The 144,179-nt window shown below is 33.9% G+C and overlaps 2 protein-coding genes across 2 annotated transcripts; one reads left to right on the top strand and one right to left on the bottom strand.

Moving 5' to 3' along the window:
- Positions 1-61,260: 61,260 nt before the first annotated feature.
- Positions 61,261-86,034, bottom strand: LOC123536460 (uncharacterized). The gene is made up of 9 exons (XM_045319659.2): positions 85,392-86,034; positions 78,757-78,843; positions 71,434-71,531; positions 68,959-69,085; positions 68,295-68,471; positions 66,430-66,611; positions 63,779-65,955; positions 63,090-63,152; positions 61,261-62,497 (listed from the first exon to the last, which is right to left on the bottom strand). The coding sequence occupies exons 1-7, from the start codon at positions 85,480-85,482 to the stop codon at positions 65,608-65,610; spliced, it is 1,110 nt and encodes a 369-aa protein (XP_045175594.2). The 5' UTR covers positions 85,483-86,034; the 3' UTR covers positions 61,261-62,497; positions 63,090-63,152; positions 63,779-65,607.
- A 5,899-nt stretch (positions 86,035-91,933) lies between these two features.
- Positions 91,934-135,104, top strand: LOC128545984 (uncharacterized). The gene is made up of 4 exons (XM_053527710.1): positions 91,934-92,036; positions 92,202-93,223; positions 98,737-98,938; positions 126,386-135,104. The coding sequence occupies exons 1-4, from the start codon at positions 92,022-92,024 to the stop codon at positions 127,223-127,225; spliced, it is 2,079 nt and encodes a 692-aa protein (XP_053383685.1). The 5' UTR covers positions 91,934-92,021; the 3' UTR covers positions 127,226-135,104.
- Positions 135,105-144,179: the final 9,075 nt, after the last annotated feature.

The following is a 144,179-nucleotide window of genomic DNA, read 5'->3' as shown; positions in this document are numbered from 1 at the left end:
TATGTACATGCGATTGTTTTTTTTTTTTTAATTCAACAAAGAGCTTTAAAGAATTCTTTCCAGCCTATCAAAAGTGTTCTGCTGCCGAAGATATTTTTTCTCATGATGCCAAACGATATAATGATTGGCATGGAGTGAAAACAGTGTACACTCGACATTGTATACTTGTAAATCACTCTTGATACATTTTCAGGTTTTGTCACGATAATGCCCTAGGTGTTAAATTAATGTTATTAGATAGTTTATTGAATATTCATTCAAACTAAGAAATGAAATATTTTTTCGGTGTTAATGCGAAATGAACGACAGAATAGGATCGGCAAATCCATGAAATTCAATGTTGTTTATTTTGCATGAACACCGAAAAGGGGGTTTCATTTCCTATATTTACATTATATTTCCTTTCCATTGTAAACAAGATATTATTATGAAATTCAAACATTTTGTTGCATTTAACATTAAAATCAGCTTCCCGGCCATTCCGTTGACCAGACGGAACAGCTGCGACGTCATCTATGGAACGTTCTCCTTGACTATACGCGGACGTCGTCGAAAAACAGCGGACCGTTATCTCTTTGCAGCGTTGACGTAACTTTCACGCCTTTCCTTTTGCTGTTCATACGAAATGAACGTCGTAATATCAATGGAAAATAATAGGGCGAATGTAAATATAACATCTTAATTTTATATTTTTTACATAGATGATGAAAAAATTCGTTGAACTTAGAATTGTTTATGACGAAAAACATTTTCCTCCATGCGGACTTCAAAAATCTAATTTGTCACCTGTGTCATTTACAAACAGATGATATACTAAAGTGTATCAGGAGTACTGAAGTGTTGTGTATTATGACTGAATTTCTTGTTTTGTTCAATTTGTTTTAGAAACGTGTCTTAATAGAGTTTTCCTTTGTTATTTTACACACAAAAAATATAAATAACTACCAATTCAAGATGCAAAATAACTGCATTGACTTTAAAGTTGAAGGTTTCTGAATTTAAATTTAAACATGTTTTACCAATAGCAATTTTAGTTTTTAAATGTTCTGTATTAAATTCCCAAATAATCGCTGATATTTCCGGAACTGCAACATGCCAGTCACAATCAATAACACAACATAAGGTATTCCGTATTTGTCTCCTTGCATTGTTGTTTTTTCACTCTTAAAGAAACAAATATAACATCAATATTGCTGTTTTGTAGTAGAAAGATCTCGCATTGTCACAGCTGGGAATTGGACGCTGACGAGATTAAACCAGACAGCTGAATGATACTCAAGATGTGATACAGTCAGTATCACAATAAATCCGGCTTCCTTGTTAACAATCTGAGAAGTGAAGTGCTGATTAAGCATAATTTTTTTTTTTTTTTAAAAATGAGCCGTGCCATGAGAAAACCAACATAGTGGCTTTGCGACCAGCATGAATCCAGACCAGCCTGTGCATCCGCGCAGTCTGGTCAGGATCCATACTGTTCGTTAACGATTTCTCTAATTGCAATAGGCTTTGAAAGCGAACAGCATGGATCCTGAACAGACTGCGCGTATGCGCAGGCTGTCTGGACCAATGCTGGTCGCAAACGCACTATGTTGGTTTTCTCATGGCACGGCTCTTATGATAATTGCCTTCGTCCAGATCTCATGTATTATTCTGGCCTGTAGAGACTGGTCACTATTGTAAAGGATACATGATATAAAACTGACTGGGAGAAAGAGACTAATATTTCAAATGATTTAGAAGTATTTTTTTCTGAGCAGATTGTGTTGAGATTACTTGTTTAGATAACGTGTGGTGAATTTGTTCAGCTTTAAACTGAAAACAACTAGGGAAGGGAATCAGTGGCGCAGTGGTTAGCAGATCTTACTACAACGTCTGCAATCCGTGTTCGATTCAAAGAATGCTATGATTGCGCGATATAATTTACTCTTACTATAGATAAGCGAATAATATGATTGCACAATAGCACTGTTACTGAGTATTATGGAAGTCCAAATAATTATGGTGGACAAGAAATCTGAACACATATTTAATTACAAGTAAAAATTAGAAGATTTAGAGAGTTACAAAATGCCCCGAACGTAATTGTGTAATTTGATGCTATTTTTGACACATTATGGGTTCATAGAATTGACATAAACGAAATACAAGACAAGTGCTGAAGCTTTACTCGTTTCATATGATCTAACACTACTTTTAAACATTTGTCAATGCAAAATACATACTTTCGCCTATAAAGCTAAATAAGATCAAAGACAATTGTTTCTATTTACATTACACGAAAAAACGTCTTTTTATTTTAATTCTAACTGCGACAATGTTGCCATATGTTTAGCGTTTACTAACTTAAATTTATTTCACAAACAATCTACTTAACAAGCTCGTATCAGTAAGAAATTACAGAATCTGCTAAAATATGTTTATTTGTAAGATAAATTTCTGGGGTAGCTTGTTCTTCAGTTTCGCATTGTACTGTATTGTTGAGTTGACCGGTTTCGTTAATAGACGAAAACTAATATAGTATTTGCAGTTTCTAGACCCCAGGTGTACTAATGGGCATCATAGGCCTTGGCGGGCACCTGGGTAGAACCACCAAGCTTCCGTGCGTCAGCTGGATGACTTCCATACATGACCCATTCTACTACCAAAGCAAACTATCGGACACACATCGGTGAAAGGCAGTAATTTGGAACCAACGACCTTAACCACTTGGCCAAAGAGGCCCCTGATGTCCTAGAAAACAAAAGGAAACATACCCTGAAACCCAGTTACAGTTTAGTGAAGTAGACGCAACACGAAAAGTATAGAACATACAACATGGAATCAAACGCATATGATAAATTCAATTAATGCATTCATTGATATATACTAGCTTTTTTTAAGTACAATATAACTAGATCAGAAAAATGACACCTCTTGATTTACCAGAATGTCATTCAGTTTGTCACAACCTAAATGAAAGGAAATGATACACCGTATTGAAAGAGTTAAATGTAATCGTGGGTAGAAAATAATGTGTTTTGACGAGTTTGTGAATAACACAATCTCCTTAGCGCTTTCTAAATAAAGAATAAAATAAAATGTTTTCCTCAAATTTACAGTAGAACATATCATTTTATGTTTATCGGAAATAAATTCGTATTTGTTGTTCAAAGTAGGGAAGGCAAAAGTGGGGAAAAAGGAGAGATTAATAACAGTAGTAAAGTTTAAAAAAAATAACGGTACTTATTTAACAGTGATTTTGATTTGTTAGCTTATTTTTTTCTGGAAAAGATTTCCTTGAATATAAATCTTGTCATAAGAAATAATATTTTCAGACAGAAAACATATTGCACGGTAAATTTAAAAAAAAAAAGATGGTATACCACTATGAGACAGTGTAATTAATTTCTATCCGATATCAAAATGTCATAACCTTTATTATATTAATTCCAATAGTATTCCTTCTCCATAATTCTCTAATATGATCTTTGTTTTTGCTGTCAAAAATGGGTTTTATTTACAGTGTAATGGCAAACCTATCAATTTACCGGAATATTACGATCCTCTGGCAATACCAGAATACTCTTCATAACAACAACAGGAGAATCCAAAAATTCATATACGGGGAATACATAGTCGAATGGAATGACGATTTTAGTTACGGGTTCAATACGATTGATGTTTGTTAATATTCAAATATGGCATAATAATAATGATGATGATAATAATAATGATAACATTATTAATATTTTTATTATTATTATCATCATTATTATTATTATTCATGCTTATGGAAGGTTTAATGTCTTCTCTATTGTCCTTTAAGTAAGGGGTTGTGAGATCGCACCAATATGTCATGTATCAAAATTCTGGCATTCCCCTTGCTGTATCTTTATAAAAGAATACAGTGTTTTTACAAACTAAACTCAGTTATCTTCGTCTAACTAAAAGATAAACGTTAGGTTAATGCAGAATACCATTAATATATTAACAGAATGTTTTTATTAACTAACTTTTATTGATACAACTTTTGTTATGTACTTTTTATGTGAATGGAATTGAAAGAATTTTCTTTGAATCTATGTAAATAGAATTTAACTGTATGGATGTTTGTTATGCATTAAAAAGCTCGTTGAGATGCACACGTTTGCCCGGTAAATATTCCATGTTCAACAATGAGAGGTCATATGTGAATTAAATACCTAGTGGCGTTTGACCGTTCATAACAACTTTCAGTTAAAGGCCAACTTCTTTTAACAAAAAGATAATCACAACAGCGAAAACTATATCGGTCATAAAAAAATGATTATACAATGTATATATGATGTCAGCACTATACAAACCTCAATGATACAAATCAAATCGATGCATTAAGATATTTTTGTACGTCTCAACATTCACCATTTGACCTTACATGAATTAATGAGAAACCTGATTATCTTTCTTAGAAAAGATCTTTATACAGAAGCTCGTTATATTTACGATAGACAGACTTTAAGCTTGTATTATCACGTGATATCTTTTGTTATGTACAAACACATTGATAAATTAAAGTTATGAGTTTAATCATAACGTGTTAAATAATATATAGCAAAATCTAGACTTATCAAAACTACCACGGAAAATAAAATAAAATTTAAATTGTGTTCGAGTGGATGCGGATTCGAGCCCCACTCGGGACGTTGCATTCTTCATGTGAGGAACCATCCAGCTGGATTACGGAAGGTCAGTGGTTCCATCCAGGTGCCAACCCGTGCATGGAATGGCATCTGGGGTCTTCCTCGAACAAACCCCAGGAAAAACAGTAGAACAATGCAAAATGCTTGCAAATCCGAAATGACTCATTATAAAGTGACGTGCTTAAAAGGTTTGGCTTGCGTGTAAATAGTCAAAATTATTGGCCATATAAGAAAACCAGAGTTAATAATTCTGACTATTGACTGGCAAGTCATTTACAATAAGTATTTGATAACAAGACATCAGATATGATTTGTTTTTCATTATTTCTTTTCAAATTTTTAACTTATTTTAGCTTATTAGTATTGAATATATACTGTTCAAATGGTAAAAAGTATTGACTGCCGATTTATATTAGGAGCCATGTAATAATCTCAGATATTTTCCGCAAAGAAAACAATATGAGCCGCGCCATTAGAAAACCAACATACTGCATTTGCGACCAGCATGGATTCAGACCAGCCTGCGCATCAGCGCAGTCTGGTCAAGATCCATGCTGTTCGCTAACGGTTTCTCTAATTGCAATAGTCTTTGAAAGCGAACAGTGTGGATCCTGACCAGACTGCGCGGATGCGATATCAACATTGCTGTCTTGTGCCAGAAAGACACATTCAGTATCATAATAAATCCGGCTTTCATAGCGAGATGTCAAATAATTTTATTTGAAAACTCGCGAGGAGCAAATTTATTACATGAAAATTTGGGACCATTATTTTAATTATTGTAAATTATATTTGAATCTGCATATACCGATTTTGAGAATGAATTTATGATATTTCTAAGATAAATAAATAAATATATATGAATTATTATTAGTATTAGTTTATTGGTGAGATTTAAATGGTTATTCTCTCGAAACACTAAATACTTTTCAAATATAAAACATGACAGAAGCCTTTACATTTTCAATTCCAGCAAGATATTCCTTTCTTATGTTTATCACAAGCACACCAATAAACAACACTTAATCTCAGTTACGGTGCACATTATGATGAACATGCTATACAGGTTAATGAAAGATTTACACTAATTCTGATGCAGGTTAAATGATATTTTTTTCTGCCGTACATGCAAAAGTTGATTTCATACTAACATGTGCTTGTTATGCCTTTGATGTAATTTTCCAGCGTTGTCTCATCATTCTTGCAACAATTTATTATTCTAGCAAAAAACTAATGATCTTGTCACCTTTCTGCTTGTTTTAACAGGAGAGAAAACGTGTGTTAACAGAGAGATTCTCGAGTCCACGTGCTGTTAAAACACCTTTTTAAATATGCGCGTTCCGTGGTAAAGAGTAAACGTATTACGGCTCCAAAACGGATAATTCAAAAGGAAATGACGTCAACGTGAAAAAAACACACAGACATTCCCGCGCATATCATGGATATTTAATGACGTTGAGGGATAATGTATTCATTTGTTAGTTTTTTAGGGATAATGTATCCATTTTTCCGCGTTTTATGCTAGAATAGCGTTAGCGCATGTTCATTTCGTGTTATTACATCTTCAGAATCGCTCGGGCACCAACCAAATTCTCGGGATTCTGCAGATGTTATAACACAAAAAAAAGACAAAAAACTTGTGTTATCCCTACATTGATAAATTAAGTAAAACACTTTCTTTAATTACTAATAATTAAGAAATACATAAATAACACATGTTAGTATAAACACAAAACAGTTGAATATCATAGCAGCAAATCAATATATCAAGACGCTTTCACCGTAGTCTCCAGAATTTATCTGTTAATATTACATGACTTTCACATTCTTGTTTACGAAAATCTGGTGAGATTTCTCAGAACCGATCGTGTTACAGGTGATTAGACGATGTTTTATTTATGTAGGTGCATTTTCAGCATTTAACTCACGCCACCATCTTTATTACAGAGAAACATACTTATAAACTAAGTTTAATGACTTTAACCAACGACGTATATTATTACAATATATCAAATCAATGGGAATTTATTAAAACTGAACTCTAAACGCGTTCTTGATTATAAGTCATTTTTGTCTATGTGTAGTCATTAATAATATGATATCTCTTCCCTTTAAAGGCCAAAGTCTCAAGTAAGAGTTTAATCTGGTAAACTGATATTTGCTGTTTACAGACGATGCTTTTTATTTGTTGAGCATCATATTTCGGGTCTTCTCTGGTCTGATCTTATTAAAGAAACGGTTTTATTTAAGGTAGTGGATGCGCAACGACAATATTTAATTTCCGTTGGTTTCGGCATTTTCCGGTTGTCACCGAAATCACTTAGATGCCGAATGTCAAAATACCGAAATTGCACGGAAATTGCCGAACGCCATTACGGCTCTACTACCTTAAAACTGTATTCATACCTGACGCTCTAGTAATGAACATCTTTGGGACAAAGTAGATGTTAAATTTCACCAAAACATGTACCTTATGATTAAGAATTTGTTTTTGTGAAGGTTTCTAGAAACACATCCTGAAATCCAGCAACAAACAGATGCTACATAAAATCTAAAGCAGACAACATGGAATTAACTGCATGTGAGAAAATCAATAAACTTTGCCATCAGCCATATAATAATAGCCTTTGTAAGTAATTAGATCAGAAATAAAGTGACATTAAAACCAGAAAACCATCGGCATATACTCTCTTGTCATGCAAAATATAAATGATCGGAGCTGTCACACGGGTTTTTAAATACTGTGATAAATTGTATAGATTAACATTACCTAGAGGAAGAATAACAAACTAATGTATAAACTGTCTTTTTCTGATGAGCTTACAACAGTACAATCATTTATGACATCATCATAAAGGCATGTTTCACTTTCATTCATAACTTATATGCAAAGTCAGGTAAACTAATGGATTCAAGTAGGGCTTTTTAATTTGAATCACATAATTTTCATAACGCGTTCTAAATATAGAATAACTATGGTGTCGTGAAGAGTAAAAGTCGGTTGTAAAAGCTTGTAAGAGCTTATGTTTACTTGTTGTAGCATTGTCGACTCAAAATAAAGACCAAGATCGGCCTGCACCTACGCAAAGACAAAATCACTTGCCGCCAGCAAGGTTAACCTTCGTAGTATTTCTACTACTAAATCTTCTTCAGCAGTACTGTCGTTAGCAAACCGTATGTGTATTGGGGTCGGGGTCCGTGGCCGAGGAGTTATTGTCGCTGAGTTCAAATCTTCTGCCCTACACAGCTGTGGGTTCTAACCCTCTTTAGCGGTAGTGTTCAAGTTGCCCGTACATATCGGGAAAATGCCAATATTGTCACCCTGGATATTCCTTCAACATGAAAGGCGGCTATAAAATCGCCATATTATCTAAAATTAAGTGTGTAATTTTAAACTGAACAAAAACATCTGATTTGAGCACATATCTGATTATCGTCAAAGGTTGCCATGACTACTACATCTATTGTAAGAAATTATATTTTCAGACAGAATATAAATTTTATCATCTATAACATTATACCACTTAGACTTGTCAATTAACAAAGGATCTATTGTGATACCCTGAATTTATGTGTAGATATTTGTTTCTAATTACAGACGATTTCTCAATTGTTGCAGAATACCCGCTGTCTATGCACTTTTACTGAAAGGACGCTTACCAGCAATTCATTCGTTAAGGATGTACGGGCGAATTTTTTCTAACGTTAAGAATTTTTTCATACCCTGTGAGCTTTAAGAACATTAGTTTCTAAGACAAACAAGAGCAGAAAAAACATAGGTCACCGAACCCGTTTTAATTTTATAGGGTTTTTTTCTTCACCCACTGTTTACGCATTTCTGAAATGTTGTAAAATTGAAAAAATGTTGTTACTTTATAAAACATATAATATCCTACTTAATCTTATAGGGATCTCAGGTCTTGCAGGTTAATATGAATATATGGTGATGTCAGTATTATATAAGCATAAATGTCGCTAACAAATCTCTTTAATTTTCACATGTTGACATAACTACCCCACCCACTTTATTTGCAATGGAAAAAACGTATTAAGATCTTCAAAATATTTTGCAGCACTAATGACACACAAAAATGCTTCAAAATGGAAAGAAAAAAATTGGGGTCACCGTGCATCTAAGATATTTATTAAGAAAAAACTGTTAAAAAGTGGTAAATTTTGATATTTTTTGTTCTTTTTGTTTTAATTGATATTTTCTAGATAATATAAAGTGCTATCTTGAAAACTTTTATTTTATTTATAGCTTAACATTACATGAATCAGTCAGAAAGATATCAAAACCAAACCTTATCTACTTCAATAGATATTTGAAATTACCTACCCCTACCCCATTATAAATCTTACGTCAATTTTAGGCAAAAGCCAGCCAAAAATAAGGGTGAAAATAATGTTTTCGCAAAAAGCATAATTTATTTGGTTAAATGGTACATTATTAGCCATAGTTGAATTATTTAGCATTAATTTTTGACAAAACTTTTGTTACAAAGCAATATTCGAAGAAACATTTTTCAAAATGGCGGATATCCTGAAAAAAAAAACGCTCGTACATCCTTAAGCGATCTATCACATGACGTCCGTCAGAAATTGTGTCGTAATCTGTTCTTCAATATTTGACTTTTGTCCCACGGAAATTCATATAGAGCAAACTATGTACATGAGATTGTTCTTTTATTCAATAAAAAGCTTTAAAGACATCTTTCAAGCCTATCAAAAGTGTTCTGCTACCAATGATATTTTTCCCATGATGCCAAACGATATTATGGTTGGCATGGAGTGTAAACAGTGTACACTTTTGAGGGCTTAAACGACATTATATACTCGTAAATCACTTTTGATACATTTTCAGGTTTTGTCACGATAACGCCCAAGGTATTACATTAATGTTATTAGATAGTAAATTGAATATATGTAACAACTTGATTTATATTACATAGATGGTGAAAAAATCTTTGAACTTAGAATTGTTTATGACGAAATTCATTTGTCTCCATGCGGGCTTCAAAAATCTATATTGTCATCTGTGTCATTAGTTATAAACATTAAACTGCTTCTCAGTGATACGTTAGGATTACGGAAGTGTAATGTATTGATGTCTTTAAATATGACTGAATTTGCTGTTTTAGACACGTTTTAATAGAGCTTTTCCTTGTTATTTGACACAAAAATATAAATGATAACAAATTCAGGATTCCAAAAAAATCTGTCATTGACTTTTAAGTTAATGTTTGACCAATGGCAATTTTATTTTTTAAATGTTCCGTATTAAATTCCCAAACAATCTCAGATATTTCCGGAACTGCAACATGCCAGTCACAATCAATAACACAACAAAAGGTGATCCGTATCTGTCTTCTTGCATTGTTGTTTTTTCGCTCTTAAAGAAACAAATATAACATCAATATTGCTGTTTTGTAGTAGAAAGATCTCGCATTGTCACAGCTGGGAATCGGACGCTGACGAGATTAATCCAGACAGCTGAATGAATGTCAAGATGTGATACAGTCAGTATCACAATAAATCAGGACTCCTCCTTAACAATCTGAGAAGTGAAGTGCTGATTAAGCAAATAAAATGAAAAATTTATTGTAATTGCCTTCGTCCAGATCTTATGTATTATTCGGGCCTGTAGAAACTGGTCACTATTGTACAAGATACTTGATACAAAATTGACTGGGAGATGGAAACTAATATTTCTAATGATTTAGAAGTATTTTTTCTGAGCAGATTGGGTTAAGATTACGTATGGTGATTTTGTTCAGCAATAAACCGAAAACAACTACCTAAGTGAATCAGTGGCGCAGTGGATAGCAGGTCATACTTCACCGTCACCGATCCTGGTTCGATTCAAAGAATGCTATGATTGCGCGATACATTTAATTTACTCTTACTATAGATAAGCGAATAATATGATTGCACAATAGCACTTGTTACGGAGTATCATAGAAGTCCGAACAAAGATGACAGGAAATCAGAACACATATTTAATTACAAGTGATAATTTGAAGGGGCCTCCGTGGCTTATTGGTTAAGGTCGCTGACTTCAAATCACTTGCCCCTCGCCGATGAGGGTTCGAGCCTCACTTTGAAATCTTCATGTGAGGAAGCCTTCCAGCTGGATTATGGAAGGTCGGTGGTTCTACTCAGGTGCCCGCTCGTGATGAGATAATGCACGGAGGGGCCCCTGGGGTCTTCCTCCGCCATTAAAGCTGGAAAGTCGCCATATGACCTATAATTGTGTCGGTGCGACGTTAAACCCAGCAAAAATAATTTGAAGATTTAGAGAGTTAAAGATGCCCCGAACGTAATTGTGTTATTTGATGCCAGTTTTAACATATTATTTTGTATTGTAATATCCCTAAAAGGGTTCATAAAATTGACAGAAATGAAATACAAAACAACTGCTGAAGCTTTACTCGTTTCACATGATCTAACTGATCTAACACAACTTTTAAACATTTTGTCAATGCAAAATAGTATTGACATACTTTCTCCTATGAAGCTAAATAAGATCAAAAGACAATTGTTTCTATTTCCACTGCACGAGAAACGTCTTTTTATATTGATTTTAACTGTAACAATGTTGCAATATGTTTAGTGTTTACTAGCTTAAAGTTCATTTCACAATCTACTTAGCTCGTATAAGAAATTACAGATGTATTGTGTTTATTTGTAAGGTTTATTTCTGTGGTAGCTTGTTCTTCAGTTTCGCATTGTATTTGTTGAGTTGACCGGTTTCGTTAATAGACGAAGAATATTATTGTATTTGCAGTTTCTAATCCCAAGATGTCCTTATGGGCATCATAGTCCTTGGTAGGCACCTGGGTAAAATCACCACCTTTCCGTATGTCAGCTGAATACATGACCTTCTACTACCAAAGCAAAGTTTCGGACCCACACCTGACATCACACATCAGTGAAAGGTAGTAATTTGGAGCCAGCGACTGTAACCACTTGGCCAAAGAGGCCCCCTGATGTCTTAGAAAACAATAGGAAACACACCCTGAAACCCAGTTACAGTTTAGTGAAGTAGACGCAACACGAAAAGTATAGAACATACAACATGGAATCAAACGCATATGATAAATTCAATTAATTTATTTATACGATATATACTAGGTATTTTTTAAGTAACTAGATCAGAAAAAAATGACACCTATTGATATATACCAGAATGTCATGAAAGGAAATGATAAACTGTATTGAATGAGTTAAATGTAATCGTGGGTAGAAAATACTGTGTTTTGACGAGCTTATGGGAATAACAGAATCTTTTTAGCGTTTCCTAAATAAAGAATAAAATAAAATGTTTTCCTAAAATTTACAGAAGAACATATCATTTTATAATTATCGTAAATGAATTCTTTCTCTTTGTGTTCACAATGTAAACCATTGTTGATTGCCAGTGACACCACGGTATTCGTTGTTGTTACAAAATAAAGGTTGTCTAAAACAATATTGTCCATTCAGCAGGGAATGCAGAAGGCAAACTTGGCAAAAAAGAAGAGATTAATAACAGTAATAAAATTTAATAAAATAATGGTACTTATTTAACAGTGATTTTGATTTGTTAACTTAATTTCGTTTCCTTTAAAATAAAATTATACTTTCAGACAGAATATATATTGCAACATTAATTTGAAAAGATGGTATACCACTATCAGACAGTGTAATTAATGTAGGAGTGATTAATGGTGTATTGAATTTAGTTGTAGATATTTGTCGCAAATTGTTAACGATACCTTATTTGCGCGGCATACTTCTGGTCAAGACTCTTTTAATATGCACTTACGGAAATATTTTTATTAAGAATAAGTACAAATGTTAATCGGCATTTTCAACTGAACTTAGAATGACGACAAATATACGGAAAATTCTTCTTCGCAACAACAGGAGAATCCAAAATTCACAAACGAGGAATACATAGACGAACGGAATGCCGATTAACATTACGAGTCCCTTACCTTAATAACGATTGATGTTTGTTAAAAGGTAAGGGGTTGTGAGATCGCACCAATATGTCATGTGTCAAAATGCTGGCATTCCCCTTGCTGTATCTTTACAAACTAAACTCAATTATCGTTGTCTAATTAAAAAAAACACGTTAAGTTAATGCAGAATACCATTAATATATCAACAGAATGTTTTTATTAACTAACTTTTATTGATACAACTTTTGTTGTGTACTTTTTTATGTGAATGAAATTGAAAGCACAGAATTTAACTATATAGATGTTTGTTATGCATTAAAAAGCTCGTTCAGATGCATACATTTGCCAGGTAAATATTCCATGTTCAACCGTGGGAGGTCATATGTGAATTAAATACCTAGTGGCGTTTGTCCGTTCGTTACATGTGGTATTTGATAACAATTTTCAGTTAAAGGCAAATCTGTTTTAGCAAAAATATCATCACAACAGCGAAAACTGTATCGGTCATAATATAGTGATTATGAATACAATGTATATGATGTCAGCCCTAAACAAAGGTCAATATTGCAAATCAAATCGATGCATTAAGACGTTTTTGTACGTCTCAACATTCACCATTTGACCTTACATGAATTAATGAAAAACCTGATTATCTTTCTTAGAAAAGAACTTTATACAGAAGCTCGTTATATTCACAATAGGATGACTTTAAGCATGTATTATCACGCTATATCTTTTATTATGTATAAACACATTGATAAATTAAGGTTTATGAGTTTTATCAGAAACGTGTTTAATAATATATAGCAGAATCTAGACTGATCAAAACTGACATGAAAATGGAGAGTTTCTTGTTATAAAATTCAAATTGTGTACGAGTGGATGTGGATTCGAGCCCCACTCGGGACGTTGAATTCTTCATAAGAGGAACCATCAAGCTGGTTTACGGAAGATTAGTGGTTCCATCCAGGTGCCCACCTATGATGAAAAAATGCATGGAGGGGCACATGGGTCTTCCTCCGCCGTCAAAGATGGAAAGTCTCCATGTGACCTATATATAATTGTGTCGGTAAGACATTAAAGCGAACAAAAACAAACCTTGAATACCAAAGTTCGACATGAAAAGATTGTTTATGCCTCTTAACTCATTTACACTGAACGTAAAAGGTTTGAACGAATCTGTTATCTAGGCTTCTGATAAATGATACTGGTATGTACACTAAGATATTTTATGTGTTTCCTTCAACGGAGAGTTTTATACATACATTGTTCAGAACAAAAATCTATTGACCCCAAAGGTGGAACCCTTACGTGGTCGCAATATTCGATTAGCTATATTAAAAGTGTATTTTACCGGACTTTCGTTCTCTATGTACTTTAAATAACGCTCGTAGATTTATTTGGTGCCGGTTGATTCAAGGCTTTACTTAGAAAGATTATAATTATTCTTTTTGGTGCATTCCATAGGGAAATACAATTATATATTTACGTATAATTTTCGGCTTTTCTGATGTTCCATCTCTGGAGACATATAATTAACCAGGGGCTTAATTAACACTTAGTCTAAGGAATAGAACATATTCAGACTAGAATATTATCAAAATATTAAAGGCTTTTAGGAAACTGCCTTGAGTTATTTATTAACTTGCATTTGTACATAACTTTCTACTCCCAGTTTGGACAAAGATCAATTATCGTTTATTCAGACAATTAATCTTGATTTAGACATTGTTACCTTTTTTCTAATAGAATTATCTATACTGTAAAAGCTTTTTTTTAAAGTATCAAGGTGTCAATTCCTTTTCAAACAATTGATTTAGAATTAAATCTGGTATACACTTATAATTGCAGTTGGCAGACGATTCGTTTTTATCCATTTGTGAATTAAATACCTAGTGGCGTTTGTCCGTTCGTTACACGTGGTATTTGATAAAAAAATTTCAGTTAAAGACAAACTTCTTTTAACAAAAAGTAAAATTATATCGGTCATAATACAATGATTATGAATACAATATATATGATGTGAGCCCTATACAAAGGTCAATGTTGCAAATCAAATTGATGCATGAAGACGTTTTTTGTACGTCTCAACATTCACCATTTAACCTTGCATGAATTAATGAGAAACCTGATTATCTTTCTTAGAAAATATCTTTATACAGAAGCTCGTTATATTTACGATAGGCTGACTTTAAGCATGTATTATCACGCTATATGTTTTGTTATGTACAAACAGATTGATTAATTAAAGTTTATGAGTTTAATCAGAAACGTGTTTAATAATATATAGCAGAATCTAGACTGATCAAAACTGCCATGAAGATGGAGAGTTTCTTGTTATAAAATTCAAATTGGGTTCGAGTGGATGTGGATTCGAGCCCTACTCGGGACGTTGAATTCTTCATAAGAGGAACCATCCAGCTGGTTTACGGAAGGTCAGTGGTTCCACCAAGGTGCCCACCTGTGATGAAAAAATGCATGGAGAGGCACATTGGTCTTCCTCCGCCGTCAAAGCTGGAAAGTCTCCATGTGACCTATATATAGTTGTGTCGGTGAGACATTAAACCGAACAAAAACAAACCTTGAATACCCAAGTTCGACATGAAAAGATTTTTTATGCCTCTTAACTCATTTACACTGAACGTAAAAGGTTTGAATAAATCTGTTATCTAGGCTTCTGATAAATGGTATTGGTATGTACACTAAAATAGTTTATGTGTTTCCTTCCACGGAGAGTTTTATACATACATCAATATTGTTCAGAAAAAATCTATTGACCCCAAAGGTGGAACCCTTACGTGGTCGCAATATTCGACTTGCTATATTAAAAGTGTATATTACCGGACTTTCGTTCTCTATGTACTTTAAATAACGCTCGTAGATGTATTTATTTGATGCTGGTCGATTCAAGGCTTTACTTAGAACGATTATAATTATTCTTTTTGGTGCATTCCATAGGGAAATACAATCATATATTTACGTATAATTTTTGGCACTTCTGATGATCCATCTCTTGAGACATATAATTAACCAGGGACTTAATTAACACTTAGCCTAAGGAATAGAACATATTCAGACTAGAATATTATCAAAATATTAGACGCTTTTAGGAAACTGCCTTGAGTCATTTATTAACTTGCATTTGTACATAACTTTCTACTTCCAGTTTGGACAAAGATCAATTATCGTCTATTCAGACAATTAATCTTGATTTAGACATTGTTACCTTTTTTCTAATAGAATTATCTGTACATATTAAAGTATCAAGGTGTCAATTCCTTTTCAAACAATTGATTTAGAATTAAATCTGGTATACACTTATAATTGCAGTTGGCAGACGATTCGTTTTTATCCATTTGTGAAAAGTTTTTTATGTTAATTTGCTGTAATAGAGAATAGCCCTTAAGACGTATTAGAATAAATGCACCTGAAGTTTTATCCTGGTTTTATAACTACTATTTGGGGATACTGATTAATCACAGTACAGAAATGGCGAGTCATGACTAAATATACATGATCATCAGTGAAACTTTTCACTGTCAGCTAATTTTGGTGTCGTATCAATGCCTCTGAAATGAGCTAAATCAATCATTACATAACCATTCATTACATTTCATTAATAAAATCGTTTTAAGTTTTGTTGGGTTTAATATCACACCGACACAATTAATGGCATATGGCGACTTTCCAGCTGCGATGGTGGAGGCAGACCCCGGGTGCCCGTCCGTGCATTATTTCATCAAGGGCGGGTACCTGGGTAGAATCACCTACCTTTCGTGAGTCAGCTGGATGAGTTCCTCACATGAAGAATTTAAAGCACCGAATGAGGCTCAAGCCAACATCAATGAGGGAAAAGTGATTTGAAGTCAGCAACCTTAAACAATCGACCAAAAAGGCCCTAGAGTTTAACTCAACAATTAACGAATAACTTATAAAATCAAATAAAATTAGCAGTGTAGACCAGATTTGATGTCTGTTTTATCATGATTAATTAACGTTCAGGAAATTACTGTGCTATTTATTGATTTAGAAACGTTCACGGAATTTTAACACAACAAACAGTGCTAATCGCACTTTCTGTAATTAAGCATTTTGGTCATACAGGTGCTACAATCAGAAACAAATGAATTCGAGAGTAAAAGATCAATGAACATTGCCATCAGCTGCATATTTACCTTTTTAGGTAATAAGGTCAGAAATAGAATGATACAAAAATGAAAAATGTACAGAAAAGTCATAGATATATACGAGTTTGTCACATAAAATCTAAATGATTGAACAGTCTCTTATGATTGAAGTATGAAAATTCAATGTATGCATTCGTATTTTACTAGTAAAACAAAGAGTGAAACAAATAAAAATTTAAACATTTGACTATATATCTGTGTCCTTGGACTTTATCTCTTGTAACATGCAAGAATCGAAAGCACTTCCAAAATATAGATTTTTGTTCATCTTTTGTTTATTGTTTATAAAAATCCACGTACAATTCAGTTCTTTTCATAAACACTAGTTGTGGGTTTTCCCTTAATTAGCATAAGATATTATGTTCACAAAATATATAAGTATATAATCCGAAATATAGTGTGCGTTTAGTAAAAGAGAAAAAAATACATACATTGAAACAATGCAAAAATAAAAAAGATTCATTAACTTAAAATCATGGAATATGAGACAATGTCTTTTGGAAAATGTTTCCCTAGAGCAGCGATTCGGATATTTGATTTGCTACTGAACTTTATAATTTTCATTTGTCCTACAATTGTATGATAATCGACAGAGAGTATGATGTCCATCGCAGGACATTCATCTAGACAGCATGGTCATTTGTTTCACATTTGCCATCAACCAAGTCGGAAACGCCAACAAACAAAACAATATGAACGAAAAATTTCCTCTGTATGTGTATAAATAGTGTATTAATTCTGTTTCTTTTATTTCTTTTATCTAAATGTATGCTATAAACATTAAGTAAAATTATTGATAAGTTTTCTAAATAACATATCTGGACTGTAGTTTCCACAGTTGTAATTGTACTAAAACAAGTTTGTTTTAAAACACACAGTTATAAATGGATATCTGTCTAAAACCAAATCATATTCATCTCTTTGCATTGAATGCGACCTGGTATATACGTGCGTCTCGGGACAATTTAAAAAAAAATCCCAGATCGCTTACTTAACAAAATGATTGAAGTGTCCTTCCTAAGGTACTTGAGAATGCCATTGTTAGATTTACATTTTCAGTTATAACTTGTCAGTCAAATATGTTTAAGATTTTGATTGGTTAATTAAATCGTTTTCAATAGCAACCGTTTTCACTTATCTTGGAAAGCACCTTATATAATAATTGTCCCCCGCATTATTCGAAGAAAAAAGGGGATATAGAAATAGGCTGCGTCCTTCCGTCCGTCCGTCTTTCTGTTCTTTCTTCCGTCCGTCACACTTCGTGTCCGGTTCATAACTCTGCCATCCACAAAGGGATTTTGAAATAACTTGGCATATATGTTTCTCATAATAAGACGACATGTCATGCGCAAGACTTCGACCCTTACCTCCAAGGTCAAAGTCACACTTAGAGGTCTAATGTTAACAGGGTCTGTTTCGTGTCCGGCCCATAACTCTGTCATCCATGAAGGAATTTTGAAATAACTTGGCATAAATGTGTTCCATACACCATACAAAACCCAGGCCCCTAGCTCCAAGGTCAAGATCACACTTAGAGGTCAAAGGTTAACAGGGTTTGTTTCGTGTCCGGTCCATAACTTTCATGTCTTTCATGAAGGGATTTTGAAATAACTTGGCATAACTGTTTACCATAATGAGACAATGTGCCATGCACACGATCCAGACCCTTGGTTTCAAGGTCAAGGTCACACTTAGAGGCCAAAATCAGATACAAGAATGACTTTGTCTGGAGCATTTCTTCTTCATGCATGATGGTGGGATTTTGATGTAACTTGGCACAATTGTTCGCCACAATGAGACAGAGTGTCAGCGCAAGAACCAGGTCCCTAATTTAGAATTACTTCCCTTTGTTGTTGGTATAAATAGCTTTTCTTGTATTTTTTTTAATACTGGCCGTAGGGAAAATAAAGACCACTTTCTGCAGTACAACTGCACGTACATCTCATTTGTAGGTGCATTTAACCTATTTTGACCTATTAACCTATCGCTACCTGGTAAGGATTTTTGTGCGGACTTAGATTTTTTTTAAGATTAATTTCCCTTTGTTGTTACAGTTGTAAATAAGTTATAAATAACTTAAATTGTAACTTTTTTTTATAGCTGACCGTAGGACAATGTATGCAGTATGTTTTGTGAAAAAATGTCCTTAGGTGGTGGACGTTGGTTACTCTAAATTCTTGTAAAATGTATTGTTGATATATTCTGTATCATCAATTTACTTCGTACAAGTACCAAATAAATTCGCTTACTTCGAACCGCTTGGCCCTCACCACTGTGGGTTCGAAACCTCGTTTAGGGTGTAGAAGTATTTCATGCGTGGATGAGCTCAAACTGGCTTTCGGAAGTTTGGTGGTACCCAGATGTCTTTTCTTGACAGGAATGACGGGAACTGTCACTTTTTTTAGAAAAAAAAAACGTAAGGTGTGGGGCTTATTAGAAATGTTGTGTAAATGTACAACGTGCTGACTTGAAAATTCTTCTTTGTTATCCCCCGCCGAAGGCGGAGGGATATAGTTTTGGCAGTCCGTCTTTCCGTCCGTCCGTCCGTCCGGAGCCATATCTAGGAAGTGGTTTGGAATATTTTAATTAAAACTTTATATACATGTTTAACACAATTGGGTTATGCGGCCCGTCAGGTTTCAGTCAGATTGCCCAAGTAACACTAGAGTTATGGTCCTTAGAAGTTTCTAGTGTTAACAATATAGGGTACTATAAATATGGCAATTTTTGCTTCATAACTTGTGATATATTTGACCTAGAACTATGAAACTTAAACTAAATTTAGATCACCATGATATAGTAGTGCACACACAATTTCGTCAGGGTCTCTTGAGTAACTTCAGAGTTATTGCCCTTTAATTACTTAAAAGTCCACATATTTGTACATATTAACAAACTAACCAACTGGTAGAATTTCATTAAACTTCTTTCATTTTTTTCCATGAACATTTATTGTAAACATGTGAAGTTGTGTACCCACACCCGGTCACCGCCACCGCCACCGCCTTAGTCACACCCCTTCCCCCTCCCCCCCCCCCCCAAAAATTATGCCCCTTTTTTAAATTTTGTCTAACGTTCCATGAATATTTATCAACTTGCAAGGTTGTACCCTTCCCCCACCCGGCTCCTCCACCCAGTCACCACAACGCCCCGATCATGCAGCACACCCCCCCCCCCCCCCTCCCAACAATTTTTTTCTTCATTGTTTTATTTTCCATCAATATCTATTATCCACATGTGAAGTTTTGTACCCTCACCCGGTTACCCCCCACCCCCTCCCCCACAAAAAAAAATAAATAAAAAACGTTTTTTTTCTAATAACACCCAACCACCCCTCAGCCCCGCCAGCACCACGTTCCAGATTTCTTACTTGATTGTGCTCTCTTTAAAGGACATCTGTTTTTTAAGTTCGAAATTACATGTTAAACAGCAACGCTTGGTGCCAAACTACTCGAATACAATATTTCGTTCTAGTTACACTTCAAGCTCACATTTCAAATAATTCCATATAATTCTAAAAGCTAAGCTTATTACAGTAAACATATTCCATTCAAAATAATTTCATTAGTCAGGATCAAAACGTATCATACATTTATTATGTAAAATTAAAACATTTGTTTTCTGTTAAATTGATCCTGACTAAGGAAATTATTTGCTTCTTAGCAACATTCTTAACTTTTTGCCGGATATATTAATTTGCCATTTCTTACCACAAACCAAAAAACATTCGGCGGGGGATACCAATTCCTCGAATTTGCTTGTTTTGTTATGTATTTTCTACGATATTTGGTTTGTTACAAAACATTTTATAAATAGTATTAATTCGGTCTAAAACAATATGACTGACTCTAATATTTTGATGTAGTTGGAGGTACCATCCATGTTGTACCACAGAAAAATGGTCTCGATTTAGATGTAATTGGAGGTACCATCCATGTTGTACCACAGAAAAATGGTCTCGATTTTTCCCTACGGCCAATAATAAAAAAGTTTAAAAATAAGCTATTTGTACTAACATAAAAGGGAAGTAATTAAGAAATCATTGTAAGTAAAAAAGAAGGGATCAAATAAAAACAAGAGCACTGCAATGCAGAGAAATATACACAAAGCAAAGTCATACATGACCTTTGACCCCTAAGTGTGACCTTGACCTTGAAGCTAGTCATCCGAAACATGTGCTCTGCACGTCGTCTCCGTGTGGTGAACATTTGTGTCAAGTTTCTTTGAAATCCTTTAAGCAGTTCAAGAGAGAGAGACCGGACACGAAACAAACTGATATGACCTTTGACCCTGACCTTGAAGTGAGACATCCAAAACATGCACTCTGCACGTCGTCTTGGTAGGGTGAACATTTGTGTCAAGTTTCTTTGAAATTATTCAAGGGGTTCGAGAGTTACAGATCGGACACGAAATTGCTAACGGACGGACAGACGTACGGACGGACGGACACCGGGGCTATAACATAACACGTCCCGTCGGGCATATAAAAATGATATTGCAAAACAGTAACAATATCGAAGTCTTAAAACGCTTTTTTTTTTGTAAACTACTTGAAACCTTATTTTTATGATGGTTTTCGCACATGTATTTATATTTCTAATTTCATGTAATGTAATAACTGTTTACTGTAAAGAACAAAGACCAATGCACCTTATCAGACAGATAAATTCAATTAGAATTTATTCCGATAAAATATTTTTCCTTGTTTTCAGACGATTATTTTCTTCTTTTGTTTTCAGCATTATGTTTCCTGTCTGCTCTCGACAGATTGCTGTTTATAGAAAGGTTTTGGTTTAAAAGTGTTGATATACTGGACTGTTCAAGGAAATGAAAGTCTTCAAAAGGAACTATAATATTTGAAATGCATCTTAACATATATTCTGTCAATAAGACTAACAGTTGTTTGTCCCTTTGTAGGTACAGGAATCCGGCAACATATTTGTTAAAAATGCTACATAAAAATCCAGAATAGACGACCGACAACCTAACACACGTGCGAAAATAATGCACTTTGTCATTCGCAGTACATAACAACCATATTAAATTATATTACGACAGAAAAACCACCGATATAACCAGCTTGTCGTGCAAAATATAAAGGATGAGAACAGACACTCGGGTTTTAAGTATATAGTATATAGATTCACATAAACTTGAGAAAGAATGCAATAAACTTCCATATACTTTGTCTTTTCTTATGGGCTTAAACCTGTTCAGTGTACGTCTATATTTCCGAATAAACATACTAAAGCATTTGAGACAAGAGTAAAAGGAAAATATATTCTGTATTTTAATAAGTTACTTACATTCAAAAGGGAATCTTTTGTATGTGGTCGAATTTTATCTTTATTTAGTAAACGAAGGGGTTCGAGTAACACCAATCTTATTTGAAATACAGAATGCTCCATACCGTTCCCTTAATATCTTAAAGAAGAATAAAAGAACTTTTGTTCTGTCCCATTCATTTAATGACGTTTTCATTTGTAGCGATTTAGCTGTTAGCGAAAGCTTTACGTGCAATAATGACTTTGAGCTGCCTACCCAAACATTTTCAAAGACATTGGAGTTAAACACATACAAAAAAAATCATATATAATCCACTACACTGCTATGAATATTATTGTGCAGTCGACCTACTTTTCAAATATTTTATAGAAGTTCTATGATAAGAGATTGCACTAAATGAAATGATATGCCTGTGGTATGCTACCGTATTCATTTGTGACGGTATCAAACAATACAATCGTAATTTATCATTTGCGACGGTATTCAGCTGAATAAAATACAACCGTAATTATTCATTTGCGACCGTCACGGTATTCAGCTGAATAAAACACAACCGTTATTATTAATTTGCGACGGTATGCTTATGAAACCCGTAATTCTTTTGTGACATAGCTGACTGAAGTCACTTACGATAGTGACCGGCTCACTTATTTGTTTTTGTCTAAAATATGTGAAAAAGGTTGGTTTATTGCAAGCAGAACTGGCTTAAAATAGCCGCAAAATTTAATTTGCCATGAAAAACATTTTGCAAAAACACCTGGTACTTCTATAAGGAGTTCAAACTTAAATAAGGGCTCGAATAGACGATTGTTGCTACTGTATATCAACAAAGTATTTTCAGTGTCCTATCGCTATTATTTTTTGGAGATATTGTCTTTCAAACATGAGCTTTCCCATGGGTCTTTTTTTCTAAAATAAAGTTCAAAACAGCTTATTAAAACATAAATGCTTGCTCGCTTTCTTCAATAAACGAATTAGTTATGTATCATCCTTTTACAACGAAACTTAACTACTGATTCCTATAGGTAATCCAAGAGATTTTTCGCTACAAAAACATTTCATTCATAATCGATAACACAACGAAAGATGATCCGGATCTGATTTCTTGCATTGTAGTTTTTGATCTACAAGAAATAAATGTAACATCAATATTGTTGTCTTTATGTACAAGGATTCGTTCTGTCACATCTGGGAATGGAACGCTGGGGAGACTTAATTAGACAACCGAATGACGTAGTCAATATCATGAAATTCCGGCATTCGACCTGAAATGAAAAGGAACACATCTGTGATCTGAACTGCTGATTAGGCATGTAATGAAATATAACATTAAATTTTGCTATTCTATACTCGTGCTTTGTTTAGATTATATGTAATATTCAGAAATGAGGAACTAGTCACAATGAAACAGGGTTTTGCTACTGGGGTAGGAATTGTTAAACAGAAATTTTGTTTCAAAATGTAGCAGATTGCGATAGGATGACGCTGTGTGTATAACCTAAGCTAATAACTCACTTAAGTTAGAGAATTTCAGGTTTATGACCAAAGTTATGTATTTCATTATAAAAAAAAAGATCAGGGTTCATTAAAACTGAATTCAAACTCAAGAAGTATTTGTTTATATTTTATTTAAGTAATTATGATTCATTTCTACAAGAAACAAATATTAAATCAATATTGTTGTCTTGTAGGGGGAAGATCTCGTTTAGTCACAGCTGGGAATGAAACGCTAGCGAGACATAACGAGAAAACTGAATGATACTCCAGATGTGATAAGACAGTATCACAATAAATCCAGCTTTTATAATGAGTTATAAAAGGAATAAACATGAGTATGAAGTGCTGATTAAGCAAATATAATAAAATTAGACATTGTATTTGTTAAGGTCCAGATTATACATGTATGTACTCATCCACCGATATTATGGAACTTTGTTTTACAATAAGCCTGTTTCGGGGCGTTGAATTCTTCATGTGAGGAAGCCATCCTGCTGGCTAACGGAAGGTCGGTGGTTCTACCCAGGTGCCCTCATGATGAAATAATGCACGGAGGGGCACCTTCGGATCTTCCTCTACCATCAAAGCTGGAAAGTCGCCATATGACCTATGATTGTGTCGGCGCGACGTTAAACCTAACAAAATAAATAACTAAATTGTTTTACAACTAGCATTAAATCTGTACTACAGAAAAAGTGCGTGGCACTGGCTTTCAAAATATATTAGAAGTAAGCAGTTTCTACTGAGATCGTAGCTGTTCACATTTTAGTGAACTTAATATTTAAAGTGCTCTGAAAAATGAAAATACCGTATTCTTGATTATCCATGCAATCTGCTTTAGACTTGAGCATTCATCCTTTTCATTTTATCTATTTCTTCAGTGGCGTAGGCCGAGCACATTCAACTCATACTTATACTTTTTTCCAGTCAGCGATTGCGCGTTTCCACCGTACCGTTATATTCCCGTATTGTACAACTTGATTGGAATTCTAATTTTAGAAAGACGATTACTTAAACCATTCGTGGAAAAAGTACTAAATCTATCTTCAAGAAAATCATGAAATAAAACTTATGCTAAAAACGTCCCTTTAACGTCAAATCGTATCCTGAAAGATTAATAACAGTCCGTTAACAAATAAAGTAAAACGAAAACCTATTCGGAGTTCAAAATGGCTGATACCCTCACTCTTCTTTCGCTGGATATTATTTATGGAAAGTTCTTATTTAGAATTGTTTTCAGTCTAGACTGTCCAAGCCAATAACAGTCGTTCAGACAAGAAAAAACGGAAATACATATAAGCATGCATTGTGACAACGCACTAAGCCATATGCGGTAGATGCATCCTTAATTAAGCACACTAATATTTTTGAGAAAACAATGTTTCCTCTCTGGAATATCACGCCGTAGACACGTTACATAACACCTCGTCGAATCACATTTTACAGACACCGGTTTTACCAATCCTAGAACTATCCACTTAATGCTGAGCACCGAGCAAGGAAGCAACCATTACCATTTTAACGTCTTTTGGCGCGGCCAATGAGCAAACCCATGACCTCCCGCACTCAAAGCGGTCGCGCTACCACTAGGCTACCGAGACTGTGTCATTTATAAATTTCGGATGTTCCTTGTTTGCTTACTAAGTTTGTTGATGTTGATTGCAAGTGAAACGAAAGTTGAAAGAATTGTTTTGGAAAGTACATTTTATTAGTAATTTTGATGTTTTGTTGGCTCAGATTTGTCTGTTCCTCGTCAAAGGTTTCCTTGACTACTATGATTGTTGTAAGAAGTATTTTCCAGACAGAAAATAAATTGTGCCATAAACAACATAATAACTCTTTTAGTTTTTTATCATAGAACTCAATTAGGCAAAGCAATTAATGTAGAACCGATTACGGAATATTGAATACATTTGTAGATATTTTGTTGCACATTGCATACGAGTATTTGACGTTGCGACGCGGCAACATACTAAGGGTCTTAACACGTCAGATGTACATTAATGGACATATTCTGATTTAAGGTACTAGACGGTTGTAATTTCCTATATTATAATGTATTTTCTGTGTCAAATTTCGGAACTTACCGGCTGGCTTGTTTGAGCTACATATAACGAACGAAGAAGACCGAAGTTGGATACGGTGGGTATGTGATGTATTTTGCAAGAAGAACTATCATAATGTTCCGTGTACAATTACCTTCGGCAGATTCATATTAAACCTTATTATTACCGTAGACAAAGTGTACAAATGTATGTTGATCTCCTTAGATGTGATAATAATAGAATAATACTCAACTTAGTAAAGTTTATTTATGCATCATCCTTAAAATTAAGTTTATTGTAATACTTTGATATTATACATTACCCATGTATTAATGAACACTCAGAAACATTTTGAAGAACATATGTCACATAAACATTATATCATTTGTTCACTCTCTATCTATTTATTTATTGTTAAAACTGTCCACATTATATGACTTTTTGTTGACAAATATTTATATGTATATATGTATGACGTTTACGTGAATAAAATTATCAATCTGTCTATCTGTAAATATATTTTTGGAATTAAGGATTTAGACAAAAGTGTTGTTAATAACATAATAAAATTTCTAAAATATTAAATGACGCAAACATATAATTTCATTCAATTTACTACCTCACCCCATTTGTAAAATGTCACAAAAATACACATAAAAGCTGTGCTTTTAGAAAACGAGTGAATACGGAGTGTACGAATACGCAGAGTCCATACTATTTTTTTTCTAGAGAATGGTTAAATGTCACACGAACAACGAAATGCTGATATTAGAAAAGACACGACCAGGAAATTGATTCAAGAAGAGATTAATAACAGTAATAAAGTAAACAAAAAGTGCTTATTTAACAGTGATTTTGATTTGTTGACTATATTTTTGTTTCTTCGGATAAGGTTTCCTTGAAAATAAACCTTATCATAAGAAATTATGTTTTCAGATAGAATCCATATTGCACCGTTAATTTGAAAATGTGGTGTACCACTATCAGACAGTGTGTAAATTAATGTAGAAGTGATTTGTCGCAAATTGTAAACGATACTTAATTTTCGCGGCATACTTCTGGTCTAGACTTTTTTGAGAGGCACTTACGGAAATATTTTGAATTTGAATTAGTACAATTTGAATCGGCATTTTCAATTCAACTTAGAATGACGACAAATATTCCGATAATTGTGTCGTTACGTGATCACACGGAAATTGTCGAACGCCATTACTAATCCAATACCTTAGATAAAACATTGTGAATATGGATTGTTCAAGAGAATAGACATTCAAAGTGAAATGACGACATAGCAAGTATTCTGACATTTTTATAGTTATATCGTTACGTAACTGAACGAAAATTGCCGAACGCTATTACGTGTCTAAAACCTGAAATAAAACACTGTGAATATTATTTTTAATGCAAATTGGTGTACTCCATTCAAAATGAATTGATAGTTATTCGAATCTTGTGCCATCATCTGTTCGTAAATTAGTGTCATAGTCCTGAAACCGAACAAAAGACGTTTAAAACAGAAATACTGTATTGTCGTTCAAATAATCTGAGATTTTGTCCGCAATACAAATTTGTTTTATTCACAATCAATAACTTTACAAAATCTGATCCGTATCTGTTTCTTCCATTCTTGTTTTTGTTTTGTTAGAAACAAATATTACATCGATATTGTTGTCTTGAAGTAGAAAAATCCTCGCATTGTCGCATCTGGGATGGGACGCTTGGGAAACTAATGAGATAACTGAATTATGTTCAAGATGCGATACAGTCAATATTGTAATGAATCCGGCATTCAGATTGAGATATAAAAGGAATAAATCCGAGGTCTGAAGAGCTGATTAAGCAAATATAATAATACTAGATATTTCTAACATATATTAGTGTTGGCCTTAACTAGGTTATATATTTTATTACGAACTTGAGGGAATAACCACTTTAGAAGTTGTAATAATGTACAAAATTGTAGTGCAAAAATTCTCATCGTTTTTGACTTTCAATCTGGATTACTTTTTAGCCATTTCTGCTCAGATTTCTAGTTATAACATGACATAGGGTATTTTATATAAATTAAACAAAATCCACATGATTCTAAAAACTTGCATTATTAAGCAACGTCCAAGTCCATAACTTTCAATCCTTTGAAAAAGTTTTCTTTATCAGTTTTTGCTGTAAAGTTTCATTCAATTCAATTCATAATCTCGTCCTTTCTGTCCGATACAAAAATGGCATAACCTTTCTAATGTTAATTCCAATAAGTTATTCCATCTCCTGCTCTAATATGGGCAATTCTTGCAGTCACAACTGGTCTTTATTTACAATGTAATGGCATACACTATATCGTTTACTTTGTAAATATTACGAATTTTGGCCAATTTCCGAATGTTTCAGAATTGAATTTAGAGGTTTCTAACCTGGTATATTTTTATATGTTGATTAAGCCAATCTTTGAAAATCCCATATTTACTGATCATGCTCTAGTCATGCTATTCATTTTGTTTAGTAAGCGATCTGGGATTTTTGAAATTGACCCGAGACGCACGTCTAATATAGCTAATCGAACATTTCGACCACGTAATTGTTCAACCTTTAGAGTCTGAACAACCTATGTATAAAACTCTCCGTTCATTTATCAGAAGTCAAGATAACAGATTTACTCAAACCCTTTACGTTCAGTGTAAATGAGATCAGATTCATAAAAAAATCTTTTCATGTCAAACTTGGTATTCAAGGGTTGTTTTTTTTGCGGTTTAATGTCTCACCGACACAATCATATACACAGCTTTGACAGCGGAGGAAGACCCAGGTGCCGCTCAATGCATTATTTAATCACAGGTGGGCACCTGGGTGGAACCACTGACCTTCCGTTAGCCAGCAGGAGGTTCCTCGCATAAAGAATTCAACGCCCCGAGTGGGGGCTCGAATCCACATCCGCTCGAACACAATTTGAATTTTATAACAACAAACTCCATTTTCATGGATTTGACTAGTCCAGATCCTGCTATATATTATTAAACACGTTATCAATTAAACTCATAAACCTTAATTTATCAATGTGTTTGTACATAACAAAAGATATACCATGGTAATACATGCTTAAGGTCAGCTTAACGAGCTTCTGTATAAAGATCTTTTCTAAGAAAGACAATCAGGTTTCTCATTAATTCATGTAAAGTCAAATGGTGAATGTTGAGACGTACAAAAACATCTTACTGCATCGATTTGATTTGTATCATTGACCTTTGTATATGGCTGACATCATATATACATTGTATTATATTCATAATCATTATATTATGACCGATATACATGTACTTTCGTTGTGATTTTCTTTTTGTTAAAAGAAGTTTGCCTTTCACTGAAAATTGTTATCAAATACCACGTGTAACGAACGGACAAACGCCACTAGGTAATAATCTCCCACGGTGAACATGGAATATTTACAGGGCAAATGTGTGCGTCTAACGAGATTTTCATGCATAACAAACATCTATACAGTTAAATTCTGAAAAGTGTTTTTAAGTAGATTTGCTGTCACATAAAACTATTCAAGAAAATAGCCCATAAGACGTATTATTATAAATGCATCTAAAAATTTATCCAGGCTTTATAACTACCTGGTTAATCACCGAAATGACGAGTCATCACTAAATACACGTGATTATCAGTGAAACTTTTCACTGTCTGCGAATTCTGGTGTAGTATCAGTGCCTCTGAAATCAGCTAAATCGATCGTTATTTAACCAGTCCGTTACATTTCATCAATAAAATCATCAAGAGTTTAAGTTTTGTTGGTTTAATATCACACCGACACAGTTATAGATCATATGGTGACTTTCCAGCTGTGATTGTTGAGGAACACCCCAGGTGCTCCTCCGTGTATTATTTCGTCACGGGCGGGCGCCTGGGTAGAACTATCGACCTTTCGTAAGCTAGCTGGATGGCTTCCTCACATAAAGAATTCAACGCACCCAGTGATGCTCGAACCCACATCGGTGAGGGGCAAGTGATTTGAAGTCCGCGGCCTTAAATACTCGACCAAGAAGGCCCCAGAGTTTAAGTCAACAATTAACAAATAACTTATAAAATCAAACGAAAGTAGCAGTGTAGACCACATTTGATGTCTGTTTTGTCATGATAAATTAACGTCCAGGTAATTACTGTACTATTTATTGATTTAGAAATGTTCGCTGGATTCTGACACAACAAACAGTGTTTTTTCTCTGACATACATTGCACTTTCTGTAATTAAGCATTTTGGTCATACAGGTGCTACAATCAGAAACAAATGAATTCGAGAGAAAAAGATCAATGAACATTGCCATCAGCTGCATATTTACCTTTTTAGGTAATAAGATCAGAAAAAAAATGATACAAAAATGTATTATATATATATATACGAGTTTGTCACACAAAATCTAAAATAAAATGATACAAAAGCAGAGAGATCATAGATATATACAATCTAAATGATTGAGCAGTCTCTTATGATTGAAGTATGGAGATCAAATGTATACATTCGTATTTTACTAGTAAAACGAACAGAGAAAGAAATAAAAACTTATGTATAATTTTCCTTTTAATTGAACATCTGACTTTATTCTGTGTTCTTAGAGTTTATCTCTTGTAACATGCAAGACTCGAAAGCACTTTCAGAATATAGATTTTTTTTAAAGCTTTTTTAATGTTATAGAGGGCCATGTTTGAACTTAGATGATGTAAATGTTTTATTTGCATGTCTGTACATCTGTTATCTTCTGAAGATAAAGAATTTATTATTATTATAATTATGATAAGTACATTATAAATATATGCAAAATACAGAAGAAATCTTGGAAGATGAGACAAATATCTTTGGAAAATGCTTCCCTTGAACTGCGATTCGGATATTTGCTTTGCTACAGAATTTTATGCTTTTCATTTGTCATACAATTGTGTGAGTATGATGTTCGTCTCAGGACATTTTATCTAGACTGCATGGTCATTTGTTAAATACATTTGCCATCAGCCAAGTCGAAAACGCGAACAAACAAAATAATATGTACACGAAACTTTTCATCTGTTTGTGTATAAATAGTGTATTAATACTGTTTCTTCCATCTAAATGTATGCTGTAAAAAGTAAGTAAAATTATTAATTAGTTTTCAAAATAACATATCTGGACTGAGGTTTGCATAACTGTAATAGTACTTAAACAAGTTTGTATTAACACACAATTATATATGGATATCTAACTAAAGCCAAACCATATTCATTCATTTGCTTTGAATGCGACCTGGTATATACGTGCGTCTCGGGACAATTTTAAACTTCCAACATCCATTACTTAACAAATATATGAAGAGTCCTTTCTAAGGTACTTGAGAATGCCGTTGTTAGATTCATATTATCATTTATAATTTGTGAGTCAAATGTTTTTTTTTTTAAGATTTTGATTGGTTCATAACCGTTCTCACTTATCTAAGAAAGCATCTTATATAATAATATAAAATTATTTATTGTAGATAAATTCAATCTAAAAACCGATATTGCAAAACAGTAATATTATCGAAGCCTTAACTATTATAAAAAAATCAAATCAAGAAAAAAAAAGATGACGGCGTCGGAAATCGAGCCCAGGACCACCGCGACAATAAAAACATTTTCCCGTCGTCGTAACCTATAGCGCTATAATGGAATAAGTGAATTATGACTTCAAATATAGAAGCCTTCTTAAGAAATATTGCATTTATTTCCAGATATCTATAAAAGTAATTTTTCTTCTTGTCGAACGATTTGTAGGCCAGTGCCTTTAATATTTAAAATATTTTTGAGGGCGAAATACGTGTGTATTTCAGGTCTCCTTGAAAATGTCTTTTCAGTTTAAGGATAACATGGTGTAATAGGCCTCAATTTCACAAAAAAGCGTACATACAACTTGATAATTTAAGCTTTAAAAATGTCAAACGATAGAAATAAGGTGCATACTAACAAGTTATATAATGACAGAAGTTCTCAAAAATTTCCTTTAGATTACCTCCCCTGATAATTTTTGTTTTCATGAGTTATCTCCATGAAAACTAGAAAAAAAATGACTTTCTCCTTTTCCCTACGGGAATTTTAGAATTCTTTTTGATATTTGTATCAGAATCATATAATGCAGCTTTCTACCGCAGAATTTTCTCGAAACTCAAGTTCAGATTCTCATGATCAAAGAAATTATATATTTCCCATAGGCATCAATGTTAACTTCAATACCGATTATCTCCCAAAAAAATGATAAAATTTGAAAAATCTCTCGGTGAAAAGTTTTTAATTTTGAAAGTCTTTAAAGTGACCAAAATTCATTTAAATATTACCATCCAGTTACAAGATATGAAAAATGGCTATTATACCATGTTATTCTTAAAAAGGTTTTAAATATTATGCATCCGTGGCCTATAAATGCATTTTATTTTACAATAATGTGAATTTGGATTTTGAACGTTAAGATGAATTATCAAGATTTATAACTTCATATCCATAATTTAGATTTTAACATTAAAGTGTTTAGACAAGAGACGTAATAATTGTCCCTTGCCGCGAGGCATGTCAGACAAACAGACACTAATCCAATTAGTAACGGTTATAAACAGAAATATGTCAGCATTTGGTTAACTTTTTGTCAAACGCGTTATTTGACTTTATCATACATAGTTTGACAGTTTATTTTCAATATTCCATTAGGCCAAATGGCCCATGAGGATATACAATACATGATATATGGCAAGACAGTATACATCAAATAAATCTATATGCAACTGAAGTTAATGTGCGGAGAAGGTTTACAATGCATTGCATAATAATATCCTTAATGCGTGATAATATCAATGTCTAATAAATAAATAATATTGAAAATTACAAAACCATGCGTTTTACAAACCACACAATCTTATGATACATTTTCTGACGAGTTTTGTTTGAAGTCTAGTTTTGCAAACTCTTTGTTTTATAGACATATTTGACAAACTATAACACGGTAGTTTGTGTAATAAAATGATTACCATATATTATTGTCTTTATTAGCAACGTAATCATACGCTGACCTTGTCGAAACGAAATACAAGATCAATGTATTACTCAAAACTAATTTAAAGAACTTGTGATTTATAAAACACATTTTACTCTACATTTGTTATAGTGTAAAGTATACACAGTCTCAAAAAAGTTTACATACTAGGAGATCAACATTATTATGGCCAAAACAATCTGAATATCACATAACTGCAATAGAGTTAGTACAAAGGATCAAATTATTATAACACAGGTCAAAAACATAAATAGTAACTGATCCATACCAGTATAATGAGCACAATATACAGTCAGCATTATAAATATGGTATTTTGGGGATTTGTAAAAGAACCACCCGTAGTGAACACTATGCCTAAATATGTAAATTTATTTACAATGTCAATCTTACTATTAATGTACTTAAACACTAGATTACTTGGTAGTCTGCCACCTTTTTTAAAAATCATAATTTTTGTTTTGGCAGTATTAACTGTTAATTTCCATCTATCACAATAACTAGCAAGACTACCTAAACCTTTTTGCAATTCCTCACTACTGTTGGCAAAAATAACAATATCATCCGCATATAAAATCAAAAATATTTTGAACATATTAACATTTATTCCCTCTAATTCATTTTGAATGAAACTATCCTCCAAATCATTTAAAAACATTGAAAAAAGAAAGGGAGACAAACACTCCCCTTGTCGCACGCCTAGTGTACATTCGTATTCATTGCTTAACATATTACCGTATCTAATTCTAGATTTGACAGATGTATACATAGAACGTATTATGTTTAAAATATTACCACGTATATCAAGTTTAATCATTTTTAGCCATAAGTTATCCCTAACAATATAATCAAAAGCTTTAGTAAAATCAATAAATGCGCAAAACAGTTGTCTCCCATAAGCATATGTGTAATTAAACCATGTAATACAAAAATATTGTCAACAGTTCCCATGCCCGGCCTAAATCCAGCTTGCGCTTCCACATAAACACCATATTTTTCAGCCCAGTTCGGTAGCCTATTATTCAATATACGAGTAAATAATTTACCTAACGTGCTGAGTAATGTGACACCTCTGTAATTATTAACATCGTTAATACTACCTTTTTATGCAGAGGGATAACAAAGCCTTCTGACCAACGCTCAGGAAAATACTTGTTGAAACATTTTATTGAACAAATTGGTTAAAGGTGACACCAGCACGTGCTTACCATGTATAGAAAATTCATTTAAAAGAAAATCAGGACCACTACATTTTCCAGACTTAAGTTGTCTTATCGCTTTAAAAATATCATCTTCGACAAAACTTATATTCAATTCATCGAACATAATGCTGAAATCATTTTTTCATATCTTTCAATGAAGTACAGAACATCATCATCGGGTGTATAAAACTGACTATTTGGGTTACTGACAGATTTAAAATACTGTTCAAAAGCATCTAATTGTACATTTGACTGTTTAATACCAGCATTCTTTTTTTTACATGGCTGCTAAATATCATGTTTTATGCATATATGCAATCATTACAAAAAGATAAGATAAGAAATTTATAACAACAATATTATGATACTTACAAGCAAGAAACATGAAATTTACACCCGAGCCAATGGTCTTGTATATCTAAGAATGGCGATAATAATATTTGAAACAATCGTAGAATAAAACAATGAAATGAAATTCTCCCTTTGAATGAAGACTTGAATAAATGAATTTTAGTTGATTATCAATACAATAACTGCAGCCGAATAATATGTTTTCATATTTGCCCATTACTTTTAAGTGAGTTATGTGAAAAAAGAGTAGACTGCAAATGTATGTTTTAAAGCGAATACTACTTTCATTGTCCATGTGTTATATTTACATACATGTACAATACTCAAGTTTAACTATGAATATGTAGTTTTTATGATAATCAACTTTATGTTATGTTATGTTTTAATGCAATAAATAACTCTGGTAGTGAAAATGGTATTAAATGAATTAAAAAGTGGAATATTTTTTATTTAAACATGTAATTTAAAATACCTTTATTTTAATTTAATCTGACAAAGTATTGACATTAAACACAATGTCTGTTTAATTCAGAGACGTGTACCAGTTTATCCGGTGTCATCAGTACACGTGTACTATGACGGGCAAAATATTCCAAATTAGTAAAATCAGTGATATTCAAACGTTTAGGGAAGCAAGAAGACATAAAAATAACTTAAAAATAAACTGATTGAAAGAAAGATTAACTTTTCTAGTTTACTTCAATAACTTAATAAATGTTGTGACATGATTATAAATATGAAAATATATCGTTTTAAAAGACCATGTAAAGCTTTAAATCTGTCATTTCCTACAGAAATCAATGGGACTCGGGATCAAAATTAGTTACTTATTTCAAACGCATAGGGAAGCAAGAAGATCATATTTTATTTTATCAAAAATTATATCGAAAGAGAGTGCAAACATTGCAGATTACTTCAATAATTTAATAAATATTGTCAGATAATGCTTTTGATGTCGTTTGATGTGTTAAAGTTTTTCTCCTTCTATATTTCAATTATCAATAGGCGTAAATTGACCAATAATGGCTAATCGATACTCTCGATAAGCTGTTTTCAGGGGTGGAATTGGCTTAGATTTCTGGGTATGTCTTAAAATGCTTTTTTGGAAATCGCTTGAAACCTTATTTGAGCCGTGCTTTCAAAGCCTATTGCAATTAGAGAGACCGTTAGCGAACAGAATGGATCCTGACCAAACTGCGTGGATGCGCAGCTGGACTGGAGCCATGCTGGTCGCAAAGCCACTATGTTGGTTTTCTCGTGGCATGGTTCATTTGTATGTTGGTTTCCGCACATGTATTTCTATTTCTAATTTCATCTCCTACTCATGACTGGCTTTAAGATAACTACTGTAGTCTGTATAAAAGTAAAAAAAAAGAATTTTCAGAGACTGCTTGTTAAACAAGGGCCTAGTGCGAAACTGTCCTTTTTCCTTCATAAGTCACTGTTAGTTGTAAGTTACCACCGTCTAACCCTCAAAATGTAATATTTTATAATATAATGCCTGTTTCCTGTAAAGAACAAAGATCATGGCATCTTGTCAGACCGATAAATTCAATAAGAGTTTAGTCTGATAGACTAATTTTCACTGTTTGCAGATGATCATGTTCTTGTTTTGTTTTCAGCATCATACTTCCTGTCTGCTCTCGCCAGATTGCTATTTATAGAAAGGTTTTGGTTTAAAAGTGTTGATATATTGGACTGTTCAAGGAAATGAACGTCTTCAAAAGAAATGAATTTGAAATGCATCTTAACATATATTCTGTCCATTAGACTAACAAGTGCTGGTGTCGTTGTAGGTACTGGAATCCAGCAACATATTAGTAAAAAAGATGCTTGATAAAAAAAATCCAGAATAGACGACCGAGAACCTAACACAAGTGCGAAAATAATGCACTTTGTCACCCGCCATATATAACAACCATATTAAATTATATTGTGGCAGAAAACCACCGATATAAACAGCTTGTCGTACAAAATATAAAGGATGAAAACTGGTTCTTAAGTAAATAGAAATCAATTTTATAGATTCACATAAACTTGAGGAAGAATGAAATAAACTTCCATATACTTTGTCTTAAGTAAGAGGAAAATATATACTGTGTTTTAATAAGTTACTTACATTCAAAAGGGAATCATAATTTATTATGTATTTGGTCGAATGTTACCTTTATCTAGTAAACGAAGGGATTCGAGTGACACCAATCTTATTTGAAATACAGAATGCTCCATACCGCTTCCTTGATATTATAAAGAAGAATAAAAGAACTTTTGTTCTGTCCCATTCATATAATGACGTTTTCAGTTGTAGCGGTTTAGTTGTTAGCGAAAACTTTACATGCAACAGTGACATTAAGCTGTCTTCCCAAACACTTTCACAGACATTGAAGTAAAACACATACAAAAAATCATATATAATCCACTTCACTGCTATGAATACCCATGTGCAGTCGACCTACTTTTCAAATATTTTATAGAAATTTTATCACAAGAGATTGCACTAAATGAAATGATATACCTGTGGCATGCCACCGTATTCATTTGCGACCATATCAGGCAATACAACCGTAATTATTCATTTGCGACTGTTTTCAGCTGAATTATATACAACCGTAATTATTCCTTTGCGACGGTATTCAGCTGAATAAAATACAACCGTAATTGTTCATTTGCGACGGTATTCAGCTGAATAAAATACAACCGTAATTATTCATTTGCGACAGTATTCAGCTGAATAAAATACAATCGTAATTATTCATTTGCAACAGTATTCAGCTGAATAAAATACAACCGTAATTATTCATTTGCGATGGTATTCAGCTAAATAAAATACGACCGTTATTATTAATTTGCGACGATATCCTTTGTTTTCGTCTTAGAAAATATGTGAACAGGAGATTGGCTTATTGCAATCAGAACTTTCTTTAAAATAGCCGCCAAATTTAATTTGCCATGAAAAAATATTTGGCAAAAACACCTGGTACTTCTATACGAGTTCAAACTTAAATAATGGTTCAATAGACGATTGTTGCTACCGTATATCAACTAAGTATTTTCAGTGTCCTATCGCTATTATTTTGGAGATATACTGGTCCAATGCCTTCATCCGGACAGTGCTTAATTATTCGGACACCATTAAAAAACGCTTTACGATCGTGATGTTTTACTGGAATGAACATGATCGACGCAGACGAACGCTTTGATGACCAGCTGTCAACAACAGTGTGTGAATGTAAGTATTTCCTGAGAAAATTACCTTAAAATATCCGCTTTAAGGAAAAATTGTGTATTGCGGGGGATGACGTCATACAGCGCACGCCAGTTATTTGAGGTGCGACGAGGTACTAATTTAATGAGAAAACAATTATGCCTGTTGCAGACGACTCTTTTTCTTAGTTGATCAAAACTGATGTAAAAACATTTTTATATTTCTGTACTACCCTCAGTATGTATATAAGAAATTTAACCGATTTCTGTTATATGATAATTAATTCATAGAGAAGAAAATGCCAGCATTTTGCAGACAAGGGAAGCAATTCAATAAAATAAAATCGGCGCGGCGTCATTATACAAGGGGCAGGACGTGAAGTGGTTGCACACTTGGTTCAAGCGAGCGAAATGATCGCAAACTTACAAAATGGCGGATATTTTCTGAAATCATCGCGTGTTCGCTTGCTTTTTTATCAGGTAAGTGGGTTTCTACGGTACTTTGAACTCTATGAATATGTGCATGCATCAGTTCTATGTCTACGTCACACTCGGTTATTTTATCACTTAAGTTAGACAATCTCAGGTTTATGATTAAAGTTAGGTATTTCGTTATAAAAATATAAGAGTTCATTAAAACTGAATTCAAAGTCAAGAAGTATTTGTTTATATATAATTAAGTAATAATCATTCATTTCTACAAGAAACAATTATTATATCAATATTGTTGTCTTGCTGGAGGAAGATCTCGTTTTGTCACAGCTGGGAATGGGACGCTAGCGAGACATAACGAGACAGATGAATGATACTCAAGATGTGATAAGTCAGTATCACAATAAATCTGGCTTTCATAATGAGCTATAAAAGAAATAAACATGAGGTCTGAAGTGCTGATTAAGCAAATATAATCAAATTAGACATTTTTTAGTTGTTAAGGTCCAGATTATATGTACATGTACTCGTCCTCGATCGATAATATGGAACTTTGTTTTACAATTAGCATTCAAATTGTACTACAGAAAAAGTAAGAGTTTCTGCTGAGACCGTTGCTGTTCACATCTTGGTGAATATAAAATTAGTGCTCTGAAAATGAAAATACCGTACTCTTGATTAATATCTAGAGCTTCCCATGCAAACCTTTCAAATATTTCTAAAATCTTCGTATTATTAATCCTACTCTGCTTTAGACTTGAACATCTATTGTTTTCATTTTATCTTTTTCTTCAGTGGCGTAGGCAGAGCAATTTCAGTTGCATGGGCAGAGCACATTCAGTGGCGTAGGCAGAGCACATTCAGTGGCGTAGGCAGAGCACATTCAGTGACGTAGGCAGAGCACATTCAGTGGCGTAGGCAGAGCACATTCAGTGGCGTAGGCAGAGCACATTCAGTGGCGTAGGCAGAGCACATTCAGTGGCGTAGGCAGAGCACATTCAGTGGCGTAGACAGAGCACATTCAGTGACGTAGGCAGAGCGCATTCAGTGGGGTAGGCAGAGCGCATTCAACCTATACGTTTTTCCAGTCAGCGATTCCGCGTTACCGCCGTGGAGTATATTCTCGGAATTCTAATATTTAAACCATTAACGGAAAAAGTACTAAATCTATCTCCAAGAAAACTAATGTTAAAAACGTCCCTCAAACGTTAAATTGTATTAGTAATTCACAAAAAAATATGTGCTAATAATGAACAACACACAATATTCTGTTAAGACACTTTTAATATTCAAAATATGTTATACCTATGTAAAACATAATATTAAATGAATTTCTCAAAAGACACATTACTGTGAACAGGAAGTAATTTGTTTCGTCATTTGATGTAATTCTTGTGCGCAATTAAAATGTTTACTGAAAGATTTATAACAGTCCGTTAAACCTATTAGGTGTTCAAAATGGCTGCTATTCACACTCATCTTTCGCTGGATATCTATTTATGGAAAAGTTTTATTTAGAATTGTTTTCACTGTCCAAGCCAATAACAGCTGTTCAGACGAGAAAAAAAGGAAATACATAATAAGCATTGTTACGCCGTATAGAGCTTGCGCCGTGTATAGCTCACGCATGAGCTATATTCGGTGGTTGACAACGCATACAGCTTACGATATGCTTTTCAAAAAGGTCTGTCGTATTAACGTATATAGCTTACATGGTCAGTATTAAACATATTTGTGATCATCATCATCATCATCATCGTTGTCGTTGTCGTAGAAGTGCTAGCAGCAGCAGTAGCAGAGGTAGTAGCAGAAATGAGTTGTAGGAGCAACAGTAGTAGAAGCAGTAGTAGCAGTATAAGCAGCAGTAGCAACAGTAGTAGCAGCAGCAGTAGTATCATTAGCAGTAGTAGTAGTAGTAGCAGTAGCAGCAGTACTAGCAGTAGTAGGAGCTGTAGTAGCAGTAGTAGTAGCAGCAGCAGTAGTAACAGTAGCAGAAGTAGTAGTAGCAGTAGAAGCAGTAGTAGGAGCAGTAGTAGTAGTAGTAGTAGCATAAGTAGTAGTAGTAGCAGCAGTAGTAGTAGCAGCAGCAGCAGCAGTAGTAGCAGCAGTAGTAGAAGTAGAAGCAGTAGTAGGAGCAGCAGTAGTAGAAGTAGAAGCAGTAGTAGGAGCAGTAGTAGCAGCAGCAGCAGCAGTAGTAGCAGCAGAAGTAGTAGTAGCAGTAACAGTAGCAGCAGCATTAGTAGTAGCAGCAGAAGTTGTAGCAGTAGTAGCAATAGCATCAGTTACAGCAGCAGTAGCAATAACAGCAGCAGTAGAAGAAGCAGAAGTTACAGCAGTAGTAGGAGCAGTATTAGTAGTAGAAGCAGCATTAGTAGTAGTAGTAGCAGCAGCAGTAGTAGCAGAGTAGTTAGTAGCGTAGCAGTAGAGTAGCAGCAGTATAGTAGCTAGCAGCAGAGAGTGTAGTAGTAGTAGCAGCATAGTAGTGCATTACAGTCAGCAGTAGCAATAAGCAGCAGCAGTAGAAGCAGCAGCAGTTATCAGTAGCTAGAAGTAGTCAGTCAGTAGTAGCAGCATTATAGTAGCAGCAGCAATAGTAGAGCAGCAGAGTAGTAGCAGCAGTAGTAGTAGTAGCAGTAGCAGTAGCAGTAGCAGCAGCATTAGTAGTAGCAGCAGAAGTTGTAGCAGTAGTAGCAATAGCATCAGTTACAGCAGCAGTAGCAATAACAGCAGCAGTAGAAGAAGCAGCAGTTACAGCAGTAGTAGGAGCAGCAGCAGCAGTAGCAAAATATCTAATAGGTTGGCTTTTGATTTGAGTTTGGTTTTTCTGGATTTAGGGACCCCTGACTGGGGATACCTAAATGAGAAATAGGCATGTTTTCCGGTCATGCCCGTGAAAAGAGTACCTAAAGTTTGGCACACGGCCGGCGTTACGTTAATATATACACGCGAGTTGTTATGCAACGGACTGCGGCATTTTCTTTTATCCCTCGGCATTTTTTTTTTACTACCCGTTAAGGAGATCTAGATAATGGTGATGATTGTTAGAAACATAACGATGATTATGGTGGTAGTTGTGGATGTTGTAGTGGTGGCAGTGATCATGCTGCGGCTGCTACTGTTGTTGCTGCTGCTGATGCTGATGATTGTAATGCCGACGAATATAATAATGATGATTATGATGTTGTTGACGACGGTGGTGATAACGTTGTGTTCAATAATGATATTGTTGATTTTTAATTACAACCTATCAAAAATGAGCTATATATGGGAATATGCAGCATTTTGACGTAAACAACTTACGGTGAGCTGTATTCAGTGGTTCGGTTTTATAGTCAACGAATACAGCTCACATGTGCTGTATACGGCGCAAGCTCTATACGGCGTAACAAAGCATGCATTGTGTGCGACGCGTATATGTTTTACTTTTTTCATGTTTTTTCATGATGTGCATTCCCATGCATACAGTTATGTAATATTTTATGTACAGTTTCAGTTTGAGGATGGTGTGTTCTTTCGACACGACAGGCTCTTTGTCTTTCTTGTCAAAAGTACAGTAGCATATAGTCACACAGATGCTACGTAAAAGTACAAAACAGACGACATTGAATCAACAGCACCTGAGAAAATAAATTAATTTTGCTATCTGTCCTCGAAACGAGAAAATGTTATTCTCGAAAAACGGACAATTTTCCAGCTAAACTCTACGTTACGTTTTGTATAAGTCTGACGCTTTAATGCGTCATAATCTTAAGGTACGTTATAAATCATTTACGAAATTTATATCACAGGAAAGGAAATTTTACTTTTTTTAAAAATATATAATTTCATTCGCGTCCGCTTCCAGCTAAAACAGGGATATGCTGAAAATCGTACAGAAACAATGAAAATGACGCCAAGAAATAACGTCCAAAAAGTGCCGTTAGTGGCCAAGTTTGACAGTACACATAACAAATGTGGCTTAAATAAGATCCAAACGGAAAACTGGAATAAATCAGAAATATCCTCAATTTTCTTCCGTTAATTTTTCATAGATCTATCTAAAAAAAATTTGAAGGTCGCACTCCACCTTAATAGGTAAAAACGTAAAGTAACATTAATTCCAGAAAACCATTTACATAGACAAATTTGCCACGCAAGCATAAACGATGTGAAATGTCACTCGTGACAATCAATTGTATAGATTCGCATTAACTTGAGGAAGAATCGTGACGAACTTAGGTATAATTTGTCTTACAGCCAACAACTTATGCTTGACAGTAGAGTTTATTGTTATAACTGGCAAAAACTTTGCTCTATAGTTTTTGAGTGTTTTGCTGAGTACACTAATATGTTTGAGTAAGTGATATTTCATCACTGAAATATCACGCCGTTGACACGTTACATTACACCTTGCCTAATCACCTTGTACAGACACCAGGTTGACCAGTCCTATAACTATCCACTTCATGCTGAGCGCCGAGCGAGAGAGCCAATAGTACCATTTTTCACGTCTTTTGACGCGGGTAGGGAACGAACCCACGACACCCCGCACTTGGAGCGGGCTACTGAGACTGTGTCATTTATTAATTACGGATGTGACTGTGCTGCTTGTTTGCTTACTAAGATTGTTGATGTTGAATGCAAGTGAAACCCGAGTATTAACTTAAAAAAGATAAAAGAATTGTTTTGGAAAGTACATTTTATTAGTAATTTTGGTGTTTTGTTGGCCTCCTTGACGGCTAAGTTTGTTATAAGAAGTTGTATTTTTCAGACAGAAACAAAATGCGCCATTAGAAACATAATAACTCTTTTAGTTTGTATCATAGAACTTAATCAGACAAAGCAATTAATGTAGGATTGATTACGGAATATTGAATACATTTGTAGATATTTGTTGCACAATGCAGACGATTCTTTGATGTTGCGACGCGGCAACATACTTGCGGTCTTAACGCGTCGGTCATATTCTGATTTAAGGTATTGGACCCATAATGACGGTTGGAATTGTCTGTATGATAATATATTTTCTGTGTCCGATTTCTGAATTTCTCGGCTGGCTTGTTGGAGCTACAATAACGGCTGAAGAAGACGAGCTTCATTACGGGTCCTATATTTAAAATAAATATTGTTCAAGAAAATGGACATATTCCATTGAAAATTAATTGATTACTATTTGAAAAAAAAAAAACAATAACAATTTTTAGACGAGATTTTTATAGTTCGAAATGATTATCTTGTGCTTTTGTTTAGCCTACATACTGAAATATATACCAGCCCCTCAATGTATCAAGATTTTACCTAATCAAATACTAGTATATGCCCAAATGTCCTTAAAGCTTTTTTACACGTATCTCAACGTGTATTTGACCTGGAGTCAAGAATCATTTAAGATTTGTTATTCAGCTTGAGAAATTCTGCACCTACGGATGCATTTTGGATTTCACTCAACAAGACCAGAGTCATATACCTTAATTTAGTCCAAATATGAATTAAAGGTCAAACGTATCTAAAAAACGTATTTGACCTGGAGTTATGAAACTTTATAGGAATGTTGTTCAGCCTGAAAGTTGTGCACATGGGGTTTTATTTGGGATTTACACCCCTCCTCCTTTCTACCCAACCCACCGGATATTTTTGCTCTTTTATTTTCCTTCATCTTGTATTTCTTGATGATGTTTTGTAGTATTCATACCTTGTCACCCGGCTTACACCCCAGCCCAAGATAATATAAAAATTTACGTGTGTTGTCAACAAGTAACATATGACTATGCAGACACAAATGGATCTCCAGATCTCTATGGACACAAATCTTGTTCTTTCAGAACTCTTATTTACGTGAATCGCTATTTAAAACATTTTGAACATGAAGTTATTTTTACTAACAAAAATAAAATATCATTTTACCTGAAGAACAAAGTAACAATAAATAGAACAGTCTGTCAATAAACAAAACAATATGATTAGAACCTTACGAAGCACCGAGCATAGCCAGTGCAAGCGAAAGCTACACACAGCAAGGTATACCAACCAGTTGCAAGTTGCTGTTAGTTGATAAATTAGACCATGTGCTTCAAAAGCATATATCCCCTGGATAAGTTAATATTATGATGAAAACAATGTTAAAGAGTGGGGCACCACAGACATATTGGAAACCAGACATAGCATATAAAACGGTACGCATAAAAAGCATGTTGAAAATATGGACCCCGCCTTAGACTGGTCAGTTAGGGAATGTTTTTACGTCTTTGTTATACATATTTTCTGACATAACGTTTCATATTAAATAACTATTAATTCTTTTCCTTTATTAGATTATCCTGAACCACTATTAAATAATGAAATCTGTAAAAAGATCCTTTGGAATCAAAGAATGCAACCAAGAAGAATAATAGCAGACTTGGTTTGACTGAGTCTATTCATGAGAGGTAATGAAATGTGCAACACCTCTAACGTCCCATAGCACCGGCTTAGCGGAACTCTATTTCACATATGTTGAATGGACTCCATGATCCCAAAGGACCAGAAAATATAACAACACAAAGACTAAAATGTGATGTATTTTGCAACAAGAATTATCCAAATTATTCTGTATGTTCCATACAGAAGAAACTATAAAAAGAAATTATGCAAAACTGTGATAGTATCAAATTCTAAAATTTCTGGTTTGTATATTTGTTTTCGTACAAATATTTCTACTTCTAAATTGATCGTACACTCATCATAAACTTTTCAAACGACTTCTTGTAATCTGTGTAAAAGTGAATTAAATTTTAGAGGCTGCTTGTAAAACTATGACTAAGTGCGAAACGGTTGTATTTCCTTTCTTATTTGATATGAGTTACAACCTTCTCGCTCTAAACCTTCGTAATGTAATCATTGATAATATAATAGCTCTTTTCTGTAAAGAACAAAGACCCAATCATCTTACCAGACAGATAAACTCAATTAGAATTTATTCTGGCATGATGATATTTGCTGTTTGCAGACGATCAGTTGATTTTGTTTTCAGCATCATACTTCCTGTCTACCCTGACCAACATCTATTGATGGAAATATTTCTTTTTAAAATTACTATTACATTGGCATGTTTTAGCAGCTAAAAATCTTGAAAACGAACCAAATTTAAACGCATTTTAACATATATTCTGTTGTTATAACTAATTTACTTTAATCTTTTTGTGGGTTTTACGAACACGTTCCAGAATGAATCCTATAACATATTGCAAAACAGATGCTACATAATAAATTCACGAACAGACGACACGGAATCAAACGCACGTGCGAAAATCAATGAACTTTGCCATCAACCATATACAACAGCCTTTATAAGTAATAAAATCAGAAATAATATGTCATTAAAGCCAGAAATCCACCGGTATATGCCAGTTTGTCATGCAAAAGATAAACGATGAGGACTGTCACTTGGGTCTATGTATAAAGTGATCAATTTTCAGCGTAGCTGTCTAAGACAACTTTTGACCTACTTAAAGGGTCAATAAAAGTTGAACATTTATCATTCTTTAACCAATAAAAACAGGGGGACTGTACAGAAATGAATACATGCATATCTTTAATTGGCTGAGATTAATATACTGCTTCACAAAAGGTTTCGTTACATTTCAACTGTACCGGAGAAGCACAAAATATTATTGTAGACAGGGAGTATTTATACACGCAATGTTGGAGATTTTCCTAAATGATAATTGTTTTAGTACACGAATCCTTGAACGCCCAAAATACTTTTTAAAGATATTTCTTATTATAGATTTACATAACCTTAAGGAAAACTAAAAACTGAATTTCACTTCGTGTTTTCAAATGAGCTTTCAATTTGTCAAAGCAGTTTGCCCTTTAAAACATAAAAAAAGCACATGAGACATACATGAAAGGAAATATAGTTAAGTGAGTTCCATACATTCAAATGAAATAATATACATTTTGTTGAATTCAACCTTCATCTAGTAAACAAAGGTGTTCGAGTAAGGACAATCCTATTTGATATACACGCTGCATAGCGCTTCCTAATTACATAGAATAAATATAAAGTTAGATATTTTGTCGCATACACATTTTCTCTGACTTACAGACGCCGCATAATATTTTCCATGTATAAATTGAATCACCAAAAGCACATATAGATACCTTCCTAACTGTGTGCGACCGTATGTTACTAATATGCGACGGTATCTTGCTCGTTCTTGTTCATTTGCGACGTTATCCGGCTGAAGAACATGCAAACGTTCTTGTGCATTCGCGACGTTATCCGGCTGTAGAACATGCAACCGTTCTTGTTCATTCGCGACGTTATCCGGCTGAAGAACATGCAACCGTACTTAAACCTACAAACACAACTTACTGAAAAATACACTTTAAAACGAAATTTAAACAAATAATGAAACAAAAGCAAATACTCGCAATCTCCCTTAAAGACGTTAAATGAAATAGTGTGTGTGACGTCCGTTTACAAATAAAACTGAGCAGCCCGCATTTCATTCATAATCAAAAACATAACAAAGGCGGATCCGTATCTGTTTTCTTGCATTGTCGCTCGCGTGTCTTAATGGGACAACTGAATGATGTTCAACATGTCATACAGTCCGTATCATAATCAATCCGGCATTATAAGTAAAAGGACTTAATCTAAAATCATGACTGCTTTAATACAGTTGAATCTTACTCAGTATCTCAAATTCAAAGGGATCGAGCGTTTACTTCGAGATAACCGAAATTCAACTTAAAATGATATTTTGTGCATTTTCGAGACGAGACTTTAAAATGTCTTCGAGAATTCGAAATTTTGAGATAAACGAATTGGAGATAAAGAGTTCAACTGAAAATAATGAAAATAACATTTATATAGCTTCCTAGAACATTTGGCTTTGTTCATATTATTGTTTTGTAGTATACTTTACATAAGATATTGAATAAACATAAGACCTATAGTATTAGATTTGTTAGTATTTGTTTTAACAACAATACATAATAACATTAAACCTACAACATAAGAAATGTAAGTTCGAAAAAAAATGTTATAACCTCCCTTTGCCTATAGACTGAAAATAAATTAAATATTCAGAAGCTAGACACAGTTCTGAAACTTGTGTTTGGTTCAGGTTGTTGAAATATGTCAATACTTATAAACTATTAAAGTTATTTAGAAATAAAAGGTGACACTTGGTCATTAAAATAAAATAATTTCATATTAAAGGTAGTTTATTACAAAATTCTAAAAATATGAGTTGAGAAACAGATTTTTGTAAAAGTAATCTTTCACTACGTAAAGTTGTTTTAGTTTATAATATAAATGTCTAATTGAATATATGAAAACACAAAACTGTGTTAAAATTTTGCTAAAATATGATTTACCACCTTCAGTATGCTGTGTAATGTTCAGAAACCAGAGCTATCACTAAAGCCGATTAATACCCAAACCGCCGCTTTGATGATGTGAAAGGAAGATTTGAATTCTTTTTGGGAAGGTAATAATTGACACTAGTTATATGAAAACCTCTTCAGTGGTTTATTACGACATGAAACACAGAACGACCTTGGTTTTGCACTCATTATGTTATCTGTGTGATGTTAACAATTGATCCTAATTTTATGAAATCCATTCTAGTGCTTTTAGAAAACGTGGAGTGGATATAAATGGAAGATATTTAATATTTGGCTTTTATGACCCCGACCTTGAACTAGTGACTATAGTCATGGGCTAAGCTTGTCGACTTGATGAAGTAAACAATTCATGCTATACCTATAAAAATTGTCATAGCGGCGAATATGAAAATTAGCCATTTGACCTTTGACCTCTCAAGTGTCGCATTGGCCTTGGACCTAGTGGCCTGGGTTGAGCACACAGTACATGATCTTGATGTACTTTTTATTCCAGCTGATATTCATTCGCCTCCACACGAAAACATTAAATAAAACAGTCTTTGATTACAGATAATTTACAATAATTTAATTGCTGTAACAACTCGAATTATGGTGGCCGCATCCTTCAACAGGAAGAAAGATTCCCGCCGCCTCAATGTATTTTTAAATTATTTTGAAAGTTGGACCCCAACAATGAATAATATCAAAATGCTGGTATCCCTTATGTTTCTTTAATTAAGAAAAGGGCTTCACAAGATTACGTTTGCCTTTATATTACTGCTCAAAAAGTGTGGAAATGAATTTTCGGTGTACTACATCCTGTCATATAAATGGTTGAATAAATGATGTTGCTTTCTTTATGATTCCCGTTCTGAAACAAATATATCCGTCCCACGTCGATATATTTCACCTCACGATATAAACGACGTAGAGGTACAGTAATAGAGTTAATGTTAAGCAACATTTGAGACATAGAATAATTCATTGACATTTATAATAAATACACATCCGGCTTGAATAGCAAGGTGCCCATCCGTGTTTGAAAGTATGCTCGGAGGGATGCAACATCAAAGGATAAAATGTAATCATATGATCTGAAACTTTAAACACAAACAAAACATTTATGAAACCCCTCAGTGAACACAGGTAAATGACAATGATTATTTATTTTAAACTTCGAACAATACATAGAGGATATTACATGATTGTCTTTTCATACTGAATTTATTAAACGAGTTGAATAAAATAATAAAATGCGAGGCTCTGGAGAGCATTTTATCAATTTAGTTCAACGAGTTTGATAAATTCAATGTGGAAAGCCATAAATGTAATATTCTTTTTATCACATGAAAGCTTTTCCTGACGAAACATAAAAAATCAACTTTCTTTAAATATTATAAACAATTCAAACAGACCAACGTCTCTTATATTGTAAACGACGTCGACGTCAAAAAACTTTATTACACTAGTGTATTATCATTTTTATGTAATGGCTTTATTACACTCCCGCGACGTCAAACATGTGATAATATTACTTTATCAAAATTTGACTAGCCAGTCTTTTTTTATAGGTGTATGTATAGGTTCATGAGCTTGTAGTCGAGATTTGCACGTTTCCGGAACTGGTTTTAAAGGCTTAGTTTAAACTCAAGATTTTGGTTAAAAATGATCTTTCTTTAAAAATGAAGTTTGGTCATATTGTGAACATTAGAATATGATTTTTTGCTTCCAAACTTTCTTACAATGCCAAATCAAGAAAAACAAATGATTTGGAATTATTTAACGTGGCCAAATTTCTGCTCCACTCAGATAATGACGACATCGTTTTAATGAATTTATTCAAAGGTTGCCACTTATTTATAAAATAATTTCAATTCCGAAGGCGTTTATTGTGCGTTATCCGGATAAGTGACGTGACGCAATTACTCCCGGTTTATTAAACGTGAAGATACAGTTTAGAAAACCGGCTAGAAATCAGTAGCCGATAGTTACAGTTACATCTTCATTTCAATCATTTGTGTTTGATTGTTCGTGGGTTTATTTAAATATACAACCGACTGCTCTGCTCTGCTCTGCTCTGCTCTGATCTTTCCCTCTGGTCTATTAAGTTGTGTCCGATATTGGAGGGGTGCAAATGAAGAAGATGGACCGAATACTTCAATGTTTAAAAGAAATAATATTTACAACCGACTGCTCCGCTCTGCTCCGATCTGTCTCTCTGGTCTATTAAGTTGTGTCCGATATTGGAGGGGTACAAAAGAAGAAGACGGACCGAATAGTTCAATGTTAAACGAAAAATATTTAAGAATTAGAGTTGAGAAATCGTCTAAAGGTGTTTGTGACATCTGACGTTAATTTGAAATACTGCCTTAGTCATGTATAATTGTTTTTTCTCCTGTTTTGTATATTGTAAATGTGGAAATTCTCTATCTTACAAAAACATAGATGTATTCGTAGAATCATCGCTCACTTAGTATTCAGAAAGATATTGAGACCATTGCTTCTGTATCATAAAAACAATTGCATGAAAATAGAATTTAACTAGAAAGAATTTTATAAAACCCACTCGTATGGCAAATCCAAATTAAGATTTATGCCAAATAGCCGTCTATGGTTTCACACTTAGTCTATAGTATATTAGCCTGAACCATGAGAAATAACCGATGATGGTTAACTAAAAGATACCAACAATAGATACACATCATTTAAAGTTCCAAAAGGCTTTAACATTTATTTATAAAAAAGGGTTGAAACAGCTGTCCAAATAGATGTTATGCATAATAATATGGTTAGGAAAGTGCTACTTCTAATACTGCACATTAAAGTTAATACCATAAAGGGAAGTAATCAAAAACAACAGATTCAACACAACATTCTACTATGTTCATTAATATTCAAACCTTTGACAAATATTAGAGAAAACAATTATAAGAAATGGGATTTAACAACAAATAAGTATGTTTGTATTCATTACGGAACATACCCAGAAATCTAAGCCAATTTGCTGGCTTACTGGCGAAATTGTCTTCCTTGAAAACAGGTTATCGGGTGTATCGATTAGCCATTATCGGTCAATTTACGCCTATTGAAATATAGAAGGAGAAAAACTTTAACACATCAAATGACATCAAAAGCATCATCTGACAATATTTATTAAGTTATTGAAGTAATCTGCAATATTTGCACTTTCTTTCAATATAATTTTTAATAAAATATGATCTTCTTGCTTCCCTTAGCGTTTGAAATAAGTAACTAATTTTGATCCCGAGTCCCATTGATTTCTATAGGAAATGACAGATTTTAAGCTTTACATGGTCTTTTAGAATGATTTATTCTTATATTTATAATCATCTCACAACATTTATTAAGTTATTGAAGTAAACTAGAAAAGTTAATCTTTCTTTCAATGAGTTTATTTTTAAATTTTTTTTATGTCTTCTTGCTTCCCTAAACGTTTGAATATCACTGATTTTACTATTTTGGAAAATTTTGCCCGTCACAGTACACGTGTACTGATGACACCGGATAAACTGAATTAGACTAGACATGTGTGTCAATCTAATTCCGTGTTTAATGTCGTTACGTTGTCAGATTAAATTAAAATAAAGTTATTTTAAATTACATGTTTAAATAAAAAATATTCCATTTTTTAATTTATTTAATACCATTTTCACAACTAGAATTATTTATTGCATTAAAACGTAACATAACATAAAGTTGATTAACATATAGAACTACATGTTCATATTTAAACTTGAATATTGTACATGTCAATATAACAAGTCCATTGGGTCGGGTGTAAATTTCATGTTTCTTGTTTGTAAGTATTACAATATTGTTGTTAAAAATTTCTTATCTTATTTTTTGTAATGATTATATATGTATGATAAAGTCAAATAACGTGTTTGACAATAAGTTAACCGAATGCTGACATATTTCTGTTTATTACCGTTACTAATTGGATTAGTATCTGTTTGTCTGACATGCCCCGCGGCATAAAGGGACAATTGTTACGGCTCTTGCATAAACACGTTAAAGTTAAAATCTAAATTATGGATATGGAGTTACAAATTTTGATAGTTTATCTTATCGTTCAAAATCCAAATTCACATTATTGTAAAGTAAAATGCATTTATAGGCCACGGATCCATAATATTTAAAAACTTTTTTAAATTGAAAATACACATTTTCAAGGAGACCCGAAATACACATATATTTCGCCCTCATAAAAATATTTTAAAAATTAAAGGGACTATCCTCCAGATCGTTCGACAACAAGAAAAAATACTTGTATAGATATCTGGAAATAAATGCTATATTTCTTAAGAAGGCTTTAAAACTTAATTACTGACAAAGTTTAACTATATATTACGGAAATACTTGAGAATTTGTTGGGTTTTTTTACTTTTAGATTATATGATGAAAATCGAAAATCGAAAAGCGATTGTAACGCTTTACTAAGGGTAAACTGTCTCGATTATAAAAAAAATCTATATTTTGAAGTCATAATTCACTTATTCCGCTATAGCGCTATTTGTTTCGACGAAATATTTTAGACACAAAAACACATCTTTTAGTATTAACAAACTTCAATTTGAGAGAAAGATTATTTTTAGCCAAATACATATTTTAAAAATATGTTGAGTAATGGGAATTATATGCTTCCTGACAATTTTTAAACAAATTCCAGATTATCATTTAAAATCACCAATTTGAAGAAATAAGAATGTTATGTATATCTGGTAATAAACATGTACGTCGATCTAATTCCGTCTTTGTCAAATTAGGTTTAAACTGTTATTTTAAATTACATGTTTGAATAAAAATATTTAAATTTCAAAAATTATTTTTTAATTAATTAACTTTTAATTTATGATTCACATGTGTTTTGCCCTTAAAAGATATAATCAAAAGTTTAAATACATATCTAAAATGGGAATATCCTTCCCGGCTCTCAATTTTGAAACAAAAACCCGATTATCATTCAAAATCACCAATTTGAAGAATACACTGCAAATTGCCTCGGGCAAGGTATAAACTCCGCTTGTGTAAAAAGTTTCACAATGTTGTCGCGGAGAGATCGTGTTTGTACACAAATCCGTTGTATATTCTATTTTTAGAACTGATAAGACAAAGATCGGGTGGGCAGACGCCGAGCGTCCATGTTTTTTGTTACAGTGATGTTTTTCTAACGCTTAAACTTCTAAAATACAAATAATATCAATAATTTTTGATCAATGGAAAGAATATAAAACAAGCAATTATTGATAACTTTTATCATTATTTCGAATAAAATGGATTAATTATGAACGCTTAACTTACAGTGTTTTTCTAAAAGTTTGGAGCATCGCTACGCTGCTATTAAAATCATATGTCATTTAAAACGGTTATTCATTTTCAAAAGATATTTGAATAAGAAAATATGAAAATCGTAAGCATTTCAAAACTTTTTGAATTTTTAAAATCCATAAATGAACGAAGAAGTTGTTAAAAATTGAAAATTCCGATCCCATACACAAACGATGTAAAACTATTTTGTTTTACCCACCACCAGATAAACAGGTGTTGATGCGTGACGTCAGGGCGATCACTCCTATACCCCTAATTACAAAACCAGTGCAAGGTCAAGATTATCAAGATAAGAGAGATTAACAAAAGTCGATACTCGCCTTAAGATGGTATAAAGGGAAACAACCAAATTTAACCGATCTGGCTTAATAATCAAGGGACAGTACTCTTCAAAACACGGTCTCATTTCTGGACATGAACGTGGCAGCCATATTTTAAACAAAGGCAATATGAGCTTTTAATTATAATTGCTTTTAACATAGTATCAGTTATAAAAATGGGGGCTAGGCTATTGTTTTAAAAGACTAAATTATTCAATATCTTGGATAGTATATATTCATTCAAAATTAGTTAAAGGCTTTCACCGGAAACTCTTGACCTTTTAAAATTGTTGAAATATAAAACTGACAAGTTAGCGTAGCTCTGGGCAGGTTAAGACATAACACCAGGAAAACTACATCTTAATTTGGTAATCAACAGTTTGGCTGGTGCATATAAAAATTCTATGTACTAGACATTCAGGGAGGCGAGGCGGCAGAGCCACCAACCGTGGTTCTGCCTACGTAAGTCAAAAATACCATTATGCCTCGTTAGGTTAATTTCCAAATATGTTATGTAGATTTCATGAAAGGACAACTTCAGAATATACATAATTAGTTCTTAACATTTTATAGTGGCTAAATATTATTTGAAAGATGGACACTGAGACAATAAAATTACTTGTACTAAAAGACTTTCTTTAAATACCTGAAATTAGATAAGCATCAGGAACGAACTATTGTGTCTTCAATCTTATATATGTGTGTGAAAGTTCTACCACAGGTTTTACTAGTCTGGTAACACTAGTGCCATGTGGCTTTTAGAGGCCATTAGGCTACAGAGTTTAGATATACGCTAGATGAAGGACAACTTTGTTTCATCAAAAATCAATATATTAACCAATGTACGTCTCCAACCTTCTCAATTTGTCTTACATTTGCATTTTTGTTTACAAGAATGTTATGATTTTAGAAACGATGTATTTGCAAAGGATATCAAAGAGCTATATTTGATGTGGATTGACTTTATGCGTATATCTTCTTTAACGATTTAGGTTCATGATATTAACAATTTCTTTTTTTTATTACATCATATATAAAATAAGGACCCATTAAAACTGTAGTCGAGGAGGTCTTCGAAGATAAATGATAAGTATTCATTTCTTCACGAAACAAACATAACATAAATATTGATGACTTGAAGAAGAAAGATCTCGGATTGTCACAGCTGGTAATGAGATTTTGACGAGATTTAATGAGACAATTGAATGATACTCAAGATGTGATACAGTCAGTTTTGTTACACAAATGAGATTTAAAAGGAATAAACATGAGCTTTGAAGTGCTTATCAAGCAAATAAGAATAACATAAGACATAAGGAGCATCTGTTGTATTTTGATTATATGTACTACATGTCCTCCGACATAATAGACGAGTGACTAGAATTTGGGTTTGTAATTGACATTAAATTGTATTACAGGACAATATTATATCGCAATCGAATTCAAAATATTTGAGACCTTAGCAGTTCCTGCTCAGACAGTTTTTGCTTTATTTTCAGTGAATGTAAAAGTTGGTGTTCTAAAAATAAAAAAAGCCACATTATTCTTCAAAATACTATAATTGTTGATCAGCGTCTACAGTTGTTCATACAATCCTTTCGATATTTCAATGTTTCTTCATTTGTGCATATTCACATCCTTAATGGCAATTGTTATGGAACAATGCTTCTTTGCTTTGAAACTTCATTGAACATCTACGTCTATTTGGTCTATTTCTTCTATTCTGTAGATCAGTCTCTGCATGAAAAAACGCTTTCAATGTATTTATATCGTTCTATACCATTCTTTCATTATCCAGTCAGCAAATCACATTTGTTCCACGTGATCTTTTGAGAATTCAAGCCGTTCTTATACTACATAATGGGACCTCCGTGGTTGAGTGGTTAAGGTCGCTGACTTCAAATCACTTGCCCCTCATCGATGTGGGTTCGAGCCTCACTCGGGGCGTTGAATTCTTCATGTGAGGAAGCCAGGCAGCTGCCTTACGGAAGATCGGTGGCTCATGATGAAATAATGCACGGAGGGGCAGCTGGGGTCTTCCTCCACCACCAACGCTGGTAAGTCGTCATATAACCTATAACTGTGTAGGTACGACGATAAACCCAACAAAATAAAATAAATAAATATACTACATTGTACCTTCAAAATCCTTTAAGGTGTTGCATAAAATGAATTGTATTAACCTACATTTTAAGATACATTTAGAAACAATTCTTGGCAGAAAAGTTGGATCAAACTCTAGCTGTATCATGTGGTCCTTATCCTTATCAGACAAGTCATTAATCTAGTATACTGTTTTCTAAGACGGTCCTTCCTTGTTTTTAGCCAGATACTCCAAGACTTCTCTGGCTGGATACCTATCCCATTTAAAAGTGCTTCCATTCAACACTTTTCAGTCCAATAAAAATCTTCTGCGCGAAATAAGATAAAATACATTTAAGCATATATCCTAAATGTGAAGGCTTTTATAATTTGTTCCCTTCGCTCGCGTTCTGTATATGTTTTACTTTGTCAATGTATTTTCTTGATGTGCATTTCAATTGATACGCATAAGCAGTGTTCCAGTTTGAAGAAGATATGTTCTCTGGACATGGCATGTCCTGTCGGATCGTTGCCTTTTTTATTAAAAATACGTCCTTGAATCCAGCCACATAATAGTCAAACACAAGCTACCCGAAAACAAAACCCAAAGCAGACGACACCTGAGAAAATCAATGAATTTTGCCATTAGCCACATAATAATAGTCTATATTAGTAATTAGATAAAAACGTAAAGTGACATTAAAGCCAGAAAAGCATTCTATATATACCAATTTGTCACGCAAAACGTAAGTGATGTGAAATGTCACTGTCGCTCATGGTTCAATTGTTTAGATCGGCGTTACTATGACGTGTAACTTGTCTTTTCCATTAGCTTAAAACCGACAGCATATAATATTGTCAGAATACAAACTTGCAAAATGATACCCTCTATTTGTATCATACATACCTGCAATGGCAGCAATCTGTTTTGTCGAATATTACCTGGTTGTACAGAATGCTCCATAACGCTTCCATTCTATAGAATAATTTTGGTGACCTATTATTCTCAGGTTAACAATGGCCACATAATGTTTTATAAATATCGGAGGTGATTGTGTTTCTTTACTTGTTTTGCTAAGGTTCTTAATGTTGACCGGAAATAATACCCCGATAAAAGATTAGTATTAATAAAATGTATAAGATCTTTTTGTTGGGTTTAACGTCGCACCGACACAATTTTGGGTCATATGGCGACTTTCCAGCTTTGATGGTGGAGGAAGACGCCAGGTGCCTCTACGTTTATTATTTCATCACGGGCGGGAACCTGGATAGATCCACCGACCTTCCGTAAGCCAGCTGGACCTGACCTGAGGAATTTAACGCCCTGAATGAGACTTGAACCCACAGCGGTGGAAGGAAAGTGATTTGAAGTCAGCGACCTTAACCACTCGGCCACAGAGGCCCCTCTAGAAGATCTTTTAGAATCATAGAATGACACCAAGCAAAACAATAGCAGATTCGGTTTAAATGAGTCTGTTCACGAGAGGAAATGGAAAATGAAACACCACTCACGCCGCTGGCGACGCTGAATTCTATTACACAGATATTAACTGGACTCCATAATCCCAAAAGACTAGAAAATATAACACACTGAACTGAGTATTATAAAACCAAATTGTAGGGAAGAACACAAATGGTAAGAATCAAGAGGACAATAACAGTACATGTAAACAGGTAAAGATTTTTTTTTAAAAAGCATACCTTTACAATGATTTTGATCATTTGTTTCCCCAAATGTCCCTGTTTCTCGTCAAAGGTTTCCTTGACTACTAGTATCTAGTCTTTTCTAAGAAATTATTATTTCAGACGGAATATAAATTGCACCATTAATAACATAAAACCCTCCTTTTTCCGCTTTGAAAAGATCATAGAACTTAATCACACAAGGCAATTAATGTAGAATCGATCACGCTATATTGAATTAATTTGTAGATATTCGTTGCAAATTGCTTTTGAGGCGCGGCAGCATACTTCCGGTCTTAACTCACTTGATTTAGTATTATGATTTGGAGAAAAAATTCATCATAAATATAAATTGCTCTTTATCATTGTTCGAACAATCTTTAGTTTGAATGCTAATGGTCTGTTAAGTCTGCACGCGCCCTATAATGTACACCTGGCGGGGAGAACATTTTTGCGGCGGGCCGTCCAAGGGAGGTTATAGTTGTAACAATTTTTTATATATCTTATAGTGTATCGGATGAATTATTTAACCGATTTTGAACACACAATCACTAAAATAGAATTTGACGTAAGGATGATTGATATATGTTCCACCACGAATGACCAACTGTTACTTATACGGGATTATCTCTCCCGAATAATTCTAGGCTTTATTTTTTTACGACAAACTTAAATTTAGTAAGATTGGGGACTAATAAGACTATTTTAAGAGGTTACTTAGATTATAATAATTTGTTTTAGGTCGATTGTGAAGCAAGTTTTACAAGTTATATTAATCACTCTCGACACCTGATTCCTGATGGAATCCATCGCCACGAGGGTATGAGAGGTTACTTGTTATGATACAAACTGTATGAAACTGTAAGAGTATATCCGTTTGAGAAAATCACTAACGTGATGCAAACAGTTAAAGGGGGATGTTGGTAGCGGTAGGTGGTCATAGCACGTAGTCAGGTTATTAAGGATCATCGTTTCATTTGTTTTATTACCCAGTGATACTGGAAGCAAACATGACCATCCATTTCCAGCTTGACCACCTGGCCTGCTGTGATTATCTCTCAGTCAGGAATATGTACTATACATTTTCATTAATATGCAAGATAAATATATCTGGCTGACCACTAACTGAGTATCCAATTTGCAGATGACTATTAATTATTGAAGCCCGCCCGCTTAGCTCAGTAGGTAAGACCGTTGGTCTACGGATCGCGGGGTCGCGAGTTCGATCCTCGGGCGGGGCGTATGTTCTCCGTGACTATTTGATAAACGACATTGTGTCTGAAATCATTAGTCCTCCACCTCTGATAATTCATGTGGGGAAGTTGGCAGTTACTTGCGGAGGACAGGTTTGTACTGGTACAGAACTCAGGAACACTGGTTAGGTTAACTGCCCGCCGTTACATGACTGAAATACTGTTGAAAAACGGCGTTAAACCCAAAACGAACAAAATTAATTATTGACATGCTGGAGTGCTAATATGTTTCCCTGGGAAATGAACATCCCCTTTTAACTTCATTCTGAAAGCATCTATTATCTTAAGTGTCTTAAAGCAATGTTGCCCAAAAACATTTTTGAGATGAACCCGTTATAGTTAGTAAAATGGATTATGTCTGAGCTTAAGTCCAAAGGATCATTTACAGTTTAATTAGAGCTTTGATTTAAACTGTTATGTGACTTCTGAAACATTGTGTGGATTAGGAGTGATGATTTGTGTGGAATTGACCAATTAAACTCTCCAGTGGTTTTTGCGACTGACATTTTCATGTTCAGTGCCCAGTTAAATTTCCCGCTGTTCCTTGATGTGTTGTATTTATGTACATTTTGTACTTGTGTGATAAATACATATAAGAATGCCTTTCTCAAACACTGAGAGATCAAACGAGTGAATTACTTCCTGATAATAAATCTTTGAAGGAGTGTTCAAAACGATTGACATTATTTTATGCCGTTTAATAACTTTAAAGGTTAAATTTTGTCATTTACAGACAGTTAAGGATGCGGTTAATTGCCATATCAAATAGTTGATGTTGCGCATCTTTGTGCACATATCTTTTTTTCCCCGCCGTTTAGCTAGCAGAAATTTACAATGGCTTAAAAGGCTTGAGCAAGCTGTTTAAAGAAAACCCAAGGCAACAAAGATTAAGGACGCTCGCTACAGTTCCGTAATTTTTTTCTCAATAATAGATTTTGATGAAATGTTTTGTATTAAAAGATCATGTTATGATGTATTGAAAAATGAAATAAAAATACTAGGTCACCAGCTTTGTTTCAATTTAATTTGCCCCTAGATATGGCGCTATTTTAAACATTTTTCAAAATTTCTGTAAACCTAAAATATATTTCAGTAAAGTACAATAATTAGCATAAATTTGATTATCTAAGCATTTTTATATCGGAAAACAACATATGTATTTGAAACATGCTCAGCGAAATCAAAAGAACATGATTTTGTAAAGAAAGGAATACTTGTTCAGCAGACCCAAGGGCTATTTTTGCATATTTTTGTCAATTTTAAGTTGGTACTTATGCTATTTTATCGAGTGTCACATAATAGAATTTAATCAAACTCTGCACATACCTTTGTTTATGTCTACCTAATGTAAAACAAAAAAAAAATTGATAGGTCACCATATTAGATTTCGCTTAGATTCTAAATCAAATTACAACGAGGTGGGGTGTGGCGGGCATTTATACAACGCAGGTTGGTATACGAAATACTCATTCAGTGTTTGAGCAAATGACTTAGAAATATATATATAAAATTAACAAACGGGAGATTTCTTAATAAGCGGATTTTAAGGTGCTTCTGAAGCATTTTGATGGCATAGAACGATGAGAGTTTCCGCCGTTTTTTTAACAAAACCTATATTTTACGAATGTACGGTACGGGTACGGTACGGGATTAGAAACAGCTGTGACTCAATGCAGAGTTTGAGCGCTGGTATAAATAACAGACTCCAGTATATGTCGGATTGAAGCAATTTGAACTAAAAGTACTTTAAATGTATATATTTTGTAACCATGGTGATACCTACCCTTACCTTTTGTACATTAAATGCATGTGAACATACAATAATTTGCGAATTTTTGCCGTACGCGACATTAGATAATCACTAATAGATAATGCGCAGAAGACCGCACCAAGTCTGCAGTGAGCTACATCGAAACCAAATTGGCACGGTGTTGGGGTAATTATCGACCCGTCCAGAAAAAACTGTAGCGAGTGCCTTTAAGTAGAACTACTGACAATTTCTGTCCATTACGTTTAAGACGTGTGAATCTCACCTAGAATTTCTATTTGTTTCTCCATTTTAAGGGTCGCGAGGTAAATAAGAAATAAATGTTTTAACAAAATATTTCTTCAGTTGATACAATGTACTGCAGTGACTTTTGAATTACATGTATGTAGAAAGATGCCCCTCTGGCTCGCCTTCACATATATACTGTTTGAAACTCACATATTTTTGTACAAAGAAGATAATAAGGGTTGGACATAATATTATAATGCCAAAATATATAGGTATGGTTTTTTTTGTCTCGTTTGACAGTTCTTGTTTTCAGCTAGTTTCGCCCAGAAAAAGGGAAAATAACCATTATAACTTTCTTTTTTTTTAAATGTCTGTTTTTCGTCTATTCACCCCGTTACTGGAGTATTTATCTGATATCAAAACATAATTCTTTGAACTATGATATATTTCTGTATCAAAACTTGTTCAGATATTGTATTGTTACTCAACACAAGAAATAAACACAGACTACTACACGCAATGGAAAACTGCGTCTTTTTTCAAATTTTCAAACGAGTGGTCTCCCTTGAATGTTGATATCTCAAAAAAAATTATACCGCAATTTTATACCATTTTAATTGTCAGTATCTGACACTTTCATATGTTTAGTATTCAGTAAAATTACAAGAAAATCTTTCTATCGGAAGGAAACTGCCAGATGTGTTTCAACTCCTCCCCAACCCCAACCCCAACCCCTCATGTTTGGCATTTGATGAGGTCTACCTTCTTCCAGGGATACTGGTATATGTATGATGTGTTTTTCTTTAATCTTTAATACCTGTTAACACAATTACATACTGTAATAATAAATTGGTTAATAAATCAAATTTTGTGACTTCAAATTCTGTTTTGAAATTTTTTTTTATCTCAATGCGATTTTCGAACTTAAGACTATTTATTTTCTAGATTAAACTTTTTTTACAATGTATTAATACAATGGATTTGTTTTCGTCTTTCTAGAAGGTCGACGGATGCAAAACAGAAAAAAGCAAACAAGTTAATATGAATTATTGATGCCAAGATCGTATCCACAGTGTGTTTTTACACTCTGGAGAATATTTCCAGGAAATGAAGAAAGCTTTGTTGTGAATCATATAAAATATTCATTCAACATGGCACTACATGTCTGAACTATACATTGAACGTAGAGAAAATGGACAGAAAATTGACACTAAGTGTTGCGCTCAGTCATTAAGACATCTACTTTTTGCTCAATATGGCAAATGAAATAAAGCATTCGTTTAACATTCTGCATTATCAAGAAATCGAACATATGTTTTACTCTGACCGGTCTCAGAGACTTTCTAGATTTAAAAAAGAAATAGAATAACAGACAGCGGTTTGTACAAAAGTTTAATTAATACAGAATAATAGCATTATTTTTATCGAACTTAAAACACAAAATTAATGAAATGACAAAAAGTATGCCAATGACGTCATCATAATGATATAATTCAATAAAAATATTATAACATATGACATAACAAAATGATTTTACTCTAGCGTTCGGTATTATAGCTTATCTATTTCGATTTTACGCTGTATACACACACGGCTTTAGGTTATACCACAAACCATGTATTTATTCTAGCTAAAAATAAACGTTTCTAATATTCGATAAATTACCGTAAAACTCATTTCTAATAATTTTGGTTCAATTAGTAAATGAGATGAAATGACATTTTATCTGGAATGCTTTCATCAAATAAACCGTACGTCATGCTTTTTTCTCTTAGATTTATCGCGTATCTTTAAAAGCTTTGCATAATTGACCACTGACATTTACTTTGATGGAAGCGAAACAGAAATCTATATAGATATACGCGTAAGTTATTACTTTCTTGAAATACGTATTGAAATGAAAGGATAAACAGACAGTTGCTATAGCAACCATATTCTATCTCGCTCGAAAGTCAGTGTTCTATTGTGAGCCTTATTAAAATGAACATCACTCTGGGCGTACTAATTATATCTTCTATAAAGAGCCTCTAGACAAATTACCAATATCAAAATATTTTTTTATTAAAGACAATTAACCTTGTTGCTATGGTAACATGATGTCGATAATTTTTGCCGCGTGTCAATTTAGATATTGAAAGATTTCCAGCGCTCACAAAAGGCACATCTTTATTAAATGTCATAAAACAAATTTGTGATATCATTAACCATTTCCATGCAGCATATTGCAACAAAAGAAAACGAACAGATACAAAAATAAGGTAATTAAAATAATTTGAAAATTCAATTTGTCTAACGTTATATTACAATGTCATTAATATTCTTGTCTTTTAATGAGCAAGCAAAACCATATTCACTTTGTATACAAATATATTTAATCATATTTATATTAATAACGCTGCACTTCATCTAGTATGAATCTTTTATCACGATTTCAACACTCTAATACAATTTTGCATCAACACAAACATTTTCCTATATCTTCTCACTTATCGACATCTCCATCTGCTGTATTAGACATTTTGCAAGTGGTTCAATATACTTTAATGTTCAATATTACTCATACTGTCTGAACTATTTTCTCTAATGTCATCAAATGTTCTGCTTCATTCAATCTGAAAACAAATATAAAACATAATGAAGTAAGAATCGCTTTTAACATACAGAATAATTTAAAATGCGATATATGCGTGCACTTTTAAGCCCAGACAAGAAATAAAATAATGAAACGGTTTTGCTACATTTAAATATCCGGGAGATGATGGCTTAGCTGAAAGAGCAAACAAAACTTTTAAGTAATTGCTTTTACGTCGAAAGCAATTTAACGTTGTTTTCTCATCATGAAAGAGTTACTATGGTATTAAAGGCAATGCTTGCTTTTATCATACGAATTAACTGTTAGATTTACGCTTCTTTATACTGTCATATTTTTGTTCGGTTTGCCTTGTTTTAGAAGAAATTTGCATGCATTCAAGTCAAATAAAAATAAACCTGACTGGTATCAGTTATGTAGAGAAATGCCCTTTCTGTCATCCAATAGGACATTTGCATTGCAAAACATGTTTTGAACTGCTTACATTTCACAAAAAGCAGAAAAAAAATATTTTAGAACATTTAAGAAAATATATCAACTGTAATCAAATATACTCTCTGTAACGCGAACATTTTATCTAACTAAAGCGTTTATTTTTTTTTTTAAATATTTACCTATTAAATTGGTTAAAAGAATATTCTACACAGAACCGCCCTCCGTCATAACACACTGCAAGCCTGTCATTAGGAAAAAAGTCAGTGTCATAAAAATACTTACAGATTTAGTTTCACAAATAAACAGTTCTTAGTTTTCCTTCTTTCAAATTTAGGACGTATAAAAGAGTTTATGCGTTTAATGTGAACATTACCTTTCAGGATTCTGTTGGCGTTGAAACCAACCACAAAACTTGAACCTAGATACATATTCCTTAACAAATGCTTCGGGCAAAAGAAAAATGCTTAAAACTGTTTATGTTAGCTGTTGACCCATTGGGCAAGCCGTTTTGAAATTCAGCTACTAGAATCAATGGCGTAAAACTTCACCACCGGCAAGTTCTCCGGTGATATAAATATTTTAAGAGTAAGTGCCTTTTATTTAACAACTCTGGCAAAGGACAAAAAGATACCCTTTCGGAGAAGTTCTCTTTTTATTTGACAAAGACGTTTATTAGAAGCTGTTGCCGTACTATCGCGCATTTCACATTACAGCATTTTGTACTCAGATCCTGTACATGAGAACTAAATTTTATTCTTGTCTTTCACTGTTTGGAAACTGAATATACTTAAATGCGCAAAAAAGTGTTATGTGTACCAAAAACCGATCAAACGTTTTGAAACTGATGACAGAATATTAATAAAACTACCTGTGGTCATAACGCCTTTGGTCCAGACTTTTTCTCAGCTACTCATAGGTTCTGTTGCCAGCAGTTATTAGGACTTCCATTTTTTTCTTTGAAAAATATGTCTGCGACTGCTGAACCATTTGATCACTTTGTGCAATAATACACTGGAAGTTGCCTACATGTTCTAGATTATTTCGCCTTCTTCTCAAATGATTTTTCAAGATTTTGTAAAGAAAGAAACACATATAATCTTGATGTTTTCATCATCTTCCTTTCCCATAAACGCAATGATGTTTCATCCTGACAACCTTATTTTCTGTCTTCATCTTACAATCAAAGCCAAATTGCAGTCCAAACAAAATGCCGTATCTTGATTTTCCGAAGAATAAGACATTTTTTCGATTGATATATCGGTACAACAGACTGCCATATACAGTATACAGATTGGTCTGGCTGTAATTGACCATGAACGTATGGACAATGTAATATACCTCACTTCAATTTCCTTCTAACTAGTTATGTCAAGTCAAGCCAATAATTGCAAGGAAACGCGCCAAGCGTTTTCAGTTTGCTTATATCTACTCTACTCGGATACAGAGCGTTGCAATGAGTCACCATTTAACATTAACCATTGCAATGTCTACAGCAGTTCTGAGCACTAAACAATCTACAGCTGACAGTTCTGGCGTTGGATGACCCCGTTTTTATTTTAAATCGTTTCGTTTTTTGTCCATTCAGAAACTGCATCCGTATTGGGAGAACAAGCAATTGTTTCATTAATCTAGTAGTGTGTGTTGTATTTTCTTCTTAATGCAGAATATGTTTTCCCCCGATACATTCTATTAGATAATACGAGCACTGCCAGATTGAATTGGTACAATTTGCTCCGTTGCGTATTGATACCGAGATGATTTGGACGGATTCATAATTCTGTAAATGTTAGCAGAAATAAGCGTGATTCATCCTGAGTTTTCTGATGAGGGAACGAGTTTCTCGTTCTATAGATAAACAATGATCTGCTCAGTGATGTTTTAGATAAATTCGTCTTTATACTAGCTTTCTTTAAACTCTCACTTTCAAACTTGGCAGTTGTTTGAATGGTGTTTTAGCCTTCTTTTCATATTCTATGATCTCTGACGAGTTGGTGTATTTGTTAAATTTTAATCCTTCGTAATGTAAATTTTCTTTATTCTTCTGAATGTTTTGACATTAAATTCGATAGCAAGGTCAAGGTCAATGTTATCACTACATTAATTATATTATTTATGTTGTATTTTTCCCCTCAACTCCATCTTAAACATACAACGTAGGATCTAATACTGTGTTTATATACATAGTGCCTTATCAAATATGGCGAAAAAGCAAAGCTTAACAATTAATAAGCGAGGGTAAGTAAGGTGGGAATACCACGTGGAGTGTACCATCAGACTTTTCTCTCATCTTGCATGACTAACTCACGGTGACATTGTGTGGTGTTCAAATCCCTTTCGAGCTATTCAAATTCCTTCTTGCATGTGAACACTGACTATACGTGCACAGAACGTGGATGATAGACATATATAGAATAGCTTAACATTGTGCTTTATGTATTACTCGCATATCCTTTTTTTCATGATATTTCATTGACTATCCACCGGTTACTTAAATGAACACCACGGAACAATGTCTCTGCGATTTCCATTGGTCAACAACTCGAACAATTCAAGTGTCACCGCCGACTTAGAACTTGCATATTTAAAGTGACTTTCGTGACTGTTAAAGTGACTTCCGCGGGGCAAGCTCAAGTTTATTGCTATGAATTTAACCCAGTGGGGTTAGTGGGTTTTTGCATATTTTAAAAGAACCGAGCGCTATCTCCACTGTCCAGAATAATAAGCAAGACTTGCTAATAAAGAAAGCAGCATTTGTGTGTAAACTACGGAGGGAGCAGCTGCAGAATTTGAGTTTTTAATACTTGGCTTTTTAAATGTCTTTTCTTGTTCATTGATTTCTTCCGTTTCGTCTACACTATTCACTGATATTACAGTTCCCTGCCCTTGATTAGCTTGTAATGACGAAAGTTGATCGCTTTCTGTCTTAAGGTCATCTACGCGCTTGCAGAGTAACTTTTGCTTGTCTTGTAGGTATATACGCAGTCCAAACACTTGGAATGACTTGTGAAACATACACGAAGGCAGCATGCTATTATTGAATAAAAACTGAAATAAAATGATATATAATTGACTGATTTTTTTTTCAAGAATACACACAAGTATCGTTGTTATAACTTTATATAACTTTATATAATATATGATATAGAAACTTGAAATCTTGTAAAAAATTAGATACTATAGGTTATAAACTTCAGTTGGGTTTAAGTGTATACAACTTAGGATATCCCAGAAAAAAAGAGGTCATTTCATTGCAGATGGAGTGAAATACACATTTGAGGAATAAAACTAAATTGAAAGAATTTAAAAAATGAAAGACTTCTGCAAGATTTAAGACGTTTTCTATATTTATATTAAAACTTATAACACTGTACTAACCAGTAATGATTTTTTTTTTTGAAAAAGAAAAACAAGCAAGTTCATAAATGTCTTTGAAAAATTTATAAATTTGTATTTTTTTAGATATTTTACTACGAATTGAACCTACTTTTACATTTTATTCAACCAAACTGAAAAGGTTACCGGATATGTATTAGGAGTAAGGCCGAACCAGCCAAAACTGTCCTCGACGTAGAAATTGTTTGGCCTTCCCTGGAACACCCAGCCAAAGGCACCGAGGTTACCTTCTATATCATACATGAGGAACAGCGGGTATAGCTTCTCACACGGCAAGGACGGTGTAAGGCCCATGAAGTAATGCGTTCCTGCAAACAGAATAGTAAATATGCAAGCAAAATATTAAATATGCAAGCAAAATATTTAATACGCAAGCATAATAATAATCATGCAAGCAAAATAATTTTTATACAAGCAGAATGTAAATCATAAACATTTATTTGCCTAGTGATAACAGTCGATAAAACTCGATTATAAAATCAGAATTCATAAAATTTTCAGATAATATAAAAAAATTCTAGAAATGTTGTTACGATTAACAACTTGATACATTAAGGCATCTACACCTCAATTTTCGTGAATGAAACACAAAAATATATATTCCATTTTTGAAATGAGAGCCTAATATGCTTTCATTTAATTTTCAATTATTCGCACTATGCATCTGAAACTAAATGCATGACGTGCCATGTATATATCAAATATCAAAATAGGAAATACCACCCAATTGCTTACATAATTTTTTATGATCCACAAATCTATTTATACTTTTCTGTGCATGCCAATAGTAACGACAAATAAAGTAAACTTTTGATTTGTGAAAACTCTTTACATATCGCTGTGACTCTTGGAATGCACTGGGTTTGGGGTAAACAGTGGCATTGGTATGAATCTGCTGCCTATAACGTGGTAGATATATTTCAATCGAGCTTGAATCCCAGGGTTTCGTACTGGTTCATCGGCTTTATGGATGTCTTTATAGAGTTATCTCCCATCTCTATATGATTATCTCCAATCTCTATATGGTTTTCTCCCAGGAAGACAACATTTCTAAGGTTATTTTTATATCTCTTAACCTACGGATGTTGGGCATTAAATCTTGGTCTATGAATCTTAAGGCTTATTTCGATTTTACAACACGTGCTGGCTCAGTCAAATAACGCATTAGCCATTATCGTCTTTTATACAAATCTATTTTAAACTGCATATTTATTAAATATCCACGCAGACTATTCCAGAATACGATTATTTCAGACATACTCACTATGACATTACCCTGTAAAAGCCGCATAAATAACCCGTTTATTTCTCAGGCAAATTTGATCTTGTTATTAATAACATTAACACCACCATTTGTTATTTAGCTGTTAAAGGTTGGAATGTTTATGAATAATTTAACGACACAAAATCCATTATGAAATAAAATCTCTCTGATTTACAAGTTCGTGGTAGCGCTGTTTTCACAGATAATGTTTCTTTGAAAAAGGCCTACTGGTTAATAAATGATAAGAGACTTAGGAGATTAACTTCAAACGATAATCCTCGCTAAAAATATCTGCAATCATCGTTCCCATACAGCGAAATCCAAAAGGGATTACATGGTCGACCAATGATAAAGTACTATGCTAAAAAGCCCGATCACTTAGCTCAACAGAAAGAGCGCTGATCTACGAATTGTGAGGTCCCGAGTTCGATTCCCGGGCGGGGTGTATGTTCTCCGTGACGATTTGATAAAAGACATTGTGTCGGAAATCATTCATCCTCCACCTCTGATTCGTGTGGAGAAGTTGACAGTTACTTGCGGAGAACAGTTGAGTACTGATACAGAATCCAGGAAAACTGGTTAGGTTAACTGCCTTCCATTGCATAACCGAAATACTGTTGAAAAACGGCGCTAAACCCAAAACAAACAAAATAAAGGAGAAAAAGCCTCATGTCATCCGTGTATTTTACGAACTTTCTTGAAAGCGGATAATAATCACGTCACCTACCCATCAGCGGTGCGCAATGGCCCTTCTTCCACAGCGGAGTAAGATGTTTGCTCTGCAAAGGTATATGTTGGTGATGATGTTCGGGGTTATTTCCCATTTGAATATACAGGCCACGCCCAGGACGCACACCTTTTGGAAGCAACGGACTACACAATAGCGACGGGTGCTTGAAATATGCTGAAAATTACAATTGTAACATTTGATGTAATCGCTATAGGAATATACGTATCATGATATACTGGCTGAACTAAAATCCGACATGGCGGTACAGTACACACGATAGAGTGGTTGATTTAAAATCATCATTGAGCTTTGTCATTAAAATAGAAAAAAAACACAAGTTTTGAAAAGTTGGTCAGCTTCAAAGAGGGTACTAAACTGATTAACTGGACAATGAATTCTTAATATCGGTTTGAGCTGTTTAAGAATTAGTTCAAATACATCAATTCGTGTTAAACATTATTGTGAACCTCTTCTTACTTTACAGATGAAACATGATGACACACTTAAAAATATATATATCCACCAGATACCATAAAATGTAGGATTCTAAGCTTAACAAATATTCGTTATTTACCAACCAATTACGGTATGACGTAAGATTCTTAAGGTAACAAACTTGTTCTTTCTTATTTCATAATCACACACTAAGTAATTTACTTACCGGTTACTGTATAATATAGGATTCCATGTTTGTCCCTGTGACCCTTCAGCACGGGCGGCATGATCTCTACAGGCGGAAGGTCGATGCTCATGTTGCGGGAATCGTACCCGTGCATGTTTCCGGGAATCTGAAAAAAAGTACAAGTGCATTTATATTGTATCGTTTTCTGCGTCAAAGAATAAAATGTAACATATTTTAGAATCTGCAGTTTGCAGTCTTTTTAAGTTCAATATGTTTAAAAGTCATTGTCATCAGTTGGAACATTAAAATGTAGACTTTATTTTAATTTAAAGGAATGACATCTGAAGAACTGTTTATCGAAACACAGTGTTGGTTTTATTTTTCGACTTGGATTTTAAGATAAAGTCCGAGTAAAATGTCGGTACACCAAGTGGAAAAAGTATCATCGTTTAAAGTACGAATATAACAACTCGTTCTTTTTTCTGAAAATATTTATACACGCTAATGCCCTATTCATAGTCTCACGTTTTGGCCGCGCCGTTTTGCCCCGTTTCTGACAGCCATGTTTTGGAAATTCCAGTCGGGTGCCACGATGTGCCAAGTTGTCGCCACGCGCTATCCACGTGATAGCCATGATGTTGCCTTGTTGTAGTCCCGTTGTGACATGACTGAGAATATCAAAGTCGGGTTATGCCTCGCTGCCGCCACGCTGCAACCTTCTGCAGCCCTTAATCACAAACGTAGCTATACGTGGCCATAAAAGTGACGTAACATCGAAGACATGTCTATATTTAAGTGATTTATCCTGTCACTTGCAGTATTTTCGACCCGATATCAGGGTGCCGTATATCTTTCTTGATATACCGTCAGTTGATCATGTGACCAGTGATATACGGTCAGTTGATCATGTGACCTTATGATCGATATTGTTGTATTTAAAAAATTTGCAACGAACCATCATCATTGTGTTGGAAATTGTCCGAACTAAGAAAATGAGTGTCAATAATGATTTTTATTCAAAAACGAGAAGTTATTGCGATTTTGCGGTTAATCACGTCATTTTTAGTGACTCATTACGAATATGAGTCATTAAGCTTGTCGCACACTTATTTTTGTAAATAAATTGCAAATATCGAAATGAAGTAATGACAAGATAAATAGAATAATAGGTTAGTGCTAAGAATGGAGAAAGTTTATCTGGCTCGGTCCGGACGTTTATCAGTTCGCCTTCGCTCACCCGATAACCTCTCACCTTGCAGATAAACTTCTCAATCTACGCACTAACTAAATTTTTCTCTATATAACGATGCATGTTTCAATAAATCTAAAGATCCTGATCGGTTATACGCGCAATGAAAGGAATACTCCGCGGCAAGTAGTACCTCTTAGTCATATCTGAATTAATTAAAACACCCGACTGTTCAATTATTTTTTTTATAATGAATCATGTTCACATATTTTACAATCACATATTGTATGCGTTTTTCGCTTTTATTCATTTATAATATAATATTTGGAATTTGAAATTGCTACTTTAAATTCATAATGTAATATCAAATAGGAATAATAAGTTGTCTCACGTAATATCGTTATTAAACACTACAATAGCGACTGAAACAGAATTTAATTTGAAGCACATTCTACCATGATTATTATAACTCTAGCAAACAATTTAAATAATTTTCATTTTTTGTTTAATATAATAAAATGAGGTGGTAATGCAAAACGAGCCGTACTTATCATTTCCGTTTAATACAAGATATAGAGGATATTTCATGAGTGTGTTTTCATATTGAATTTATTAACCGAGTTGAATAAAATAATAAAATGCGAGGCTCTGCTAAGCATTTTATCAATTTTATGAAAAGAGTTTGATTTATTCAATGTGGAAAGTCACAAATATTTATATTCTTCTAATCACATGTTAGCTTTTCCTGCCGAAAAATAAAATTTCTACTTTCTTCAACTACTATAAACAAGTCATTGTGACCAACGTCTCCTATACTATAAACGACGTAGACGTCAAAGCATTATTACACTAGTGTATTATCAATTTTATGTAATAGCATTTGGCTTTGTGATAAAATACAATAAAATGATATTCATATTTTTTTAAAACTCGACAGGATAACATTTTGTCTTAGAAACCTTAACAATATTGGCCATTCGTATATAATATTATTTTAAATGGAAAGTTTATGGTGTACCGTAGAGGCCATCGCGGCATATTTATTGAATTACGAGAAGTCGATAACGAAACACCGGGGATATATTTGAAATTACAATGATGAAAAATTGGCGATAAGATGTTGAAAAGACGAAATAATGAAACAACGGTTTTACGATGGTGATAAACTGTAACTACTTTGGAGAAATAATTTCGACATTTCACCATGGCTGTTTCCTTATATTGATATTTCATCATCGTACTTTCGTTGTTTCGCCTTTTAGAAATTACTTAATGTAATAAATATGCCGTGATGGCCCGAACGGGACATCGTATAAGTGAGTTACCGTTGTCTGTACGCCTGCAAGTTCGCCATTCAAGTCATAAATTGGTAATGCTTGTGTGTTGCTTTCCTTTGTGAACAAGAACCCATGAAAATAGTCCGCTGAAAAAAAGAAAAATGAAATATTAAGTTCATAGAAACCCATAAAAGCAGTCCATAAAAACAGAGAAATAAAATGTGATGTTCATCTCAGAGTCAACTTCCGTACCAAAAGTGAAGTTAAGTGTGAAGTGAAGTATGAATTGTGAAGTGAAGTAAAGGAAAGTAAAGTAATTCAAGGTAAATCAAGTCAAGTCAAGTCAATTGAAGTGAAGCGAAGTAAAGCGAAGTGAAGTGAAGTATCATGTTTTTTGTTTTTGCTTTTTAATTTTAGTTTCACCCCTTCTAAAATGGCAAGTCATATTTGGCTTATGAGAAACCTACAGACAATGAACAGCATTACTTCCCAATTCTTTTAATTAATACCAGGCAATAGGCAATCGGTAACCATTATTTAATTATATTGCGGCTCACTAACCGGTCTATCTTCAGTAGCAACGGCCACCTCTTACAGGCCCGAGCCTCCTGATTGCATCCATCAGGCCACCGCAGTATTTTACACACGAGAAACATAAGTTGTATTTTTCTGTACCTTATGTAACCAGTACGATCTGAAGCAATATTTTGTTCTTCTGGTCAATCAAACGTTGGTTTGAAAGAATTTTTAATAACTTGAAAATAAGATAGACTAAGTACGTTTTATTAGCCTTTCCGTTTAAAGAGAGATAATTCTATCGGAACGTCTTAAAGTTTTTCCTTTATCGTATTTAATTTAGTTAAAAATTTAGAGGATTTCTTTGTTCTTGTCAGTGACAGGAATTAAAAAAATCCTTGACCAGTTAATATACTCTTCTAGTTTCTATAAAAACGTTTGACAGATGATACCAGGACAATGCCATTCTTTCGTATTGTTACCACTTACAAACATCACAGCTCGTTCCCTTGTACATAATTTGTTTTCTTAATGGAGCAAATTGTTCCTTATTAGTATCCATAGCATCAGCCAAACATTCCCCATACATACATATGTTTTAATTCCATATATGGTTATAATGTTGTTTTCAGTTTAGCCATCAATTCATTAACTGACTGCCATTATTTTTCTGTCAACGAGTTAGGCTAATTGCTATTTCACCTCATACATAATGGAACAGTTTCCTATAATTCTGTAAAAGTGTAACCATTAACATTTTCCTATTTTTCCTGCATTTGTGATATACGCATTAACCCGATACTGGCACAGTGATTTTTAAAAATTTTGCAAATGCGGTCAAATTCGGACCGTAAATAATACTAAGTCTTGCTGCATGTTAAAGCATCTGATTTTGCTGGAACTTCCAGGAAGCAACTCGATACCTTGCGTGACTTTGATTTTGTCTTCTTCCGTGTTTCCAAGGTTCTATGTTTAATTTATATTTGTTACAGTCAGACAACAGATATGTGGTTTTTATCCATATTATCTGTTCAATCTGAACGAAAATATGTAAACTAATAGTGTTTGCCGTATGAGAATGTCGTGCCTATTGCACCTGACGCTCCGTATTTTCTTTCGAGAATTGTGTTTCAATTTACTAAATAATGAGGAAAAATAAACCTATCCGTTGACAAATTAGTTGGATGACAAATTTTGATACATGTTCGAATATCGCACCTGACGTGCACGGTTTCTGCAATTACTCAATAATTGAGAAAACTGAAACTTGCCAGATAAACATTTACTGATTATCGCATGGTAAAGCTTCCTACGGAAGTAAGTGAAATCTTGGTAAGAACGGATGGGACCTTGTCACGCTATGGCGGCAACTTGTTGACGCCAAATAGCAATTAAATTTTAATCAACAGAATGAAACCATGACAACCTAGAACATAAAACAGTAGCCTTAAAGCAAACACTGCATACATACATGTCATTTATTATGTAGAGTAACTTAGTGTTGATGTTTTACCCTTCCTTTGTTTCTTTTTTTTGTACCAAGGTAAAGTTCAACATGTATGTTATCAGTAGGACGAAAAAATCACAAGAAAGAACAGGAACTAGAAAAAGAAGAGGAGGAAAAATAAGAACAAAATGAAAAAACGATGATGTGATGATGCAAACGATGATGATGGTGATGACGACGGCGACAACGTTTTTGTTGTTATTGTTGTTGTGTGATGATGCAAACGATGATGATGCTGATGATGGAGACGGTGACAACGTTTCTGTTGTTGTTGTTGTTGTTGATGATGATGATGATTGATGATGATGATGACGATGATGATGAAAACTAGTCTAAGAACATTTGTTCATCCACAGTCTACGCCGATGCATGTTCCAAGCTGCAATAACAACCCTAAAAACACATTACTAGTAAATAAAATGTGCCACTACAACTGAAGGAAAAAAATGTCAATTGTTGGAGTCAGAAACGCCTATATTCTTTACTTCTGTAATGATTATTTCACATATTAAATGGTAAAACTGCAACGAAAATAGCTATACAACTATAAACATTGCCATGAGTAACGTCTTACTAAGATATTCAAGGTTATAGTTACTTTCAAAACTTATTTTTTTCAAATTACAATTCACTAACGCTTATATTAACTATAATTTAATAAAATATATTATGAAATATAGCACGTTCCCAACATCCATTCATCCGCCGCGCGGTCAATACATTCCACACAACAATGTAATATGTTTGTAATGCCAAGAGATATAGATTACCAGCAAATATATCAATAAAAGGTAGAAAAAAAATGTACTATGATAACGGATTGGCACCAGTAAAAATTACGGACAATCCCATATATTTTCAAGTTCTGTAAAATTTCTTATAGCTTTTGGCAGCCACCATCTAAGACTTTTCACCGGCATTGATACACTCGATTACTTTAATAAAAAGTGAAAGCTTTCAACTAATTTAATATATCTGAGTAGCTGAAATCGAGTTTAGTTGATTTAAATGTCTGGAACTATAAATGGAATGAGTGTTCACAGCGCATAGGGGAGTTTTTTGCCCTGTTTCATTTGAAGCCAGAAATATGTCTTCTTATTGTAACCAAGTAATAGATCAACAGCGTCGGTCGAACTCTGTTTATCATTTATCTTTTTCCCTTTCAAATTTCTGAGAGAGATTGTGTGTCTACGTGACACAGTGAAAGAAGTTGCTATGAAATTCAAGAAATGGAAAACATGAAAAAGCAATAGGACGTGCAACGTTCAAGTATCAGATTGGTGCGAGTTCATTAACTCTCCTTCCCCTGCTAAATTTCTATAATGAACTTGTCCACCTTTCAATTTAGACCATACCGTTAACTGTAAAAAAGGGTGAATTCCAAAAAGATACTGACTGAATGGCGAACAGTACAGATCATGATCAGACGGCACGGATGTGCAGGCTGATCTTGATCTACACTGGTCGCAAAGGCAGAATCAATCGTGTCCAGCATGATTAGGATTAACTTTAAACAAACTGAAAGTAGAAAAGCACTTGAAGCAAAAGCGAGGACACAAAGCATATTAGTGCACTTTTTATGAAATAATATATAGCAGAATCATGATTTAATATATTTAAACACGATGAAGAGGTTATATGCTTGCGGAATATATCATTTTATGAGAGCGTATCCCGAATGAATTATACGCGACATATGAATCACGCGCGACATTTAACCAATTCTGGGTATTTAAAAATATTAAAACATGGTTTTATTAGATATTAATTTAACTTTTAATAAGTTTTTTTTATGTGAAAAAGCATATGAAATATTTCTTGGTGCAAAAATAATTCTTCATAGTGCTGTATTTTGTTCTATTTCTTGTTAGATATAATGCTACATTATTTGGTCCAGCAGAAAAAAAGACATTATTTCATAATTAAAAACAATATTAATACATTATCATTTAAGCTCCAAGGACCAAAACAAAGGCTATTTTCTTGAAATTTTACGCAGACTATCAGTTTTTTCCCAAGAGAACTGTTCAGCTCCCATTAGAGATTTTTTAAAGATGAAATGAACGACGTAAAATGTTTGGCCTAATGAGCATTACAGAGACTTCTAAATGCATCATTTTCTGTCTTTTCCATGTCCCCGCAGACGCTGCAAAATCCGTATTGCATGCATTGTTGTAATCAGCCACACAAAGTGGGCCATATGGCGCTACAATGCGTTACATTGGCGGCATTATATTAAAATTAATGGCACTATAATTTTGTTAAATATTAAAGCTCGGAGACATTGTGGGTGCAATGGTACTAAAAGGTGACAAAATTTGAAATTTATAGCAAACCCCTGCGACCGAATGGCATTCTATCATTAATGCTTTTTATTCATTACCGGTCATTATTAACTTTGCAATGTTAGTTCTTGTGTAATTTATCAGAATTAATTGAGTGTGAATTCTGTTAGATAATAGCACTCTGCAATTTTATGGAAACAGAATACTAATAGTTTCGAACTATTCACTTAGACCCACTGCAGGGAACTGTTCAACATAAGAGCCGCGCCATGAGAAAACCAGCATAGTGTATTTGCGAATAGCATGGATACAGACCAGCCTGCGCATCCGCGCAGTCTGGTCAGGATCCATGTTGTTCGCTTTCAAAGCCTATTGCAACTAGAGTAACTGTTAGCGAACACGATGGATCCTGACCAGACTGCGCGGATGCGCAGGCTGGTCTAGATAAATGCTGGTCGCAAACGCACTATGTTGGTTTTCTCATGGCACGGCTCACATGTTTTCTACATTTTCTTGAATACTCTTGGGTACTTTTACAAAAGATTTAAACAAAATTGAGAGTAGAAGATTACTAGAAGTAAAAGCAAGAACACAAAGCATATGAATGCTCTATTAATGAAATAATGTATAGCAGTATCATGATTTAATAGATTTTAACATGACGAATACGTTTTTCGTCGCAGAATAATTTCAGGAGATTGTAGTCTTAGTGAATTATTCTACGTGACATATGTGTATAACCGATTCGGAGTGTTTAAATATATCAAAACATGCCTCTGTTACATATTATTTCGCTTTTAATATGTCTTTTATGTAACGATAGGGATAAACTATTTCTTGCTGCAAGAAAAATTTATTAGAAGTTTAACATCATACATCATAAAAACGCCGCTGAATAAGATACTCATCTACTACATGCATTGTTGTAGTAGATCTATTGTTGAATGTTATTATGCCGAGAAAATCTCAAATTTTAGTTGAATTCTAATCATATTTTCTGAACCATTTTCTGTATTGCCCAGACCTCTTCAGACTTGATAGTTTTTGTATATTTTACAGACGGACAATTGAACACCATCTCTGTCAATATGTAAGCACTAACAATTCAAACTTGTTTTGTTTGTATTTGCCGTGATATTACATTTGACACTTGTTTGACAGACCATGTTTATTTCTAAAAAAAACAGTGACGTCACGTCTACCTACTTGTGGTGAACCAAAAAATGGTGCCACAATATTTTGTCTACTATGTTACATATAATGCAAATTAAAATCAAAATAATACTAGTATATGATAGAAGCGGGTTTTAATCATTTCGAATATTCCAAAGCGGTTTTACGCCCCACTTAAAAGTTCACTTTTTATTTTATGTTTTTCGGTGCTTTATCGAAATATAACGGTGAATTATATCCTGATAAACTCACTGGCCACTCAGTGAAAATTATCAAATCTGATACCCAGATTAACGTCAAAAAGTTTACCGAGCGTACTGAAAGCCGGAAACAATATGACGATGACGTCGTTAAAATGACGTCATCTTTGCGATGCTTCCTGATAAAATTTCCCGCAAATTTCGACATTTTATTGAAATAAACACAATAAAAGTACAGTTTTAGACATAAAATAAACAGAAAAATTGTTGGTATCGATGTAATATCACGGTAATTTCACTCGTGAACAAAAAAAAGTGTTATTTTCACTCGTGGCTGCGCCACTCGTGAAAATATCACTTTTGGTGCCCACTCGGTGAAATTATAACGTGATATTACACCAAAACCAACAATTATCCTCTATATATATAGCTACGCCCTAGTGAAATTATTCCGGAGAACGTATAATCAAGAATATAGAGAAGCTACTGATGCACTTAGTCTGGCTAAGTGGACCGATGTAATAATGGCTGTAATAACATTCATATTTAATCAGTTACTCGTCTCTCGGCACGGAGAAGTACTCTTCCGTGTTTTCACTCCTAGCTTTACGTTAACAACCTACTGCTTTTGAGGATAGGCAATGTTCTTTTATTCTTCATTTCGTTTGCTATGACAACTTAAATCATTAACATCAGTGAAATCGCTTTTGACTTTTGAAAATAAAATGGCAGCCATTTTGTTTTCATGGCAATGTAGAAAAAATATGGCTGATTTTATTAAAAACAAAAACAAAATCAAAAGCAATTCCCTTACTTTTTCTAAACAGGACGAAAGTAATTTACACTTCAAGATACACTGTCTAGTTTCTAAATTATTATTTTTCACTTTATATAGTACATTGTAACATTTTACTCTCAAGTGTAATGACCTCCTTCATACGCGTTCAGTAACGTTAATATATTTTGACTTTCTACAAAATGAAATGATGTTCCGTCTTGGCAAACCCATTAATTACGGTTCAATCTTAGTTGAAAGTCATCTTAATTTACCAGTTCGTGTTTGATAGCTTTTGTCTTGGTTTCAAGCAGTGACAAGTTATCATTTTACCATTCTCTATAAAATCAATAAACGTTGACAGAGCAGGAGCCCCCTACAAGGTTTCATTTAACACATTTAGGTTTCTGTAAGAGGGACGTAGAACAATGAGCGTCCCCTTCACAACGAGCCCATTAATCAATCTATCTACTGAAGGGGTTTAAATAGCGATGGAGGGCTTCTTCCGTTTGGTAAAAAACGGATTATACCAAAAGTTAGAGGGGTCGCGTAGGCTTTCCATGAAGAAAATATAAATAGTCAAAATCTCCCAACGTTTTTATCATTATTGGTATATTGTAAAATGAGACGCGCAAAATATGCAGTTTATAAACGACCATGATATTTGATAAAGCAACATGCAAACAGACACAAACTTGCTCTAAAAGACTCCTATCTAAACAATCTGTGTGTTTTAAGACTAGTCTTGCAAATACATGTTCATACCAATATTTACTCTCCTAGAGGAAGTCTTTAGACAGGTATAAAAGAGTTACCAAACTTGGTGCTCCTGAGACAGCACATGTTTCACGTGCACAAATACGTGCTATTGCACATTCTTTTTACAAATACAACAAAAGAATAAGCTCTACTCACTTTTGCACACATCGTTGAATCGGAAATATCCGTCATCGAAGGCAGCTCTGTCGTATTTTGGAAGATTGTGCCAAAAGCCATACCGCACTGAAAGAAAATATAAAAACTATTTAAGAGATCAAAACAAGCTATTGTAATTAAAGGTTTGTGACACGATAATTATCATTATCATCGCGGAAACGACTGTTTATCGGCGTCAAGCTCCGTAATACCTCGGAATTTCGTTCCCACTCACTAGCAAAACACTGAAATGTCAACTTAGAATACAATGTTTATCCTAAAACACAAACTAATTTATTTGTTTGGGAGGAACAATAAGCAAAATAAAGTATGTGTATGGAGTAATCTGAGAAATTTGCAACTAATGAAGTCATTTCTACTTCTGAATTTCTAAATTTTAAAGTTTCCTGATTTGGAAACTCGAGAAACTAAGATATGATATTTACACTAAATTGCACGCAAGCTCAGTTTACCGAGGTATTCTTGTATCATGTAATGCTGAAGTAAACAGACCTAGAAAGATTAAGGTAAGCTATATAGAAGAGAAAGAATGTAAAAATATGCATTTCAGTTGTCACAGAAATTCACAAGTTGAATAAGAAAATTATTAAAATGTTTAGAAAATTGAACAAAAAATATCTCAAATATTTCAAAGATACCATCGTGTATATTTTTATGCAAAGAAACACGTATTAAAAATGTGATTTTGTTTCCAAATTAAACGGGAAGTATATATAGTAAAAAGTTTCCCATTCGGGAAGAAGGGGAAAACCCCATAGATTTTTTCTCGAATAGGAATTTCCCTTGCTGAAAGGACAACTTGTAATCAGTTAAACGAAAATAGCTTGATTCTCACAAAGGTGTTTTATGATAGAATAAAAAGCAAAATTAAATTCTTACATTTTCTTCAATTTAAAGGCCTACAGCAGGCAATGCCTGTCTTTGTCTACAGAAGTAATTATCTTGGTAGAAAATATATGGCTAGTCAGATAAAATCGGGGAGTGGTGATGATTTCAATTATAAAAACATTTAAAGATTTAGATCAGACATTTTCTAATTACTGTGTCATTGACGTTTCACGGCATTTTCTAGAAAACAGGTTTTGAAATGGGAATGTTACTTGGCAGCGTGCCAGAAACTTCAAGGTGACATCATTTTTATTACTGTATTACTGCATACTGTACGAGAAAGACGCAGATACAAGCAAGTCCTCCAACAAGTTTACTATGCAAGAGGCACATTTCTACCAAAATATATACCAGTAAGATTAGTATAAAAGTATATAAGCGTAAAAACACTTTAGTGAGCGTTTTCGGCAACAGTGGTAGAAATTTGAGACATGCGCAATATCATGAAACGAGTAACCGTGCTCGAATTCCTATTAGGTTATTACCCTTGATTTTTTAACTGATTATTTGCCTGGAAAGCAAACCAGAGAGACAGAAGGCGGTCACAAAAAATGCAGAAAATGCAACAAACAGCAAACATATGAATACCCTGGAGAACTGATGAACGATGAGTTCTTTCATTACACCGCCATCTGATTCTAAATGGAAACGGCCTAATGCGCTTTTAAGACTCAAATGCGAGCATGGCAAGATGTTACTTTACTATTTACATCAATAATTCATGATGTATACGACACTTGATAAATGATCCCGCACGAATGGATGATGTTTTTTTTTTTGCACAGAATCTCCGATAAAAAATACAAGTTACCATAAAATTAACCAAATAAGCTCTCTACATATCCGCAGCTATGTGCAAATTCGCCGCGTAAGCATCTACATCTAAAGACTATGGATATTTCCGGAGAATGCATGTAGACACAGCTGTTTCTAGGAACGTTCTATAAAGAACTTCAATCTAGTAAATTGGAATTTTCTGTAGCAAGGCGTGATACACTCCTTTTAAGTTCGTATTAATCTAATCTCTGCATTATAGCATTTCCTGTGATATTAAATTGAATGTCGTCTTCTGATATGTGCAAGTTTTAAATTTCAATCACGCGATATTACAGGAAAATGAATACAGAAAAAAATCTTAGCCGTGCGCGTGCGCAGTAACGCTAAATAGACAAGCAACAATGTCCAGTGCCACTGCCACATTCCACGTGGCATTTGACATCGGAATATAACTGTACTTATAGAATTAATACCAATCGTAAATAAGGCCAATACATCTGTATAGCTGAGTTATACTTAAGCCGGTGCTAGGGCTGGTGGCTGAGGGAGGGAGGGGAGGGCGCCGTTGAGGGTATCTCTCATGAATATGAACCGATTTTGCTATGGTTTTGCTTTGTTGTGCTCTGTAAATCTAAATGATCTTCTTCATAGATTTGTTCCATCATAAAAAACATCATAATCGGATATATGATGCAAATTTTATCCTGTATCATACCCAGTTTAAAAGAATAAACGCTTTTAGTTTGCCAGTTATGTCATTTTTATGATTTGCTCAATTAAATGTGATGTGTGCCTTTCAATTTTATCAGACCCGCGTTGACAAATAAAAACAGATACGTTCGCAGAAGAGCTTGATTTCGTATGTTTTAAGCTCCTCGAATACTTTGTCACATTATGCATTTAAGTGGAAACTGATAGCATACGATGTATGATAACAAAAAGCTCTGGACGAGATATTTCAAGTGTAAGAAGTATAACAGCATTGATTTCCTGCAAAGTAAAACGTAATTTTCTAAAATACAAAGGACTGAAACTGAAAGACAGAGATGGAAGGCGATAAGGCCATTGTTTTCCTGTAGGCAAAAATACAAATCACATCAAAATTAATATAAAATGATTTTTTTTTTTAAATTTGTTCAACCACTACGTTGATATTTTGCCATTTTCTAAAAAAATGTTTAGAGTGTATAAAGTTAATTCTGTAAACGGTGATCATGTCTGATGCAGTGATATGAATCTATAATGTACACATGTCAATAATAAAGAAATGTATAACATGTAGGCCCATGCCAGATTTTCCCCTCATTTGCAACATTTATGGTGTTTTTACCCATTAGCTGAAATGTTTTCTAAGATAGAAAGAAAAGATATGATTTCTTTCATTCTTGAAAAATCAATCTGGCAACATGTTGCGCCAGAAAATTGTTCCCAAGTTAAATCGAGCATAATGAAAAACAATTTAGTTATAAAAAAACATTGCGACCTGCTACAGCTGGTGGAAGTCAATTTTATAGATACTGCGTTAAATCTGGTGTAGAACATGTCCCGCTATAGAGGTGTTAAGGATCATTTTTGTTTTAAAACTGTCGGTTTAAAATGTAACTGCTTTTTATCATTGGTGTCTGAGTTTGGGTAAGGGGGAGGGGTCGAGGTAGGCGATGTGCAAGGAGGAGGGCTGTGGGTACATCAACGGGTATACACTCTTTCGCCGAAAAGCAAAGAAACATTTTCTGAATTTCGAGATTACCAGACTGATCAGGTCTCTGGACATCATTGAGTATCTCTGGTGGATAAGAATTTGTTTAAATTGACTGTGCGTCTTTTTTGTCTGGAACAAAATTGCAATCATTTCCATTTAAATACTAAATATTTGCAAATTTAACTAGAAAATGGTTTCACAAAATCATAAGAACTTCAAGTCCTAGTTTCTTTGTAGCCTAATTTAGAAGTCACATCCAGTATTGTTATTTCTTATTGTTTCTTTGATAATTTCATTATTTTTTTTTTACATAATTTCAGAACATCTGGTTCCTGTTTTATATTGCGTTATTTGAACAGTTTTCCATTGTTTTATTGCATGTTCTACTTTGATGGTTAAACTGTTTCACATATAGCAGGTCTATCTGTGCCCATGTTCTCCCGATTATTTTACAGCTGTACAACGCCAACTCCAAATGATTAAATGACCAGAAATCCAGATACTACTAGTATTTTTGACCGTTAAACCATATTCGTTGGTGGTTTTTTTTCTTCACATTTTAATGACAAATTAAGTTTCACGTGCTTTACAAGTCGAATGTTCTTCACAACTGCACAACTGCATATTTCTGCAGCAAATGGATTTTTATACACATTCGAATATATTTTGTTAATCTGGACACAAGTACCAAGTTAATAAAAAAGATCAATAAAAAAATAAGCTATAACAGTCATAATGAATCAACTAAAATGCTACTTCTCTTTAATGAAACTAGTATTACTGTAATTATCAGTCATTGAAATAGTTTTTATAGCGTTCTTTATATTGGTTATTCGCTAGACAGGTACCGTTTCTTATTATTTCCCCAACAATGCCATGGGTTTAACACGAGACGGTCGTGCATATGTTCCGTCCCATTACCCGCCTAAGTCTCTTTGTAAAACAACCACTATTTTCTACTTAAAATAATTTCCAAAAGTCAATTTAAGAATTGATGTTTCTCTCCAGTTAAAACGAAGTCGTTGAATAATTGAATTCATCTTCTAATTCATCACAAAAGGGACAATTACATTTATCTTTTGCGACATTCCGGAATTCGTGTCGTGTGCCTGCACTGCTGCTGATTAAAATCCACACAATTTTCAAAAATAATGGAAGAAATATCTGCAAGAAGGATTCATACGGGTATGTTTCTGTAAATTCCCTTGGGATAAAGATGTATGACGTAAATTTTAAAGTAGAACAACGGGGAAAATTAATTAGGCAAGTACTAATTTTCAGCTTAGTTGATAAAAAACGATTGCGCAATTAGGAAATAATCATTAAACAACGTTGCGCAACTCAAAAGATCTCGTGCAAATATTCCGTGACAGTCTCGTATCTTAATTTTAAATTAAAATCTAGGTTTTGTATTTCCATTCTGCGAGACACTGGTTAATTATTGTGAGCTAAAAGAAGAATTAATTCAGCGCTGAATTTTCTCATGACATCCTGCTACGTTTTATGTTTCAAACGGGATGGTGCTGTTGTTTAGTATATATACTCAGACTGGACGTCTTTAGTACGTGGTGTATAGCTTTTAGACAAAGACGTAGGTGTTGCTCCCGCACGTTGTTTGTTTGACTGTTTTTGTTGTTGTTGTTGTTGTTTTCTTTTTTTAAAGTGAATAAGATTCCGTTCCTATTATATGATTTATATATTGATTTGACTTTATATAGACAAAGCATTAGATCTGCCAGCAACACTTTGAATGGTTTTTGGACAAAGAATTAGATCACTTACTAGGAACATGTTACATATGATTTTGGACAAAGAATTATATTTGTTTGGAACATGTTGTACGATTTTTCAGGTTATTCTTGATATAGAAAAAATAACTTTTGTATATAGTGTACTATTTTCGGACATAAACTTACAAGTTTCTCGCACATGATGTTTCTTTTGGGGAATAAGTGTATCGTTATGCGATTATGTGTTCTCACTATAAAAGGAAAGTTATTTGGTGAAAGATTTTGTGAAGAGAGTACCAAGATAAATTTGATCTTTGCAGTTGTATTGATTCAATATACTAGACTTCTTTGATAATGAAAAAAAAAATGAAATCAGATTATACATTACTATGCTTGCGCTTGCTGTGTCATTTTAAAGCTAATATGATCGCATTTTTTCATTATTTGTTTCTATCGTACCCCAAATGATGGTTAAATACTTTTGTAATTTTTTTAAACAATACATTGTCAGCACTAGTACTTGCCACGGAGAAGATGTTTAAGATGTTTTAACTGTAGTTCTGAACTCATATAACGCCATTCGTTTTGACCTTTTGTCTACTCTATCTAAAATCAAGAAAAATGCTACTAAAACCATGCTGTTTGATTTTTTCGTTGCGTGACAAGCGGTCTGACATGCCTGTGTCTGCATGAACGTGTAATTCCGTGCCTTGCTTTCGTTTCTATTGATATGAAACATCTGTTTGTTATCAATTGTTGCATTGCGTTTTTCGCAATGGACTAGGACCACGGGAAGCATGTTATTATTTGTCGTAACCAGCACGATTATATTACCATGACTCCATCTTGTTGGGTTTAATCAAACGTGAAACCGCATTATACTTTGGTTTCGTCTCTTAAACTTCTGTCATACTGTCTGGGGCACGAGCCCAACTACATTAAGTAGGGACAGGGTGAAAGAAAGCAATTAATTGCAATGAATGGATATAAAAGAGACGATTATATAAATCTTGAAAGTGAAATTTGACATGTTACGCTACATTAATCAAAAATGTAATCTATAAATTACTAATTCTTCGAGATTCAAGATGTAAAAGTTTCATTTATTTCCAATAAAAATACTTGAATGACATGCAACATTAAGAAAAAATGCAACACAGTTTAATCATGTGGATGTGTATATAATTCGAACTTTCAAAAAAATGTTATTTATAACAAGATATGCTTTAACAAGCGAGAGAAAAAAACTTTGGTGTATAAACGGATGGTAGTTTTTATGAAGAAGATGATGATTACAATGATGATGATGATGATGGTGATGCTGATGGTTGTAAAGGGGATTATTGTGATAGTAAAAAGATGACGATGATGCTGATGATGATAATGATATTAATGATTTAATTATTTAGTATTTTCATCATTATGAAAAATATCAAAATGACCGTAAAATAAAACGATTATTGATGATGATTTAGAAGACGATGATAATTGTGATGATGATGATTTGTAAATGTACTTACCACTTATTTGTTCCCAAGTGTCTCGGTTTCTGGAAAGACTTCCGGTTATCATAATATTTATAAGGAAAATCAAATAATAATAAAGGCACATTTTGATGCTATTCCGACTAATGCAGTCAAATTTTAGTATTTTCTCAACTAAATTTCACACTTCCTGTTCGAGGCCGATACTAATTACTAACTTCCCAAAATAAAATGTCAGCACTGTAGCTCCTCTCAATAACCAAATCCTGCTGAAGCCGAATCACAACTGTTTCAAATCCATGTAAAATGTAACAAAAGAAAAAACTTATTTTGACAAAAATTAAATAAAATATGTCTGACCACAGTATCCTTAAACGAATATCTTAATGTAAATATCCTGTCTTTAATATTTCAATTAGTGACAATACATCCTAGCAGCTGGCGTTCTTTCTCTTCAGTACTAAGTTCTATTTCATATGTCGTCTGCTCAGATGTCGTCTGCTGTAATTTCTGTGACATGTAAGGAGTATATATCTAGCAAACAAACTAAGGCAGCGTCTTTTATAACATCAATCCGTTGCATCACTGATTTTCACGCTACTGAAACTGTCGTCTGCTGCGACACCACGTTGATTTTGCTGTATCTGTATCGATCCGAACATTCTTCTGTATCAACCAATCAAATTGGGACTTTCTTGTTGTGATAATTTTAAGGAATAAGACTGATGGAGTTGTTTCGCTTTTGTGTTTAAATTTCTGTTGAAAAACAAAATATTTTAGTTGAACTTAACGTTATATTGCTGCTATCAAGCGCCTTCACTTTAAGAGGGTGTTTAACCAAAATTTTAATCATAAGGGTACAATCTTAAGGAAGTGTAACATTAAAAGGTTTATAAAAGATAAGCACCGATATTGTTTTATCAAAAGTCACCGTACTATTGCAATACCTTATATCCCCAGCGCAGCCCTCCTCAACCCCACCCCCCCCCCCACCCCCCACCCGCCGAAAAAAAGTATTATTTCAAAAAGAAACTGTTTTATGTAAAATTATTCATTTCTTACCATAATATATAATGTCACATCAAAATTCTAAAGAGGCAAGATCAAATTAACGCATATCTATAACAAGCATATTTCGTGTTCTTTTTGAAGAGCCAAAAGTGATCTATACAGAAAAAATACATCCTACAAAGCATCAAGTTTATTTTTATATAAATTCTTAGCGGCTTTTAGAGATAAAGGAAGACAACATCAGACGTTGCGCATGGGAATAACTTTGAAAAAAAGAACATGAACTATATGATATAGGCCATTCTAATATAATGCTTGTCACTGTTAAAACACTCTTACGCTAGAATGACGTCACGTTAACGTGCGGTGACGTCAAAGTTTTTGTTGCGACAAAGAAAGAGCACTACTATATTTTTTCTACTGTTTTAGATTAAGGGCATATTAGAATCGAAATAATTTATAGCAAAACCGTGTTTTAACACTATTTATACACTTGAGCGGTAATACGTCGTACAAATAATTTCACTCGGGCTGCGCCCTCGTGATATTATTACCACTAACGTATAACCGCCCATTGTGCATAAATAGTGTCAAAACATACTTTTGCTATAAATTATTTCTTAAATAAAAATGATATCAAAATAATGAAAGGGCCTCGATTAGATCAGAGTTTAGAGTTATCATGTAAGCATCCACCTTAACGACACCGAATCCACCCTATTAAACTTTTAAGTAGCCTATTTGTTTTACCTTTTTTGTCATAAAATCTTATGCATAAAATGTACAAGGCACATTCATAGAATACATGCCTGGTAACATAAGCCATACAAGAGACCGCATTAAGGCAGCAAGATTTGTCTCTCTTGTCTCGTCATTGTTATATGTATTTTCTTATATGAAATTAAAACGAAATGGAGAACTAGTAGAAATCTTATACATTATATCGCAAGTATCTGTTTTAGAAGCATAGCTTGTGTACCTTCACACACAGAAAACAGACTTGCAAAGATCTAGTTGAGTCGAGATCACCTTTTTTAACGCGAGAAACAATGAGCAACAAAAAAGTTAGTTTTTACCATTTACTGTGAAATTGTATAAGTTTGATATCTGTTATGTTTCGTCTTCTCAGACTAAGATATAAGGTGAAAACATTCATGTATTTATTCAAAACAGCTTACTTAGTTAAGGGAAACTATGTTAATCATAAGTTCGTACCAGACACCTTACTGAACTTGAAAAATAGGAAACCCTGTAGATAAAACGTTTTCTCCTATAAAGAAAAATACATATTTCAACAAGCCTCTAATACTGAAACTGCATCTAGTGAAACTTAAAACAGCACTGTCACTGCCATATTTTGCCACCCAACTGCGATAATATATTTGACACGTCATACTGCAGCAGGTCGTCATTTCGTATCAGCGAACTGCTGCAGTTTTTAACACGTCATACATACTGCAGCAGGTCGTCAAGTCATATCAGTGGACTGCTGCAGTAGTTTGACAAGTCATACTGCAGCAGGTCGTCGATTCGTATCAGAGGACAGCGGCAGTCGTTTGGCACGTCATAATGCAGCAGGTCGTCAATTCATATCAGTGGACTGCTGCAGTAGTTTGACAAGTCATACTGCAGCAGGTCGTCGATTCGTATCAGAGGACAGCGGCAGTCGTTTGACAAGTCATACTGCAGCAGGTCGTCAATTCGTATCAGAGGACAGCGGCAGTCGTTTGACACGTCATAATGCAGCAGGTCGTCAATGTAGGGATAATACACGTTTTTTTGTGTATTAACGTCTGCAGAAGCCCGCGGGATTGTTTGTGACCGAGACCGACAATAAAATGTATTTGCTGCAGTAAATTGACACGTCATCCGGTCTCGGTCACAAACATATCCCAAGGGCTTCTGCAGGCGTTACTACACAAAACAAACGTGTATTGTCGCTATTCTTGCTTAAAAAACATTATACGACGACTAAATGCATTGTTTTCATATGTGATGACTTGACGATTCCGGTACCATTTTTATTTACCATTCTTGTTGTTCTTGGAAACGGTAAACATGTTTAAAATATCCATAACCGGGGCACACATAACAACAACACTACTAAAAGCGTGATTTGAAGGTTTTTGAACATCTTATTTTTATTTTTAGTTATTACGAACGTTACATTACACATAATTTTGCATATAACTTAAAAATTTAATAAACAGGAACACAATTATTTTAAGAATAACAACTTTACATTCGAATTATTTTGAGTACGAACAAACAGAGTACGGATGAGTACGAAGCTAGTGACTAGGTTTCGATGTTTATTATATGAATTCTGCGAAAAATCAGGTAAACACAAACCGACTGATACTACCAAAAACTATTAATATAATAACTAAAAACGGGAAATAGCACAAGTTACACGCGATACTTATTTATTCACAGTTATTTACAATAACTGAACAGACGCTTTGTAAAGGGAGTAAACTCTAAGAGATGCTAGTGCGTACATTGATGGGGGTGGTACGTTTGGGGTTGGAAACTGATACAGCTAAACATACTATGAATTACATTGTATCTATAATGCTACAAGAAGGGGTTATTATGGAAGAAACAAGATGCAAATGCCAAATATCAGTCTGCGCAGAAATTCATACATACGTCCCTGGCAAAGCATTTCAAAAATAAAAATCATGTATTAACAGCACGTGAATTGTCTTGTTTGCACACGATTTTTCTCCCGTTTTTACATGGCCGGATCCAGTGAAAAAAAGTAGTTTTTATGCAAGAATTCGTATCAGAGGAGCAATCGTTTGGCACGTCATAATGCAGCAGGTCGTCAATTTATATCAGAGGGCAGCGGCAGTCGTTTGGCACGTCATACTGCAGCAGGTCGTCAATTCATATCAGTGGACTGCTGCAGTAGTTTGACAAGTCATACTGCAGCAGGTCGTCGATTCGTATCAGAGGACAGCGGCAGTCGTTTGGCACGTCATACTGCAGCAGGTCGTCAATTCGTATCAAAGGACAGCGGCAGTAGTTTGACAAGTCATACTGCAGCAGGTCGTCGATTCGTATCAGAGGAAAGCGGCAGTCGTTTGGCATGCCATACTGCAACAGGTCGTCAATTCGTATCAGAGGACAGCAGCAGTCGTTGCGCATGCGAATAGCTTTGAAAAAAATAAACATGAACTATATGATATATGCCAATGCAAAATGCTATCATAATAATGAAAGGGACCCGAATAGATTAGAGTTTAGAGATTAAATCTAAATTTTATCACGTTAACATCCACTTTAACGGCACCAACTCCACCATATTAGACTTTTACGTATTACCTTTTTATCATAAAACCTTATGGTACACATTTATGGAATATAACAATGCCTGGTAACATAAGCCATACAAGAGACCGCATTAAGGCGGCAAGATTTGTCTCCCTTGTCTCGCTATTGTTATATGTATTTTCTTGTATGAAATTAAAACAAAATGGATCTTATACATTATATCGCAAGTATGTGTTTTAGAAGCATAGCTTGTGTACCTTCTCACACAGAAAAAAAACACTTGCAAACTTGAGTCAAGATCACATTTTTTAACGTGAGAAACAATGAGCAACAAAAAAGTTCGTTTTTACCATTAACTATGAAATTGTAAGTTTCAACTATTGGCAGTTTGACAACTGCTCGTGTTTCATCTTCTCAGACTAAGATATAAGGTGAAAACATTCATGTATTTATTCAAAACAGCTTACTTAGTTAAGGGAAACTATGTTAATCATAAGTTCGTACCAGACACCGTACTGAACTTGAAAAATAGGAAACCCTGTAGATAAAACGTTTTCTCCTATAAAGAACCCTCATATTTTGAAACTGTTACTTCGTGCAGATCCATCCAGTGAAACTTAATTTTGTACAGCACTGTCATATTATAATGCAGTACGACATATGAGGTAGCATGTCATATTTTGCCACCCAACTACGATAATATATTCGCTGCAGTAATTTGACACGTCATCCTGCAGCAGGTGGTCAATTCGTATCGGCGGACTGCGGCACGTCATCTGACACGTCATCCTGAAGCAGGTCGTCAGTTCGTATCGGCGGACTGCGGGAGTATGCAATGACGGTTCTAGGACTTACGTCGGCATTATTGACGTCATTTGGTGACATACACGCATACGTTTGGTAAAGATATCACTGTTGCAGCAAAACCAGTTGGATAGTAAAATAAATTTCATTGTAAGCTGCTGGTCATTTACACACTTTCTTGTCCCTACCCCTACCCCTACCCCCAACCCAACCCCACCGTATCACGATCATTTTTAAAGTTTGTAAAAATGTGAAAAAAATAAAACGCCCTTCTCGGAAATATTGATATGGTACACAGCTAAAATTTAAGGAAAAGAAGTAATATAATATAATACAAGGGAGTGAATAAAAATCAGTACGAACTATCATGGGTTATTAAACTAATTGAATATTATCCATACAAATTTTTTACATAAAAAGTTTCTGAAAAAGAACTTACTTCAATACAAATGTAACATATACTAATAGGAAAACGATCCTACCGATTTTCGTCGCGAAACGGGATCGATCCCTCTACGGTAACATGCGATATATACCGAATGAGATATACAATGAAATTAAAAAATGTGGTCTTCCGGCACGTGCGCAGAGCGTCTGACTTCGGATTTTTTTTAAGAATACGCGTTTTCTTTGTGCGTATTAAGCGTCCACATAACTTATCCGAACCGCAACGTCTTGCACATCAGTACAAATATGTGCAGTATTGTTTTTATTCCAAAATCTACATTTAAATGGATACAAACGTATATTTCTGGGCAAGTTATGGACTGTAACGATTCCCGATTGAGGCACTGCCTTACTAGTATTTCATATTTAGTACCTAAAAACGTATAATTATTTCGCTTTGTAACATCCGGATATATTGATATTCTAGTGTACTTGTGTACAAGTATATAATTTCACAATACATACGACAAAAGTTAACATTATCTTCTCAAAATACACAGGGTAAACGTTTAAAATGGCGGCTCAAGTGAGTAATTTTTACATTCCTGTTTTAATACATGTATTATACGTGTACTTGTAGTTAATCACTATTCAATATAAAAACGTCTGATGAAACTTACATGATAAATCTACAGATTTAAATTTTACATGTAAATATACATCATAAACTGTGATAAAATTGAAAATGTTCTTATTCCTGACATAGAAGACGCTTGTTGAAATTCAATACCAGTAAGAAATCGCAACTCATCTTAAGAAAACAAGAGTATAATTGCAATGACCAAGAATATTACAATGTTTGTAAATTCATGTATCATCCCCTTTAAATTATGTCTTTAGAATACAATTATATTTGAAAAACATGGGTAAATTTGAAATAACATATTATATCAATCTACTTCGTTTACACTTTATCCTAAATGATCAGTATCTGCGTCAAGTGTGTTTTATACATTACACTGATACAAACTGATACGTGTATAGTCACGGATGGTAAGCCTCGGTATCTTTGACATCAACTTATCATTTCTGTTTTCGGAAAATGATATCTTTATCAACATGTTAGTATGTCTCAGATTTTGTTTTCATTTAATTTTGGACATTTAAGACGTTTAAACAATAAACATGTACCGTAAACAGGTAACAAAGTTTACTTTCATATCTGTAGTATAGATTCAGTTTCATTCAATGTTTTAAGAGGTATTCAAATTATTGTTATATCTAAGTTATACAGTATCTATGTATAAAAACAAAAATAATCCATGTGTACGCATACATAATAATATTTTTCTACATTTCATTTAGAGGCTAAATCAAATGAATCAAAGCGAAAGGCGAATAATATTGGTCGGGAAAACTGGCAATGGGAAAAGCTCAACAGGAAATTCCTTATTAGGAAAAGTCGCATTCACCCACGAAATGAGCCCAAACGCTGTCACAGAAATGTGTGAGATGCAGTCTGGCACAAACGCTTCTTATACCATAAGATACACAGTTGTAGATACACCCGGTCTGCTGGATACAGGAAAACCTGTAAGCAAGAGAGCACTTGAAATACACCATTCAGTTGAAATCTGCAAAAACCCGCATGCTTTCTTGTTAATTTTTAGCGCTAAAAATCGCATGACGATCGACGAACGGTTTACTATAGATATGCTACGAATTATTTTTGGAGAAGAAATATTTAAACATGCTATTGTTGTTTTCACGAACGGGGAACTGTTTCAATCAGACGAGGAATTAAAGCAATTTTGGACGAAAAATAAGGAGTTTGTGGACCTAATAAAACTTTGTGGAAACCGTGTTGCTAAGATAGAGAACAAGAATGATTTTTACAGCGAAAATGAAGACGCAGAAAGTATTCTTCAGATGATTGAAGAAATGACTGATAACGGAAAAAAGGTTTATAGCTACCCAGAATTGAGCATTCACAGGCAAGTTATTGAAGAACATTCAAAAAGCTACAATGGCAAAGGCGATATTCACGAGGAAGTGTCCGAAATGGTTCAACGATTAGGAAAGAAACTTGACAGGAAGACGTGGAAAATAATGTTGTATGGTGGTATTTTAATTGGAGGCGGGGCTATGGGAGCAGGATACTTAGCTGGGGCAGCAGGGGCAGCTAACGCCGCAGCCGCAGCAGGTCTGGGTGCAAGTATGATGAATGGCGCCGTTGCGATAGGTGGCGCTGTTGCCAGCACAGCTGCATCAGCTGCTAATGCAGCGGCCGCGTCTAGAGTTGGGGCTGCTGTGATGAATAACGGCGCTGCTGTAGGTGGTGCTGTCTTAAAGACAGCATGGAATGTTGCAACCAAAGTCAGGTTTTGGTAATTCTTATTTTTGCTCTGTTTGTAATGAAATACTCAACAACGCTTCTCACAATTGTGGAAGTAATCGTTTTCATATGTTTTTACTGAAATACATATAATATCGGATTATCATACGACATAATTTTTGTGTTGAATGAAGTTTGACCACGTGCAAGTGACGTAGAGCTTAGGTTCACTTTAAAAGGAATTGTAAAACAATTTACACATCTGTCTTACACGGCCGTGTACATAATATTTGTGATTTCAATTTAATTACTTTTAATTTCTGCTCGAGTGCGCGGACGTATGACTCCACCTTGTCCCCAGTATCATTATTTTAAGGTAACGTAGATGAATATTTTTTCAAGTTTTGTCTGTGGATGCTATCACGGTAGTCTTTATTTGCATTTTCGTTCGCAAAGTCGCTTCAATCATAAAATAAATTATTGTACAAATGTCTTAAATTATTATTTATTAGTAGCGTGATATATTTTTGTGCCCACCCCCCACCCCATGAGTGGTGGGGGCATATAGATTTGCTCTTGTCCGTGCGTGCGTCTGTGGGTCCGTCCGAAATTCGTGACGCGGCTTGCTCAAAAAGTATTTGATATAAATTGATGAAACCTTGCATGAGTCTTTATCATGATATGAACATGCGCACCTCCTATTTCTCGTCTGGCTTCGCCCCCTAATTTTAGAGCTATTGCCCCTGAAATAGTCAAAAATGCACATTTTTACATTGTGATGCGCCTAGCTCAAAAAGTATTTGATATGGATTCATGAAACCGTTCATGAGTCTTAATCATGATATGAACTTGCGCATCTTCTATTTCTCATCTGGGTCCGCCCCCTAATTTCAGAGTAATGGCCCCTTAAATAGTCAAAAATGCACATTTTCACCTGGTGACGCGCCTAGCTCAAGAAGTATTTAATATAAATTTATTAAACCTTGCATGAGTCTTTATCATGATATGAAATTGCGCACCTCCTATTTTTCATCTGGGTCCGCTCTCTATATCCGGAGTTATGGCCCCTGAAATAGTCAAAAATGCATATTTTCACCTGGTGACGCGCCTAGCTCAAAAAGTATCTAATATAAATTCATTAAACCCTGCATGAGTCTTTATCATGATATGAAATTGCGCACCTCTTATTTTTCATCTGGGTCCGCTCCCTATATCCAGAGTTATGGCCCCTGAAATAGTCAAAAATGCACATTTTCACCTGGTGACGCGCCTAACTCAAATCGTATTACATATAAATTAATTAAACTTTGCACGAGTGTTTATCATGGTATGAACTTGCGCACCTCCTTTTTTATCTGCCTTCGCCCCCTATTTTCAGAGTTATGGCTCCTGAAATAGTCAAAAATGCATATTTTCATCTTGTGACGCACCTAGCTCAAAAAGTATGTGATATAAAAGGATGAAAACTTGCATGACTCTTTATTATGATATAAACTTGCACACCTCTTATATATTTGCTGGCTCTTCCACTTATATTTAAAGTTATTGCCTGAAATAGTAAAAAATGCACATTTTCACCTAATTATGTGCCTAATTCAAAAAGTATTTAATGTAAATTCATAAAACCTTGCTTGGGTCTTTAACATAATGTGACCTTGCACACTTGGCATTCTTTTTGAGAATGTTAGCGTTTATTACAGAGTTATGGCCCTTAAAATAGCCAAAATAGTGATTTTTTTTTGTTTTTGATGCTCATAGCTCAAAAAGTATATGGTATAAAATAATGAATCCTTTTCATATTTTTAGGCTATACCCCATTAAGACTGCAAACACTTGAATTATTTCCGCTTATTTTTGACAAATGTACCAGTGGGGTGCACACCCTGTGTCCTACAGACATATTCTAGTTACATAAATAGATTTTATGGTAAATAGATTTTTGAAAATGTCGTTAATATTTAATTCATTTCTTTCAAACAGACGGCAAACGGTAACAAGAGGGCTATTATGACCCTATATCGCTCATCAGAGTTTCATAATCAACAGGTATAACACGAAACATTTCTGTCATTTAAAAAAATGAATTGCAGATTCCGAGTAGAATATTTTTTAAAGATTTGCTATGTAAGGAAACCTTGACCTGCCCCTGGCAGTGATTTTTTTCTGTTTTTTTTTTTGTTGGTAGGAAGTGATTTTGTATGAAGATTTTTTACCTCTGTTATTTGGCGAATTGAAATAATAGGAAAGTGCTTGATAAAGAGTTGTCCAAGAAACATTTGTGTAGAATTATTTCATAATTGGTTAAGCAGTTTCTGACAAGATGCTTCCACTATGTACTTAAATGTAAATGTGACGACGCCCTAAGGTGGCCATTGTTTTCTTTCTCTTTTTTTTTGTCATTTGGTCAACATGAACACTCTTTGTAGGGTCAACCATAGAACATGAAAATGTGATTTTATGTTTGAATTGGGCCACCAGTTTCTGATAAAATCTATTAAGTTGCCCCTTTAATTGGCTTTTATACATATAGGGAAACTGTCTTGTTTCTTGAAGAATTAGTTGAAACAAACTTGGTATAGAGCCACTTAATGAATATTTGTTTAGAATTAGTTATTGCCTATAATGGATTATTGCTGTACTATGTGGGGCAAAGGTAACAAAATTATATATCGGTAGTTAGGTTTATTTAAAAGGAAACTACCGAATTTTCAGAGATCTTTATCAGTGAGCTTTATAAAACACGTCACTGGTTACCATTTCTAGATAAACGCAAATACCATACATCAGTACTATTTTCAAAACCATAAATGAAATGACATTAGGTTATATGGCATTTCCTAATTATGTACAAATTCACGTAAAGACATATAATGAGTAAACGGTGATAATGTATACATAGACTTACTTTTTTTGAGTTGTTGATGATTCATTATTGATTATAGGGCCGCCGTAGCTGAGTGGTTAAGGTCGCTAATTTAAAATCACTGGCCCCGCACCGATGTGATCCGAGCTTCACTCGGGTCGCTGAATTCTTCATAAGAGTAAGCCATCCAGTTGGCTTACCGAAAGTCGATGGTTCTACCCAGGCGCCCGCCCCTGACGAAATAATGCATGGAGGGTCGCATGGAGATGAAAGTTGCCATATTACCTGAAATGTGTCTGTGCGTCGTAGACCAAATAATAAACAAACAACAACATGTATGTTTATTTTTTATTTCAGAAAACTATATCAAAATAAGATGTATGTAATTGTCAGTATATTTAATACGTTTTAATCTCTTTCAGTAAAGATATTATTATTTATCTTGTTCTTATTATTTTACCAATTTCGGCAATAAGAGATTGGCACCAGTAGTCTGACAAGGACCTTTTCAGCTGACATTATAATGCTTTCAAAATGCTTTGTCAATGATGTGGGCAGGGTAGCTATTGTTTTCAAAACAAAAAAGTTACAACATCTTAAATTTCTTATTGAAAGTATAGTTATTGGAAGGGTTTAATTATGGTTATTTGTATTCTTTTCACGGGCCGAATTTGATCAAGCTACCACCAACACTGTTTGAAAATATTATAGAAGCATTATTGCAGATATACAAATATGCTTAATTTCAAAAATAATTATATTTACTTTTGTTGTTGTTGTTTTGGGGCGACCCATTGCTAAGGTGTGTTACTTTGTTAACAATTATCATTTCATCACCTTACAGGAGGTGACATCTCTATTAGTATATTACGCAGTTCAAGATGTACCATAGATATATCTTAAATCTTTTGAAGCATATTATTACATATGAGGCGACCGGTTAAATATTTTATCAGTGTACTGTCTAATCTATCAATTATTTTTTTTTATCGAAACCGATATTGGAATTCATATCTCAAATGTTCTTGTAATTTATTGAAAATATGAGAACAAATTTGAAAATAATTGCAAACTTACTACTACATACCATGTAAAGAATTGCCCTGAGATAATGTTTCAAAGGTATCTGTATATATAAGCAATTTGCGAGGAAGTTAAAAAAGTATTGTTTTGTCTATTTGCATCATCATGAAACCGGTTAAAACATTGCAAACTAAAAATGCAGTTTACACCTATTCTAAAGAGTTTTAGCAAACAAAGTGGGAATATGGTTGGTTATAGTGCAATTTTGTAATATCCAACAAGAATATATATTTAAAAGAAGTTTAAAATTACAAGACAGACCACTTCTTTACAAAGTGCCATGGTAAATGATTACTTCTTCTGATTGAACGAACTATAATACAGCAAAAACATTATTAGACCAAATCAAACACGATTCCTAGACTTGACAAATCTTTGACAGAATCATGACTAGGTTAAACTGAGTAAAGAACATATGTACTGTTGTCTTTTGTTAGAATCTTCGTTAAGTTGACCGTGTCGGATACTCATTCTCATCCATCAGAGGCTCGTTAAAAGCAGATTTTCCTGACCAATGTTTTTGCCCCTCACTAGCTCCATAAATTGCAAAGACCACACACTCTTAACGGTTAGGTATCGTTTTGCATTATTTATTCTATTACTTTATTGGTGACGTAAACTCCAGCTGTTACTTGCCGATAAGGAATAGGACGACCAGTTCACTTTAAATACGCATCATCCCTATATGGCAATTATTTCATTCTTGCAATCTGTATTTAAACATTATGTTTATCATTAAATCTGATTCAATATGGTGGTTTCTTTTGTAATACTTGGAGCGTGAAACATGTCCTTTGTCACTGTGTACGTGTAGATCGTGCTGTAATTCGCATGTATACAGAATTCACAGTGCGGCTAAAAACAAAGTGTTATTTCATGTTAATGACGATTACAAACTAATGAACAACCATTTCTTTCAACATATTTCGAGTTTTATTAACTAAAATCAAAGGTCCATTCATTAAAATCAGTATTGACTTTATTCGTCTCAAAAGTAGGCGTTTCTCAAATCTTTTATTGAAACGCTATAATGCGACAACATCACAAACAATCCAGTTAATTCGGAATGGAAGAGTCGCCAAAATGGTACTGTACCGGCTGCGATACAAAGATTCTACGTTTGACACCACCACATCAACGTTTTAAAGTATGTCAACGTCAACTGTTGTGGCATTTTGCAACGTAAAAATCAGCTTATAACAGTTTATTTATCCTTTAACAGAGAAACGATAAAAGGCTGTTCGGTATTCCTACGCACGGTGATAATTTCTATATTAATATCTAAATAAAATTAATCCAAGTACGAGCTACATGAGGATAGTCATGCTTTATTTAGCAATAATACCACGTTGATGCATTTATTCATTATGCATTATATATTATTCCATACATAATTTTATTATATGTATGACGAAACTCTTCTTGGATACAATTTTTCCGTTTCTGGAGTCCTTGCATGTATGTTGTAAATCATTTAAGTTCGATATAATTATATAACACAAAAATAAAAAATATCTACAGCTTGTTAAAGAAGACAAAGTGTAAAACAAAGATATACATGTAGGAAAGAATTCAAATGTATGCACAAAAATGTTACTTTAAGTGTTCTCGATGATCAGGAATGTTTCACATGTTTCCTTTGAATCCTACCAGAATTTCAACTTACTAGCTAACGATGATGTTTTGGTTACTATTGCACTTCGAACGGCAGAAACACCATTTACAACCGCTGTTTCCGTGGCATCATCTGAAGATGCAATCATTTCAACTGCAGGTCCAACCTGTGAGATGCGTACCGCCTACCTGTACAACCCGCCAAACGTTTGGGACTAAGAACTTTGCCAAGACTTTGTACTAATGCAGACAGCTCTTCCTGTAAATTATTACTACCATTGTATGTCTCAATATGTTCCCTTATCGCCGTTTTATGTTCTTCTATCCATTTATAACGATTTGTTTTTCTTCCTCCCTCTGAGATTGTTTCTATCCTATCAGTTATATCATTTATATATCCGTTGTCGCCTAGGTCAACCGAGCTTTCGTTTTCTATTCTAGTTATCCGACCGCCACATTTTTCGACAAGCTTAACTAACGTTTCAGATTGCTTCCAAAATTGCGTAAACTCTCCTTCTGTTTTAAGGCGCCTTGCGTTTGTAAAAACAATAGTACATTGGTCAAAAACCTCTTCGCCAAATAAAACTCGAAGTAGATCAACAGTGAATGTTTCATCATTTGTCATTCGATTGGTCGAACTAAAAATCAATAAGATAGCACGCGGCTCTGGGCAGAGCTCTACTGCACGCAGCACTTCAAGTAAACGTTGCCCTGTTTAACGTCTATGTACATTAATCCTGGAGTGTCTACTATTGTTTATGCAATTAGTACATTTCCGAAACTGACAGTCTTGTGTCACTGATGTCAGACTGTAGCCTGTTTTAAAAAGAAATAGCTTGGCTAGTTGAGGAAATAGAGTCAACAGAAGGCAGTTGTTTTAATTTAGTTAGTATACGGTGCTTGAAATGTAGTACATGTACACAATATTATAAAAATAGAATTTTTGTAGCCTTTTACTCAAGCTGTATAATGATTTTTGTTTATTAAGTGACACTACTCCTTTACAGACTTATTGGATCGGCCACAACATAAGTACAGAAATTTGTCGCAAAATTTTCTCCGCGACATGAATTTGGCAGATTACATTACTTCATCACTTCGGTAAATAATGACTCAAAAGTCAACAAATGTTTTATTATATAATAGTTCTTTTTTGGTTGTAGTAGAAAGGATTGGTATAGCGAAGTAAAGGGAAATGGATGGTAAAAGGTTGTGTATTGTATAAACTAAAAATAATTTTGAAGTAATATAATAAAACGAAAATGAAATTTGATTCGGATTTGATGCAACGGGCAGACTTCCTAGAGGGAAGACGATATGCTTAGGAACACTAGTTACCATACATTTGTAAAAAATGCGGGAAAATGGTTTTACAAGAGAAGCAATTCGGAAGTTGCACTCCAACGTTGAAAGTAAAACAGAGAGCCGAACTATTTTATCAAAATGCTAGCAAGAGTCATACTTACGAAGTTATGATGGTAAAACATACTATCGATCTATCCGTCGCAAACAGAATTTAGAATAAACAGAAGAAAATGTGTCTTAGTACGGAAACGGGAATGATATCACTTTTCCTAAATCATGATTGCGGAGATATTAAGAAGTTCATGTACAAAGTTATATTTATAAGAAGTTGACAGGTGATTTTTTATTTTCTGAGATATTAACTTGCTGACAATAGCGAACATAAATTTATTAATAAGCCACGAATTACAGCTGAAGCTTTTGAACCTGAATTTAATGATTTTTCTGATGAAAGTAACATATTCCGACTGATTCTTATTTACAATATCACCTCCGAAAATACAAGTAGTATGCGGAAATTACAACAGCACTCATGTAATGTACACGATTTCTATTAAGTATCATCATTGACAATAACTTAATTGTAAAAATAACCATATTAGGTATTGGGCTTTTTGAGAATAGCTTACTTGGTCTCTACATCCGACGCCGACATAATAGCAATAGATTCTCGTTTCATCACCCCAAGCTAAATTGCTTAAATGGTCATACTTACACTGTTTGAACAAAAATGTTAAAGTATCGACTCTTGCTTTTTTCTTCTTTTTTTTTTTTTTGTTACCGGTATTTGATTTAAACTATATCTCTCATAAGGATAGAAGGACAGATGATCTCTCATGAGAATATGTGAAATCACATAGCGCTGTAATAAAGATGAAATTCTATAGATCTATATGCCTTTAAGTAATAGCTGTATGTACTTGCACGCACAACTTAACCAGGATTTTCTAAGTTCAAAGGGGGCATAATTTAGCTAAAAGGCAGGTCATAGTTATGAGACTTGATGCAATCAACTAGTTTTATTATTATTATTATTATATCACATTTATATAGCACTCTTTTCATGCACTTGTACACGTTCAAAAGTGCTTTACAGAATAAATTGCAAAAATGCAAACAAATACGTATACAAAGATAATGCATTCCACATTAACAAACATCATGAATTTTATAACCCCGAGGACACATGTGAAGTTTCAATTCAATATCTGCATTAGTTTTGGAGATAGTAACTTGCATGTAAAACTTAACCAGAATTTTCTAAGTCCAACAGGGGGCATAATTTGCCCAAAATACATAACAGAGTTATGGCACTTGACTCAGTGAGGTTGACGCCAGGGTGAGTAGAATAGCGAGACTATTCTTCGAATAGTCGAGCTAATAATATAAATATGTTGTCGTTTAAATTATCATGTGGGAGTAGTACTGAATAACATTACCTAGATAACGAACTGTTTCATTATCAGAAGTACAAAGACATCACTGACATCGAAACCGAATTATATTGCGATAAGGATAAGTGATAGCGGCATGCAATTATTCGTCTTATACACTGCATACTGTCAACTAGCAGTCGAATATTCTCGGATACAAAAATAAGGTAAAACTTATTGTTTTCTTTGCAGGCATTGTAGAGGGTGATTTTGGTTAAGAAAATAGCTTCTATTTTGAATTCATAATTTGAAAGTATTTTAGCTGAAAAAAATATATTTCAGATGACACTCCCTGTAAGTAAATGTTTTATTGCATGAAATAATGGTATACTTAAAGACATGTCAACGTATTCAAAAGATGAATATCGTTCCGAGCGGATTTTTGCGATTTTCACGATAATTCAATAGCGAATGTTCCAAAAATAAGTGGGAGTATTTTTTTCTATGTTTAAGTTTAAATGCACAATGTTTCGAAGTCCGTTAGTAACACTTTTATTATTCTCACAATTGCTTTGCGATTAAAAATACATTTTAAAGGGCAAAGTGAAGGCTGAAGAAAAGGAATGTTTAGAAATGGCGCATTATCTCTTTGATGTCGTTATTTAATTTAACATGCTAAGTTTCCCTAGCGTTAAATGTGAACAAGTTAAAGCATAGTAAAAGTGCCTCCTAGGGCACATCCATATAATAAACAATGGTCTTGTAAAAATTTGAGTGCAATGTCTATTTTAAATACTAGTATTGGTCATCTATGGTGGCTAATTTCTGCCATTTCGTGTGTTCGTGTCGGCGAGGCGAAATGTCGAAATGATGGTTATTTTTCGTGTGTTCGCCTTTCGCCTTTCGAGGCGAATACACGAAGTAACGAAACATTGAAGGCGAAATAACGAAATTTCAGAGGCGAACACACGAACTTTTGTATTAATCACTTTTTGTGTCGGCGGGTTTTAAAACTTCGTTATTTCGCCTTCAATCTTTCGGAAGGCGAAAGGCGAACACACGAAAATTGAGCTGATTTCTATCTTTCAATTCTTCGACCGGCCGACACGAACACACGACAAATTTTTCGTGTAGGGTTTGCATGAATACACTATAATGGCGCGAAATGGGGCGTAGTGTATATATGAATTTAATGCCAGAACTGAAATACTTGACAAGTTTCATTGCATATGAAACATTTTCTATCGTACATTGAGAAGATCTTTTGAATAAATGGTAAAACACATTATCTAGATAGCATTCAAAGTTCAAGTCGGCGTAATGATATGCCCCATAAGACTGATAGAAGCTTTATGTATGTACAAATTTAATACTAGTGATAAAATAGATCTACCCAATGACATCTTTTATGGAATATAAATCATTATCTTTCGTTTTGGACAAATATTATTTTATTAATTGTAAAACACGTCATTCAGATAGCATATTCATTTAAGCAGCATATGTGTAATTGTTATGCGCATGCCTACCGGAAGGCGAATACACGAAAGGACAAAATTGCACATTTGTCGTGTGTTCGTGTCGGCGGGTCGAAGTAACGAATGGTCGAAAGGTCGAAAGGTCGAAAACTGCTTATTTGTCGTGTTTTCGACTTTCGAGGCGAATACACGAAGACACGAAAAAAGAAGGGCGACAACACGAAGTTTTGATACCCGCCGACACGAAAAGTAATTATACAAAAGTTCGTGTGTTCGCTTCTGAAATTTTGTAATTTCACCTTCAATGTTTCGTTACTTCATGTATTCGCCTTGAAAGCCGAAAGGCGAACACACGACAAATAAGCAGTTTTCGACCTTTCGTGTTCTCGTGTCTTCGACATTTCGACCCGACGACACGAACAAAAATGCATTATTTCGACCTTTCGTGTTTTCGTTACTTCGACATTTCGCCTCGCCGACACGAACACACGAAATGGCAGAAATCAGCCACCATAGTCATTAGTGTGTGGAACCCTAGGACTGGACGCAAGGACAAGACCATACTACCTTACTGACATTCCGTTTATGCGTCCCTGGGGCGTTACATTTTGCACCAAGGGGGCTTTAATTTCTGCACTGAAATACAAAACACAATTTTGTAAAAGAACTTTTTTTCTACAGCCTAAAAATGTCAAGTGCGCTTTTCCGCAGTATTTACGCTAACATTAGTTGTTAAATCCAACAACAAAGTAAATCCATTACAACTTTCATTTCAGTTAATACGGCAATAAGGTTAACACTTGCTGTACACATTAACCCGATATAAACTCAGTCCATATCCACGTGAAAAATCGTACACGAGTCTGGCCCCAAAGTACAATTAATTTCCCATAAGGTTACATACAAATATATCAATGCAAGGCTTTGACACAATGTTCTGAAGACAAATGCAAAAACCTTCTCTTTAGAAATCTATCCGAGAGAAACACAGAAATCACTTTGAAGTGACCTGTTGACCTACTACTTTACTCCTCACATCTGTCAGAATGAATAGTGTATTTTTACAAAGTGAAGCGGTCCAGCCTACTTTTTGTACAAATCCGCAGACAGTCATTTGCAAAAGAAACCATGATTTTCCAGCATTTTTTTCTCTTCATTTACATCACAGGCAATCGGCGTGTGACTTTGACCCCTTATGAATGATGGACCACCACCCTGTTTTCTACAACCCAGATCCCCAACATAATAACAGAAAAACACATTTCCAAAAAAAAAAAAAATGCTATATAAAAAAATAAAGGTATGGTACTTTACGGCCAAACATTAAGGAAAAAATGGAATGGCCTCAGTAACGATCTCACTGCGTACACAATTTTCGGTCGATTTTTGAAAATCTGGTCTTAATCAACGCATTAATGTAATCTTTCCTAGATTTCTGAGGCCTTCGATGCGTAATTTGCTGCGCACAATGGGAAGGTTGCAATGGAGTTTGTTTTCAAATATTGACTATGCATTTGAAAATAATGACGTAAGTTAACCGATGTTTGGCATGTTTCATCAACGCCATTTTTCCATCCTAGGGTTTAGTTATATGTAATCCGCGGAGGCGTAAAGGCAGAGTCGCCTCAATTAGGAAACTTAAGAATAATTTTAACGTCAGAGGTTGTTTCTAAGGTCACGGAGTGTCATTGGCCAGCTAGTAATGACAAAAGCTTTCGAGGTCAGTTGCTCAGTCAAAAGTGACTTACCAAATCTAAGTGTTCCTTCACTTGAGACATGGCTCATGTATGTATATGTTTTAGGTAATACACATTATATCTTGTGTACACTGAACTATACATAAACCAGCAGCAAAAAGGAAACTAAGGCGGGTTTGAAAACATTTTCTTAGAGCGTAAATTTTCCTAGTAGAATTTCAAAAGAGCGTTGTACCAAGTGTAATCTATTACGTCAGATACAGAATTTTTAACCTGTCAAATTTGCATACATTATATACGCTCTGTCACTGTCATAGGTCATATGGCGACTTTCAAGCTTTGATGGTGGAGGAAGATCCCAGGTGCCCCTCCGTGCATTATTTCATCACGAGCGGGTACCTAGGTAGAACCACCGACCTTTCGTAAGCCAGCTGGATAGCTTCCTTACCCTGGCCACTGTCGAGTACAAACTGTATATCAGAGTAGATCATAACAAATTCCGCATTACTCTGAAAAAGCTTTTAAAGGGGATATATACAAATGGTTGATACCAAGTTGAGTAACCATTGCCCTTGAATAAACTAAATAATTCATTTCAATTTCTAAACACCAACTGAACAAAAGCTCGTAGAACACGAAATGTCCCCTTTATGCATTCAGTAATTCCACAAGGAACAGAAACTATTTGATTACTGTGCACAAAAGTTCTACTTTTCTTTGTCAATGTGACCTTGACCTTTGACCTTTTGACCTAAAATCAATACGGGTCAGTTGCTAGTCATGATAAATCTATTTGGTAAGTTTCGTGAATCTAGGCCCAAGCATTCTCAAGTTAGCGTCCGGACACAGTTTACCTGTTCCAGGTCACTGTGACCTTAACCTTTAATATTTTGACCTCAAAATTAATAGGGATTATTTGCTTGAAATGGTCAATCTTCCAATTAAGTTTCGCGATTCTAGGTCCAAGTGCTCTCAAGTTATCATCATCTTCTGGAAACGGTTTTACTGATCTGGGTCACTGTGTCCTTGACCTTTGGACTACTGACCTCAAAATCAATAGGGTTCATTTGCTGATCATGATTAATTTTTCTTTCAACGTTCATGATCCTAGGCTCAAGCGTTCTTGAGTTATCTTCCGGAAACAGTTATAACTGTTCCGGGTCACTATATCACTGTGATATTTTCCAACACCTATTATACCTGTAACGAGGGTAATAAACGAAGTTACCCTAAACGGGGCCTCGAAAAAAATTATGGTGAGTTGGCGTGTGTGCAGAACGACATAAAGAAACGTTGCATAAACCGCGCGAAAATCAACGCAACATCACGAAATAGTCTACATTATCCACCAAAGATAATCCAACGACAGCCTTTAAATCCAACGACATGCTGAAATTATTACTTTTATGAATACAAAAGGCCAAGTTTTAAATAAAAAAGTATACATCAGTTGACATATTCGAGGCAATGTTTTTTTGCATGTATTAATCATGATTTTTATAAGTGACGATAAAGTGTGAAGAACATGAAAATGTAAAAAAACATTTAAGGGCCATAACACCCCTTTGATCACTTGCAACTTGTTTTGTAGATTCTCATAATTGACACTTGTTTTTAAATTTAATTAAATATATGCATGTATGGAGACGAAAGGTGGATTCATGCTTTGAGATGGACAGACAAATCTCATTTTAAAATGAGGCATAATGCATTTGGCGTTAAAACAAACGGAATATGAAAATAAAAGTAAAGTAATACCATTATAAATGAACAAAGGATACCACATTCTTTATAAAAATATTAATTGGTTAAATACTTGACTGTGAAAAGGAATAAGAATGTCAAAATGCAATTATTCTTAGATGAGATTGACCTTTATTCTGTTGACAAAAAGTAACACTAACAGTGTGTCTAACTGCAAAGTTTATAGAATATAAAAATAGTTGATATAGAAAATATTTGATATAAAAGTATTTAGTGTGTCATTTGCTTTCAAAATTGGTGACATTACCTTGGACGTGGAAACCACAAAATTGGGCTACGACGACTCTTAGCAACCGTAAAATGTTAATTCAAACGTAACAACGCGATTACATTGTACGCATGTATATCGAATGAGAAAGGTTTAGACACATTCTTTTTTGTATAACATGACATTTTAGACTTTGTGTTTGCGGATACTTCAAAATTATTTTTCCTTTGACGCCTGATTAACTTGAATTTGAAACGTCACGTGTATAATATTGTTATATATAATGGTTAAATCTTATAAGAACTGTGTCCTGCAAACGATAAGCTTACATTAAGAAAACATCTTAAAGCTTTTGTAATGATGACAAGCTTATGGCAAATAATTATGTTTATATGATTTACTGGCTTTTAAACGTACTTGACCTTGATCTGAAGGTTAAAACCTGTTCTTGACCCTAAGACAAACTGTTGGATATTTCTGTACTTTCAAATGAAAAGGTACTTACGCAAATTTAAACAAACCTAAAATAACGATGTGGAAGGCAAGAATCTGATAAATGTGTTAGGACATTGACAGGTATAGAGACGCACAGACAGATGAGCTGAAATGTTGAACAAGAACACAAAATGCCCTCTTGATGCACCCAGTAACTGCACAAGGAACGAAAGAAATTATTTGGTCAGTGTGCACTGGACGTTTGACGTACTGACCTTAAATCAATAATTATGGGTCATTTACAAGACATAAGTGACCTCCAAATCAATTAGTCCAACTAATTTCACGCTATCCTAGGAAATATTGAGATATTTTTTTTCAATATCCCACTCGCGGCAAACACTCGAAAGACCAAAATAGTTGAAGCAATCTCCGATGAAATTTTCATGCTATAGGTTTAAATGCCGATTATTTCACGAACTGGTCATAAATTCAAATGAAACTTACATCTATCGAAAGGGGATAAAGTCCTCATTGATGCAAAAATTATCAAATAATATCTAAAACTACGAACTTTCTGATGATTGAAACCTATGTACATACTTTACACGATTAACGTTTACCCATTTACCGTGTGTCTACACTCCAATAAGCGCAAGCGATAAAACCAATAACTTTACATGACTTTGTTCTGTGATTTATCCTCCATTATTTTGGTCCTTCAAAGTTTTCACGTTTGAATTGCCCGTCAAAAAGATAAAACAATCTGAACGTCGAATTATTTTGACTACGAATCAAATGCAATCTTAGACCAAAGCATTCTCTAGTTATTTGGCAAAATGTTCTACTGTTCTGGATCAATGTGACCTTGACCTTCGACCTATTGACCTCAGAACCAATAGGGATCATTTGCTGGTCATGAGCAACCTTCCTATTAAGTTTCGTGATCCTAGGTACAGGCATTCTCAAGTTATCACCCCGAACGGTCGAAGTGTTTCGAGTAACTCTGACTTTGACATACTGATCTTAAAATCAAAAGGGCTTATCTGCTGTTCCTGATCAAGCACTCTATCTAGTTTTGTGATCCTAGACCTAAGCGTTCTCACGTTATCCTCCGGAAACCGTTTAAATATTCTGGCTCACTGTGACCTTGACCTTTAATCTACTGATCTCAAAATCAATAGAGGACATTTGCTGGTCATTACCAACATCCTTATCAGTTTTCAGGATCCTAGGTCAATGCGTTCTTGAGTTATCATCTTAAAACCGTAGACATGTTCCTGGTCAATGTGACTTTGACCTTTTACCTTTTGACATCAGAATCAATAAATAACACCAGGTGGTTGTTATGATCAACTTCCCCAATTATGTCTCGTGATCTGAGGCCCAAACATTTTTAAGTTATCGTCTAGAAACTGTTTACTTGTTCTGGGTCGTTGTTACCTTGCCCTTTGACCTACTAAACTCGATATAAATAAGGGTGATTTGCTAGTCATGATCGGCCTCTATGTTAAGTTTTGTAATCCTAGGTCCAAGCATTCTCAAGTTATCGTCCGGAAACTGTTTAAATGTTGCGGGTCACTGTAACCTTGACCTTTGACTTACTAATCTTAAAATCAACAGGAGTAATTTGCTGGTTTTTACCTGTTTCCCTTTTAACATTCATGATCCTAGGCCTAAGCGTTCTTGAGTAATCATCCGGAGCCGACTGGTCAACATATCGATCGGCTGACAGACCGACCGACATCTTCAAAATAATATACCCCTCCTTCTTCGAATGGAGGCATAAAAATGGAGTTTCACAACCCATGTGCACGCCCTTTACTACTTGTTACATCGTTTTCGAAAAGATACCTGAACAAAACTATTCAAAACGAAACTTAAAATGTACCATTAAAAGTGTTGTCCAATTTTTCTATAATAAAAAATCATATAATAGTATAAAGGGCCTTAACTCTCATATATGCATATTTGTTTCACTTTAATTAATAATTTCCACCGACATACATTTCGCATACAATAGCGGGACATTTATAATACATGAATAGATATATGGTGCGCTTTGTATACCAATGCCTTTTGTAAATGATTTCAAATGACAAAACTCTGACCTTTATAATTTACCATAAAAAGGATGGATAGTGGGTGGGTTTTACATCTAAAATATTTCGTTATAGATAAAACTAATGTATCAGATAAAGATCCAAACTCTTCTAAAATGTGCACAGTTAGAGCCTATTTTCAGTCTTATAACCTCCACTATATAGACTGCATACTCTCTCATATGCAGTCGACCAGTTTAAACCGATACTCTCGGGTTAAACGTCCATATCTTTTTTCTTTGCAGGTATTTTAGAGAATGTATTTTGTTTTAAATTAATTATATTGTGATACTTATAAATGCTTAAAAAGTATTTTAGATGTCCAGGAAAGGTTATATTCAATTTGCATGAAATGTCGGCATAATAAAAACATATAGAATTATTATGCTGTCATTTAGATAAAGTGTACAAATAAGTGCAAACAAGTGAAGAGTACTTTTACAAAAAAATCATGACTTTCGTTATCATTATGTTCAAATTTGATACTATATCAGACTTTGATTAGTCATAAAGTGTAACTTCAGACGAAAAGTCCGCGTTTTCTTTAATTTTTCCGGTATTAATCTACCTAAGATGTTAAATGACTGTTTAACCTTTTAAAAATAAAAGAATTTTTGAGGGGATTAACATTTTGGGAGCATCTCGCACTTTGCATGTAGCACAAGCACGATCTATATTCGATTATGGAATGGGCGCATTATACTAAAACTTTTTAAAAGGGACTATCAACTGTTTTGGTGGTATTTGACTGTTTATAGGTTTTGTAGTTAAATCTATTATCATAATGGTAGCAAACTACAGCAAAACAGGTATATTATAATATCTGTAAATAATTTATACCTAAATATTTTACAAATCATTGTGCTTCTTCAAAACGTGTCAGATTGTTTATTTGACCAAAGGAAAGCAAGAGAAAACTTTAGTCTATTTTGATCTTTTACAAAAGATAAACACTCAATGATCTTACAGGCAACGACCTTAAAGTGACATAAGGGAGTGGGAACAACTAGTTTTGAAATTTACACAATTGACATACGCGCGCAACGACCTGTAGATAACAAAAGAGTATCACTTCTTTAGCAATATATATATATACAATCTAAATCATAACCCATGCAGCGCGAAGCACCATTAAAATGAAAAATGAAAAAAGACAAGATTACCTTTAAACAAACATAATTAGGCCTTTGTTTAAAGCAGGTATCAGGAATATCATATGTTGATATTCAATATCCCAGGTGTCATTTCTATATACGTTTATCATGATTCAAACATTTCAAGTATAGAAACTGTCAATATTATGAAATATTTTTTTCTTCACATATTGCTAAAAACTACAAAAACTGACCATCTTTAGAGTACCTATAATAACATACCACCAATAGGTACAGTCGACCAGGTTTTAAATTAAATTTGTATAGAACGCAACCATAGAAACCAGTAGCAAACTTGGTTAGCCATAATTTTATGTGTCAAATAAGTAAGTGTATGAATTGCGATAATCTGCTTTGACCAAATTATCCAAATACATAAATCACTCCGGGAGAACTACGTTCTAACGTAAGTCAAGTCCCAACGATAACATGTGACATCATCTCAACGACGATTGTTACGGTGTCGCTCTGTAGACCTTGTTGATTCATTTATTATGTATGATAAAGCATTGATTCTACGTTTTCATAACTGGAAAGGTGAGTTAAATATGTGAAAGCTATATTAGCTAGTTGCAGCAATTTGGAAGATAAAACGAACTAGTTACAAATAAACTTATGTAGCTACATAGATGTTGCAAGGCCGCAACGATAACACAAAATATGTGACAACGTCTCACATACAGTGTTGCAAAGTCACATGACTGAAATTTTCCTGCATACGTATACATATAAGCGTTTTATTCTGACAGAATATTTTAACTGTATACCGTATTGTACAAATAATTGAATAAATAAAGCAAATAGGAAGACTTTACTTCGTCACTCTTTCTTATAGTAGAGTATGTACACACAGCGATTAAATATGCATTCGTTCTTTCTAAATTAGCGCAATATTTCTGCTGCAGAACGCGTGCATATTTCGCGGTACAAATTTAATAACCTAAAATTACTTGTTCACTTTTTGTTGCTTAGTTGCCTCATGTGCTTCAAAAGGATCTTTTACAGACTTTACTATAATTGACATGTGTTCACGCAATAGTATAGGTCAACTCTGTGCCGCTGCGTACATGTTGCTTTCATTTTGACTATAATACATGTATCTTGGGGAAACCTTTTAATGGAATTACGAGAAAACAAATTACTACACACTTCTGAATTTTAAATCACATTTAGACTTGCTGATATATTTTGCTCGAATATAAGTAATGTGTTCAGCTGCAAGACTTCGATGAGTGTCAGTAACGCTTGTCTGTGTCTTCGTTTAGAGTTTGTAACGTCGTAGGTTCGAGTGAGGAACATGATATTAGATAAATATTGCGTCTTTATGGAAAAGCAATTACAAAAATATATTTCTATGATTAACACTGGCATTTCATTTAATTGATAATCGACTGTCTATTACTATTGTCTTTGAAAACGTGTAATATATATTTTTTTATATTCTGGAAAATAGCAAAATGCTTCTATTTACTCAATAACAGACGAATGTTTTTTAAAAGCTAAATGTTTTAATCAATTTATGCGATTACTTTTTGAATCTGAATACAAGTAGATGTAATCAAATCTATTATTATATATGAAAATCATATCAGTCGTGTCATACTGAGCGGTACCGTAACCAGCCGTCGTTGAGATATTGTCACATGATATCGTTGAGACATGGCTTACGTTGGAAAGTAGTTCTCCCGGAGTGTAAATGGTGCGTTTAACAGTCATTGAGTGTATATAAAGTTACCCCACTTGCAGTATATAGATTGATTATTATTCGCAGTCTATTATTCAGTCTGACACGCTCGGATAAGAAATATCAGGTAAAACTATTCTTTTTATTTTGTAGGTTTTCTAGAGGACATATTTTGTTAGAAAGTAAACATCTTTTTTTTAACTGATGATTCACTTGTATTTTGGCTGAAAAATATATTTCTGTTTCCGTTATATCCTCTGTCGGGAAAGATTTTACTGCATATGGTGCAACCCCTCGCCATGTTTTAATATCATTGAAACGTCATGTCGACCTACTAGTGTCCCCATAAATAATAATAATAATAGTAATAATGCTAATAATGAACGGATATTAAGATAAGATAAAATTATGCACAAGTGGTGAAAGAATAAATGTTTCTTTCATTATAGCTGGTAGAAGTCAAGAACTTAGTTTACAGAAATAAGTAAATAGAGTTCATATATGTATCTAAAACTTTCATAAATACGTCTTTTTTAGCTGACATGGAAACAAAATGGCCGCCATTTTAATCAAATATTGAAATGCTCATACCTTTCTCATTTTTATGCTGATTTTTGAAAATTCTTTCACTTCTTTAAATGTTTTAAGATATTAACAGAATTAAGATAAGTACGACTTCAAGAGAGAAAAAATAAACAAGAAAAAAACAGAAAAACAAATAATAACATGAAAAAGAAAAATTGTTGTGACAAAATAGTTATATGAATTATACATAACTAATATGATAAGGAGAGAATAATACGAAAGCAATGTCACTAAGTAAACTAAGGTTAAAACAATCAAAAGAAGATGTGTAGAGAATAATGAATATATGTTTTTATAAATGTATATAAGAATGACTTTTCGTGAAACTTACGATGTCTGAGAACTCATGAGTGGAAAGAATGAACACATGTGTTTAGAAATAATATTTACCTATACCATCCGAGAATAAGAAACGAAATAAATAGAGCAGAATTATGTTTTAAATAGAGGATATTACATGAGTGTTTTTTCATATTACATTTATCAAACTAGTTGGTGTATTTTCTCATTCAGTAAAGGGCCAATCATTTGATATATTCGGTTGGGGGGATTGGACTATTTTTCTGAAAAAAAAATCCTTTCTTTGGTTTTCCTTGAAAAAAAAATGTGTCTTCAACATATTGAAAAAAATATCTATTAAAGTAAGATTAAAAAATATATATATCTATAATTCTGAAAGCCATACTCTTTGCTTTTTTGATTAATACTTTATAATTACATAATAACATTACTATATCTATTGTAACATAACACCTCTTCTTCATTAGGAAGAGATTGATTTGAAGTATCAAGGTTGTTTGGTGTAATTTTGACTGCAATACCAGTACCTTCACAGATCATTGATTATATCAAATAGTGTTCTTATGAATACGAAGAAAGACTTGTTTATTTAGTTTTAACACATGTAATTATGCTTACCATACCCCTACCCCCCGAAACTGACTACGATTAAGTCTTTTGTTTATTTTGCTGGACACACAAATATTGTTTCATACATATGCGTGTAAAGAGGGTGGAAATTTATCATGCAATGACTACCAAAACATGTCTGCTTTTCAGAAATGCATATATAATACCCTTTTTAGAGACAAGCCGGATAAATTCAAGTGCAGAAAGATTTAATATTCTATTTATTTAACTAGAAATAAAATAAATCTGTCAATGACAACATATATATTTTTCAAGTTGTATCTTATTTCATCAAATTACATTTCGATGGTTTACTATTGTGGAAATTCCTCCGCCAGTTACTCTGTTCAGTCAAACACGATTCCTCTCACATAGCCATTAAAACAATAATCCAATAATCCTTACCTTACAGTTTGGCTTCTGGGCAATATAATACAAACCTGGCATTAATTCACAAAACAAGCAATGACGTTTTGACTTGGCTAAAATACAGTTCAAATCAATTAGTGTTTTGAAATAAATACTCGATTTATAATCATTTAAATGAAAAGATCTACTTTTAAACTCACGATTAAAGAAAACTAGTCTACAACTTGATATTTATCAGCTTGTTCGAACGTACAGCTCGTTTAAATGAGTCAACCGTGTTGTTGCACTGGCACCAGAACAGAAATAAAATGCCACTGTACATGTTATACCTTATCCCTAGCTATTCTATAAGAACCATGGTCATGAAGGGGAAAATAAACTAACCCGTTTCAATCGTACATTTCTCAACTTAAACGCGCAGTTCAGTGAATGAGTACCTAGTATATTGAACAAGCGATAATTTATCTTCCATCGTGCACCAGTCACATTGTCCCAGTATTCCATATTGCTGAGATTATCAACATATTTTATGCTTTTGTCAACGTTACAGAAAAACTTACGTGACCTTCCCTGATGAACATCCGGTCTGGAGGTTACGGCAGTGTGCACATGTTTGACGAAATGTAAACAAACAAAAACAGACTTTTAAAAAAATCACAATTTTACACTAAAACTCGAAATGATGAATGAAATTCATCTTGTATTTCATATTGTACATTGGTCTGCATCTGCTCTGTTTATTTTATTCATTTTGCACATTTATGCTGCATGTTCACATTTTAGCGAACACTTGTAGTAAAATGACGATTGACATACATTTTCACAACAGCCAATCAGAATGGTTTTGTAATCTAGAACGGAACTTCACCAGGGAAGTTCAAGCAAGTTTTTTTGTGTAACGTTGAAATAACTATAAACTACGAGTTGTTTTTCTAAGATGAGATGTATTGGAGAAATATGACCGGTACACAATGGAAGATAAATTACCACTTGTTTGATATCCATAGTACACATTTACCGAACTGCGTGTTTTAGGTATAAAATGCGCGATTGAAACGGGTTAGTATATTTTCCCGTTCATGACCATGGTTCTTATAGAATACCTAGGGCTAAGGTATGACATGTACAGTGGCATTTTCTTTCTGTTCTGGTGCCAGTGTGTTGTTGCACTTATAAAATAGTCTGGCCCGGATTATAGGTTGGTCAGGGCTACGGATATGTATTGTATTTTGCCATCGAAATATTTCTATAAAATGTTTCTTCCCCTTCGGTTTGAATCCGTCCATGTTTACAAACAATTTTGTTTATTTAACGGACTGTAGGTAATTTCCTATTCTAACACGACTAACAAATAACCTACATACATGTACAGCAAAATCTATCTCGGGTTTTTCTGCAATAAACCACTCGCGTGCAATGACGTCATCCGATCCAGGTGCGTAGCACGTTCGTAAAAAGTAGTTACCATTTTTTCTAACACTGTTGATACTAGTATGTCATGTTAGAATCGAAATAATAAGTTCCCAAGTGTGATTTATCGTAGAATAACTCGAGTTTTTCATTCTTATGCGAAACAATACATCACTCAGGGCTACGGCCTTCGTGATATATTCTTACGCATAAGAACTCAAAACTCGGGTCATTCTACGATAACCACGTTTGGGAACTTATTATTTCTTAAATAATATAAACTGTTCTTTGTTTCATAAACAATTTCATCACTTCAAGTCCATATGCGTTGATGTTCGATATTTTACTCAGTCATAGATCTATTATACACCTGACGTCCATACATTTGCTCCGGAAGTTCGAAAAGAAAAAGCGGTGTTGAATATCATGCAGTGAAAAGCAAGTTAAAAATTGTATCTACGTACACGCGAATTGCCTCATTTCTTGAACCGGTCAACAGAATATAAACCCTTCCTTCTTTTTCGCGTAAACATGCAAATACCGACATGAAAAGTGTCTTATTTTATGTTACATAGATTCAACGAGTGAAAGTATGTCCTTTTACCTGGACTTTTAATTTTCTTCAGTGTTCTTTAATCCAGGAGTGTCTACTTTAGTATATGGCAAACTATTAAGGCAATCAGTACATTTCCCAAACTTTCTTGTTAACAGGAAGACAACTCCTCGTTATCAAAGTGGTTATCATCTTTGAAAAGCGATCAGTCTAATTATAACTGGGGTATTCTTTTATCAAAAAAAAAACAGGGATGAATATGCAACAGGAAAAGCCACGTACATGTACCGGAAACGCAGCCTCTTCAAAACTCAACCTTAAAGCCTCTGGACGTGCACAAGACTAGCAAACATAGACAAACAGACGCACAGACAGAGACAACACGTATTATTTTCCAGTTGTTAAATAATTGTGATAAAAATAAGTATTTCTTTCAAGACGAATAGAAAAATAAAACTAACACACCAGAGACATGAGAACAACAGTAAAATATCATATAGAATATTGACTACCTCCATCATTTCAAAAGTTGTTTACTACTGGTACTGATGATAAACCCGGACAGATGATAAAGTCGACCACCTTGGAAATATTCTATTGCAATCGGTTATTTATAAAATTGAACACACCAGCTAATAGTTTCCACTTACAACAGCAATTGGTGTAAACAAAAACAAAATTGGTAAATATTCTTTATAAATAAATGACTTACATTTATTTGTACAAAAAATATTTATCCAAAATTACTGGGGAAGAGGGTGTTTTTTGCGCATTCTCACTGTCGAAACATGAAGGCCTGACATTGGGTCACTTTTAATTACTTTTCATTAACAAACCCGACTGATCCAGGTTGATCTTTCGCTGTAAGTCTAACTGTTGTCGCCTCGTCGTTTTTTTCTGCCTACCTGACAGTTTTTTATAATAGCACCATCTTTTCTAGATATACTTTTCATGAACGGTTTGAACTAGAAACTTTTTGAACGGTCTCATTTTGTAGCTTAATTTATACGTGAAAAAAATTAGAATGTTCTGTTAGTTGTCCGTTCTCTTTGTTTTTCATTAACGTGCATAACAAATTGACGTTCCACCTTCGATTGCAGTTTGAAAGTTAATTCAAACATTTTATTGCGCATGTAAATTATATCTTCTAATGAAAGTTTGGAGGAAAGATTTGTGGCGCCAAATACCCTAAAGGTACCTCAGACACACGGTTAGAACAATAACATCTTGAACCTACGCTGACACGTGAAAACCTCGTTCAAAAGAGTTTTTAAAGATATGATCGCTCTTCTAAAGCTTTATTACAGTAGAACAATAGCAAAAATATTAAATGAAACAAAATTGCACCGATCATATTGTAAACTGGTTTGCTTAAAGAAAACCTGGACAAGTTTGATGTATTTCTGACCAGGAGATGTTTATATAAATTGACGCCGGACGCCGGACCATCGACCTATACCTAAAGCTCGCCCATAAGCTCTACTTATTTGCTGTCAGAATGTTTATTTTCTATACTGAATTATTTTGCTCAAAACATGTCACTTAATATTACTGATGTCATATATTTGTTTTGGAGACTAAAACTACGCTGTTCTCAATATTCAGTTCACAGACAAGGGCCACAAAAGTATTTTGACAATATTTCTCGCTTGTTTTACAGAATTTATGGTTGTTTTTGATTGCTGTCAACTGTTTCGCCCGTATTGATAATGTCAAAACTATTGTAATACACGTAATGTTAAAAATGTACTGATTTAAGTCACAGATATTTTCTTCAATAATGAATAAATTGCGAAATTTCAGTTTGACAACAGTTCTTGAAGAATGAAGACCGGTATTTTTGTGCTAGGGGAGGCAATCTTTGCAGGCAGTTTGAGCATTACACTGCAAGTAATACAATAAACCGTCCCAATACGTTGTTGTGCGCATCTGAATTTCACGTATATTCAATAAGCTCCTATAAGAAATAGTGGTGAAAAGGTGGCCATTCGTTAATTGTATTTATTTGATATTGCATGAAAAAAAAACCGATTCTGTTACTGGTTGTAAGAGCGGGTATGAATACCTTGCCGCGTTAACGCCTTAACAGTAATCTAATGGAAATACATTGTTTAAATTTGTATGTGTCTGTCTTTATTGAGTGAAAACTATAGAAGGGGCCTCCGTGGCCGAGTGGTTAAGGTCGCTGACTTCAAATCACTTGCCCCTCATCGATGTGGGTTCGAGCCTCACTCGGGGCATTGAATTCTTCATGTGAGGAAGCCATCCAGCTGGCTTACGGAAGGTCGGTGGTTCTACCTAGGTGCCCGCTCGTGATGAAATAATGTACAGAGGGGCACCTGGGGTCTTCCTCCACCATCAAAGCTGGAAAGTCGCCATATGACCTAAATTAATTGTGTCAGTGCGACGTTAAACCCAACCAAAAAAAAAAAAAAACACACAAAAAACTATAGAGTCTTTGATATAAAGGGAATTAGTTATCGAAGTACAATACCCTTTTATTTCTACTAAACAAATACAAAGGTTGTGCGCAGTACAAAGGTTAGCAGTCGATTTAGATAACTTTTATAATAAGGCAACTAGTTTAAAGTAACAAAAGGATATAAACATTAACTGGCATTTGCAAACTATACGTAAAACACGCAACGACCTTCAAGAAACAAAAAGGCATAACTAGTTTTGCAATGTATATAATTGATATCATTCCTAAAATAATACCACTGCTCATACAGTGTAGCATTGAAGAGACATTTTTTAAACCTTTCAGACTGCATTCTATATTGAATGTTTCTTTAAAACTGATTACCGAAAGGGACGGTATCTTCCTTCATTTGAAAAAAAATGTTTAATAGCATTCTAAACTGTAGGACAATGTTGGTTTCAAACGTGCAAAACTACCGTAACAAGTTCAGTTTTGAACGAAATCGTTTGATACGTGAAAACTTCATAAATTAAATTTTGTAAGAGTTAAAATAACAAATATATAAAACACAGATAAAAAAATGAAGTACGGACAAGTATTTAAAAAAAAATAGGAACACCGGCACTGAACAGCGAATTACCTAGAAAAGAAGCCGGTACATGTCATGCCAATCTCATACTTTCTACCCATAACTGAACAGAATAAAACAACACACTCCAAGTATCTTGATAATTGTCTAGCAAGACCGCTCTGGTATATGTTTAAATCTGATGGTATACTTAATTGTCAGCACTCTTATGTCCATACTATTAAGAATCTTAAATTAAAGTTAAAATGATATATAGACTGGCATCAGTTGTTAGAGTCATTAAATGTAAAGCACTTGGCCATAAAATCAATCCTCTTTGATAGCACTTTCTGAAAAAATTTGCAATATGTCTTACCTCTGACTCTAACCTAGAGAGAAAATGGTTTTCTTAGAAAATATCATTGTCAGTATGAAAAAAGAATAAACTTTATATTACAGATAACTTGATCTCAACAGACTTTGTAAGTCTATATCATATTGAACCATGATGTTTTTATTTTTACTACATGCCGGCGTGCACCACTATGACGACGGGTACTATTTGTAAATTAATTGTGGCCACAGTAACGTGTCCGGAACCCTGCGATATATTTAGGCATAGGTGTCAGTTGTACGCTTGTAACTTGCTTGGTCCTTTTTTTCTAGTGACGGCAGTTAACATGACCTCTTTTGAACCAGATTTAGAAGCAATAACGTATTGCATTATGCTGTCATAAGCGACTGTTCCAGTGACTGTCTAACCTTCATGCAATTTCATAACTATATGAAAATAGAATATCCAGTAAGTATTGTGTTAATGTGGTCAGGACTGCAACTCCTCACCACAAAGTTTCTCATGGAGTCGAGCTACTGTAACTTATGAAGCCTCTACACAACTGAACTAAATGGAACATCACTGATGGTTATTTAAACAGATAATTTTGTTTGTTTTGGGTTTAACGCCGTTTTTCAGCAGTATTTCAGTCATGTAACGGCGGGCAGTTCCTGGATTCTGGGCCAGTACAAACCTGTTCTCCGCAAGTAACTGCCAACTTCGCAACGTGAATCAGAGGTGGAGGACTTATGATTTCAGACACAATGTCGTTTATCAAATAGTCACGAAGAACATACGCATCGCACGAGGATCGTACTCGCGACCCCACGATCCGTAGACCAACGTTCTACTAAGCGGGCGGGCTTAAACAGATAAACCAGATTTAACAGAATCAAATAAGAATAAGCGGGAACAGACATTTTTATAAAAAATAATTCGGTCTTTCTTTTTAGAATATTCCGTATATTTATAAGCTCGACTATTCGCAAATAGTCTAGCTATTCTACTACCAATGGCGTGGACGTCGGCGTTACATTTTGGTTAAAGTTTTGCATGCAAGTACATATGGCTATCATTTGAATGCGTATAGATTGAAACTTATTTTTTCTTTCCCTAGATCAATTACCAGCATCACTGGGTCAAGTCCCATAACTCTGACATTTATTGTGTGCCTATTATGCCCACTTCTGGACTTAGAAAATCCTGGTTAAAGTTTTACATGCAAGTTACTATCGCCAAAACTAATGCAGATATTGAATTGAAACTTTACATGTGTCTTTGGGGTTATAAAACTAGTTGATAGCATCAAGTCACATAGCTCTGACCTGCATTTTGGCCAAATTATGCACCCCACCCCTTTTGGACTGAGAAAATCCTGGTTAAAGTTTTGCGTGCGATTACATACAGCTATTCCTTAAAGGCATATAGATTTGAAACTTATTTTTTCTTTCCCTTGGTCAATTACCAGCCTCGCTGGGTCAAGTCCTATAACTCTTGACATGTATTTAGTGCCAATTATGCCCACTTTCGGACTTAGAAAATCCTGGTTAAAGTTTTACAAGCAAGTAACTATCGCCAAAACTAATGCAGATATTGAATTGAAACTTCACATGTGACTTCGGGGATATAAAATTAATTGCTGGCATCAAGTCCCAAAATTTTGACCTGCTTTTTGGCCAAATTATGTCCCCTATTAGACTTAGAAAATCCTGATTAAAGTTTTGCGTGCAAGTACATACAGTTATAACTTAAGGCATACAGATTTAAAACTTATTTTTTTACTTTTCTAGATCAATTACCAACCTCACTGGGTCAAGTCCCATAACTCCGACATGTATTTTGTGCCAATTATGTCCCCTTTTGGACTTAGAAAACCTTGGTTGAAGTTTTACATGCAAGTTACTCTCTCCAAAACAAATACAGATATTGAATTGAAACTTCACATGTGTCTTCGGGGTTATAAGACTAGTTGATAACATTAAGTCCCATAACTCTGACCTGTACTTTGAGCAAATTATGCAATTATGGCCCGGTTTGGACTTAGAAAATCCTGATTAAAGTTTAACATACAAATCACTATCTGCAGAACAAATGCAGATTTTAAATTAAAACTGCACGTGTGCCTTCGGTGTTAGAAAACAAATTGGTTGCATCAAGTCTCATAACTCTGACATGTATTTTGGTCAAATTATGTCCTCTTTTGAACTTAAAACTTCTGGTTAAAGTTTTGTATACATGTTACTCTTAAACTAATGCATATACTGGATTGAAACTCTATAGACATTTTAAAATTTAGGGTAATATTTTCCGGCTTCTGGGACAATATTTCGAATAGTCGAGCACTGGCTGTCTTACGGACAGCTCCTGTTTGAAAATGAAATATTATTATATGGACTAATATGAGATAAAAGAATGCAGGGGGCAGGTAGTAATTGGTAAATACACGTTAGAATCATATGATTTATGTTTATGATATTATGATAATATCGCGGGTGGCGTGAGTTTAAGTTGCTGTTATATTAGATGTATGTCCTGTCATATTTGAGCACTGATCGTTCTAAAACGGTGGCACACATTGTTCAGGTATTTGTTTCCTTCTTCCGCATTGGCTGATTTTTATTCACATATGTCCATGCAAAAATGTTATTAGGTTTTGTTTTAGGTGCCTGTGTTCTTGTATAGGATATTCAGAAGGTTTGTGCAGTCTAAAACATTTCAGAAGTTTTTTTTAACAGTCAATATGTTAAAATGATGATAACTACATTTCTGTTACATGGCCGAGTTGCCATGAGAAGCCATTCAGCTGGCTTGAAGGTCCGTGGTTCTACCCAGCTACCCGCTATTGATGAAATAATGCACAGAGAGACACCTGGGACGTCGTCTACCATCAAAGTTGGAAAGTTGTTATATGATATATAATTGTGATCTTAAACCCAACAAAACATCTCTTTTTCCACATTATCATGACCAAACATAATTTTACGTTTGATATATACTTGTCTAATCTAGTTTCAATTGGAATGTCATTATTGTTTTTGTTTTTGGCTGTCGCATGATACTTAATCTGTTTAAAATAGTAGATCAAAGGTGCTGTTGTAGATTGTAAAGATTTCTAAGAAATTCAAATGTTATGGTTAGTATATCTGTCTATTTCAAATCTTCCTTGTAAATAAAAAACAAACGTTACACCAATCACATTGCAATTTTAACAAACAGGGATTTTTCGTTCTTATTCTCTTCTAAACTTCCTTTGTTAATTGTTGGGATGTAAATTAGCAAGACTGTTAAATTCGACCAATGTTGTCTTTTGTGTATTAATTTCGGGCACGGTATATTTGTACCAGCTAATTCAACAAACATATTAAAAGTATTTACAACATGCCGATCACAGTCTGGGAGTTCTTTGTTTTTCACGTCCATACAAATATGCCTCAGATAACAAGAGGAATGCAGAAAATAAACATGCAGCGAATATTTTTTTTCTTTATAAGATCTTACAACCAGGACTTTGGTTAAGTATTTAAGCGAAATCATTTCTAGGTGGTTCAAGGGTATACACTCTTGGTGTGTTTTGGGCAAATATACCTTGTAAGGTGCAACCTGGAGTACATTTTATTTATTAATTAGCTTTAATAGCTTACAAAATGTATGTTTTCAAATCTTACATTTTCAAAGAAAGAAAGAAAGTGTAACATTTATGTATGTCTTTTGTCTAGATCATCCACTCAAGCAATTATAAATCTGCTGATATGGCATTTGCAAGGGAAGCAAGATGTAGATGTGGCTTAGATGTAGAGCATCCTCCTCAAAAGAGGAGTCGGTTCATTCCCTGCTCGCGTCATACCAATCGTTAATGTTCCTGGGGCTCTCTTGCTGGGTGCCAAGATTGTGGAAAAAGATATATCATGCAAAAGTAGAAGAAAACTTATGAAAACCGAACTGAACTGAAACAAGAAAAATGACTCATAATATGTCTGCTAAAGACCATTTTTTTTATATATTATTATATATTATAAAATTTCCTATGGCCTTGAAAAATGTATAACTAACAGTGCATTTTAAAAAGCGTATCAGTCGGCCACTGTTTACTGCAATCAAAATCAAATGTCTGTAAAGTAACAGCCATTTGTTTAAAACAAACTTCCAGAGTTTAAGTAGCGTAATATATTCATACTGTGTTTACTAACACATTAATTAGTATGTAGTATATAAACCTTACACATTACCTTTCATATTAACAAACATGGTTATTCTATAATTCCATAAATGATACGCGACAATTGTTCATATACTGAAATATGAAATTTAGGCATGAGATATATTTTTTATATTGTATAAATGACGTTCCTTTTATTTAAAATAACATAATGCTAAATATTTATGTATCTATACAATGTAAACTACAACAAACTGCACTTTCAGTATCAAAAACAAACAACTCTTTCAATTATTTGAAGTTGATATATTTAATTTTTGATAAAAAACAATGGCCACCATTTTAATGACGTCAAAACTCGGTCCAGTCGCAGAATTCACACTGGCGAGATGGCTTAGAATAAACTTTAGACATTATATAGAGATGGTATCTAAAAAAATCATATCTTTTCTCGTATGTTAAAAATGACTATAAAGGAAATTTTATATCTTTGCTGCTTAAAGACTATATTTAAGACGAAATTTAAAGAAAATTGTACACAGTGTGTAAATATTCCATTGGTTAATTAACCTATTTTTAAAACAAATATTCGTAACACTGAAATATATAGACTAGCAACTAAACAATGTTTATTCCAAATATGAAAAATAAAACAGGTCAAACTTCGTCCTAAAACTGAATATATAACCAAACCTAAAGTGTTTGTAATTTGCGATAGCAGGGAAAGGTAACTGTTTTCATGTTTTTCTTATCGTTTTTATTTATTCAATTTTTTCTTAGTAGCTTTGTTTTTTCTTCCAGAAAAACTTTGTTGAGGTCTATTTCCTCCCCACCCCCCCCAAAAAAAACAATCATTTCATAAGAGAAAATCCATATATATATTTTTTAAGAATTAAGTAGACTAAAAGTTTAGGTGCATTTACTGTGTATGTATAATAAAATGTTTTTACTGAAAATCAAAAATATATGTTATGCAAATTTATATTGTAAGGTTAATAGGTGGATGGCTCTCCGGCCTCTATTACCCATTTACGGGGATATTAACCGTATTCATCAGCAGCACATTTGAGAGGTCCATATAGTCCTTATGCTCAGATGAAGTAGTTAAGTAGTGCGTATGTACACACAAAGTTAGTTTGCAAAAGTATTTATTTATTTTGTTGGGTTTAACATCGTACCGACACACTTATAGGTCATATGCATGGCGACTTTCCAGCTTTGATGGCGGAGGAAGACATCAGGTGCCCCTCCGTGCATTATTTCATCAAGAGCGGGCACCTGTTTAGAACCACCGACCTTCCGTAAGCCAGCTGGATGGCTTCCTCACATGAAGAATTCAACGACCCGAGAGAGGCTCAAACCCACATCGATGAGTAGCAAGTGATTTGAAGTCAGCGGCCTTAATCACTCGGCCACAGTGGTCCCTTGCAAAAGTAACTATTACAACTGATGTCCTTGAAATAATTCTAACTACATGACCATACAATTATCCATAATTCTTAAATAGACTAAGGACATAGTATCAGCTATTTACAAAAAAAACGGCCCGGACACTACCTTGACGACAATTGTTTTTCAAATACATAAACATATGACTTTGACAGGAATACAATAATGACCCGTGATATTGTCGAAAATAGTTCATAAAATTTCTCAACTTGTGGTACATAAATTGCATAATGTCTAGTCCAGTTTAATGCTCTCGGATAAATAAAAATCAGGTAGAACTATTTTTCCTTTGCATGTTACTATGTTAAAGACGCTCGCGGTAGTTTTGTAATTTCTTTTTCGCAATAATAGATTTTGATGAAATGTTTTGTATTACAAGATCATGTTATGATGTATTTAAAAATGAAATAAAAATACTAGGTCACTAGCACTGTTTCAGTTTTATTTGTCCTCAGATAATATGCTATTTTGAACATTTTTCAAAATTTCTATACTCCTACCATGTATTTCAAGTACAATAACTAGTATAAATTTGAAATCTAAGCATTTTATAACAGAAAACAATATTTCTAGTGGAGACATACTCAGAGAAATCAAAAGAAATTGACTTTGTAAAAAAGAACAATAGTTGTTCAGCTTACCGATGGTTTTTTTTTTTTTTTTTTTTTTTTTTTTTTTTTTTTTTTCATATTTTTGTTGGTATTTCTGATATTTTATCGACTTTTACATAATAGAACTAATTCAAACTCTACACATGTATTTGCTAATGTCTACCTAATCTAAAACAAAAAGAAAATTCATAGGTCACTACATAAGATTTGGCTTAAATCAAATAACAACGGGGTGGGGTGTGGCGGGCATTTATCGAACACAGGTTGGTACGAAATATATAATTTTATTTCAAACAACGGTATATTTTCAGCCAAAATCTTTGACAGTACTATGGTGTTGGGTAAATATCGACCCGTCCAAAAACACTATCGCAAGCGCCTTTAAGATAATTCTCCTCTATTCTGAATTCATCATTTGACAGTATTTGAGCTGAAAAATATATTTAATATTATACTCCATGTAAGGAAATGTTTTATCACATGAAATATAAATGATATACTGAAAACAATTCAACTTTTTTAAAAGGCATTGAATATAAGTCCAAAGAAATTCTTACGATTTTCACGACAAGTCAATGGCGAATAGTTCAACAGTGAGTAATAGTTTGTTTGGGTTTTTTTTTTGTATGAAATTGTAATGCTTTTAAATAAAACACCCAGTGTTTCGAAATCCTTTGTTAACATTTTCGATCATTATTCAGGCAGTTGCATTGAAATTAGATTAAACATATCTTAAAGGACAACTTAAAAGCGGAAGAAGATGAATGTTTAATAATGGCACATTGTCTCTTGAACGTCGTTATTTCGTCATTAAACTCCTATTGTTTTGAATGTTATTTCAACCTACATTTCTTATTCTAAAATGATCTCAACTTGGTGAAATATGCTATGTTTTCCTAGCGTTGAATATGAAAAGAACATAGCTCATAATATGTTTATGTAATAGGTAATACACATGATGTCTAACCGGCCATCTTGCTTACGGCCTATGTAATTTAATGTGTTAACAGCATTTGATACTAGTATCATGCAACATACTTCTGTAAAAGTTTTATGTCGTTTCTGTCATAGACGATCTTTTTTTTCAGACACTACAATTTGAAACAAACGCGGCAATGGAGAGAAGAATTATACTGATTGGTAAAACTGGCAACGGCAAAAGTTCAACAGGAAATACTTTGCTCGGTACATCTGCTTTCAAAACGGATGGTGATCTGAACCCAGTGACAGAAACTTTACAGTTGCGGAGTTCTTACAATGATACACACAATTTGAAGTACACCATATTAGACACTCCGGGGTTAATGGACACTACAGTGCCTTTAGGGGAACGATTGTTGGACATTCAACGGTCAGTAGAGTTATGTCCACAACCCCATGCCTTCCTGTTGGTATTTAGCTCCGTCACCCGCATGACAAAAGATGAAAAATACACTATCGATGTACTTCGGGTTACTTTCGGCGAGAGAATGTTCAAACATTGTATTGTTGTTTTTACACATGGAGAAGTGTTTCGTTCAGACAAGCATTTTGAACGTTTTTGGAAGCAGTCACCAATGATAGAAAAGCTTGTCGAAAGGTGTGATGGTCGAATAGCAAGAGTTGAGAACGACGAGGAGTTTCATCATGAAAAAGCTCTTCGTGATTTGATAGAAAATATGTCTTGCAAAACATATCAGTATTCATGCATCGAAGAGCACAAAAGTGTATTGCGAGCACACATAGTAAAGTACGTTCCTTCTGGGAATTTACTACATGAGCTATCAGTGCTAACACATGCGCTTGGCAGAAAGCTTAGTCCGAGTGTGTGGAAAGTTATGCTCGTTGGTGGAACAATTATCGCACTAAGTGCTTTGGGAGCTGGTGCTGGTTATGGGATCCTAGATGCGACTGGAGAAGCAGTTGGAATGGCTCTTCCGGGACCATAGCAGCAACCGTAATTAATAGTGTCGCAGTAGCTGCTGGGGCAGTATGGTCGTTGGCCTCTAGAGTAAAGTTCTGGTAGAAATAATACTGAGCGCATCGAACATTATGACATAGAAATGTGTAAAAGTAAATCGGTTGAACGCTATTGTAGAAAATATGTGCATTATAGTTGAGTTTTTAAGAGGAAGGTACATCTTTTTACATGTGTGGTTTCCTTTGCCATTGTTTACAAACGCTTGAATAATATTCTTTTGAATAAAATACACAGTTTGATAATTAACATTGCAATGCATTTGTACAATGAATCAGCCATAGTAACATCAATTATCTATTTTAATGATTGGCTTAGTTACTATGCCTCATTAGCACATTAAAAATCATCTTTCTTTTTTAATTTGCAGAAAAAAATTACAAAAGACCTATCAGTTCAGAGAAACTCTGTCTCTTACGTACTTTACATTTAAAAAAAGAATGCTATTGTTTGTACTTTAAGATCGGTATTAACCACACTGGGTCATATTGCAAATCAATTAAAATGCCAAAGTACTATGTTAGCAATTCACATCTTAATTTCATTTTATGTAAGTTTGACACAACTTGGTCACAGTCAACATACAACTACATATAAGATAAATATAATGCAACTAGAAGCCCAAGGGACAACGACTTTATTTTACACCTAGTTAATGCCGTTGTGTTGTAGAATACGTGTAGAAGGAGGACGCTGTTAACAGAACCGTGCTTCGACAAAACTGAAAATGAATTTCATGTTCTTGCTAGATGTCTATTGTATAGACTTATATTTATCCTTTTAGTATCTTTTTTATGCCCCCGAAGGGAGGCATATAGTTTTTGAACCGTCGGTCTGTCGGTCTGTCCGCAATTTTCGTGTCCGGTCCATATCTTTGTCATCCATGGATGGATTTTCAAATAACTTGGCATGAATGTGTACCACAGTAAGACGACGTGTCGCGCGCAAGACCCAGGTACGTAGCTCAAAGGTCAAGGTCACACTTAGACGTTAAAGGTCATTTTTCATGATAGTGCATTCGTGTCCGGTCCATATCTTTGTCATCCATGGATGGATTTTCAAATAACTTGGCATGAATGTGTACCACAGTAAGACGACGTGTCGCGCGAAAGACCCAGGTCTGTAGCTCAAAGGTCAAGGTCACACTTAGACGTTAAAGGTCATATTTCATGATAGTGCATTGATGGGCGTGTCCGGTCCATATCTTTGTCATTCATGCATGAATTTTAAAATTATTGGGCATGAATGTGTACCACAGTAAGACGACGTGTCACGCGCAAGACCCAGGTCCGTAGCTTAAAGGTCAAGGTCACACTTAGACGTTAAAGGTCATATTTCATGATAGTGCATTGATGGGCGTGTCCGGTCCATATCTTTGTCATTCATGCATGGATTTTAAAATTATTGGGCATGAATGTGTACCACAGTAAGACGACGTGTCGCGTGCAAGACCCAGGTCCGTAGCTCAAAAGTCAAGGTCACACTTAGACGTTAAAGGTCATATTTCATGACCATGCAATGATGGGCGTGTCCGGTCCATATCTTTGTCATTCATGCATGGATTTTAAAATAACTACGCATGAATGTGTGGCACAGTAAGACGACGTGTCGCGCACAAGACCCAGGTCCATAGGTCAAAGGTCCTAAACTCTAACATCGGCCATAACTATTCATTCAAAGTGCCATCGGGGGCATGTGTCATCCTATGGAGACAGCTCTTGTTTCCAATTGTGTTACTATTACATATGGTGACAAAGCCGGCAATGAAATTGTAAATAGTACGGGGGCCAATAAGGTCTACCACGAATAAGGTCCCCCCGAGACTTTTTTTCATAGGTACCAAATTGTTCGGCAGGACCAACTCTTTCAAAATAAAAAATGTTCCCATGAAAAAACTGTTTTGAACTATATATGATTTCACTGTATCCATGGCAACTGTTCATTTTTGAAAAGGACAACCATATAGATGATAATCAGTCATATCTTGGTCAGTGTACGTGATAAAACAATAAAAATGGTGACAAAATAGAGCTAAGACATTGGTCTTTAAATAGCAGCATTTTTGCTTTAATTAACTAATTTGTATATTCATGAATATTAATGAGAATGTTACAAAATGAGAAAATTTTGTTTAAAAAAAAAAGCATTTTCTAAGTTTCAAATCAATTGAAATGTAACAAACAGCTTTGGTCTGGTCTTAAAGTCACTCAGTGTGTTTTAATATATTATTTCGTTACTCTTATGATATTTTCTTTTACTCCAAACTGGAATGTGCTCAGCTAATTTGCATAAAATGAACCAGTGCCATAAACAACGAATTCAATTCTGAGACCACTAGTACTAAAACTGAATAAAATGATATAATTAGTTATTATCTAAGAAATAACAATTTTTATGTGGTCTATAATGTTTGCAGACATCGCGTTAACACTTTATTGAAAGAAGAATAAAAATGTAACATACATTACACATGTTACGTTACCATTTCAACAACCTTGTTGTATTGCATCAATTATGTAGAGAATATTCCAGAAACATAATTAATATTACTTATTTTGTACTATAATAATACAATATGCTTTTTTATTTGTCAGACAGTGTGATATTTTTCCGTAACACACTTTAAAATACGTTACCACTACCATTGCTTTTAAAAAGATATTTAAGAAGAAATCGAAGCCTAAATTGTCACATACTGATTTATTTAAATTGTTAGTGGTAAGTTTTAAGAAGGTTTTCTTCTATTATTTCAGAAATTGCCTAAAATATGTATTGCAACATCCATGTAACTTTAATTTTAGATGGAATTTCAATAAAACATACAATAATATCCATCTGTGCGTTCATAATATTATGATCGTACTGCTTATATGTGCAGTCGTCCTGTGAGTAAAAAGTAAGTTTTATAACAAGTATTTTTTTTTAATTTTAGAAATAGTAGCATTATAAGAACGAATACAAAACCAACCCTAGCTCGATAGGACGAATCATAGGGTATTGAGTCAGATATCTGGATGAGGCCTTTGCTCTCCATGACGATTCAATAAAGATATTGTGTCTGAAGTCAAAAGACTTACACCTGTATAATACGGAGAACTTAGCACTGAGTAGTTCCGGTACTGAATCCAGGGACACTTGTTAGGTTAACTGCTCAACATTACATGACTGAATGTCTGTTGCAAAGCGATGCTAAACCAAAACTAACAAACAAAAGAAAATATGCAGCTATTTAAGTAAACAGATTTAAAAGTTTTACCAGGTTGACAAAACTGTTTTAGTGACACCAAATCAAGATATAAGAAATATATAAAACTTTACAGATATGAAATAAAGAAAACTATTGTTGTCATTTTGAAACATTCACAAGTATGACAGAATGTACAACATATTCTTTTAATATTTTAAATTTACAGACAATGACTAAATTGTGTTATGTGATGGAATATTCATGGATATACCGGAACATTAAGAGAAACACTACTAAGAGAAGCTATACATCAATCATAACAAATAAAGTTTGGTTATCAATTAAGTTAGGTACCAAAGGTTATGACAAAAGCATGACCTGTCTTTGTCAAAAGTTCAAACTGTAGCAAGAAACTCGAGAGCATGATACAAATTGCTTCTGAATCAAAGTGTTATCAAATGTCATTCATAAAAGAGTGATTTTGAGAGCCTATGATCTTCTTTTGTCAGTTACTTTCTATTTTTATAAATAATCTGTTATAAAGCAACATATTATTCATAACACCTAACCAACAAGAGAGCAAATATGCTGTAATAGGTAACATTACAGTGAAAATATTGTAAGTCACATCTTAATCAAGACGTGCAGAATGTGATTTTCTTGTAACACTGCTGCCTCAAATTGTGTGCAGTCCATATTTTTCAAACATTTCATGTAATTTTAGATTCAGATTTTAACTAATCCATACAATTTTACTATTACAGAACACTGTTTTAAAAGCTAATGCTAGGGGTGTGAGGGCAATTTCACATTTCACTACATCTAACGAACGACACAATCAAATCAAATCAGCTGTTATTTTGCTTGGTTGTGTTGTTATGCTTCCAGAGGATCATCTTAAAAAATATTTGCTATCACAAAAAAGTCTTTAAGTGCCATGTGATGTTTAAAAATGTCTCCTCGTACTCGGTTTCAGTGTTGTTAAATTTTATGGCCCTTTTTGATCATGTTTCTTCACTTCATTACCTCTCATAAACAGACTTGATCCAACTGAGTTTGCTTTTTTATTTGCTTGGTTGCGTTCTTTGCTTCTAAAGGATCTTCGTAAAGTCAATTGCAACATGTTTTCAGCAACTCTGAAGTGTCGTTCAGAAGGCACTCAGTATTTTCCTAGAAGTTTTGAATAGCATGATGTAATTGTTTTCTTAACAATTTTGGTTTTCAAACACTTAATATTGTTTTTGCAATTTCATAAGTTTAAATCTTAAGATTACTAAAAGTACCTGAATATTTCATTTTGTTTTTTAGTTTTTGTTCAGTGCTGCTTTTCAACAGTGAATAATTTATTAATAGGCCCATAAATATCTCAATACAATATATGTTTTCCTCAAACTCAAAAACAAAAAAACAAAAATAAAAAAAATAAAGCCCACCCGCTTAGCTCAGTAGGGAGAGCGTTGGTCTACGGATCGCGGGGTCGCGAGTTCGATCCTCGGGCGGGGCGTATGTTCTCCGTGACGATTTGATAAAAGACATTGTATCTGAAATCATTCGTCCTCCACCTCTGATAATTCATGTGGGGAAGTTGGCAGTTACTTGAGGAGAACAGGTTTGTACTGGTACAGAATCCAGGAACACTGGTTAGGTTAACTGTCCGCCGTTACATGACTGGAATACTGTTGAAAAACGGCGTTAAACCCAAAACAAAACAAACAAAACAAAAACAAAATGCTTTATTTCTCACGTAAATAACTGCATAGATACACTTCACAATCACACAAAACAAGATAAATGTTCCATTATAAAAACATTTTCCATGAAAGGCAGCCACAAACTGTAACCCTATTATCAGTGTATGGATGTTAGCAGGGATTTATACGTAATTAATGTATACAGAATATATACATAACAATACATAATCAATGTAAAATGTAATTATTGACAACAATATTGAAACCATCAAATAAAAGAACAACATATTTAAGAAACTGATATTTGTATAATTAAACTGATAGATGCATTAATTCCAAATGAAAAAGGAACATTGAATGTGTAATGAATGTTTCAGATGATTTCTTGGTTGACAAAAGTAAAGAAAGAATGTTAGAATTAATACTTTAAAGTTTTAACAAATCAATGATATCATAATATTGATAACAATGATTCAAATTTCTTCCTACATATTTGTAAATACAGCAAAATACAGTGGTAACGTATTTTAAAGCGCAGTTATGGAAAAAAAATCTCAGCAGTTGTGGAAAAAAATTCATTGTTTGAGAAGTATGGAACTATACTATATTTTGTAAGAGTATTTAATAACTTGATAACTAAATATTCCTGTGCTATTTTCTGAGAAAATAACGATACAATAAAACAAGATTACTGGAATGGTAACGTAACATGTGTAAAGTATGTAATAAACAGATTCCTCCTTCTAATAAGTATTTACACTATATTTTCATATGATATAGCTCAAATAACACAAGTTTATTGATTACAGTTTATTTCATCATGTTGTTCAGTTTTTGTTATATCTTGTTTCCAGAGATGTCTGTATTAGCATAGACTAGTTTATGCAAATTAGCTAAGATATCTAATGTAGAAAAATTATTTACCTTCAGAGTAACAAAAAACTATTCCAGAAAACACTGAGAGCCATCAAAGCTGTCTGATCCATATTTTCTAAATAATTGATGTAATAAAATAAGGTTATTGAAATGGTAACGTAACATGTGTAAAGTATGTTACATACTGATTCCTCCTTCAAAAAGGTGTTTAAACTACATTTCCAAACAATATAGTTCACATAATTGTTATTTTAATGATAACAATTAATTATATCATTTTATTAAATTTTATTGGTATCTTGTTTCCTGAGACGGTGGTTGTGGATGTGGTTACTTTTATGCAAATTAGCTAAACATACATATTTTGGAGTTACTGTAAAGAATTTACCATCAGTGTTAGAAAATACTAATTTAGAAAACACTAAGAGACTTCCAGAACAGATCAAAACTGTTTGGTACATTTAAATTGATTTAAAACTTGTATAAAATTTTGTCATTTTGTAACAGTCTCATTAATATTCATAAATATGCAAATTAGTTAATTAACATAACAATACTGCTATTTTAAGGCCAATGTCTTAGCTCTATTTTGATACCATTTTTATTGTTTTATCACCAAAACTAACAAGATATGACTGATTATCATCTATATGGTTGTCCTTTCCAAAAATGAATGTTTGCCATGGAAACAGTGAAATCATATATAGTTCAAATAAGTTTTTTCATGGGAACATTTTTTATTTTGAAAGAGTTGGTCCTGCCGAACAATTAGGTACCTATGAAAAAAAGTCTAGGGGGGATGCATGGTAGACCTTATTGGGCCCCCACCTATAAAACTTTAGGTAGTTCTGCACGTTTGATAAACTGGAAGTGATGGCGTAACGTCATTTATCGGGAAAACGGAGAATAAAGCCTGGATTCGGCGTACGAAATAAAAATTATTCTAAGAATACATGACAACCTGTGAGTAATTTAATTAAAATGTCACTGTTACTATATTTCAGAAGTCGATACATATGACGATTTAAATAATTCAAAATAATATCCCAAAATTAACGTAAAATATCCGGTTCACTTTTTTTTAAATGATAGTCAAAATCTCAAAAATAAGCACGCGGACCTATAAATTTTATTTCACTATATTATAAGCCATATGTTGATTTACAACTGTGACAAGTTTCATCAAAATGTACATTGTAGAAAAATTTCTATTCGCGAAAATATTATGAAAGTTATGAAAGTTATGATTTTCCCATAGATTCCCATTGTAAAAAAATGTGTGAGATCCCCTTTTTTTCAAATAAGTCTAGCAAACAATCAAGCACACGTCCCTATCATTTTTCTTTGCTGAATTTACTAGGTATATTCTGAAGTTTTGAACAATCGGAGTTTAATCCTTTTCTATATTGTAGAAAAAAATCGATTGAAACGTGCAGAACTACCTTAACGAGACAGGTTCATATTAACTATATATGATATAGTATACATGCGTTTTTGTTGATATATTAAACATGCTCCTTGACATAGTTTTTGATTTTTTTTTTGTCTTATTTCATGTAACTTCACTACACTTTCCTCTATCAGATTCCAAAAAATGAATTGAAAAGTTCAAATATAAACTATTTATTTGATGAATTTCCAAGATAAACATTACATATTTGGCACACCCTTCTCAAAAGAACAGCCAGGCTATAAATTTAGCCAAGGTATTTCTTCTAGACCATCAGCTGAGCAAATGATTTCTTGAATCTCAATAATTATAGTAGTGTGGTCATCCAAGACTCTAAAGGAAGCGCCAATGGGAGCTATATTGCTTTAAAGTAACCGAAATTATTTTGCTTTTGTTCTTTCTTCAGAAATGTGGACAAAAAACATGCTAAAGCAGGTCACCCCTCTACTCTTTAAGACAATACTGGTCTATACCAATTTAGTCTTGATTTAAACAGCATCTTATTTATCATATGTTTAAAACTCATAACTCGTAGTGAATGGTGTTATATGTATTATATAGCAAACTGTACATGTTTACACCTTTTACATTCTGTATTATATAACAGATGTGAGACTTTAATAAACTCTATGTTTGTTGGACTGTCTCTTTGCCTTTACTATAAAATGTTAAGGCTCCCGTGGCCGAGTGGTTTAGGTTGCTGATTCTAATCACCTGCCCCTCATCGATGTGGGTTCGAGCATAACTGTGGCATTAAATTCTTCATGTGAGGCAGCCATCCATTCTGCTGGCTTCCTAAAGGTCGGTATTTCTACCGAGTGCCCGCCGCTGATGAAATAATGCATGGAGGGACACCCGGGGTCTTCCTCCACCATCAAGGCTGAAAAGTCGCCATATGATCTATATCTGTGTCGGTGCGGCGTTAACGCCAACCAAAAAAAAAAAAAAAAAAATTGTTACAGTAAGTCCATGTGTCGGCGACGTTTTACCATATTAAAAGGTAAGGAAGATGAATAAAATTAAAAGATAGTTCTTTGAATGGAAAGGAAACATAAAACACATTAAAAGATAAAATTGCATTCGTGGCATCCCTAGCACCTTTTCTAGTGAAAATGTGTTACGTAACAAAACATCGGATGACCGCTATGATTCCAAATTACCACCAGGCAATATGATTACATTGAGTGGCGAATTTTAATGGTCAGAAAAGTCCGTCGGAAGCATAAAACCCAAACACTGAAGCTGAACGTGCAGATTAATAAAATGTTCAAACCTCCCTCACGCCCATAGCTTATGCGAAGGTCTATTACAGTAAAAATAAATGCCCTCAGTGATCCTAAAAGACCGGAAAATATAACAGAGTCCAAGTACGGGAAGATATATTTTACAACTGCCACACGGCACTCAAATACTGCTATTAGACAGTTGGCGAAAGCCCCGAGAAAAAAATCCGTAGGCATTTTTTAGTACAATATGGTATCATACATCAAAATGCTTGTTGTGGTATATGGAATTCAGCCAGGGTGGATACCAGGCTCAAATATTCCTATTCAAGTTTTCGTGAGGCCCCAAAAGGGGTGCACGTGATAAGAAATAATAATGAAAGTAAAATGTTGTTTAAATTACAGGTTAAGGTAAATCTGACTTAAATATATAATAGAGTGGAAAGATTCAATTATATAATATAATCTGAGGTATAAATGTAATTTTCGAGTGAAATTAAAGACTAAGAGGTCTTAAATTGGGGGTTCTCCGTCAGACGGCATTTACATGATGATGTGACGTATCCAATATGTTAAAATTTGCGATACAATGGTATAATTAACATGTAATTAAGAAATGAATGTTTAACCTATAGTATCCAGTGCATATAAAAAACTAAGACACACTACATTTTCTTTGAAATTTCATATATAATCAGGAGGACCAAAAAGGAGTTACACTCAAAATGAATAATTTCAACCGGACATGCTGCATATCATTTTTGCAATCAACGTAACATCCGGTTAAGTGTGTGGATATACACACGCAGTCATAAAACATTAACTGTACTAAAACTTATTGTGTAAAGTAATTTTATTCTTTTTATTATTGCAGCATCATTTTTATTGAGGTCTGAGAACACTAAAACCGAGACTTTCGCAAAACACTTTAATACATATAGAATAAGTAACTCAGAGAATTTCAAGAAATTGTAGAGCCAATATATTACATATACATGTTACTTCGCTGCATTTCATTTCCTTATTTTCATTTAATAGTTACTTCAATAAGAGTGCGTAAAATATCGGTTTATTGGTACTTTTGAAACACATATTGTTAAATTGCCCAAATATGGAATACTGAACCGATATATACACTCAAAAAAGTAAACACGCAATATCCCTTTCTGGCAAAGATTTTTTTTTTTTGCAAAACATTGTATTTGTTGTACATTGATATACACATATAAATTGCCAAACTTTTCAAAATTCCAGTGCATTTGAAGAATAGTGAGAGCTATTCTGTTCACTTTGGTGTTGGTGTCGCCTTTGTTGACATCCTCACCTTAGATAAGTTTTGCATGTAAGTTCATATCTTAGCAACCAATATATGTGTTGGATTAAAATTTTAATAAGGCTTTTGTGTCATCTAACCTTTTGAAATAAAAATAATCTTGAATGAGTTTAATACAAAATATTATTCGTTTTCAACCTAGAATATTTGGTAAAAGTTTACCATGTACCTAAAAAAACAAGGTGTATTTCAGAAAATACATGCATTTGATTAAAATTTCACATAGTGCTTCCGGTCATCAAACCTCGGGAAGTAACCAATATATGGTTTTGTAAGTCTAGTCCAGTCATGGTCCTTGTTAAACGTAGAAGATGTTGAATAGTCGAGCACAAGGCATTTGGGCAGCTACTGTTATTAAAATCGTTATCGGACTTTATCCATGGGCAGAACAGGCATTTTTCAAAAATATTTTGTTGAAGCAGTGGTATGCCATAAGTCCATTTGACATTCAGTTGTTATGAAATGGTGGAGTCATCAGATGTAATAATATTACTGCAATATAGAAAACCTCGTGTGACATTACACGTAAATGTTTGTAATTGCGTCTACATCACACAAAGTGTTTTGCAAGGTAAAAACTTCAAACTTATCAGACTTAAACTCTTGGTCAATTCATTAATCATTTAACAGTATCAAGACTTTTACGGATGTTTGGTATGTCATTCCTTACTGATGATCGAATTTCTGTATATCGAAATGTAATTAATATGAGTTTCTAAGGTGGTAGTGAAATGAATAACAACACAGGCACCATATGTTCATGTAACACAAGTCATGCTTAGACTGTCCTAAAGAATGGATGTTGCATTTTTACTTTTTGAGAGTATTTTCAAAGCACAAGGCTAGACTAAAAAAAATCGCAAGGACAAATATTCATTAAGAGAAACTACGTTCGAAGAAAGAACCTCCCCCCTCAAACAAAAACCCCATATCAGTGATTGTATGGATGTGTGCATGATTAACTTTACACTTAATATACATGAACAAAGTAAAAAATACAGACAACGAGAAAGACACGGACACAAAAAGAAACAAAGTGGAGCACATATTTGGAACTGTCAGTTGCAAAAACACAACTTGGAAATTTAACCAGTAAAAAGTGAAGTAAACCTTATCCTTCCAACTTTTCAGATTTGCATAACAGTGTAAATAAAAGACGTAATGGCAAAGTATGTACAATACGAAATGTTTCTGTAAATTTAGATATAAAGTAAGCCTAACAGCTATTAAGACATGTACTCAGTTCTTTTCACCTGAGCAAAATAGGTTTCTAGAGCATAATAAGCCTAGAACTGAAACAATGACCATTAATATTTTTTAAATGTTGAGCTGAAACTTCATGGAGAGCCCTCAGGTTGAAATCTAGCCCTGACCATCACTAAGGTGCCAGGAAAATCGTTTCATGCAGTCATTTGTACATAAAAATGCTTACTCTTAGGAATCCTTAAAAGTATAACTATCGTTAATAACGAACAACAAAATATACATACTTAATCTATTATCAAAATTGTAAACAAACAGATTTCACAGGTCCTGTACATTCTTGTTCCTATAGCATGAATAGAGGCGAGTATATGAGGACAAAGAAGAGCCGATATCTACAATCTGCAAGGCACAAAATTACACAAAATACTAATGATTACATCAATTTTGTAAATATTAGAATTTTCTAGTCCTTTTGTGGCTACTTCATAAACACCACCTACCAAAAACGTAGCTGGTAGGGAAAATAGGTGGAACATGTTCACATGAACATCAGTGATCCTTTTCAGGTAATGAAATACTTACAATAATAAAATGTAACTATCAGCTGTGCAGTGTCATTGTGACATTTACTGAAGTGGACACACACCAGTACTGGTGTCATGTGGTACACTAAAAGTTGACCTCCAGATTGAGCAGAGGAAACCTAAATACTTGACAACTGCTCCACTGATACCAAATTGGTTAAAAATGTCTTTGACTTGTTTCTCTGGCTAGCTGAATCAAGTGATCTGGTTGTTGTTTGGGGTATATTCCAATGTTACAAGAGATCAGATAAATAAAGAAACATGTATAGGTGACATTGCCAATGAATATAATTGTAGGCATGCTACTAGTATATCAAGAGGGCACACATTTAAGATTAATCTGGTCTTTGAGCTATATTTATACTATGGCATATTAGTTAAAGTTCCACTTACATTCTATTAAAGAGATGTGAATACCACCATACATATAAAATGGTGAATCATAAATCGTCATATGTTAAATATATTTCAGCAATGATTCTGTTAACTAGTAACTACTTATTAATCTAAATTATCATGAAATCATCAATTATTCTACAATAACATGACCCCATAGTGGTGCCTTTTTTTATTATTTTGTGTATTAGAATGCCTGTTACCCGCCTGAACCTTAAATACTCAACCTTACTGTCGTAGAGATTTCACAAATAGAGTAAAAACAATATACTTCTAAATTATGCGTTACCTATCAAAAATTTCAAAATATTTTTTTAAAAACCCTGTTATGGGCCTCAAATTCTAAAATAATTAGTGTGATGAACATATTTATTCATCTTACAATACATTTAATCTAAAACAGATAAACATTTCATCAAATAATGATAAAAATGAAAATTTTCTTTAATTTCCCTTAAAATTGAGAAGAAACTAATTGTCCCCATTTGGGGCCTCACAAAAAAATAAAAAATGGATTTTGAGCCTGGTATCCACCCTGGTTGAATAGAAGAAAGAATAACGAACGTTTTAAGGTATAATACCATATTGTACTAAAAATGCCTACGGATTTGTTAACCAGGCCTCTTTTCCCAGTTAGCCAACTGTCTATATTGAGATAGATTATAAAATGTATAAAATCGAAACAAAGCTATTATAAAGGTAAATGTCGTTGCGTGTGTGTGCATCGAGTTTGTCCAGTCCACAGAGTAACTATAGCGTACTGAACTTAAAGAAGCAAATACCTCTTTTGGGCCATCAGACCAAATTATTCGTAGTAAACATTTCGTATTTCAATATCAAAATAAAGAATGATTTCTTATAAATATCAAACATGAAAGGACATTGCAGTTTTCAGAATAATTGTGAAAATTTTCTGTTTAGTCTAAGTACAGTTGATAAATATGAGCGCTTCTCCCTCTGAAAATACCTTCTTCCTTGCTGCAGTTGATTTTGTGCATGCCGCCAAATACCCCAAAATAAAACACGACGAACTTAGAGAAAATAAGTTATTACGTTACTGAAAATTATGTTCGAGTGTCTCTTATTTGATATTCATTGAGGATATGTATAACTTAAGCGGTAAATGTGGGGTTTACATATTAAGCATCTCACCTTACATAAATCAATAGCACCATCTATATTCGATTATCGATTGAGCACATACTAAATTCCTTGATAAAGGATTATTCTTTGTTCTGGTGATAGTTGACTGGTTTTGCAGTTAAATCTATTATTATAATGTCAGCTAACTTCAGCCAAACCGATATATTATACCAGTGAATAATTCGTACATTTAACATTTCACAAAGTATTGTGTTTCTTCAAAACGTATGAACTCATTGATTACTTGAGGATTGCAAAAGAAAACGTTAGTGTATTTAGATATTTTTCAAAAGATAAGCAATCGATTTAAACAAGCAACTCATTTAAACAGTCAACGACCTTAAAGTAACGTAAGGGAATAGGGTTAACTAGTTGCAATTTACTCTACAAGCATGTGTGCAACGACCTTTAGTTAACACAACAGTAATAACTTTGTTTAAATCATACCCCATGCAGCGCAGACCACCATTAAAAAGAAATTAAAACCTATATGATTACCATCTATTGAAAATATGACTTAAACATAAGTAGACCTTTGTTAAAAACAACCTATGGTATGGCATATTTTGATATTCATTATCTACCAGGTGGCATTTTTATGTATTTTATCATTGTTCAAACATTTCAAGAATGACAACTGTAAAATATCATAATCATGCAAATATTCTTTTCTTAACATATTGGTAAAAGCAAATGTTACAGTGTACCCTATAATATCATACCACAGGTAAAGTCAGTAAGTTTTTAAAAAAATCTGTAAGAAGATTATATCAATTTACACCATTTGCAGTGTATAGATTTTCTGACTGAATATGTAAACATGCAGTCGAATATTTAGGATTGGCACGCTCGGACAAAATATCAAGTAGAACTATTCTTAAGACTTTTTTCTTTGTACAGTTTGTATTTAAGAGAACGTATTTTGGCAAACGGCAATTTTTAATTCATTTTTTTTAATTTACTTTTACTTCAAGTTGCTGAAAATGATATTCAGATTTCATTACAACCTCTGTCAAGAAAGGTTTTATTGTGCTTTGTAAAGAGCCTTTAAGCATGTTTATCATGAAAAGGACGCTACGTAAATCTTTTATTATGTGTATGTAATTATGGTATATTCTTCCTAATATGAAATCAATCTTGTTTATTGTCATTGAAATACGGCAATTAGCTGTCACATAATAAATCATTTGGTGCCATTTACAGTGAAATGTAGCCGTGAAATGTAAAGACAAAATATGCGAAGTAAACTTGATGTGAACTAAAGATAGGTAAAGGGCTTGACGTCTACTTAAAAAAAAATAACAGAAAAAGAAAACATGATATAAACTACTTATACAACCTACATGTATACTGCTGTTAAAGTGCAGATCAAACAGGTTATCAAGGTACATAACAATATAAGTCAAAGTTGATTAGTTATGAAGGCAATGCAGATATGAAAAAAAAGGATATTTGGGACTCGAGTCCAATATGAAAAAATACGGAGTTTGTGGACTGTAGATTTCCGATGTTGCTATATATACTTAAGAAAATATAAATGCATTTTAAATCACACAGTACTGGTTTCTATTCTATTGTCACGTAATAGATCGAAATGCTTCCAACTGGTTGAAAATAAATAGATATTAAGATACCACATAAATAACATCCAAGAAGTACTTTATTTCCCATGTACCTTTTCATTTTATTTGTTTTCTATTAAATGTCTTTTTTAAGAGTACCTGATTCTTGTACACTATGGACGGGACAACTCATCCGATTCCTAATAAAGAGTCATTTTGGAATTACTTCCCTTGAAAACAGCGGCCGTAGAATGAATTTTAAAAAATGCGATAACATAATTTTGAATGAAAAATGTAAATGTAAACTCAATTTTTTGGTGAGAACATTTCCTATCCGTTGATTTTTTTGGATTTGGTTCATATTTCATGAAAAGTTGTTTTCGATCATTTTACACTTGAAGATAATATAGGTATTTTAAGAGAAGAGCGTGTTTTAAAATGTGCAATGTTGTTTGTCAGTTAAAATGCGTCATTTTTTTGTTTATTTTTACGTCTATTTTTAGTGGTGTAAAATAAAGAGTTAATTTAACAGTGCTGAGTACAATACTGAAACTGATGAAACTTGTACACTGTGCCAGTAATAGCCTATATTGGAACTTGGCATTTAAATATAGGTTATCACTGCTGTTAAATTGTCCAGTAGAATTCAGTATTGTACTCAACACTGTACCTTCCAATATTTAAGGTTTTTAAAGAAAATGATATCAGAGAATATTACAAGAATGTGTCATTTTGTCCTGGTTTATTTTCTCATTCAGTAGATCAAAATGTGTGTCAAAATACCGATAAGTCTGACACAAAATAATCATACCATTTTGTTCCTTATCTGTCTTCCAATTTTCCGTATATTTTTACATGAAAGCAGGTATAATAGAATAGAAAAAGTGAGAACTCAAAGGTCGCCCAACACGACAAGTATGAAAATGTGGAATGTTCGTTTTAATTGAACCTGTTCATGGACAGCAGAGGAAATACATGCTACCACTAGCCCCAGGTTGAGCAGAAATCAAACATTTACACATGTTAAATGTACAAAGATACAATACGGGGGTGTACATGGAACAGTCAATGATATACTTTAGTGAAATTCCATGAAAAGCGGTATGTGTCAACTGAATGATTTATTGCCATGCAAAACAAAACTCTCTAATGGAAGGTGACATTAATTATCTGAACTGCAATTAAACCTAATGCTCTGATATCTGCTAATAGTATACAATAATGTGTTAATAGCACACAGTGTATGGGTTAGAATTTGCATGGTTAATAAATATGAAAACGTACTTTAACAACATCTTATTTTTAAAGATGGGAAAAACTAAAAATATGGAATACTTTATCATATTAAAAGGGTGTGATTCTGAAAAAATGTACTACAATATTTATTTCATCAGATCTGTATGACACATGAGCTCGTTATGTTGAATATTTGTACAAAGTTACTTAGATGTCCGTACTTTGATGAAAAAGTTGCAGAATGGAAAAAAATGCCAAGAAGGCCCTAAAATATTTAACAGTCTAGACAGGAAATAACTAATGTTGACATTTGACCTCGGACTTTGCGCTGGATTTGTTCCAATATATATTAAAATCCTTTCTAATGGATGATAGATTTACGAAAACAACATACTTAAATTTGACTTCCGAGTATGAGCTTCACCTAAGCGGTGCTAGGGGTCTTGATGTTGCACACAGCAAATTTTCTCATTATGGGGAACATTTGTGCCGAGTGATATTAAGATCCCCTGACAGATGAAAGTGATATGGCCTATTTAGGCTATAAATCTATTGACCTTTGAGCTCAAAGTGTGAACTTGTCCTTTGAACTAGGGATTCGAGTATTGTGCATGACATGACTCCTTATAATTGAAGACAATTGTGCTAAGTAATCTCCTGCTGGATTGTAACGTTAAAGACTAGACAGTAAACGTAATATGTTTAGCTTTGATCTCAAAGTTTGTCCTTGACATCTGAGCAAAGGGCCTTGGTGTTACCCATGAAAAGTTGTCTCATTAAATTTAACATATTGCCAATAATATTAAACTCCCTTGTTGGATAATCTAGTAATGCTCCGGTAAGGAAAAAGGCCCTCCAAGACTGACATTTGAGCTGTTGCGCATGACACATCTCATTATGAGAAACATTTTTTTTCCAAGTAATATTCAAATCTCTTGATGAATTATAAGACTTGAGAATCGGAGAGGAAAATTTTGTTCAGAAAAGAAAAAAGAAAACGTTTAATGAAGTCAAAATAAATGTCGTGCAGAACGATCT

The sequence above is a fragment of the Mercenaria mercenaria genome, chromosome 17 (assembly GCF_021730395.1).
Source record: "Mercenaria mercenaria strain notata chromosome 17, MADL_Memer_1, whole genome shotgun sequence".
NCBI lineage: Eukaryota > Metazoa > Mollusca > Bivalvia > Venerida > Veneridae > Mercenaria > Mercenaria mercenaria.
Note: the sequence above shows the minus strand (reverse complement) of the source record. Positions and strands in the feature narration are given on the sequence as shown.

Excerpts from the sequence above, each read along its gene's own strand:
- LOC128545984 (XM_053527710.1), top strand. Across the intron at positions 93,224-98,736 it reads GCAACCAAAGTCAGGTTTTG|GAATGTTTCACATGTTTCCT; the intron begins GTAATTCTTATT and ends CTCGATGATCAG. Across the intron at positions 98,939-126,385 it reads ACCTGTACAACCCGCCAAAC|ACACTACAATTTGAAACAAA; the intron begins GTTTGGGACTAA and ends CTTTTTTTTCAG.
- LOC123536460 (XM_045319659.2), bottom strand. The coding sequence starts at position 85,482 with ATGTGCCTTTATTATTATTTGATTTTCCTTATAAATATTATGATAACC. Across the intron at positions 71,532-78,756 it reads ATTCAACGATGTGTGCAAAA|CGGACTATTTTCATGGGTTC; the intron begins GTGAGTAGAGCT and ends TCTTTTTTTCAG. Across the intron at positions 66,612-68,294 it reads CCATTGCGCACCGCTGATGG|GAACGCATTACTTCATGGGC; the intron begins GTAGGTGACGTG and ends TTCTGTTTGCAG.